The sequence below is a fragment of the Zootoca vivipara genome, chromosome 13 (genome assembly GCF_963506605.1).
Source record: "Zootoca vivipara chromosome 13, rZooViv1.1, whole genome shotgun sequence".
In the NCBI taxonomy this organism is placed as follows: domain Eukaryota; kingdom Metazoa; phylum Chordata; class Lepidosauria; order Squamata; family Lacertidae; genus Zootoca; species Zootoca vivipara.
In genome coordinates this window covers 22,461,001-22,587,012 of record NC_083288.1, presented here as the reverse complement: position 1 = coordinate 22,587,012, position 126,012 = coordinate 22,461,001, and the positions used below count along the sequence as shown (strand labels likewise).

General features: G+C 48.4%; 4 protein-coding genes across 7 annotated transcripts in view; all 4 read left to right on the top strand.

Annotated features, from left to right (window-relative positions):
• The first annotated feature begins 10,079 nt into the window (after nt 1-10,079).
• Nucleotides 10,080-48,207, top strand: LOC118095211 (inactive phospholipase C-like protein 2). 2 transcript variants are annotated; one of them, XM_060281454.1, is made up of 6 exons: nt 10,080-10,100; nt 33,582-36,065; nt 40,549-40,758; nt 42,571-42,646; nt 43,113-43,222; nt 45,916-48,207. In XM_060281454.1, the coding sequence occupies exons 2-6, from the start codon at nt 33,639-33,641 to the stop codon at nt 46,099-46,101; spliced, it is 3,009 nt and encodes a 1,002-aa protein (XP_060137437.1). In that variant the 5' UTR covers nt 10,080-10,100; nt 33,582-33,638; the 3' UTR covers nt 46,102-48,207. The 2 variants fall into 2 exon arrangements, with proteins under 2 accessions (XP_060137437.1, XP_060137438.1); XM_060281455.1 differs by lacking the exon at nt 10,080-10,100 and adding an exon at nt 12,386-12,616.
• A 2,039-nt stretch (nt 48,208-50,246) lies between these two features.
• On the top strand, nt 50,247-57,206 carry HCRT (hypocretin neuropeptide precursor). Its single transcript, XM_035134258.2, has 2 exons — nt 50,247-50,267; nt 56,642-57,206. Exons 1-2 carry the CDS (start codon nt 50,247-50,249, stop codon nt 57,071-57,073), a joined length of 453 nt encoding a protein of 150 aa, XP_034990149.1. The 3' UTR covers nt 57,074-57,206.
• A 6,538-nt stretch (nt 57,207-63,744) lies between these two features.
• KCNH4 (potassium voltage-gated channel subfamily H member 4) lies at nt 63,745-113,245 on the top strand. Its single transcript, XM_035135492.2, has 16 exons — nt 63,745-63,820; nt 76,085-76,318; nt 82,974-83,105; nt 84,863-84,990; nt 90,070-90,313; nt 93,138-93,295; nt 97,469-97,670; nt 98,335-98,529; nt 99,366-99,565; nt 99,957-100,206; nt 102,080-102,294; nt 108,125-108,163; nt 108,597-108,961; nt 109,903-110,009; nt 111,415-111,491; nt 112,712-113,245. Exons 1-16 carry the CDS (start codon nt 63,745-63,747, stop codon nt 113,243-113,245), a joined length of 3,156 nt encoding a protein of 1,051 aa, XP_034991383.2.
• Nucleotides 113,246-124,167: 10,922 nt separating this feature from the next.
• Nucleotides 124,168-126,012, top strand: part of RAB5C (RAB5C, member RAS oncogene family) — a 12,690-nt gene continuing 10,845 nt past the window's right edge. For 2 of the 3 annotated variants that reach the window (XM_035136227.2, XM_035136229.2), the window contains exon 1: nt 124,171-124,294. The gene's annotated coding sequence lies outside the window, so the exon portion shown is untranslated. Of the gene's footprint in view, nt 124,295-126,012 lie in introns of all 3 variants that reach the window. The other variant, XM_035136228.2, reaches the window with a different exon arrangement.

The window sequence follows — 126,012 nt, the reverse complement described above, 5'->3', positions numbered from 1 at the left end:
TCATCCCAGTGCATTTTGCCACAACCTTTAACCTTTTGAACTGGAAGCACAAAGTTAATCTTAACTGATCTGCAGAGTGCTTCCTGACTCTTCATTTTAAGGCATGCCTCATTACCACTGACTGATGATGATGTAGTACCCCTGGTGGGGGGGCATGCATGCTCCTTCTGTCCACTTTTGGTCCCCACCCTTCACTCAGCTCTCACCTGTGGCTCCTAGAAGCTGTCGGCATGCGGCAGCTTCTTGTATTCAATAAAACACAAAGGTGTGGGAGGATACAGTGAACAAACAAATCCAATCCGGCTAGCAATCTGTGTGAAAGGGGACACATGTATCTAAAAGCAGTTGAGGCCTTCCAGGGTGGATGATGGCATTTACCCAGGAGACCTCCGAAGTAACCAAATCACCTTGCTCCTACAGGTACTCCCTGACACCCTGCTTTCCCTTGCCCCATGCAAAGTGAATGGGATGCAAAGTGAATGGGATGCTGTAAAACACACTTAAGGACATAGGAAGCTGCCTTATGCTTGTTTAGACCTGTGGTCCATCTAGCTCAGTATTGACACCGACGACGGCAAACAGCTCTCCAGTGTTTCAGGCAGAGGACATTCCCAGCCCTACCTGGAGATGCCAGAGATTGAACCAGGAAACATGCTTGCAAAGCAGGTGCTCTCCCACACAGCCATGCCCATTCCTGGCCCTAATGATCTGCAGTGAGGCAGTTATGCCTGTCCTCTCCTTGAGGGCGAGTAGCTGAGTCCCTCTTGATTTTTTCCATCCCAGGCAGCTGCCTATCCTCCCAGCTGAGCTGGTCCTTGCATATGTAGGTGAGAGTGTTGGATCACTCCAAGGAAAGGAGTAACCTATGGGAAGGATCTTGCAAGCTTTGCAACTCCAGTTAATAAGGCAACGTGGCAGGTGATGTTAAAACTCAGTCACACTCTCGCTGACCCCCGCTGCCTGGGTTACTTGGACAAATAGTTTGCCCTACAGCCGTATAAGGCAGCTTATCTCCCACAGAAGACAATCGGCATCCCAATGCTCCAAAAAGTAGCGGTGCTGTCAGGGCAGGCCTTTGGAAGCAGACGTCCGTGGACTCACTTAGCAGAAAGGGCCTAAGTGTAGCAGAGCTGTCTTACTGCATTTTGGAATAAGTGGGATTATGCATGCCATCAAAAGCACCCTCATCTCCAAGACCATTTAAGTCCAAGTTATACGACTGCAAATTAAACAAGAGTCCATACATATTTTGGCTTAATGTAGATTGTGAACCCCTTGTGTCTCCTTTAATTCCCCCCTTCACCGATGGGGCATTCTCCTCCAACTACTGCCGTCCTACACTTCCTCCTCCCTGAATACAGAGATTCCCTGTGCTTCGAAAATATGAATGAGAGAGCATTAGTTGAATCTCCGAATTTCCAGTTAGGAACGAAGCAGTAAGTCCCCCTCAAAATATCGACAGATTCAAAAGTGGGATTGTGTATGACTGCCCTGTTAGCATCATGAGCACAAATAATCATGAATGTGCAGGGTATATGGAGGGCCCTATTCCCACTCCATCCTGGATGCTTTGCTGTTACCTGTTCTTCTGGATTAAGCACAATGCGGCCACCAGAGGGTGCTTGGAAATCAGGTTTTTCAGCTTGGAAAAGGTGAATGTGGCCAAATTGGACCTAAGCTCTTCCCTTGGCTCTTACATTCAGAAAGGAGACTGCCATCCAGTTCCGCTGTTCTGTGCACAGGAGCCAACTCCTAGGGGCCAAGGGAGCTTCGGCCCCCATTAACATATTTGAGTGGGCTGCCCCCTCCCCCCAAAGTTGATAGGCACTGCCATTCGTGTGTGTGTGTGTGTGTGTGTGCTCAATGTACTCAGTTATGTGGTGCAGGGCTTACCTGGTTCCCCCCAACACTTGTATTCAAGTTGGGTGATTCTGCGTGAGTAAAAAGCCCAAATTAAGCCCTATCTATCTGAAATCATTCCACTGGAGAGTGTAAAGTGTGCCTGCATACTCCAAAAAGAGGTTAGGATGGATTTGCAGGTAGGCCTCCAAATCACGAATCTGTCCCCTTACAAGGAGATGGAGCAGAAGCCAACTCTGGCTCTTTGGCAGGATTCCACCCACCCATTACCCCTTTGTTCAACAGCTGTGGAACAGACAGCAATTCAACAGATGGAAGTTTCCACATCACAGCAGGGGAAAGGCTCGTCTGTTCAACTGTCGCCTTTCCTGCAAATGTTTAAGGTAGGGGTGGGAAACCTGTAGCCCTCCATGTGTTGCTGGACTACAACTCCCATCATTCCTGGCCAAGCTGGCTGGGGCTGATGGGATTTAGAGTCCCACACAGTCTGGAGGGCCACAGGAACTTGGTGGCCATCTCCCAATAAACATAACCTCTTTTCCCAACCTAATCCCCACTCTTCCTTCTCTTGCACAGCATTCATTTTGCTCTCTTATCATTTGAATGCGTCTGTCAGCGTTGCAGAGAAGCAGGGCCACCCGCAGCATTGTTTTGAGAGATGTGATCCTTTGCATATAGAAGCAAGAATCAGCCTATGGCTTTATATGGCTCAATTCCCAAACTTGACTCACATTCACACCAGACATTTAAAGCAGTATCTTACCACTTTATAACAGTCATGGATTCCCCAAATAGTAGTTTCTTAAGGGTGCGGGACGCGGGTGGTGCTGTGGTCTAAACCACTGAGCCTAGGGCTTGCCGATCAGAAGGTCGGCAGTTCGAATCCCCATGACAGGGAGAGCTCCCATTGCTCTGTCCCAGCTCCTGCCAACCTAGCAGTTCGAAAGCATGTCAAAGTGCAAGTAGATAAATAGGTACCGCTCCAGCAGGAAGGTAAATGGCGTTTCCGTGCGCTGCTCTGGTTCGTCAGAAGCGGCTTAGTCATGCTGGCCACATGACCCGGAAGCTGTTTGCAGACAAACGCTGGCTCCCTCGGCCAGTAAAGCGAGATGAGCGCCACAACCCCAGAGTCATTCACGACTGGACTTAACGACTGGACTTTACCTTTTAAGGGTGCGGGCCTACAATTTCCAGTACCCTTACCAACTACAGTTCCCAAGATTCTTCTTGACTGTATAAGAGTGCTTTAAACATATGGTGTGGGTGTGACTTTACTTTTCAACTTTAAGGCTGATCCAGAGAATGTATCTAAAGCAATGAGATAGAGCCCTGGGAAAGTACAGTGCCTTTTCTCTGCACAATGGAACCATAACCTGACCTCATAAGTGGGGAGGGGGGCTTTTCAGCTCAAAGTCTGTGGCTTTCGGGCTGATCTGAGACTTGGGACTTCTCCTTTTAGAACTGCCCATTCCAAAATGCCTCTTAAGCTGTGTTCTGCTTTGGTTTAGGAGAAATAGAAACGATTGTGTATCTGCGTGTGTGTTTAAAAGATGAAGCACAAGGAAGCGGGATTATCTCTTTTGCTTTGTGGCTACGAATGAATCTCCTTTAATCCCCATTAAGAGATTTGTGTGTGTGATTGGAGGCCGACTTTCCGTTTTGATTTTCCTTTTTTTAAAAAAAATCTTTTGCAGTATAACTTTGGTTCCTGGCAAAGCCGCTTTGAATATCGAGTCACTTCCACAGCTGGCTGGGACCAGCTGGTTTCCGTGGACACATGCAGGCTTCAAGCGAAGAGGCTAGGCCTTCCTGTGGAGGGAACCTACTGTGGGGACAGCTGCTACCCAGAGATGGGGAGGACAGGGGCTGCTAGCATTTGGAGCTGAATGCTGGAAGAAGCTGAACCTAGGCAGAATCCCCGTTGAAGGAGCACAGTTTCCCTTGTTACAGTCACACGGAAGATCTGCATTTAAGAAAACCAGAAAGCTAATACTCACTGCAGGAAATACAGTACACACATTGTTTGATAGGAAAGATCCCTGAGGTGGAGATGATCTTGCATCTCAAGAGAAGAGAGAGCCAAAGTATGCCTGCTCTCAAGAGAGGAATGAAGGAATAGGAGGGAAGCGGGAAGTGAGGAAGCAACCCTGAGAGTATCAATCTAACACTGAATTAAGGTTACAGGTAGGTAGCCGTGTTTTTCTGACGTAGTTGAAACAAAATTAAAAAATTCCTTCCAGCAGCACCTTAAAGACCAACTAAGTGAATTAAGGGCCATGCAGGTAAGCACAAGAAGGGCAGTCTAGGAAGCTTGGAGGTACCTTTTCTCGTGCCGACGCGTCAGCCTACCATGCAATCTGAGTTGCACAAGGACAGCATCCAGTGCTTTAGCTGTTTTCTTCCATTTGTCTGCTTCTTCCCTGGCCAAGGTTTCAACTTCTCCCCGTGGTGTTGGTTTGGGAATGTCATCTTCCCTTGCAAGGTAATGCTGGCATGCTTCTGGGTGGGCTGAGCATCCTAGTGCCCCTTCCGGCTGTGCATCTTCCTCTGGAACTGCGGCCTTTGTTGCCCTCCATGCTGCAAACCAGCACATCTGGTTCACCACCTTTGATAGCCTTTCACTGAAAAGGTGTTCCTTCCGGTTGATGTGAGCTCTCACTGATTTTCTTGGAATGGAGAACTCAGTATCCCATTGTGTTTTTTTTGTGTGTGTGTGGAGTATCCTGTTAGTGTTCCTTCTAATGCAGAAACATCATCCTATAGTGGAAGATGAGTTGCATCCTGACACTTCCAACAGGGGCAACCACAGTGCAGTCAGGAATCCTAGATCTGAAAATGCCTCTCAGTCTAGGTGGGCAGACCTTCAGGCTTCTCAGATCTACTCTGGGTTGTTGCTGTTTTATAAGAACTTCAAAAATCTACCAAAGTGCAAAAGACATATAGGCGGCATACACTCCATACATTTAAAGCACATTATTAACCACAGGGAATCTTAGGTACCGTAGGTTGCTAAGAATTAGTTCTCCATAAATCCCTCTGCAGGGGTCTCTCTACCTGTATAAAAAATCTCTCAAATGGTAGATATTGAATTGTTTAAAAGCTGCACTATCAAATTGCCTATCTGCACTGAAAGAAAATAAAATATCCACATGGACACAAATCTGACATCAGGAACCACAAGACAGAGAAACCAGTAGGAGAACACTTCAATCTCCCAGGACATTCTATACAAGATCTCAAAGCAGCTGTTTTATTACAGAAAAAAATCAGAAACAGACTGGAAAGAGAAGTTGCTGAATTGCAACTAATTAGCAAGATTAAAACCATGGAGCCACCTGGAATGAACAAAGACATAGGATTCTTATCTCATTATACATGATCAAGCTTTCCTTAGCACCTCAGCCCTTGCTCCCCCCCCCCGCAAGACCAATTGCAGTCTTTAACAGTCGTTAACAGTCATCAACAGGTTTACCATTCCTATCAACCCATCACCCATTCCCATCACCCCCACCCTCCAAATATACATAAGGGTCTGGTGGCTTCTGTTTCAGTGTATCTGATGAAGTGTGCATGCACACGAAAGCTCATACCAAAATAAAAACTTAGTCGGTCTTTAAGGTGCTACTGAAGGAATTTTTTTTATTTTGCACTGAAAGAGTCTGGGTGGGGCTGCAGGGGTATGAGTGGGGTGAGACCTGGCATCACACTTCCTTTATGCCTCTTCCATACCTGGAGGGCTGCCAGCAGTGAAGTATGAGCCCATTTTAAATTATCCTTGATATAGGAAAATTGGGGGTGGTTGGCTTTTGCTGCCCAACTCCCCTTCGGTCAGAGATGAATGGATGGAGGCATGGTGCAGTGAAAGCATGGCAGATCTTTATTATTCCGCTGCAATAGAGTTCCCTCCCCTCCTAGCAAGGAGGCAAGAGAGACCCAGAACCAAGAAGAAGCATTTCTTTGAAGGGTTTGCATTTTGGTGTGGAGAAGAAGGACATCCCCTCTACAAACATCACACATAAGGTGGGGTTACTGTAGCTCAGGCAGGCCGGGGTGTGATATTCCTGAGGATTTAGCAAGTTTTACGGTACATAGTTCCAAACACAGTTTACACAAAACATTAGCATTTGATAAAGAATCAGGATGCCCTGTCAGACATTCCTCAATGCAGAGCATCTGGGCAAACAATGACAATGAATACAAAGGAGGTTAATAGCTATAGGAGAGGAATCTTGCCAGGTACTTCCCCTGATTGCTATCTGCCTGCCTGTTCTCAGCCAAGGGGGATTAAGGAGGCAGAGGATATATTTAGAGCAGTGGTCAGCAAACTTTTTCAGCAGGGGGCCAGTCCACTGTCTCTCAGACCTTGTGGGGGGCCGGACTGTTTTTTGTTTTTTTTAAATGAACGAATTCCTATGCCCCACAAATAACCCAGAGATGCATTTTAAATAAAAGGACACATTCTACTCATGTAAAAACAAGCTGATTCCTGGACCTTCCGCGGGCCGCATTGAGAAGGCGATTGGGCCGCATCCGGCCCCCGGGCCTTAGTTTGGGGACCCCTGATTTAGAGTCTTTAGGGTTGGCTTTTGGATTGCTCTCCTGTACTATTTTAGACATGTGGTTTATATGCTTATGTATGTGTGTTTACCTTGTGCAATTATCAACATATAGGTGGCGCTGTGAGCTCCCGTTGCTTGGTCCCAGCTCCTGCCAACCTAGCAGTTCGAAAGCACATCAAAATGCAAGTAGATAAATGGGAACCGCTACAGCGGGAAGGTAAACGGCGTTTCCATGTGCTGCTCTGGTTTGCCAGAAGCGGCTTTGTCATGCTGGCCACATGACCTGGAAGCTATACGCCGGCTCCCTCGGCCAATAATGTGAGATGAGCGCGCAACTCCAGAGTCGGTCACGACTGGACCTAATGGTCAGAGGTCCCTTTACCTTATTCTATATTTGAGACCTTATCATTCCTATAACAGCCTCAACATATTTTTGACATACGGTAACACATTTTGTGCCATTTTGTGACTGGTGCTCTGGCACTCTCAAAATTCAAAAGGTCCCAAAAGGCTGACAGCCCCTGTTTTTGTTTGGAGGACAGATAAATTTGCTACTCATTTGGGTACACGGGGTTAGTCTCTAAATCCACAATGAACGCCTGAGAAGTATGGGAACAACAACAACAATTATTTCTTTAAGATTAGGTACCAAGGGGTGAGAGCAGTTTAGTAAAACAAACTGCAGCACACAATCACTACCCCAAATAAGAAGTAAATGCAAACACAGCTTTCAAAACAACAAAAATGACACATACACGCCCTTTTAAAAAAGTATTTTAAAAGCCTCTGGAAAAACAGATGCCGTTTCCAGAGCACGTGAAACATAGCCCCCATGACGTTTACAAAGAAAAAAGGATTCCCCCCCCCCCACCTACAAAAGAAAGCAAACAATAACAAACAACCTTTCCAAACGCTGCTTTCTCTGACCAGTGAAAGGAGAGGAAAGGAGGAACGAAGGAGTTACTTAGTTGGAAATAAAGTCATTTGCTAGTTGCCTAAAGAGCCCTTGGCAGCCACCTTAGTGACAGGCTGTCTGGCGGGAGTTTCAAAGGTGCCTTCTGGCACAGTCTCTCTCCCAGGCGCAATTAGGCTCGATTGTTAGCCTGGGGAGGGGGCTATGGCTCAGGTGATTGACAGGTGACTTCAGGTGATGCCCAAAGTGGGCATGGTTTAGAGAAAGGCCAAACTAGAACCCAAGATTCACCCACGGGCTGGAGGCCCTCCCCACTACCTCGGATGGAAATTATGGTCATGTACAAAGTATGTTTCTCCAACATGCCTGCCCCATCCAGCTCTATGCGCATCTGGAATTAGGGGGCAGGCTGAGTTTTAGGGTCAGAGGAAGCTTCCTTTCCATGCAGGGCTACACCACTTATCCAAAGTCCAGGGCTTAGGTTTCAAACAGCTGGGTCATTTTAGATTCTGGCCTTAATGGTCTCAAATGGCCATATATATTCATTTACTTAAAATGGTCTTTAGATGATGTCATGTATTGTTTTGCTTCAAATTGTGGAAAGCCAGCAGCCCCGCTTGCATTCAGGGGCCCTCCAGCTCATTCTGTTGGATGCAGCCTGGATTTCTGCCCCAAAGCCCTGCCTCGCTGCCGGTGCCAGTAGATTTAAGGCGGAATTGGAGGCGGGCGTCTCTAAGCACTTTCCTTTGGGCCTTCCAGCACCTCGTCAGAAATTCATCACTCCCATCTGTTCCTAGTCATCATTTCACATCTCTAGTGTGCTAGGTTCTGTACAAAATGTGCCATTGTTTAGGACCATCTTGTTGCCAGCAGAGAATCATGCAGGGTATGCACAGCTTCAGTGCTGTTTTCGAAAGAGTGCTGTGGACGTGCTGTTGTGTGCAGCAGAGCAGAGAAATAGCTTTCGTCCTAGCTAGCCTGTTGTTGGGGACAACGGGCATTTAAGGGGCAATTAGGGTGTCCTTTTGGCCCAAGCTGCATCAAAACATTCCTGGAGTTCACACTCACCTGCAGGATGAAAGGAGGATGACAAAACGAAGACCCGTTTTCTTGGCAAGGAGTGCTGCAAGGAGAGCTAAAGGGCAACAGCTGAAGAGTTGGTTCGACCATCCTGCTGAACTGATGATGTCACTTTAAGACTAGTACTGTCTACCTCGGTCTGAACCTGCTCTAGGCCTGCTCTAGGCTGCCTATTTGTGAATAAACAAATGATGACAAAACAAAAGCCTTGCTGCAAACGAAAAATCATCTTGCAAATGCTACCATGAACTTAATCATTAATGTAATGGATACTGAAAACAACAATGTACTGTGGTGCATTTAAAAGCTACTTAATCATAACTATAATGATATTATTATTACTGATAATGATAACCATGTCATTGTGGCACATAAGGAGATTTATCTTGTATAGGAAACCATGAAATTCAACAATTGCTGTTGTTTAATATTTTATCGCATAAACCTTTAAAAAGACAAAGTCTTTCTGCAAAAGAAACTTTTTCTTGAAAAGACTACCAGGAACTTAATTTCCATACCAACATCCCTTCCCTCAGCTCAATAAATGGGGACCAGAAAACAATATGGAAAATGGGCAATAATCTATTCCCTGCCACCTCTTCTCTACCAACAATATCATCCCATCCTCTGCCCTTTTCTGCATGGACATGCAACTAGACGCTGGCCTTCCAGCTTTGATGCCAGCAGCTGGTGCTCAGCAGGGCCAGGTAGGGGGTTCCTTCTGCTCCACACTAATTGCTACCCCACTACTAAGGCCAGCATCTTTCACCAGTGCTGGTCTGGGTAGCTGGAGCCTTGCAAAGCTGCACTGCCAATTATAGAGCGCCCAACCTCCAGGATCTCATTAACGCTGCTCTAGCTCTCTGAATGATCAATGGAGAGTCAGGGATAGCAGCCCTTCTAAGGCAGGTGCAGAGAGGATGAGGTGGGGGTGGGGTGGGGGCGTGTTAGCTGCAATAGGCAATTTTTCCAGCCTGAAATTGCTGGGAACCAGCTGCTCTGGAAAACAATTGGATCATTCTGGATTAGATGAGGCAGTTATTGGGGGATGATCACAGCAGCTTCTGACATCCAGTCTAGGAGTCAGTGCTGAGTTCCGACATGTTGACAACGAAACAATGTCCCCTTGCTCTGAACTAGAGTGTTTTTTTAATAATAAAATTTACACCATTTTGATGTAATTGCAGGCAAGGACGTGGCACCAGATTTGGCCTCTTTTGTCCCAATCAGCTATTTTGAGTTGGTTCATGGTGAGCTTGCCTCTGCCATGTACTTTTGACCTTTAAGCTACTTGCCTGAGAGATTAATTTGGCACCCCAACTTTCCTCCGAGGAGCGCTAGGCAGCATATGAAGGGTTAATTTAATTTATCACAACAGCCTGGTGAGGTAGGTTAGGCTGAGAGAGATTAACTTTTTTAACCATCACAGGGGAGCAAGGATTTGAACTGAGGTCTTCTCACTCCCAATCAAACACTCAATATTATCCTACTCTAGATTCTTGTAGAGAGTTGTCTCTGTTACACTGGGTTGCCTGGTTACCTGTGGTAATAAAGAACCATCTCAAGGCGACCAATATACAGTAAGAAGTTTAGGCCGTGTTTTTGCAAGCTACAAAATAATTTGTTGATGGTCTTTTTTTCTTGTAGGTCACTGGTGCATTCTAAGTAGCTGACATTAGGATGTCTCAGTAAGTAGACTGCTAACATTTTATGGTCTAGTAACTAACTAGATTTATTTGCAAGTTTGTTCCCTCTGGTAAAGATTAAGTGATTTATCAACTTAGAAGGGTTATTATAAAAGAGTGTCTTTCCCACAAATGGTATGTAGTTTATAACAACAACAATACACACACAAATAAACTTCCAGAATCAACAAGTGCATAAAATCCTAAAAGCAAATTTCCATGTCACACAGAATTCTTTCTTGAGCTTGACCCAATGGATGGATTGGAGATGGAATGGAAACACAGGCACGCTGGTATAAAAAGGGTATGAGAGAATCAATAGTTATGTTTAGTTTCAGTGGTTCAGTTCGGTAAAATTGGATGCTGGACTTACCATGGTCTCACTGGTGGTGGTGAGGAAGCCCTTAAGAGAGCGAGATGTATTGAATATAGCAAAACCAGTTGGGGAGCGCTTCCTGTTCATTCTGCTGGACATCTGCCCCAAATCCTGCTCTTAAGGTGCCACTGTTTGAATGGTGCTTCTCGGCACAGAGAACAAAATCCAGTAGCAGCCACAGTCAGTTTACTTATTATCAACAGTTAAAAACAACCAGCTATGACGAAGCAGTGAGTATATATGTTTTTAAAAGGCCTGGAGAACAGAAAATTATTAGCCTGGCCACTGAAAAGGGTAATGGAGGCACCTGACAAGCTTTTCTAGAGAGAGCATTGCACTATCAGGGGGCCACCACTGAAGAGGCTTTCTCCCTTGCAGGCACCTTCCAAACCTGAGGTTGAATGGTCAAGTGCAAAAGGGCCTCCACTGACAACCCCAAAGGGATATTTTAATCCTCCAACTGTTGTCATATTTTCAATATAATCCCCCCACCAAATAAATTGCTATTTGCCCCAAAAGGGGGGGGGAGTACCCACCCCCTCTTCTGCTATTTGGCAGTTAGCTGCTCTGGGGTGTAATGGCATAAGAAGGCCATTAAAAAACACCCAAGAAAAAAACACCCACATAAACCTTTCTCCAGTATCACCATTCTAATCTGATTCACAACCAATTGCAGTACAGTAAATAACTTTTTAAATAAAAAATAAATAAGCATGGTGGATACAGTACTGATCAGAGATTTCCCACCTCTCATCTTCTTGACTCTCAGCCTAATTTACATCACAGGGTTGTGGTAAGCATAGGGAAGGAAAAATAAGGCACATTCCCTATCCAGTAAGGGTGGAATAGATGTATAATATATAAATAGGGTTCTAAAGCCTGCTTGGTAACAGTCGTGTGACCAGGAGGACCTGATGGTTAGAAAGCAGTCAAATGCATAATGGATTGGGGTGGCTGGATTCAGCTAGGTAATGTTAGGCTCTGGACTTCATGGCATTGGGATCTTACGGTGCTAATTACTACAGTGCACGCGCACACCATACATTTAACGCCTATTCCCCGCCCTCAATGAATCCTGGGAACTGTAGTTTGCCCCCCCTCACAGAGCTACAATTCCCAACGCTCTCTGCAAACTACAGTTCCCTGGATTCTTTGGGCGGTGGCTTTAACTGTGTATTGTGTTGATGCAGCCGTATTTGAAAACGTGGCGAGGTCCTGCTGAGTGAGAACTGGCTGCCCTTCTCCCGCCAAGCCCCGTTTGGATGGCAACCTGGGGGGGGGGGTGTCCCGCTGCGCGTTCGAGGAGGCTTATCCACGCAGGCACTGAAGCGCCCCGACATGGCCATAACAATCATGGGCACGCGGCTGAACGTGTGAACGGAGAAAAGCCCTGCATTTGCGTCCTTTGCATTAACCCTGCCGCCAAGGCATCCAACAGGCGGGGGCGGGTGTGCCGAGCAGCCCTCCGGGGTGAGCTCCAGGGCCTCCCGAGCGCAGCACGCGCAGGGGCGAATTCTCTCCTTTGATTGCAGTGCCGGCAAGAGGGGGGGAAAGGTTCCGGGGCTCCAAAGAGCGCCTTAGTGGGAGGAGGGGTGCGGGGAGGAGGAGCCAGCGGGGCGCGCGGTTACGCGGGTCCCTCGCTCGTGGGGCCGCGCCGCGGTTTGGGGTAGGGGCTGTGCTGCGCCTGGCCCCGCCCAGGCCGTCCCACCATCCCTCCACCCCCGGCGGCAGCGTTTGCTCGCTCGCTCGCTCGCTCGCTGTGTCCCTCCTTCCTTCCCCGGCAAAGGGGAGCCGGCATTGCAAAGCCGGGGGTCAGGGGCGCGCGCCAAAAGGCGGGCAAGCGCCGCTGGGGCAGGAGCTGAGGACCCCGTCTGGGCCGGGCCGGTGCGGCTGCTGGGAGCCCCGCGGGGGGATGGCGGACGGAGCCCCCGGTGGTCCCCCCTCGGGCTCGCCCCGGCCCGGGCCCCCCCGCGCCCCGCAGAAAGAAGGACCTGCAGCCACCGCTACCGCCGCAGGAGCCCCCGGCGACCTGAGTCCGCTGCGCTCCGGTTCCGGAGGCTCCGCTTGCAGCAGCCGCGACAACTCGGCCGAGAGGGACACCCCCGGCCTGGCCAGGACCGCCCCCGCCGCCGGCATCATGAAGGTGGGTGCTGCTCGCTCGGCTTCCACCCTCTTTGTAAGCCTCCCGTACCGCCCTCCGACTCCTTTGGCACGTGTGTGTAAGGTTCGTTCCCACCACCCCATTTAATCTGGAATCCCCGCAGGGATTTCCCCTCCTTAAGGACATCTTTACTGAGCCCCATAACAGCGGCAGCTAATCACCTCCTTTCCCCGGTCGCCGCCGCCGCCACCGCGTGCCCCCCTTTCTGTCCTCATCTGACCTTCTAAATCTAACCTAGGGATCCAGGAGAGATTCCAAACGCAGCAGCTTTGCCTTGCCCTCTCCGCGCCGAGAGCGCCCCCGCAAGAGCATCCCCGTCCCACCCCGTCTCAGTACCCCCCCCTTCCAACTTCATCCCTTTTCAGAAACAACAGGTGCTGGGGTTCCTGGTTGGGGTTTTTCACTGGCAACAAAGAAAGGCACTCTGCATATGCCCAGAGGTGCTCTGATCTTCATTGTAGTTTGAGACCTTCAAGGCTGGGATGGTGTGATGTTGAAAACTGCTTCTGGGGTTCAGAGTAAGCTGCTCTCCTCTGGAGACGCCCCCCCTCCCAATACTCCAGATCATCAGCCTTCACCTTTGTAAAGGTCAGCCTTCACCTTTGTAAATCCACACTCTGTCCCCTGAAGTTGGAGTTTCTGCCCTTTGTGAACCGCTCCTGCAAAAGGAAACATTTGAGCCCCTATACCAGCAACAACAAAAACAGCGTTCCAACTCCGTAGATGCAAATCTTTTTTTTTTTTGCTTTCTCAAGGAGGCATATTCAAAACGCACTTTATGCAGACCCACTTGGTACATAGCACTGAGACAAACCAAGGATTAGTGTGAATGAATGAACATGCAGGGTATGCATGGGTATTTCTGGAATGTGTGACCTGGTTCCACGGAATAACTTCATGTCTGAAGCAACATGCATGTTGCATCTACAATGTCCGCATAGGCAGTGGTCCATCCGCACAGGCTGGTCATTTCTAAAACGTTCCAGCCATAAAATGTATATGAATGAGAGAGGGTCGAAAGTGGTACAAATGGTAGTTTTTCTCCCAACTTTGGTCTGCTTCATGCATTCCGTTACATCTCTTGGTTACTGCGTGCTTTTAACAACTTGCTCAGGAGCTGTAGTCCAGCCTTCCCCAATCTGGTGCCCTTCAGATGATGTGGACTACAACTCCCTTCGGTCCTTCTCTAAGTGACATTTTGCTTTCCTCATATTTATTTATTTATTTACCTACTTAATTTATAGAGCTTCCACATAGCAGAAGAACTCTGGGAAGCCAGTGTGGTGTAGTGGTTAGGCGAGGACCTGGGAGAACAAGGTTCAAATCCCCACTCAGTCATGAATCTCACTGGGTGACCTTGGGCCAGTTACTGCCTGTTAACACTTCTTCAGATACCTCACAGGGTCATTGTAGGGATTACCGTAACTGAGAAAGCGGGGGGGGGGGGAGGGAGAACTATGTACTCCATGGAGAAAAAGGTAAAATATAAATGCAATAAATAATCCCTTCTGCTTACTCGCTTAAGAAAGCTGGAGGAACCAGCCAGATGGAGACGTCAGTCACCAACCTGGCACCCAGAGATCTCCAGGTGGTCGCAGTTGAACCTGTGCCAGTCGCAAAATGCTCCTGGCGCCTGGCTAATTTCCAACACTGAAAAAGGGGAGCCTAATCAGAATTTCTAAGCAGAGCCTCTTCCCACTGGAATATAGGAACCTGCCTTATTCTGAGTCAGACCACTAACCCACCCAGCTCTACACTGCCTGGCAGTGCCTCTCTAAGGCAGGGGTAGGCAACCTAAGCCCGGGGGCCGAATGCGGCCCAATCGCCTTCTAAATCCGGCCCAATCGCCTTCTAAATCCGGCCCAATCACCTTCTAAATCCAGCCCGCGGATGGTCTGAGAATCAGCTTGTTTTTACATGAGTAGAATGTGTCCTTTTATTTAAAATGCATCTCTGGGTTATTTGTGGGGCATAGGAATTCGTTCCTATTTCCCCCCCAAAATACAGTCCAGCCCACCACATGGTCTGAGGGACGGTGGACCGGCCCATGGCTGGAAAAGGTTGCTGACCCCTGTTCTAAGGTGTCAGGCAGGATTCTCTCCCAACCCTACCTGGAGATGGCAGGCTTTGACCCAGGGACCTTCTGCATGCAAGGCAGATGCCTTACCTCTAAGCTACGGCCTTTCCCTAAAGAGCCTGCAGTAGCAAAACACACACACACACACACACACACACACACACACACACACAGTCAGTTCTGGTTGAAGTTCATACAGAAATCCTAGGAGGGTGTCTCTGACATTTTCCGCAACGGGCCAGTCCAGGCATAGGCAAACTCAGCCCTCCAGATGTTTTGGGACTACAACTCCCATCATCCCTAGCTAACAGGACCAGTGGTCAGGGATGATGGGAGTTGTAGTCCCAAAACATCTGGAGGGCTGAGTTTGCCTATGCCTGGTCCAATCCCTGTTGCAAACCAAGGCTGGCCAGATCACTGTGTCACATTGGCCGCAACATTTGCATGCAAACGAAGCTCCTGCTTGCCAGTTGAGCCCGGATGTTATCTACTGTTGGCTGTGCACATGCCGTATATTCAAAGCACATTTAAAGCCCTCCGCCTGTCCAAAACAAAAGAAGAACGCTGGGAAATGGAAGCTTGTCAAGGGTGCTGGGAATGGCAACTCCTTTTGAAGGGTAATTACAGTTCCTAAGATTCTTTGGAAGCAGGGAGGGAATGTGCTTTAAGTTCATGGTGCATATGCAGCCACAAGTGGCGCCAGCTCTTTCACTCCATTCCCCGGCTGAGTTCCTTCACCAGGCTGAGGGAGGTGCTAGGGAGCAAGCAGAAAGGCACACACACACACAGCAGGTAGTTGCTGATCACTCCTGCAAATGAGCCAAGCCTTATGCCGCCGGGGGGGGGGCGGGGCAAGGGGAGAGCCAGTGAACTTGTTAGTGCATGTATCCTTGGAAGGATGTTGCTGTCATCTCCCCCACCCCTCCATCATCGCCTGCTGTGAAGGGGTTCTCGGGTTCCCTTGGGTTATTTATGTCTTGTTTACCAGAATCCAAACGGCCAAGGCCATTCCTTGGCCTGGAGGACGATCCAAGGAAGCAGAATCACGTGGTCACTTGTTTGGCTGTGACGTGACCTTCCTTGTGCTGCTGTTTTCGTGACGAAAGTATTTGGGGGCCCTCTGGGAATGGCAACTTCCTTGGGCGTCAGAGAGGGAAGATTAAGGGGCGGTAGGGCCACAGATGCTATGTGGATTGTTTTTGTTTTAAATATCCAGTTGGGCCGCTCCATATGAAAAGCTGAATTTGAGTGGCTGCCCACTGGGGTGGCTACGTTCTACCCTCCTGTCGGAGTGTGCCTCTGAATGCCTGTTGCTGGGAATCCTGGGTGGAGACAGCGCTCACCTGCCGATTGCATTCGCAGGGTTTATGGACCGTTGAATCTAGTTATCGTTTTATTTATTATTTATTAAATTTGTATACCGCCCTTCACACGAAGACCACATCGTGGTTCACAGCATGGAAGTACAAAATGAGAACATACAGGTGCATTTATTTCAGTAATGCAACTTAAAAGGTGAAACCAATATATGAGATAGATGCATGACATGCAAAGCAAGATATGTCAAGCTTTTATTTGTTGCAATTGTAATTATTTGTCATTCGACGGGTCAATTGTAAATGGAATGTAATTAGTGAAATGTAATAGCAACGTTTATTTTTGTATTATTGTAACTTTGTTTTATTACTGTGGAATTTCCAAAAGAAGGCATTTGTAAAAATTAAAAGAAACATAAAAAATAATAAGTTGCATTACTGAACTAAATGCACTTTTCGACGATATTCTAATTTTCCGAGTTTCACCTGTAAATAGCAAAACCAATAACCTTCTCCATGAGATGTCCGGAGGGTTGCAACCCTAGAATGGGCCTTTTTCTGCAGTGGCTCCCTGTTTGTGGAATGCTCTCCCCAGGGAGGTTTGGCTGGTGCCTTCATTATTTACCTTTAGACACCAGGCAAAAACATTCTTCTTCCACCATGCCTTTGGCAGATTGACATCCAATGCCCTTTTAAATGAGTTGTAGGAGGGAGCATTATCAATTTGTTTTTGTTCTTATTTTTATTATTATGTACTTTGTGTTGTGAACTGCCCTACAGATACAAATTTAATTAATTAATAACACCAATCCCTCTTCCACAAACACATTTAAAGCCTGGTTATAGAGAAATGTTTTCACCTGGTGCCTAAAGTTTTGTAATGAAGGCACCAGGCAAGCTTCTCTAGGCAGTGCATTGCTCACTGGGCATTGTGGGAAATTTGAAAGGCATCTCGTTGCAGCCGCTAGCACTGCTCAGAGTTCTGGGTTGGGAAACCCCAACCACCACCTCAAGGGATCCCCAATGCAGTTGTCAATTATGGACTCTGCCCTAATGCCAGCCCTGAGATTGGTGTGAGAGCTTTCAAGTCAAGCAGCAGGTGACTTTCAGGGGCAGAAGCGCTCCATGTTATATTGTGGTGCCAATCTTCATGTAGCCAAAACTCATACCTGAGGGGGAAGTGCCAGCAGGCTTGGGGTGGGGGTGGGGGGACACCTCAAGTTATGCAGAAGCGCATACAAAAGATTTAGGGAGAAAAACTCTAAGCTAAGCCTTTTTTTTAATGGGAAAAAGGGGAGAAGGGCATATCTGGCTTGGAGGTCAGGAGAACGTCACCCCATAATGTTTTGTTGCAGGGCTCACCTGACATTATTATTTTTTCACATGTTCACAGGGTTTCGGCTCTGAAAATGGGTTCTGAGAATGAGTTTTTCGGGAGGTGGGATCCTGGCTGCACCCCATCTCCCCTTAGTAGTGTGCATGCCTATGGAAGGGAACCCACAAGGTCTGTGTCTTTAATCCTCAACGATGAGATGCTGTTGGTGTGAGCAAGTCTAATGGTATGGCTATCGACGGAGTCTAATTGAAGATGTATGCATTGCAACATTTACAATTATGCTTTTGAGAAGTCTTGTGGCAGGGAAGGGAAAAAAATAACCGGTGCAAAATATTGAAATTGCTTCAGGGCTAAACCCCTCCCCCCCCGGCCAGAACTCTGTTCCGGCATCTCTCAGGTGGGCACCATTGTCATTATAAGAGAACAAGGGATGTGTTCATGGTGAGTTCCGTCACCTCTTTTTCTAGAAAAATAGCACTGCAGTTACAAGGGTGGCCCAATGCATAAGGGCAGGGATGTCCAAAGTCCGTTTGGGGGGCCTAATCCGGCCTGCCGGTCGATTTAATCCAGCCCCCGTGGCAGTATATGTCCTGGGGTAAAATCCTAAAAACAACTTCAATCCCAAAAAAAGCTCATCAACTTTGGTCGGCCCCCACGGCCCTTCACTTCATCAAATCTGGCCCTCTTTGAAAAAAGTTTGGACACCACTGCATAAGGGGACAGGGTTCCTACTACTTTAACAGTTGCGTACATTGGCTAAATTAAATTTCCTCTTCTGCGCAGATCTTAAAGGTGCAGGGGTCCTGTTCCCCTTTTGCAGCTGGCCACCCTAATACTTACTACCTAAAAATGCATTGACAGTATTTAAGTTTGAATAGAACCAAACAAAGCTTCCGCTGGTCCGTCTAACCAGCAGCCACGTACTCCGACTGGTAGTGACTTTCCCAGGTCTCAAGCAGAGATCCCTGCTTCACGGTATCCTTTAAGCTTGTCAGATTTTATGCACGCGCAGTGTGAGCTGTGTTTCTTGAGTGTCACTCAAATTACTATTTCAAAATGAAATTTGCAACTCTGGCACTCAAAACTCTGCTGCACTTGGGTGGAGTTTGGGCTTCTGCATCTGCTTAGGGCAGCCAGATTTTTAAAAAGAAAGAACTGGGGACATGGGGGCTCCTGTGCCTTTAATTTTTGCATGGAGAATTTCAGCAGGTAGAGCATTTTGACTATTAAAGATGCAAGAACCCAGCCTTCTTTTGCATCTGACCAGTCACCAGAGATCTGCTGCTTACCCCAACTGGCAGCAGCTGTTTGGCAGCATGTGCAGAGCATCATTCCCAGCCTGTGAAATAAACTTTGAAAGTGACCTTATTCCCAGGACTGGCTAGTTGTCTCACGTGTCCCAACGTTCATGGAATCGTAGAGTTGGAAGGGACCACAAGGACCGTCCATTCCAACCCCTTGCAATGCAGAAATCTTTTGCCCAGCGTGGGACTCGAACCCGCAACCCTGAGATGAAGAGTCTCTCAGAAGCAGTACCAACTGAGCTATGTTGGTGTTGTCTGCCCTTGATAGGCAGCAGCTCTCCTAGGGAACTGGGCGAAAAGTCGTTCCCGTCACCCGCTCTCTTGATCCTTTTAACCGAGGGTTGAACCTGGTTCCTCCCAGAATTCTTTGCACTGGACACTTTCCTGCACGGCAGCGGTAGGGCTGAGCTGTAGCAAACACCATGTGCCAAACCCTCAAGGTGTGGCTCTGCTCCAGGTGTCCAATCTTGATATTACTGACTCCCCCCTGCTTCCCCTCCTTTATTTCCCCCATCTATGGGGCATGAATCTCACTGTGGGTGTTTATTGCGGGGTTCTGATGGAGGTGCCCTTGGTAGGTGGGTGTGTGGGTGTTTCTAAAAGCGGCCTTTTAAATGTTTTTGCGTCACGGTTGTTCATCTCCAGAATAGGTTGCTGTCACCCGAGACCCGCCTCCTTGCTCCTCGCAGCCTATTTTAAGCGCTGATTGCTCCGGTGCTATTAATACAGGGCGTGTGGGCTGCATTCCAGCCCCTCTGCCACCCCCCCAGCTTGTTAGGCCTTTCTCATGCACCTTGGAGGAGAAGGAATTAGCTTGCCCTGCAGTCTGGAGCGTGTTTTGAAAAGGCTAAATGGAGCTCGTGCACAGAGTGCGGGTGACGGAACAAGCTCACCATTCCTCCAGTAGCCTTTCTAAAGGAAAAAAAAATCACCTGGGGGTTTGGGTGCATGCAGATTGAGGCGAATTCCCTGGGATGTGCCCATGGCGGTGATAGAACACGTTATTTTTTGCAAGTGCACGGGAAGATCTGGAAAGGCACAGCAAGAAGTGCCAAAGCCCTGTTACCTTGGTAGCTAAACTCATGGAATCCTGAGACCTGGTATGGGGCAAGGGCATGGCTAGGGAAATAAAATCTCTGTTTGGCTATGCAGCCCACTAGTCGACCTTGAGATAGCTTCCTGCCAGCTTTAACCGGGTTGTTGTGATGATGGAGTGGGTTAATTCCCTCTGTATGTGGTCTGAGTGCTGCGGAGGATGGCTTGGGTACAAATTTGACCAATCTGGAAGGGGTGAGAAAAGATATGGAACGCCCACTCAGTGGCCTATGTGGTCCAAGCTACAGTGAAGCATAGAGCAAAGTACTGCAAAGACTCCCCCCACCCCTGTCTTTGAGCTGTACAATGAGCTCTTAGTCTTCCCATTTCGCAGATAGGAAAACTGAGGCTGAAAGATAGCACCCTGCCCTGAGGTCACCCAGTGAGACTTGAACAGAATTGGGCTTTGAACTCTGGTCTCCAGGTTTCATCCCGCGTTTTTAGAGAGTGTAAGAGGACATGTCTCTGCCCCCAAGGAACATACAATCTAAAATTTGACACAGAGGACAACATCAGGGCAGTAGAAGGGAAATGGAGGCAAGGTAAACAGGGAAGAAGTATGCACTTAGAATTAACATTGCAAGCTTAGTTGCACGGTAGGGCACCGGAACAGAAAGGTCTTCTAGATAAGGTAGTTCAGGATCCTTTTGAAAGGTGCACACAAAGGCCATCTTTGTCAAGTACTGGAGGGGGAAAGTGTTGCCCATTTATGGGCAGTCCCCCCTCCCTCCATGAGCACTTGTCTGTGTACCTCCATTATTCAGGTGTGATGCATGGACGGAACTAATTAAACAAATGGCCAAAAATAAAACAAAAATGCTTCCTTTTCATTGTCGTCACCACACTGACTGACTGACGCAGGTTACATCTGCCTCCAAGTGACAGCTGAAGAAGTCCTGGTGCAGAAATCCCACCCACCCCCTTCATCTGTTGCAGAAGAAACACAGACCACGTGTCCACTGCCAAAGGATGCATCTCTCTGGGACAGGGGACTGAGCGGGGGGGGGGGGAGAGAACACACCATCTGACCCCAATCCCATGCCCTCCAGATGTTTTGGACTTCAAGCGGTAGCTATAGCCCAAAACATCTGGAGAGTCCCAGATTGGAAAAAGCTAGAAGGGACAGAGGTTGCACTTCAGAGAGAATTCACAGGTGCCTCAAAAAGTGTTTCGGGTATCTAACATGAATGCAGCTCCTCCAGTCTCTGGCTGAGCCCTCAATCAATTTTCAAATGAGCCTTTGGCATGGGATACCTTCTGCCAAGGGGGAAAAGGTTCCCCCGGTGGATCTGAGAGGCTGCAGTGGGATGTGGGGAGGAGGCGATGCCTGGTGCAATGCTGCAATTCCTTTTCTGCTTTCCACCTGCCTGGCTAGCGATGCAGTTGGCTGCCCATCTGTTGTTCAGCTATTTACTGACAATTTTTTTGCTTGGGTTTTTGCTACCCTGACCAGGCTGCCCCAGAGGAGGAATGCAGATGGGGATGAGAAGGAGCTTTTAGCAAGGAAGGTGCGAATTCCACCCCCTCCCCCAAAAAATTCGTTAGCAAATTAATTCCACTTGGACAGCAAAGCAGCTCACTGGGACTTTTGAGATTAGGGCCTGGCAGGACGCGTTTTAATCACTGGAGGTTAATGGACCAAGAAAGCAAATAATCTTCTGGTGCCAGAGGGCTATTCTCGCGGTGGGAGGGGGGGAGGAGTCTGCCCAGTTTGGCAACCGGATCCACCACAGCAACTGGGGGAGGCTGGAAAGCTTTCTTCAGAATCTTAGTTCATTCTGTGCTGCAGTCTTTGCTGGCATCGTTTTGGTCTTGCTGCCGTGGTACTAATAGGATCCTCCTAGTGGGGCAGCAATAAAACTGCTAGCACATTTGCAAAGCTAAGCAGGGTCCGGTATGGTTTCAAATTGGATGGGAGACCGCGCATTGAGATTCCTGTATTGCCAAGGGGGTTGGACTACATGACCCTCAAGGTCCTTTCCAACTCTACAAGTCTGTGATTCTATGAACATGCAGAGCTGCCTAAGACTGACCTTCTCCAACATGGACCACATCTGTACTATAAAGCGCTATCATACCACTTTAAGCAGATATGGTTTCCCCCAAAGCTTCCTGGGAACTGTAGTTAGTCAAGGGTGCTGTGAGTTGTTGCAAGGCCCGTATTTCCAATCCCCAGAATTCCTTGGGAAGAGGGATGGATTGTTCAACCACTCTGAGAAATTCCGGGCATTCACTTTGTACACGCTCAGAGCCATTCTCTCCCCTCCTTTGGAGGTTCTGGCTTGAGGTCTGGTGCTCTGATGAGCCAAGGAATGCAGACGTGACTTTTGGCCAACAAGGCAGTGCTTGAGAGTCGCCTGTGCAAGGGGAGCATTAATTCACAGCAAAGCTGTGAAGAGCCTAAATTAAGCCCTGCCTAGCTGGCGCTGGGCAGCCCTACAGTCTGCTTTATTAAGGGAGTCATTCCTTCTTTCCTTCCTTCCTGGCTTTGCATTCCTATTTTATTCTCCCTGTCCCCAAGCCAGCCCAAGCCAAAACACCTGTTCAGATCCCAAAGGCAGGAAAAGTTATTCTTCTAGTACAAACTTCCTGAGGAGGTCCAGATCCGGCTCTTCAGCTGTGCCTTATAGGGAGGAAGTGCATCTCATGCTGGGAAGAGGTTTAGTCAGTTTCTGAGTCCCTTCCCCCCGCCCCCCCCCCTTGCCGCAGCCTGGTGTCCATCTGCTTAGCGCATTAAAGAGAGAGAAGCAGAGCCTCTTGCAAACATTTGCACCATTCAAAGCAACCTGAGGCACCATCTGGGGCTGCTTTTGGGTGGGGGCATTCAAAGATATTCATAGCTGTTGATCCCGCAGCGGGATAGCTAGAGGGAGAAGCGCTTTACATGGCTGTTGGTCCACCAGCACTAGGTGTGACACTTTGCACTAGATGTGACACAAGCAAATGCACACACAGAAGCACTTGTGCTAAGGCGAGGGGTAGGCCCATGACCTGAATGTGGCCCTCACAGTCTCTCTGGCCGGCCCTTGGGACTCTTCCTAGGCCATACCCCTCCCTGACCTTGCTCAACCCTTTCCTTCTGTGTCGTCATCAGCTGATGAGCAGGGATTAAAGCACTTCTTAAAAGTGCTGTTTGAAGCAGTTTGTGGGCTTCTGTCAGCAGGTGTGATGCTGTTTAAAACTGCTTTAAATGTATAATGTGTGTTGGGTAGTGGTTTTGGTCCGGGACTAGGGAGAACTCAGCTTAAACCCACAGTTGTCCATAAATCTCCCCGGGGGCCCAAGCCCCTGCCCCCACCCTGCAAAAATAGAGGTTGAATGCTGCTCAGTGGGGTAGACAAGCTACCCGATAATAGTACCTTTTTCTTGTCTAAATTCGGTGTCAAGTTTACCCAGTTCATTACAGTGCCCAGGCATTGATTCAGATTACACAATGCCTCACCTTGATTTCATGAAAAGGAGAGGGAGACCCGCATGTCACATGCATCTCCAGAATGGCACAGTAGTCCATAACTCCAGATAGCATCTGTCCGTAGTTTCATACAGATGTTAAACAGCATAGGGCAGAGGTCGCCAACCTAGGCCATGGGCACATTTTGATTTTTGAGTAAACGCTGTGTGTGGGTGCTGCCACCCTTTCTGGTCGCTTTTCTCCCCCCTCCTCCTATGGATCAGTCCCCCATCCCCAAAGAAAGTGCTTATGCGCTGACCTTACTTTCCCGAGGAGCTGACAGAGCAGAATTAAGCTGAGCCACGAAAAGGACATAGAGTTGAAAGAAGTAGGCAAGAACGTCATTCTTCCAACTTCCTCCTCCTATTCTGTGTACTTCTCAAGGGAGGGAAAAAAGTAACTACCCCTGCTCACGACCAAGGACACGATGGGAGGGAGGCTTCAATGGCTTTGTGAGTGCCAGGGGAAGACTTTAAGGGTGCCAGGGGATCCAGGGCACTGCTTTGATGACCCATGAAATAGGGGATCTATATACAGTGGTGCCTCGCAAGACGAATTTAATTCATTCTGCGAGTCAATTCGTTTTGGGAAAAAATTGTCTAGTGAATCCCATAGGAATGCATTGAATTCCCCCCCCCCGGAACGCATTAATTGAATTTCAGTGCATTCCTATGGGAAACCGTGATTCGCTAGATGAATTTTTCACAAAACGAATTCGTCTTGCAAGGCAACCTCCGATCGCAAAACCCATTCGTCTAGCGAAAAATTCGTCTAGCAGGGCATTCATCTAGTGAGGTACCACTATATAGGAAACCCAATTGCCTAGCTGCAAAGGAGCAGAGCGCTGACCTTGCCAGCACCACATTCTGGAATCAGCCATCCAATAGGAGCAGGATCACTGAGGTTATTCCAACTCCCAGCCCAGACCGCCTAACCAGTAGGATACCACGTGGTACAGAAAGGCTCTAAGAGATACAGGAGAATCAATAGGATCACTGTCCTCCTCCTCTCAGCAAAGGTCATCCCCCAGGGCAACCGAGGCAGTTTCCATTCCAAAAACCAGGCCTGAAGCCCAGTTGAAATGGATCTAGAAAGTCAGCTTCATCCAAGAGTACAGTACCTGGAGCTGGCTGGTGACAATCTTGCTCAAGCACCATGCCCAGAAAGGGGATGTTGGCAACTGGTCTGCAGTTTTTATTTTCTGGGTCCAGGCTAGGTTTAATCATAGCTCCTGGCCCTTCTCTAGGCAATCTGGATCGAAGCGTGCAAAATAAGAGATTATTGAAATAGTTCCGATTTGCATAATTATGCAGGTTGCAGAACCTACCTTTTTTCTTGCTGGCAGAATTGGGATTTCCTAGGCAGAGATTTTTCTTGCTTTTTTTTTTTAGTGTAGAGTACCCAAAGCTCTAAATATAACTTAATGCATGTCTAGCCAAAACCAAACATCACTTCTTACAGCAAATCTATGAGGCACTGTTTGCTTGTTTATTGCAGAACCCAGGCTGTTGTGACAGCTTAGGCTAAGGAAGAAGGGAAGCATTGAGCTGGGCTATTACCAGTAGTTGTAGGGGGAAGGAGGCAGAGGACTGAGAACCATGCATGGGACAGAAAAAAAAGCTATTTTCTCCAGCAATGGGGCTGTTTCCCACTCTGTTTCCTTCTCTGGTTTCTAAAAACTCAGCGTCCTCAGCCTCTGTGTTTTCATAACCTTGCTTAAGATGAAGAACAGTGAGCCACATGGTAACCTTGGACTCTCGGACGCTCTGTTATAAACTCACAGCTACTCCCCACGGCTACTCCTCTCTGAATGTTACAGAACCTTTGGGCAGACACACAATCCTCTAGGAAGTTCTTCCGTGCAAAAACCCCATTGGAACAAACAAGCAGCTCTTGTTCATTTTGGTGGGGCTCAGATAGGACAGCCTGGCCGCAATACAACTCGTCATTTATGTACAAAAGGCGTCTTTTTTTAATTTACAGGGTTTCATTCATTAGATTTTGAATATTTCGTGTACAAAATGAAAAGAGACAAACCACAAGAGACAAACACATACATGTGCAAATGCAGTAAACAACGATTAAGGAAATAATTCTTTTTGCAACGAAACAATTATGGGTAGAGGAGCACGAAGTAGGATTTGACTATTGGTCCAAACTTGTCTGCTGCCTGTTGCTTATGCAAACAAGAATATGCAGAGGCCTCATATCTCCGAAAGTATTCTATTCTTTCCCCACTTGTGGAAGGTAACTTTCTCACAAGGGACTGGGTTGGGTCATGCCTTCCGTCCATTGTTTGCTTGGGGGAAGAGTATCTTCCCTTCCTTGTTAAAGTGATAAGCGTTTAGGCACTGTGAGTGCCAGCAGTAGGCAGTCACCATTCCAAAGGGTTGGTACCCTATTCAACAAGTTGTTGATATCTTTGAAACTTGGGGTGGTGGTGGCCCAAAACCACCTTTATGTGGTCGGTTGCCTCTGAATACTTTCCTGTGCTTGACATCCTTTTCTGGAAGAGGAATTGTTGGGTCCAGTACCCTCTAAAGGCAGTTTTGTTGTTGTACTTCACTCAGACTTACTTTGGAGTAAACATGCATAAGACTGCTCCAAGATTCATTCATTTAGAATGGAGATTTCAAATGCTTGTAAGAGTTGAAGTGAGATATTGCTTATTATGGACCCAGGTGGCGCTGTGGGTTAAACCACTGAGCCTAGAGCTTGCTGATCAGAAGGTTGGCGGTTCGAATTCCTGTGACGGGGTGAGCTCCCGTTGCTTGGTCCCAGCTCCTGCCAACCTAGCAGTTTGAAAGCACGTCAAAATGCAAGTAGATAAATAGGAACCGCTACAGCGGGAAGGTAAAAGGCGTTTCCATGTGCTGCTCTGGTTTGCCAGAAGCAGCTTTGTCATGCTGGCCACATGACCTGGAAACTATACGCCGGCTCCCTTGGCCAATAATGCGAGATGAGCGCGCAACCCCAGAGTCGGTCATGACTGGACCTTATGGTCAGGGGTCCCTTTACCTTTACCTTTATTGCTTATTATAATCATGAACATAAGAACCAACCAAATGATTGTTATGATTATAATATAACATAATATGTATTGAATAAATAATCATTCCTTCTCCTACCCTGTTTCTCATATTTTAAGACATACCCATAAAATAAGCCATAGCAGGATTTTTAAGCATTCAAGGAATATAAGCCATACCCCGAAAATAAGACATAGTGATAGGCGCAGCAGCAATGTCGGCCACGGCAGGAGGAGGAGGGAAAAAATAAGACATCCCTTGAAAATAAGCCATAGTGTGTTTTTTTGAGGAAAAAATAAATATAAGACATGTCTTATAATATGAGAAACACGGTACTAAATGTACCCTAAGTGGATACTGCGTAACCACGACTCTCCTGTTTTAACGGCTGCGTCATTTTAATTGGATTATTCTCTTGTGCATTTTAATTACGGATATTCTTATTTTAATGTCTGTGTAATTGGCTTTTTATATTTTGTAAACCACTTATTGGCACTAAGCAGCATATAAACAAATTAATAAGAGTATTTCCCGGAAGATCTTGCTCCTTCTCTCATTAAGACGGAGCTGCCTGACGTGCATTCCCCCCCCCTTCTTTCTTTTTTCAAAATCCATTGCTTTTGTAACCAGCTGAAGGCCCTCTCTGTTTTGCCTTTAAAAAAAAGGATGCTGCACAAATTGTGAGGTCTTGCAAATACTTCATACATGGGTGAAACATAAGGAAGGCTACTAAGGTCCGGCCGAACCCAAAAAGTACTCACTAGTGGTTCCTCATCCTTTTGGGAAAAAGTGACAAGTGGGGTGCCGCAGGGATCTTTCCTGGGCCCATTATTGTTCAACATCTTTATAAACAACGTGGATGAAGGGATTGAGGGCATGCTCATCAAATTTGCTGATGGCCTCAAACTGGGAGGGGTAGCCAGTGCTACTGAAGTCAGAATAGAACTGGGCCTCCACTAACAAAAACCCCACAGAAATCTACTACAGTCGTACCTTGGATCTCAAATGGCTTAGTTGCCAAACGTTTCGGTACCCGAACAATCGACAACCGGAAGTGGGTGTTCTGGTTTGCGAACTATTTTTGGAAGCCGAACGTCCGGCGGGGCTTCCAATTGGCTGCAGGAGCTTTGGTTTCCAAGCGTTTTGGAAGTCGAGCGGACTTCCACCGTACGACTGTACAGTGTCCCTGACAAGTGGCACTGGCAAGCAATCTACCTTCTACTTTAAAAACCTCTTAGTGAAGGGGAGGTCAGCTCCCTTCCAAGGCAATCTCTTCCACTGTAGGGAAGCTCAAGTCATCAGGGCGTTCTTCCTAATGCTTAGTCTGGATCCCTTTTCTTTTAATTTGAGCCCACAGGTCGTGTCCTACCCTCTAGAGCAGGCATGCCCAAACTTGGCCCCCCCCAGCTGTTTCGGGACTACAATTCCCACCATCCCTGACCACTGGTACTGTTAGCTAGGGATGATGAGAATTGTAGTCCCAAAACAGCTGCGGGGGGGGGCAAGTTTGGCCATGCCTGCTCTAGAGCGACAGGACACAAATGGGCTCATTGCCATCCATCCATCTGTCCTCCGTAAACTTGTCGTTGAAAGGTTGACAGAACATGCCTAATTGCTTTAGATTTAGCACGAGGCAGATTCATATAAGACCATGTCATAAGACGAGGCTGCCTTCATCCTGCTATTCAGACCACATATGCAACATAAAGCACTAGGATTGCATTTTGAACTGCCATGGTTTTCCCAAAAGAAACCTATGGCTGTTTCAGACATCGCCTCAGGCGCCTTTCCCAGACACACCAGGAGACAGCAGGCATTGAACCTGGGGCCTTCTGTATTCAAAGCATGTGCTCTGCCATTGAGTTATACACTCTACCTTATCCTTAGCTTGTAATGAAGGGGTTGCCTGAGATCTTGGGTGCTGTTAATAAAATTAGGTTGAGAGACCGGCAGGTGAGGCTCAGGTGTGTGAGATCTGGCTGTCAAAACTCACTTAGGGATGACGTTCTCTTGGCAAGGAGAGAGTTCTGGACTTTTACGCTCCGGGCGACTTCACATGCTCCAAGAATGAACCGCTGGCACTGAGAACAGGTTCTGGTGTCTAAAATCTATTGGATTCGGTTTTTTGTGTTCAGGCCAGGAATTTTGACCCACATTTACCCCCAAACTCCGCACCTCACCTTTTCTCTCCCACGCCCTCCTGCAGCTGCCAAAACCCAATAATGACTTTGAATAAACATCTCCCGCTCCATCCCAATCTTCTGATCTGTGTCAATTTAGGAACCATCAATTTCCCCTCCTTCCTGTGGTAACCGTAGAGACGGTACATTATGTAACTTTGATGTCTGACTCATCTCCACCCCCTCGCTGTCGATTTTTGTCTCTGCCCAGCTCAGGGTGGTAAGGTAACCATCCTCCCCTACGTTCCTCGGATCTGGGACCCACCTGCATCTCCGCGTGGCCCAGGAAAGTAAAAAAAGAGGATTCAGCCTCCGTAGAGTTCCCATGGCAGGGCATGGAAACGTCTCAGGGGCAGTCAGGTCCCAAGAACCCCATTCCTTCTTGCTCATGTGCTTTCTGTGGCTCTTGCCAAGGGAGCGGCATGCAAGGAAAAGGTCCCTACATGCAGGGTGGGTGATGGGTGGGCTCAAAGCCCTCAAGTTCCAAGGTCAGACCTTATAACCTGGAACTGTTTCTCTGCACCAAAGCACCACCCAGCAATATGTTTCCTATTAGGACTGTCAAGATTGCCTCTGATCCCGTGCAGAGTTACTTTCCCTTGCTGCTGAGCTGACAGCTCTGCCCACAGTGCATTTATGACTGTGCTTCTCCTCCACATTTATTTTGCCTCCAGGTTGGCAACTGTGGTGGTGATACCCCTCTCAGGTTACCTTTCCTGTCCTGGCTCTCAGCCTACACACAGCCTTTCAGGCATGTCTTCACAACCGTAAGGGCCGGTGAAAGGAGAGAGGGGGTGTCCGCTTTGGTTCTGGTTTGGAAGAAACCCAGTTTTATCCGTCCAAGGAAAGGACACAACTACAGTGGTACCTCGGGTTACAAACACCTCGGATTACAAACACTTCGGGTTACAGACTCCGCTAACCCAGAAGTAGTACCTCGGGTTAAGAACTTTACCTCAGGATGAGAACAGAAATCGCGCGGTGGCAGTAGGAGGCCCCATTAGCTAAAGCGGTACCTCAGGTTGAGAATGGTTTCAGGTTAAGAACGGACCTCCAGAACGAATTAAGAGGTACCACTGTACAGATTCTGGTACTTGGATTAGGCTTCATGAGTTTGACCCGTGTGCTTTCAGAAGACATAGGGTGGCATCAATTCATTATATTTAAGCTCTGCCTTTCCTTGTAACAGAGCTCAAGGGGTCGTACACATGGTTCTCACCCGTTTGTCCCCATGACAGCTCTGAAAGGTAGGTTAGGCAGAGAGGGAGAATGGTTCAAAGTCACCCAGTGAGCTGATGGGCATTTGAGCCCAGTCTAAAAGTCTTAATTGTTGCATTGTACTAGTAGGCTGTCATTTTTCCAGCTGCCCATTCTAGGCAGAATGGGAAAGGAGCACTCGCTTAGTGTGCGTGAGGGAGGCTTGGGGTTGGATCCTCAGGTAGCATCCCTAGGCAAGAGGATGAGGTGGCTACATCCAGCAGCAATTTTATGCCAGTGGAGCAGAGCTGGCAAAGATTTAACCCCTGGGGTGCAAGTTACTTGACTTTCCAGCACAGATGCCCTTTCTGTTTCCAGATGCACAGGCAAGCTTCACCAGCCCAGGACCCAGAAAGGGCACATTTCCCTGGCCCATCAGAGAGGTGGCCTCCAAAAGCTAGCTGCAGTCACAGTGGCTTGGCAAAATGAGGGAGGGTGGCAATCTTCAAAACAACAACAACATGGGAATCCCTTCTGGGACCCTTGAAATGTTGGCACTCCCCCACAAGGGGAGTTCTGCTGTTTGTGACCTTCCCTACCCTGCTTCCTGCAGTCTCCTGGCAGTGAGCTTATCCTTTTTCATTGTGCCCAGGAGATGGAGTGCTGGTGTTGGCAAGGCTTCCTGGTCAGCAGCCAGATTTGTCCTTGGTCCTGCTGATAGTGGCCGAAGGCTGTTTGTGTGTGGCACTTTGCATTGGTAGAGTTCTTCACAAGTTTTACTATTGCATCTGGCCTTTGCACCAGTCCTACGAGGCATGCATCACTTAACTGTTCCCATTTTGCAGATGGGGAAAACTGAGGCTTGGAGAGAAAGTTGCTTGAGGCCCGTGAAACAATAAATGTGGCGGAGGAACCCTGGGAGCTATAATTTGTAAAGGGTGCTGGGAATTGTAGCTCTATGAAGGGTATTCTGCAGTTTCAGGGACCCTTCCTGGGAAGCACATTCCTTTGAATGTATGGTGTGTGCATGCAGCCTTCATAAGGCGCTTGGTTTTTCATTCTAACACTGGTATTTGGCTTAGCATTCCCAGCTACAAATCTTTGCCCATAGCAGTAGATTTGCACACACGTGGTAGTACGGTACATGGGTGAAAAATTATGTTCAGCTTGCATTTCAAGACAATCCCACTTAAATTAGAACTCTTTGAAACAAGATGCAAACCAAAACACAACCATCATTTGAAATACACAAGTCTTGGAACTGCGCAGTGCAATTCTCTAGGCAAGTACTGTAGTGTGTACCTCCCTCTCACAACTCCCCCCCCAAAAAACCACACACATTCTGGAGTAAAGTGTGCATAAAAGGGCATATATATGTTGGTGGAAAAAACATACGGAAATGCATTATATTAGGAGAAAGTTTTCTTCAAAAATGTGTATATTAGATTACATTGTTCCCTATCTCCGTTTTATCCTCACAACAACCCTGTGAGGTAGGTTAGGTGAAGACAGTGGCTGGCCCAGGGTCACCCAGTGAGCTTCATAGCTGAGTGGTGATTTGAACCCTGGCTGCCCAGGTCCTAACCCAACACTCTAACCATTACACCAAGATGGGTTTCCTTGTTTGCAGTGCAAGCCCAGGAAGAACCTAAAATGGTTTTTGCCTTGAAACTGTACCAGGACTTAGCTAAGGAAAGGTTTTTGGGGTCCTAACCATGGTATACTTCACCTCATCCCTGGGAATGAATTTATAAAATTGCTAAGCATAAGCTATTCCTATTTCTGTTGTTTCTTTTGGTGTTCATTGCGAGGGGTTGGAAGCTTCACCGGGGCTCAGTTCAAAATCCTGGAACACATAAAGTCAACTGAGTAGCTCTGAGCTTGCACAGAGAGAAATGACTTTTAAAAATTTAAAATACCTTCCTGATTATTATTATTTAGTTCTGTGCAGCTTACAGGATAACAATACTGTCCCAATAAAACCCAACTGTATATTTACCAAGCAATGAAACACTACCAGGTCTGGGGCTAACACTAACACACAGGTGGCACTGTGGTCTAAACCACCGAGCCTCTTGGGTTTGCTGATCAGAAGGTCAGCGATTTTAATCCCCGCGACGGAGTGAGCTCCCATTGCTCTGCCAGCCTAGCAGTTTGAAAGCACATCAGTGCAAGTAGATAAATAGGTAACACTTGGGGGGGGAGGTAAATGGCATTTCTGTGCGCTCTGGTTTCCGTCATGGTGTTCCATTGCACCAAAAGCGGTTTAGTCATGCTGGCCACATGACTCTGAAAGTTGTCTGTGGACAAACACCAGCTCCCTCGGCCTGAAAGCAAGATGAGCGCCACAACGCCATAGTCGCCTTTGACTGAACTTAACCGTCCAGGGGTCCTTTACCTTTTTTATTTTTAACACAAGGGCACAATCCTCCTATGTATTTGTTTGGAAGCAAATCACACTAAGTTTAATGGGAATTGCTCACCAGCAAGTGTGTTTGGGGTTGCAGCTTTTAACCTGTTGAGAAATTAACTTTTGTGGGGGATGCTGCTGACATCCCTATAGTTTTTGCCATTTTGTAGACCCAAGGGAGCCAACTGGGGTGCAGAGGGTGATGTGTTAGCCAAGTAATTAGTCAAGGCCTTCAGAACATGGCTTAAGCAAGCATCTTCATGGGAAATAGATTTAAACATTTTCGCACTGTACCTCCAGTTACCAGTAATTGCATTTGTGAATTCCCAGTATGTTTGCCTGCCTCTTCCCTCTTCCATCCTCTGCTATTCTTCCCTCTTTCTTATCCCACCCCCTATCAGGAAGCATTGTGTGTGTGGGGGTGAGGGAATAGGGGAAGGAAAGAATCAACAGAATGGTCGGATGTAACTATTTTTAGCATTGGGGGTTTGGCTCTGAGTTCCTGGAGCCAGTTTGGTCTTATCTGGCCCCTGCACCGGGGCTGGAGGATGGGGAGTGGAGAGCTACGTTTTCAGAGTTCAGGTCAAGCCTGATCATTTTAGAAGAATGGTCCGTCCCCCACCTTCCAGCTGCGACTGGTTGGTCTTTGGTTTCTTGAAGCTGAACAAAATAATAATAATAATAATAATAATAATAATAATAATAATAATAATAATAATAATAATAAGGTATTAATAATAGCAGCAGCTACCTAGGTGTCAAGGGTCTTGCCGTCCCCTGTTGTGTAGATGCAGCCCAAAGTTTTTTTCATTCAGCATCCCGGCCCTTGTTTCTTTAGCGTTCTCCCATCTTACAAACCCTTCACAGTTTTCCTTCAGGTCCTCCACCCACCCTTTCTCAGGACACAAGCCTGGGCAGTGTGTATGGAAGTCCTGGGCTGCCTAGACGACAAGACACGCCCCTCCCCCCCCCCACTCTCTCGGTCTCACTGGTCCAAAGGAAAGCAGAGCAATACGTTTAGCACCAGCTTGACTACAGGAGGCGAACAAGGCGCCACCCAACCATCTTTAGGGGCTCCGCTTCGGATTTGTGTAGGGTTTACACCTGAGCCTTTTCTTCTCCCCCAAGGCAGTGGAGCTTTAGGATCAGGGTTTTCCTTCTCCTAGATGGGCTGCCTTCCCAGGTTCACAAGCCCCATCTGCCCCTAAATGCAATGAATACAAATAAAACAAAACAAGTGGCCTTGCCGTGGGCAAGCAGGATTCAGGCCTGGGCTGCCACAGCCACTTTAGTTGAGGCTCATGGGAGTGCAGCAACAGCTGGAGGGCACCTGGTTAGGAAAGGTTGTTCCGGGCTGTGGACTTTATGGTCTTCTTCACATACTTCCGTATCTGCTAAGCCAGCCCTGCTGTGTTTGTGGGTGAGTGGGGCGCCCTCCTCTTCATTCTGCGGAGTGGGGGCCCTGTGTGTCTGCCCTAACTCGAAAGCCCTGGCCTGAATCCCACTGCACCCCTGACCGCTCTTGTCTTATTCCTCCTTTCCCTTCTCCTAGGACGGGTCCCGCCAGCGCCCCCTGCAACACAAGAAGAAGACGGTCTCCTTCAGCACCATGCCCAGCAACCGCAAGCTCAGCAGCACCGCCGCCTGCATCTCCTTCATGCTGGAGGGCTGCGAGATGAAGAAAGTGCGCTCCAACTCCCGCATGTACAGCCGGTTCTTTGTGCTGGACCCAGACTTGCGCTTTATGCACTGGGAGCCTTCCAAGAAAGACTCCGAGAAGGCCAAGATTGAAATCAAGTCGGTCAAGGAGGTGCGAGTCGGGAAGAAGACGCCGGTGCTGCGCTCCAACGGCCTCTCGGACCAGTTCCCGGATGAATGCGCCTTCTCGATCATCTACGGGGACAACTACGAGTCCCTGGACCTGGTCGCCGGCTCTGCTGACGTGGTGAACGCCTGGGTGATGGGGCTGCGGTACTTGGCCTCCTATGGGAAGCACACCCTGGAGGGGGCTCCCGAGACCAGCCACCCGAACCCCCGCACTTCCTGGATCGCCTCCGTCTTCGACATCGCGGACCTGGAGAAGGAAGGCCGGATCCCGGTTTCCCGCGCCGTGCAGCTCATCCGGGCCCTCAACCCCGGCATGAAGACTTCCACCATAGAGCTGAAGTTCAAGGAGCTCCAGAAAGCGGCAAGCGAGCGGCTCGGGGAGGAGGTGGGCTGTGAAGTCTTCGTGGAGGCCTACTGTGAGCTGTGCACCAGGCCGGAGGTCTTCTTCCTCTTGGTCCAGTTCTCCAGCAACAAGGAGTACATGGGCCTGAAGGACCTCATGAGCTTCTTGGAGGCCGAGCAGGGCATGGAGGGTGTGACAGAGGAGATGTGCCTGGAGATCGTCCGGAAGTACGAGCCCTCCAAGGAAGGCCGGGAAAGGGGCTACTTGGCCATTGACGGCTTCACTCGCTACCTCCTCTCTGCTGACTGCGACATCTTCGACCCCCAGCACCGCAAGGTGTGCCAGGACATGACCCAGCCGTTGTCCCACTACTTCATTAGCTCTGCGCACGGAGCGTGCCTGGCTGAGGACAGCTGCTTCTGGGGTGGCTCCACTTCAGACATTGGGGGCTATGTGGCGGCGCTCAAGGCCGGCTGCCGCAGCCTGGAACTCGTGGTCTGCGACGGCTCGTCTGGGGAGCCAGTAGTTGGTGCTGGCACCCGCTTGGCCTTCTCTAGAGTAGTGGGCGCAGTTGCCGAGCATGCATTTGAGGCCTCGGACTTCCCGCTCATCCTGTGCCTCTCGGTGCGCTGCTGCATCGCCCAGCAGCACCTGGTGGCCGAGCACCTGAGGAAGACATTTGGGGACAAGCTGTACCTGGTGCCTCCAAACCCCAGCGAGTCCTACCTCCCCTCCCCGGAAAAGCTCAAGAACTGCATCCTCGTCAAGAGCCGGAAGCTGCTCATCAGCTGCCAGGCCAGCGAAGGGGACGTGTCGGATGATGAGGAGACCCTGGAGCTCAGCCTGCCTCTCAGCGAGGAGGACCGGGAGCGGCCACGTTGCCGGCGGGCCTTGTGCCGCGAGCTCTCGGACCTGGTGAGCCTGTGCCAGGCGGTGTCCTTCCAGGGCTTTGAGGCATCTCGGCGGAACCAGTGCTATTGGGAAACCTGCTCCTTCAGCGAGGTGGAGGCTGGGCGCTACGCCAATGAAGAACCGGAGGATTTTGTGGAGTACAACAAGCGCTTCCTCTCCCGGGTCTACCCTAGCCCCATGCGCATCGACGCCAGCAACATGAACCCCCAGGACTTCTGGAAGTGCGGCTGCCAGATGGTGGCCATGAACTACCAGACGCCAGGCCTCATGATGGACTTGAACGCTGGCTGGTTCCGCCAGAACGGGGGCTGCGGCTATGTCCTTCGGCCTGCCATCATGCGTGAGGAAGTGTCCTACTTCAGCGCAAACACCCGGGACACCTTGCCGGGCATCTCAGCCCAGCTCCTGCACCTCAAGGTGATCAGTGGCCAGAATCTGCCCAAACCCAAGGGCTCCGGGGCCAAGGGTGACGTGGTGGAGCCGTACGTTTGCGCCGAGATGCACGGCATTCCTGCCGACTGCGCCGAGAAACGCACCAAGACGGTGCTACAGAGTGGAGACAACCCTATCTTTGAGGAGACCCTGGAGTTCCAGGTGAACCTCCCAGAGCTGGCAATTCTGCGATTCATGGTGCTCGATGACGACTACATCGGGGACGAGTTCATTGCGCAGTACACGATTCCTTTCGAGTGCCTCCAAGTGGGGTACCGCCACGTGCCCCTCCAGTCCCTGGCCGGCGAGCCCCTTGCCAACACCACCTTGTTTGTCCACGTTGCCATCACCAACCGGCGAGGCGGAGGCAAAGCACACCGGAGGGGGCTCTCAGGACGCAAGGGCCGGCGCATGCGGGAATACACCTCCACCAAGGCCACAGGCATTAAGGCTATTGACGAGGTGTTCCGCACTGCCACTCAGCCACTGCGGGAGGCCACAGACCTGCGGGAGAACATGCAGGTACCCAGGTAGTGGGAGATGGGGGATGGGGCCTTCTGGGCTTGGCTTGGAGATGGGGAGGAGGAGGGTGTCCTCTGGGTCTTTGAATTGTCTGAATGCCTGTCTACTTTTAAAATATGGAGTACAGTCGTACCTCGGCTCCGAACGCCTTAGGAGTTGAACATTCCGGCTCCCGAATGATTGGAAACCGGAAGTGAGTGTTCCGGTTTTCGAACATTCTTTTGGAAGCTGACCGTCCAATGGGGCTTCTGCGGCTTCTGATTTGCTGCAGGAGCTTCCTGCAGCAAATCAGAAGCTGTGCTTTGAAAGTCGAAAGTTTCAAAAGTCGAACAGACTTCCAGAACAGTTTCTTTTCAATTTCCGAGATACGAGGGTATTCTTAGAAACAGGGGTTTGGAGCTTGTTTAATGCTCATGGCTTTGTAGGAATGGGTTTAGGCACAAGGAGGGAATATATTATTTAGTTGTTATCCTTGCTCTTGTGAGTGAGATCAGCAGAGTACCTTGTGAAGAAGTACAAGTAGTATTTACTTACTTAATCTAGATCTTGAAGCAGCAGTTACTGTAGCAAAATGAAGACAGGTTTATAACTACTATCTAAGTTACAAAAATACAAAATCTAAGTTCAAAATGGTGTCTGAGCTGCAGAGCTCTAAACACATATGTGGAGATGGCTTGGAAGCATGATGAAGAAAAAGAGAGATGCCCTGGGAGGAGGGAATTATGCTATGTTACAGCTTTCTGCCCAGGCAGGCAAAAGAAGTGATCTCACAGAGTTCTCTGTAGCAAATTTTACAGGAAAGCTCTGTGAGCCTCAGCTTCTTCATGCACTTACCTGGCAAAACATGAATTGTTGGTTTGATTACAATAATGTCCCACAGGCCTCCACTTCCACACTAGCAGGAGATCGTCATTTTGTAGGGAGTGTGCCAGGAATTATTCGAAGAGTCCTATAAACCTTAGTGTCAGGGCTGGTTCAAATGCAGGTCGGCACTCAAGACACAGAGACAATCAGAAAAGCTAGTCAGTAGTATCCTCTTCCTGAAACCCTGGAGAGCTGCTTCCAGTCAGTCAATGCTAAGCTAGAGAACCAGTGGTTTAATTCGGCATAAGGCAACTTCCTGTGTCCCTATGATATAACGAATCTCGCTCCCACCTGCCTTCGCTTTGTAGCCGTCACAGCCATGAACAGCTGGAGAGCCCTCTGGTTTCTCTAATCCCCACATTGCCTTCTCTGCCAAGGGCGGAGCTGCCACCCTCACCCTCCCATTTGCAACAGAAAAAGCTGGCTTGATTCAAGCAAAGCAGCACCTCCCCATCCCGGCTGTGTTTTCCTCTGGGCTGCTCCAGCCAAGCGCAAACAAGCAGCAATAGTTTTCTCCTTCCCGGAGCATTGGAGAAGGCAAGGGAGAAAGGGATGTGAGTGCTTGGAGGTGCAGAGTGGCCATGTGTCTTGCTTTACAGAGGGCAGTCCTCTATTTCAAGGCTGGCTATCTATCTGTCATCTATATCATCTACCTTGAGAGCCACACTCACCTTTAGCCAATCCTCTGGGAGCCACACTCTTACACACAATGCACACATACACTCAGAGGTCACACAGGTTATGTGCAGATCAGCTGGTGGAAGTGAGCTTTATTTTTATTTATTTTTATATATATACACACACACACACATACACACACCGGTGTGTGTGTGTGTGTGTGTGTGTGTGTGTGTGTGTGTGTGTGTGTGTGTGTGTATATATATATATATATAGCATATAATCTCCATACACCACATAACATCTTTTCACATTTTTACATCATTTTGGCTATAAGCCTTGGACTTCCATCAACCACGTCTAATGATTTTCAATCTTCCTTACTGATCTTGCATTTCATTCTTTTCACTATTACTTTTTACAATCCATAACTAATAATCCATTTCTTAATCCCCCCCGCCTGCAATATTTCATATACTGTAGTCCTCCTTACAAAACTTCTTGCAGTCCTACAAGCGTAACTCCTCTCTGCTCTTCCAAGGGTTGCTCTGGGGAGAAGGTTGTTTGCAACTTCATCAGGACCCTGAACTCTACCTCTCCCCCCCCCCAATATTGTTTCCTCTTCCAAAATCAGTGGAGTCTTGGAAATGGATTAGAATTTACTTGGAGACCTGGAGCAGGCCTGCAAATTGAGGTTTTCCTCTCTTGCTCCGTCTGAAGGGCTAGGAGGACACTCCTCCTCTGGTCCTGCTGGATGATAAAATAACCCTAAGAAGGGAGAACCAGTAGAGGTGGGGGCACTCGGCATTGCCCATCAACAGTTGGCAACACCTGGGCAGGAGGGGACACACAGCACATCACCTGGGCAAAGTCTCCCCCAATACTGTGAGATGTATCATATTTCTGTTTTGCATCTACACAATATAAATTAGCATGTGCAAATTTGATGCAAACCTGCAATCCTCTTTTTTTGAGAGTGGGGATGTGTTGGAGAGGCTGCCCAGCTATCTCTGACTCAGCATTCCTCCTAAAGAGGAGAACATGTAAATGCAGTCCTCTGCGGTTAAAATAATGAGCTGTAAGCCAGGAATCTGCCTCTTCCCGCCCCTCACCTAACCACCATTCACACTCAATCTCCACCCAGAGTTCCCTTGTTCAAGACTGGTATGAGGGGCAATTAAGACAACTTAGCCGGATAGAGTAATTGGCTTTCAAATTGAGAGGTCAAAGGTGGAAACAGAATTGTTAGAACCTAAGACGAAAATACTCTCGAGAATGTATAAATTGCTGCTAGAATGGCATACAAAAGATGAACAAACTAAAAATGCTATGATTTTGTGGGCAAAGGATGTGGGACATAATATTATGATAGAGGATTGGGAAAAGTTGTGGAAGGAAAATATTAGATTTACTGCGTGTAGTTTATTAAAGGAGAATATAATGAAAATGATGTACAGATGGTACCTTACACCAGAAAAGCTAGCAAAGATTTACCACAACAATGACAATAAATGTTGGAAATGTAAGAAAGAAATAGGTTCATTTTACCACATGTGGTGGACATGTCCACTGGTGAATGACTTCTGGAATAAGATTTATAATGAACTTAAGAAAGTGCTAAAAGGCACATTGGTGAAGAGACCAGAGGCATTCCTAGTGGGCATTGTAGGGAAGGAGATTCCCAAGAGAAAGGTATCCTTTTTCATGTATGCCACTGCAGCTGCGAGACTGTTGATCGCTAAATACTGGAAGCAGCAAACGTTACCAACGATTGATGAATGGCAGATGAAGATGATGGAATTTATGGAATTGGCAGAGATGACCGGACGAATCCGCAACCAGGGAGAACAAGCAATTGAAGAAGAGTGGAAAGATTTTAAATTGTATTTAAAAAAATACGCTAAAGTAATATTTTAAGAATAGAAATTAAGTGGTAAATAAATCTGTGGATTAGGTAAAAGAGGTTATTTTAGAATAGAAAATAAGAATTTAGTATTAAAAGTGAATATTTAGAGGTAGAATTTGCTAAATTGGAAGTGTGTTTGAGAAACACAGGGACGGGAACCCGAGGAGGTCCCAATATACACTGTGATAAAGATAAGTTATATAGTTTTCTATTTTTTCTTTTTTATTTTTTGGTTTTTTCTGTTTTTCTTGACTTTTGTATTTTTGCTTTTTTGTATATCCCCCATCCCTTCTAAACCTTTGTAAATCCCTTTTCTATTGTGAAAATCAATAAATATCTATTCAAAAAAAAAAAAAGACAACTTAGCCGGAGTGCATTGAGCAGTTCGGAAATCTCCGCAAAGTGAAAGGCTAAGTATCATTCTGATTGCTGCTACCCACGTGTCCACAGCCTTGCCATATCTTCTTAGAATCATAGAACTGAGTTGGAAGGGACCCCAAGGACCATCTAGTCCAGCCCCCGGCAATGCAGGAATCCTGCTCACAGCCATCCCTGGGTGGGCTTGAACCAGCAGCCTTCTGGTTAACAGCCAGACGCACTGCCCCACTGTGCCGCCTGAGATCTTATGCCCATTTTAAAGGCTGCGAGAAATGCGACCGAGGGAAAGCAACAAGCCCACAGCCATAGGATGAAACTCAGTGCTGCTAGGTAGCTACATCTTTAACTCTCAGCTACAGGATTGCCCCCTGCGTCTGCTGGCTAAGAATGGGATTGGCAGGGGGTTGCCACATTCCCATCATGAATAGCTCCCCATGCCGTGCTTACGGTGAGCCTCTGCCCTTCCCCAAAGCTAGGAGCTGGGGAGAAAAGTGAGGAGCAGGCCCCACAGTTGCTCTGAGTGCCTCCGAAGCTTTTTGCTACCACATCCACCCCCAGAAAAAAGTCGAGGACCACCAAAGGTTTTGCTCCCTTTGGGTCGTTTTTTTTTGGGGGGGGAACCTGTAGTCCAAGGGGAGCAGCCAGAAATGTATGGGGGGGCATGGCATCCTGGCATGTTGGCATCCCCCATCCCTCACCCTCTTTTCCTTCCCCTAGAATGCTCTGGTCTCCTTTAAGGAATTGTGTGGCCTGACGCCGGCAGCCAACATCAAGCAGTGCATCTTAAAGCTGGCCACGTGGCTGCAGCCCAGCGAGAAGGAGAGCCCCCCAGCTGTCACCCTCAACCTGAGCGAGGAATACCCCTCCATGGAGGCCCAGGGGCCGGTCCCAGAGCTCCTGCGGAAAGTGCTTGCTGCCTACGACACCGTGAGTGGAAACGTACCCTGGGCCTTTGCCAGGGGTTGTTGTTGTTTAGTCGTTTAGTAGTGTCCGACTCTTCGTGACCCCATGGACCAGAGCACGCCAGGCACTCCTGTCTTGCACTGCCTCCCGCAGTTTGGTCAGACTCATGTTCGTAGCTTCGAGAACACTGTCCAACCATCTCGTCCTCTGTCGTCCCCTTCTCCTAGTGCCCTCAATCTTTCCCAACACCAAGGTCTTTTCCAGTGAGTCTTCTTTTCTCATGAGGTGGCCAAAGTATTGGAGCCTCAGCTTCACGATCTGTCCTTCCAGTGAGCACTCAGGGCTGATTTCCTTCAGAATGGATAGGTTTGATCTTCCTGCAGTCCATGAGATATCAGCTGCTGTTTCCTCTCCATAACAGGGTTGTTGGCCCCTCTTTTCTGATCTCCTGGTTTTGTTTCGAGGCCCAGCAAAAAAAAAAAAATCAATCTGGGGTGGGGTGGGGCACACATTTGTGGTGCAAATCTTAACCAAGGGCTCCTGCCCCCACCACCCCCATTCTCTCAGCGCAACACATGTTCGCCTTGAAACTCAGATGGAGGAGAGATTCAATAATGCACAGCTCTTGAAGCAGCAGCCAAGACTAGGCCCAGTCATGGGGCCTGCACCATAGAGATACAGGGATAGAGCGGCCATCCCTGGCACCTGGGTTGTGCCAGTTAATGGGCCTCTTTTCCATGTATAAAGCTTACGTGGAATTTTAGGTTCTCCTGTGCTGTTTCCCCCTCCAGATGCCTGGAGCAAGAGCCGCTTTAGCATTGTGTGAAAACTCCCTTCCTATTCTATCCTCAAGGGGATTTTAGTACAGTCGTACCTTGGATCTCGAACGCCTTGGTTCCCAAACAAATTGGCCCCCGAACGATGGAAACCCGGAAGTGAGTGTTCCGGTTTTGGAACATTGTTTTGAAAGCTGAACATCCGACAGGGCTTCCGATTGGCTGCAGGAGCTTCCTGCAGCCAATCAGAAGCCACGCTTTGGTTTCCGAATGTTTTGGAAGTCGGACAGACTTCGGGAACAGATTCCGTTTGACTTCCAAGGTACGACTGTACCAGACCTGGCGCCAGCACGTGGCATCATCACCCAGCTGCTGCAGCCCCGGCAGCAGGGCCAGCCCTACTATTAGGCATGCCAAGCCTCTTGTCTTGAGTGGCAGATTGACTGTGCTACTCAAGCCAATGCCATATGCAGCTGCACCGTTCAGGTGCTCTGTGGCTTCACTGCTTGAGCCCCTGCCTCCAGCAGCTTCCTGGATAGCTGATTACTGGTAGATTCATAGAATCGTAGTGTCCAACACCCTGCAATGCAGGAATGTTTTGCCAGATGTGGGACTCGAACCCATGACTCATGCTGTACCAACGGAGCTATCTGCCAGGCTCTTTTGTTTGAAGTGCAGCAACCCATAGATCTTTTCTTGGGCAATGCTCATGATAGCCATAGGACCCCCTGATGTGGATTGGGCCTACAGCAGAGGACAAAGGGCTAAAGACACCCCCCCACTAGACTCCAGATCTGGATCGGCGCAGAGCATTGTGCCAACGTGCTCTTTGGCCCTAGCAGCTAGAACTGCAAAGACTTTGTCGCAGTGAGAAAGAGTAGCGCAGAGAGAAGCCCCGGAATCTGTGCAATTGGCTACAAATATCTCTCCACAGGTGCTGAGACATTGCAAGGGGGCAGTGGGGCCAAGGGCCTCCTGTAAGGTGGGGTGCTTTGTTGGCTTGCTCAGCCCCCACCCCACTATTTACACCTTTTCTCTCTTTTACTTTCCCCACCATCAGATGATCCAAACAGGCCGCACACTAATTGAGTCAGCCGATGCCGTTCACGCCAAGATCATTCAGGTGCAACAAGCAGGTAAGGCAGCGGAGGATCTGCTATGAAACTAACGAAGCTTAAAGCTTCAGGGGCCCTAATCTCAGAGGGGGCCCAGAAGCAAGCTTAGTCCACATTGCTTTTTTTTTTTAATGGGTCCAGTTTACGCAATTTGAGTCACACGACTCAAATCAATTGATTTGTTGTGGTATATATTTCAACAATCCCAAAGTTCTGAGAGTCCATCACACTGTTTTCTGTGCACATAGATGGGCAATGGTTTTGGAGCGCTCCGAAAGGGTTTTTCGAATCACTTCGAAAAACCCGCAAAAGCTGATGACCAGGTTCCATAGTGGGATGAACGCACAGCCGCGTTTGACCCTTAGGGTGTGTGTGTCGGTGTGTGTGTGTGCTCTTCCAGCCTTCAGGAGCGCAGTCCTACCTTGTCCAGAAGTCAGCAGGCCTGTGACAGGTTGTCTCCTTTGCCTCGCTCTCCACATTTCTCCAGGGATGGGGTTTCACAAGGAGCTGCACCGTTTGGAGGCCAAGGAAGGCCTGAAAGGGCGGAAGCTGCAGAAAGCTCTGGAGAGTTTTGCCTGGAACATCACTGTCCTGAAGGTAATTAGGAGCAGCACTTGCTGCGAGGTTGGATTTTCTGGGACAGGGTCTCAGGGCCAGGACTTCAGCCTTGGGATGTGAGAAAAGAGAAGTTTGAACACGCACAAATCCCCAGTCAGCCAAAAAGCTCACTGGGGGATCTTGGGGTAGCCATTACCTCTCAGCCTAACTTATTATTATTATTATTATTATTATTATTATTATTATTATTACCCTTACCCTGCCCATCTCTGGGTTGTCCCAGCCACTCTGGGCACAAAACATCAAGCGTAAAAAACATCCCAATACAGGGCTGCCTTCAGGTCTCTTCAGAAAGTCGTATCATTGTTTATCTCTTTGACGTCTGATAGGAGGGCGTTCCACAGGGCAGGCGGCATTACCTAGAATGCCCTCTACTTGGTTCCCTGTAACTTCTCTCGCAGTGAGGGAACTGCCAAAAGGCCCTCGGAGCTGGAGCTCAGTGTCCAAGCTCAACGATGGGGGTGGAGATGCTCCTTCAGGTATACAGGGCCAAGGCTGTTTCGGGCATTAAAGTCAGCACCAACACTTTGAATTGTGCTTGGAAATGTACTGGGAGCCAGTGGATTAGATGTAGTTTCTGAGTCACTTTCAAAGGTAGAGCGCATTGCAGTGGTCCAAGCGGGAGATAAACCAGAGCATGGACCTACCGCCCAGGGTTGTTCTAAGGATAAAATGGGGAAAGGGAGAACCATGTACAGTATCCCACTCTAAGCTTTTTGAAGGAAAGGTGGGCCATAACAAATAAGTAAACAAAATACTGTGGCCCTGCAGACGTTTTCTTCCTGGGAGATTTTCGCTGGGCTCGCAGCATTCAGGAAATGGAATGATCTCTCCCTCCCCATGCATTTCAAGCTACAGCTCTAGTTTTTTTGGGGGGGGAGGGTATCAAAAGCATTTGTGCATTGAATGCTGGGCCGTTCGTTTGGGCCGCAGTCTTTGTAAAGAATCTAAAGTGGCCGTGGTCACACTGCCACCTGGTGGGCGCTGCATGTTCCATGGCCTTGCATCTTGACTGGCTGTTGCTCTTTTGAAAAACACGAGGGCTGCTTAGAGAAGGGAAGGCTTCTCTCCAGACGGCTTCCTTGCTGCTGATTTCCCTCAGTGTATGACATTGCTGCTTAAAATCCAATGGCTTCTTCTTCTTCTTCTTCTTCTTCTTCTTCTTCTTCTTCTTCTTCTTCTTCTTCTTCTTCTTCTTCTTCTTCTTCTTCTTCTTCTTCTTCTTCTTCTTCTTCTCCTCCTCCTCCTCCTCCTCCTCCTCCTCCTCCTCCTCCTCCTCCTCCTCCTCCTCCTCCAAGTTTTTCCAGAGCTTTAATACATCTTTGATTACCACCATCCTTTCTAATACATTTGAACTTTCCCTCCATGGTTTCCTTATTTCCCCTTATCTTGCTGCATATCATACCTAACACCCTTCTTCAGCTTAGCTTAATATCTAGATGGTTCTTCACTGCCATTCACAGTTCAAATCCTACTTGCAAACTTATCTGGCTGTTACATTTCTTCAAATGCTCTACGAAAGGGTTCCACTCCTCACTTAACACTGACTTCTCCTGGTCTCTTAATTTTTGTTATGAGACTGACAGTCGTAGAATCATAGAATTGTAGAGTCAGGAGGGACCTGAGGATCATCTAGCCCAACCCACTGCAAAGCAGGAATATGCAACTGTCCTATGCAGGGACCGAACCTGCAACCTTGGCATTATCAACAGTATACTCATAACCAACTGAGCTACCCAGGTCCCACAATCAATCCCTGGCATCTTCAGGTGGAACAGGGAATATCCCCCTGTCTGAAACCCTGGAGAGGCACGGCCAGTCAGTGTAGACAGTACTAACCTAGACGGACCAATGTTCTGACTTGGTACAGTGGTACCTCGACTTATGAAGATGATCCATTCCGCAGCACTCTTCGTAAGTCGAAGTCTTCGGTTGCCGAAGATTTTGCGCTTCTGCGCTTCTGCGTGGACCGCTTCTGCGCAGGCGCAGAACACGCACACAGCGACAAAACTTCTGGGTTTGCCGACTTCAGAAGTCAAAACCTTCGGAAGTCGAGTCATTCGGATGTCGAGGTACCACTGTATAAGGAAGCTTCCTATGCCACTAAGTTGCTCTGATTTCTGCTAATGTTATGTGTGTGTGTGTGTTGCAACTATAATGGGCAGCTTTTTGTTTAAGTTTATTTGCACTTTTCTCATTAAAGCGGCGTAAGAAAAGCAAAAGCAGTGAACTAAGTCTCTGTTGTGATGGCTGAAGTCTTTGTTGTGTCAGAATGGGAGGAAAGATTTGCCCCTTTACCAAAATGTGTCAACAAAGGGAAATACTTTTTTTAAAAAAAACAGGTTGAGGTAAACTTCGATACAACTTCAGTTTGCATCACATATAGAACCAGTATGTTTCGTTCTCTTTGTGCATTATTATTTTATAACAACTCCTTCTGCATATGATGGGCACCCTTTGTGTTTATTTCAGTGACGTTGCCCACCGATAATACATTGCGGGCAAGTTGGCTTCCTCCCTCCCCAGAAGGAGAATTATTAAGCAGCTGAATTTGTCAGGTTACCTTCCACACCGTAGTTCGCCATTGGACCTCTGGGTGTGTGTTTTTCTTTTTCTTTCCTTGACTATGTGACCACCTTTCATCCCCTCTTCAACTCTTCCTTCACCCACAGGGCCAGGCCGACCTACTGAAACACTCTAAGGCGGAGGCACTCGACACACTCTGGCAGATCCACAACGCCGCACAGTCCTGTGGCATTGGCCGGAATGGCGCCGCCTCCCCCGACCTCTTCCGCGGCCGAGCTCTCCTCGATCCCATCCCGGAAACCGAAGGAGGCAGCGACACCGGATCTTGCTGACTTGGGGTGGCCCCGAGACCTAGGGAGGGCAGCGGACTTATGGACACACACAGAGACTCGGGATGAATGAAGCGTGGCGGATTTCTATTTTTATTTTTCAAAAAATCGACATGAAGCACAGTTTTGTCTCCAGCGTGGGGAAGTAGCTTGAGGTTCCCACCAGTCAACTTCCAAATCTTTTCGTAAACAGGATGGCCAACCCCAGACAGCAGATTTCGGATGGCAGTGACAAACAGATTTGACCGTAACCTGTGGGAAAACCTCTCCTTCACCAGCCTCTTTGGTCATGTCCGCATTGAAGTCGTGCGGCTTCCCCCAAAGAATCCTGGGAACTCTAGTTTGTTAAGGGTGCTGGCAATTGCAGCTCTGGTAGGGGCGAACTACAGTCCTCAAGACTTTGAAGGAAGCCACATGCTCTAAATGTATGGTGTTGATGTGATCACTGAAACAAACAGGAGCCTCCATGTTCCTTAGGGTGCTCCTATTCAGTTTACTGAGGCTCCAGCATCAGCAGAGGCCTCTTCATTCATTGGACCAATAACCAAGCCTGGCCAAGAAGCTTTTCTATAGGGGCTCGGGTAGGTGTCAGCTGACCTGCTGTGGCCTATCAGTGTAAAGACGTGGTTGTTCGGCTGGCCTTCTGCAGTCAAGTCATTTTGCTTCTGGAGGCAGAGCAGCGAATGTCAGCTGCTTCCAGAACAGAGTTGAGCAGTACCCAAAGCTAGTCAAGTGCTGCTGTTTTCTTTGGCACCTGAGCCAGAAATTCCCACATGAATCTCTCCCCCCTCCCTGTCAGTAAAAATACAACCATCATAAACCAAACAATCTGCTGTCCTTTTCCTGACACCTGAAATCAGCTCAGGTGGCTGCTCAATGGTAGGGCCGGCCCTGCTGGAATTTCATCCTTTTGGACGGAGGCGGGTGGCACCTCAGAGGCTGAATCTCCTGCCTGACATTTCTCGAGGTCTTGGGTCAAGGTCTGCTAGAAGCACAAGGCACTAAGAGCTGTGTGTAGGCTCACCTCTGATCCTATGTAGCACCCCCTGTTGGTGAGTGGGAGGAGGCTGCCATTGGCATGTTATTTGGGCTGGGACTAAAATAAAAACAGCTTCTCTTTCTCTCCACCCTTGGAGCTAAATTCACTAGCAAGAGGAAGGCCAAACTCAGATTTTGGGTACAGAACCCCCTGGGAATTGAGTGGCGCACAGCTGCAGAGCAAGGCTTGTAGTATTTAAGCAGAGAACCAACTGTCAGGGATGCTGTGACACTGAGATTCCAGGATTGTTGAGGTGGTCTGAATGATCTCCAGGTTGCTTCCTTCCAACTTGTAATATTATACAGTTCTGTTGTTTGCTGGACACAGATCTTCCTCAGGGCAAGGTGGCAGTGGAGAGGATAGAGGGCTAAAAGACATCTCAGTATGTCTTGTTCTCCTGCACCATGCTTTGAGGCTCCTAGTTAGAGCTGAAATGACAGGGAGGAGTACATCTTGAATTTTCCTCTCTAGAATCTGGTTGTAAAACTTCAAATGGTTGCATCAAGTTAAGTCACACCCAGAGTGGATCCACTGAAATCAACAGATTTAATTGAAGCGTGCCAGTTGATTTCTGTGGGTCTACTTTGAGTATGATATAGCTGGATGCAACCCAAATTTTATCCTCTCCTGACTGGATCCCTCCACCCCCCCCCCCAATTGTTCCCAAGTTATGGATTATTGTTGGATTCAGGGTTGTGGGGTTTGTTTGTTTGTTGGTCAAAAAGAAATCAAGGCTGTAAGATTGTAAATCTAACAAGAAGATCATACCATCTTGAAAAATAACATCGCAGACCTTAAAGCTTGGGTTTTCAAAGTGTCCCTTGAATTCACATTTGAAAATGTTGAAATTTGAAATATTTTGCCAGTCTCACAGATATTTGTGCAATGGTGTCTTCTGGTTCCTTACATTGATATATCTCTCTCACTTTTCCTTGTTTTTGGGGTGTTGCTGAGTGGGGGGGCATAGACTGATGATTCCCCGGCTGGGCCCTGTTCCCCTCATGCCAGACCTGGAAGGCTTCCTCTAGGACTGTGAGGGATGGATTCTCTTGACAATAAAACCTGAGCTTCTCTTCTGTTCTATCTGTCTCTTTTAATCATGCCCTCACAGCACTTGGAGAAAAACAACGGGGGTAAGGAAAATGGCGAGAGGAAAGGGCTCAGCATACCTTCCGCACCCACCACTTCCCTCTCTTTAAAATTTCTGTCCCATACATAAGCACTTATCTCCGGGTAACCCAGGTGTCTACCAAGGAGGACCTGTGTCCTCTAGTAGTAGCCTACATGGGTCAGGCATGCTGCCATTGTGCCTGGATATACCCCCTGTTTCCATACTATCTCTTATCAGGATCAGTGCCTTTTTTGGATCTCTCTTTGAGGGGCATCTCACCTCTCCTCACATCTCCCCATTGATGAATTTGCAACTTCCAAACATACCTGAATCTTGCTCAGTGTGGGTATGGCTTCTAGTACAATAAGGCTTAGAGGGACCGGATCTGGCCAGTGGGCCAGATTCCTGATTCCACACGGGTCTGCTATGATGGTTGGGTGAGACTGCCCACCTCTGCTCAAAGGAGCTTGCCAGTCTGGTGATCGGCACTGACAGCAAGTCCTGCTAGCTACAATGCAGCTGATCCCTGTTTTTGCTACAAGTCCCATTTGCAAAGGAACAACCGAGAGCTCACTTTAAGCGCCCAATAGTTTCCCTGAGGTCTCCCCTTTTCCAGCTCCACACCTGATACAGTGGTACCTCGGTTTAAGTACACAATTGGTTCCGGAAGTCCGTACTTAACCTGAAGCGTACTTAACCTGAAGCGAACTTTCCCATTGAAAGTAATGGAAAGTGGATTAATCCGTTCCAGACGGGTCCGCGGAGTACTTAAACTGAAAGTACTCAAACCGAAGCGTACTTAAACCGAGGTGTGACTGTATTATGTATGAGTTCTGATGTGGGGCAGTTGGACACGGTTTGGGAGAAACAGTTGTATGGTCAAAACTGGGGCCTGTGCTAGGCTTCATGATGCCTGCAGGCTGGAGGTTCCCCAACCTTTGCCTTAAACAGATGCAGAATGTTAATGGGGCTACCTGAAATGGAGAGGACCGTAAAATGGGATTGCCAGCTTTTTCCCCTGAGAGGATTCCTGTACCATTAAGAGCAGTCTGAGACACAATAATTTAGTCCACAAATCTCACTTTGGCTTCATGTTCCCTGAAAGTCCCGTGTGAGGCCTCTCTTCTTTCGAAGGCTTTCCTCCTTCATTTTGGGATCTGAGAGGTATGCATAAAGCTGGTGAGGGTGGCAGGTGGGAGCCTGCAACCCCCCGGGGCCAAATTTGGCCTCCCCGTTTGCTCTGTGAGGCTGCTTCAGGCAAGCCTCCCCACCTGCCCTACACCTGACGTCCTACAGGTAAGGGTGGAGTTTAGCTGAAAGGGACTTTGGTGCCTGCCCATCACTTCCAAGCCACCCACCAACCAGGAATTGGATTCCTCACCTCTGGGCTAGGAGGACGGGTGACATCGGGGTGCTCACCGCCCCCTGAAACCCAAGTACTGGTGCTGTGTATGTGTGCGGATTGCGGGTGCCACTCTCTCTGAGGCATGTGCCCCCTGTGGAAGGAAGTGTGCCAAAGCCACATGCCAGCGAAAAGGGCACCGCTAGCTTCTGGCTCCCTGTTTTTGAGGTAATTAGCCTAATGGTCCTGTGCTAACAAGTGCGGCTCCTCTCATTATCTCGGCCTAGCCGTCGGCTGCCTTTGTGGCTCGTAAGCGACTGTCCGGTTCCTCAGACGGCCGTGGGTTCATTACCGGAGGGGAAACGACAAAGGCGGGTGGATGTCTTGGCCGGTCTCCAAGAGACGGGGTACAAAAGGATCCTTCCTCTCTTTTCTGATCCTTTCTGAGGGGTTGGTGGGGAGATGGTTATTTTTGGCATTGCCCTTGGAGAGGATATGTGTGTCTGTGTCACGTATCATGGAAGCAAGTGAGGTACCTAGTGTCTACGTAGAACGTGGCCCTATAAATTGACTGCTTCCTCCAGTTTTTCCTTACAGCATCACCCCTGGAAGGTCATGACACAAGCCCACTTGTCGCCTTGAAGACAACCAAGATTATGGAGAGCCGGAAGATTAAGGTAACTGCCCTATCCCTCTCTTTAGATGGGCCAACCTGGGAGGGTGGCATAATGTTGAGCTGGAGATGCAAATCTGGGGTATCATGTTCCTCTCTAGTTGGGCCAAGCCTTGGAAGATGATGTGAATCTGGGGTGAAGCTAGGAAACACTCTTAGAAGGGAGCCAGTGGCAATGGTCAATAAAACATTGTTATACAGATAGATGTACAAAACCATTTAAAAATAGAGGACTCCATTTCAAACTTGAGTGTCACAGAAGAGTGCTGTGGAGCTCAAAAGCTTCCATCAAAATTCGAGAAGGAGTGGAGGAAATTCATGGATTATGTAGAGAAATAGGTTGAAAAATGGGGGTGCTGTAAACGTGTAAAGTGAGTAAATTTAAAGATATAAGATATAGCTATTTAGACAAGAAAAGATATGGAAAAATAGAATAACAAAACGAAAAAAATGACAGAAAAACGTGCAGAAAATGTAGAGTATATAAATACAAGAAAAGACAGATGAAGGAAGAAAGGAAGTCAAAAGGGGAAGTAAGAAGTAAATAGGGAAAAGCACAAAGGGGAAATTGTAAGTGGAGGAATGCACGGGGGATAAAGGAGAATGGGAAACGATGTATGTATATAAAAATTATGTTATAGTGTATGTGTTTGTCCTTTTGGTTTCTGTTTCGCTGTTCTCTTTGTTTGAATATTTGAATATTCTGAAATATTAATACTTTGTAATATTATTAAAAACGCAATAAAAAACACATTGGGAAAAAACAAAAACAAAAGCTTCCATCAAGCTAATGGTGCAATAGAAGACACCATCTTGTCACCAATGTGAGGTTTCCCGTTCACGATTTTCTACTTCTGCTGTTCGAGAGTATTAGGAGCTGCATGCAAAATTAAAGAAAAACAATGCTACTTTTCCCAGAGGACTTCAGACTAGTTTAAAGGGACGGGAAGGAGGGAAGGTCCAGGTTGGGAAAATGGGTAAAAGGGACAAGTTAAAAGTGGTGGTGGAGTAAAAAGTCTGGGGAAGTTTGGATGATTTCAGGAAGGACTTTGTGAGGTAGAGGGTGGTTTTCTCTGGCAGCTTGCACTATGGGACGGTGAAGGTGAAAATGCCCTGGGTGTAGAGAGGGGAAGCTGCAGGGGTAGTGGGACGGAAGAAAAGCATCAAAATGGGAGCACAACCAGTGTGCTTGAGTTGAACATGTATAAGTACAAGGATGTGCTGTAAATAAGAATCGCCGGTCCACCAGTCAAGCACTGCATCTCTCAACAGCGGCTGTTCCGATGCACCTACGGTATGAAGTTCACAAATAGTCGTGAAGACAAAAGCTCTATGTGGACTGTCATTGGCATCTGATTCAGTGAGGTTTACTGGTTCTGAGCATGAGATCCCATTTCTCATGGCTACTAGCTGTTGACAGACCTCTTGTCCACGGGGTGGGGTGGGGTGGGGTGGGGAGAGCTGTAGCTCAGCAGCAGAGCATATACTTTTTCATGCAAAAGGTCCCAGGTTCGGTTTAAAAAGAACCCCTTTTGGTGATAAAATTCCATCGGTGGCTTACACATCGTTCCGTGCGATTTGTTTCATTTCATCTGTCCTGAATGGCTGCCAATCAGATTTACTAGGTGAGCTTGTGTTTTCATATTGCGTGTAAGGGATAATGGACACTTTCTCACACTTTGTGTAATTTTATCCTCTTTGTCTGCCGTTAGTTTATTTAGTATTAACAAGCCCCAAACAGGTTACAGTGAGACCAAACCTGTGTTTGTTCACAGGTAAGCCCTGTCGATTTATGGGATTTAACCCTTTCCTCCCTCTGGTTGTCCTGAGGAAAGTCTCTCTTCCTATGGTGCTATTTTACTTCAGGGATAAATCCTTCATTGCTCTGTGTGTGTGTGTGTGTGCATTTTCAATGCAAATCCAAGCTTCAGAGGAAGCATTTTCCTCTGATCTGCAAAGGGGCAAAGGAGGGCTGCATTCTCTTCATACGCCTGCTGAAATCCCAATAAATATTTTCTTGGGCAGCTGATGCAATTTGCATTTTTCAAAAAACAAACAAACCTGCACGACGTTGATAAATTCAAAGACACATTGGACATCATGTTTAGCTTGGCCTTGAATGACTTGAGAAAAGAAAACCTGACACCCACCTCCACAGGCAGAGGCAATATGTCTCTGAATGCCATTTCCTGGGAATTGTGGGGAGGTGGGAAGAGTGCGGTTGAGCTCAGGCGCTGCTTTTGGACTTTCCCTAAGTATATTGTACTTGGTTGGCCACTGTAAAAACAGGATGCTGGACCTTTGACCTGGCTCAGCAGTGACATTATGTTTCAATGCTCTCTAAACCAACATTTGAAATTGGGCAGCAGGGCTGCCCAATGATCTGATTTTAAAGTATCCATAATTTGTATGTGGGGAACACTGCAGCTGCAAGTGATGACATACTTAGTTACTTAAATAATATATAACCCACTTATAATTGTGCATTTTTGCACTGAGCGGGTGAAGGTCAGTATAGTGTAGTGGTCAGAGGGTTGGACTAGGACCTGGGAAACCAGGGTTCAAATCCCCACTCAGCTATGAAGCCCACTGGGTGACCTTGGGCCCAGTCACTGCCTCTCAGCCTAATCTACCTCACAGGGTTGTTGTGAGGATTAAATGAAGAGAGGAAGATGAACCATATACGCCACCTTGAGCTCCATGGAGGGAAGGTAAAGGGACCCCTGACCATTAGGTCCAGTCGTGACTGACTTTGAGGTTGCGGCGCTCATCTTATGTTTTTGGCCGAGGGAGTCGGCATACAGCTTCCAGGTCGTGGCCAGCATGACAAAGCCGCTTCTGGCGAACCAGAGCAGCACACGGAAACACCGTTTACCTTCCTGCTTGGAGTGGTACCTATTTATCTACTTGCACTTCGACGTGCTTTTGAACTGCTAGGTTGGCAGGAGCTGGGACCGAGCAACGGGAGCTCACCCCGTTGCAGGGATTCAAACCGCCGACCTTCTGATCAGCAAGCCCTAGGCTCTGTGGTTTAACCCACAGTAAGAAAAATTCAATACGACTTACAAGTAAGAAATATGATAGGCTACCAACGTAACTGCAGCAGAGCTCTCCCATCGATTCGAGTGGCTGGTGCCCCGTGGGGCTGGTAGGGTGCAAGATAGGGAGGCTGACAGTAGGGGAAGCCAGAGCCAAGGGCAGGCACAATCACCTCCCTTTAGTTTTATCCCCATCCTCTTCTTCCCAGCTGATTTCTACAAAGGCAACACTGAGACTAAGGAGGAGGAGGGGGGAGATGTCAGGGCAGTGCCACCTCCTGGTAAGGCAGGCAGGTGGGCACTGGATAAGGGCAGACCTGAGGCTGGTGGGGCAGTGCCCCATTTGCCCTATTAAGTCCTGCCTCCACTGCTCGATCTGTTGTCTCTGCTAAACGTATGTTTTCCTAGACAAACTTTGGATAACTGAAGTGACCCATTATGACAACGTTTTCATCTCTGGCTGCCTCCTTGCTGTCTTTCTGCATCTCAAAGATCACCATCAAGAGTTTGCATCCAGGCAGGAGGGAGGATTATAATAACATCCCTACCACTCTACTGCTTATGTTTGCTTGTTATTTCTGCAGAGACTGACTCTCTGAAGAGCTTTGTTTCCTTAAAAGATTTCTGGTTTATTGGACTCTGCGCCCTCTTTTATGAACAGAGCACTACTCCCACCTGCAAGCACGACTTGCCTTGCCTTGCCCTCTCTGTCACACATGATATGGAGGGGTAATTGCAGTCTACTGATTCCGCTTGATAGACCGGGTTTCTGATAATATATCTGCATTCTCTTTTAGTGCCAGGCAAAAAAAAATCCCTCCTCTGAAGCTTGTATTTGCATTGGGAGGAAATCTCCCATTGGCACCAAGATGATACTATTTGCATTTAAAAACAGCAGCAGCCACCATCCCCATTAAATGCAAAGACACGTTTTCACTTAGTTTGGCCCTCATATGTTAATTTGTAGCTGCGTATGAAAGTTATCCCAGAAGATAACTTGGTGCTAATTCACCTAATCTTTGCTTTCAGGCTTTTCGCATTAGAATCCAAACCTTATATATTGCTTCCCTTTTTAAATGCCGCATGTGTGTAATATTTTCTATGACCCTTGTTGGACTTTCTGATTTGCATTCATTCATTTTTATGTTTTGTTACCAGCTTCTATTCAGCCCCCGCTTTGAGGGTATTTGAATATTTAGAGCATCATCTCAGAGGGATGAGTCCTCAAGAAAAGCATAGTGCCTCTTAATTTCCCCTAGTTTTAAAGCCGCTCTGCAATCTTGTTCTGTTTTGAAATGCCAAAAGCCTTGTTCAGCTTTAGTTCAAGTGATGCCTTTCTGTTCAGTACAGGCTCCCCTTGTCCAGTGATTACCAAATCCAAATTTCAGAGGGCTTCTCTAGGCCTTTTTATTGAGAGTTTGCTTTGATTTGCTTGCCCAAAGCTTGCAGAGAGATTAAACTATTCCTGGTCTTCATTTAGCTTTGTTCTGGTGTGTGTGGGGTGGTTTTATGACAATGAGCATTCATCCTGATTTGTTTCTGTGTGGGGATGTTCCTATGTCTTCCCATTAATCATTAATCCACCCTGCACTTTTTTCAGGGCTGTAATCTCATGCAGCACCCTAAAATGCATGGTTTTGGGCACCATGAGAGTGCCCTCCCCAAAAAAGTGTCTTTGGGCTCTGTGATCTCACTGTTGGAGATTCATTCCCCGTGTCTGCAGTCATGGGATTGTTGTCTATCACATGATGGTGTATGTTTACATTCCACAGAGTGGGAAGTGATGGAGAGAGGATGTTTGTGTTACTGTGTTCCTTGAAGTGGGACTATTGTCCTTTGTTCTTTCTCTTTGCTGTCTGATGCTAGAGAGAGAGGGAGCCATGTTGCAGTGCTCCGTGTGTGTTTATATGTAAATAAAATAGATTAGCCAAATGCTGAGTTGCTGAGGTCTGTTGCACAACTGCGAAGGCTCTGCAGATCCCTAAGTGTGCTGATGTCTCCAAGGCATCAGTCGCTGTGATGTTTGGGCTGGAGAAAGCTTTTGAAGCTTCCAAACGATCAACCAGGAGGGAGAAAACATGCCAGTCAGGCATGTGTCTTTACCAAGGTTCTACTCATGTGTAGGACACTCTTGTAACACTCACGTGGGTCATGTGATTTATGCAGGAGCACAGACAAGAATACACATGCCTCAGTTTTGGGACTCAGCATGTTGGAAGGTATGGTTTAGGAAGCTGACTTGTACCAAGTCAGACCACTGGGCCAACTAGTTCAGTATTGTCTTCACTGACTGGCAGCAGCAGCTCTCCAGGATTTCAGATGGGATGGTGCTGGGGATTGAACTTAGGGACTTTAGGGTGCAAAGTTGATGCTCTACCAATGAACTCATAGAAGTGCAGGTGAGACAGGGGGATTTAAAGAAAGTTAAAGAAACTTTAATACGTTTGCAGTAAGGTGGATATTTTTTGGGGGGGAGTATCCTCATTTCTGGCATTATAATATGTACAGTGGTACCTCGGGTTACAAACGCTTCAGGTTACAAATGCTTCAGGTTACAAACTCCGCTAACCCAGAAACAGTACCTCGGGTTAAGAACTTTGCTTCAGGATGAGAACAGAAATCGTGCTCTGGAGGTGCGGCGGCGGCAGCAGGAGGCCCCATTAGCTAAAGTTGTACCTCAGGTTAAGAACAGTTTCAGGTTAAGAACGGACCTCCAGAACAAATTAAGTTCTTAACCCGAGGTACCACTGTATTTAATTTCCTTAAGATGATAGGGTTGCTATTTTAATACACATTTAAAGTCATGTTAATCTCCCAAAAAACATAGCACTGTTATTCTAAAACTCTCTATCGTCACAGATGAGGGGGGGGGAGTTTAATTAGGAGAACCCTAATAAAAATGTGGCAAATTCCAATGCATTTTTTTTAAGCCCAAAGTATAATTTAAACTTATTTGGCTCTTCCTACCCACCTCATAGTTCTGGTTTAGTGATTAAGCTGCCTTCTGGGAAGGGGGCATGACTGGCTCAAGACATTTTGCAAAGCAGTACCTGAGGCCACCCAAATTATTTTGACGCCTGAGGCAGAAAACTCCTACAAGCACTTCTTCCTCCCTGCCCCCGGCAATAAAAATATAACAATGAATTATAATTATGATGCATGAAGTTGCTAACAATTTGCTGCCTTTTCATAGCCATGCCAAAATCTGCTGCTCAAGGCTGCTGCCTCACTCTGCCTAATGTTAGAGCCGGCCTGGCTGCGGCTGCTGTTAAGTTTACTCTGGAGGTTCAAATCTTCCTCTCCTACTGAAAATTGCTGACTCATCTTTATACCCCTCCAGGTCCAGAGAGCCACCTTGCTGCTCCTCTTCTCCTTGCTCTGCTCCTCCGCCGTGACCAAGCAAGCCGTGCCAGACTGCTGCCGTCAAAAGAGCTGCTCGTGCCACCTCTTTGAGCTGCTGTACGGCACGGGCAACCACGCCGCCGGCATCCTCACCCTTGGCAAGCGGAGCAGCACCACGGCCACCAAGGCCTTCCAGAGCCGGCTCTATCAACTCCTGCACAGTTCGGATAACCAGGCCGCCGGGATCCTCACCATGGGCAAACGAGCAAGCGGGTTGGGGCTGGGAAACCCAGAGGATGTGCATGGCAGCAAGCAAGTAACGCCAGCGCCATACTCTGCGGGGCCTGATCCAGCCTTGGGCTGCCTAGCACCCCTTGAGAGGGACTTGCCACCCAGCCCAAAGATGGGTGCTTCAGATACCATTTACTAAGGTTGTGCATATGTCTCAGCAGGGGGTGAAATTCACCTGAACACCTTCTGCTTTCTATCTTCGCCGCTGTCATCTGTCCTTTAATGCCAGGCAGCTGCTAGGTGCTGTCCCGGAGGTGGCAGCGATGCGGTTCTTCCCCTTGTGTAAATAGCTCTTTTCAAACTTCTGTCAACCTCACGCTCTTGTGTTCTTTTCCAAATAAAGCCAGCTATCGTGTTCATAGCCGCTCTGTCAGTTTCTGTGTGAGAGAGATGTTGCCGGCGTGAAGAACGGAAGGATGCCCTCTCTAGTCTCTCTAGTCCAGGAGCAGGAAACATTCAGACAGGGGGGAGGGGGTTTGAGTTGAGTGTGGCCCTCCAGATGTTGCTGAACTCCAACTCCCGTCATCCCTGGCCACTGGCCATGCTTGCTGGGAATGATGGGAGTTGTAGTTCAGCAACATGTGGTTGCCAAAGGTTCCTTACAGCAGAGCTATAAATCTGAAAAGCTGTGACTGAAACCCCGCCGGTCATAAACTCACTAGCTCATCCTAGAGAAGCCTCATTGTCCCCCCCCTCAACCTCCCCAATCTGCAGTGTTTATAATAACCCTGACCCACCTTACAGGGTTGTTGTAATGATTGCTGCAAGATAATTCCTATGAAACACTTTTAACATTTTGAAGAGCTGTATTCATGCTGAATCATATTGTTTGTTATTATCAAAGGACTCCGCGCCCTGCCTGATTTCCACCTGAGATCAGACAGGCAAAGTACTGTATGCTTTGAACTCTCCCTTCCCAAATGTGAACAGCATCAAAGGTACTTGCCAGAGCTCTCCTCCTATTAGGCACCTCAAACGCTCCTTGATGCTCATCAGCATCTCGGTTTGCAAAGCTGCTGTTGGCTGCTCACACTGGCAGAGAAAGTGCTGGTGATTCCTTTGCCTTTATCATGCCTTCCTGTGAGAGAGAAAAATGATGTGTGGCTTATCTCAGTGGTAGAACATCTGCTTTGCTTGCAGAAGGTCTCAGGTTTAGGGCATCTCTGGGCTAGAGAGACAAATAGCCCAAGGCAGGTGTGTGTAGCCTATGGTCCTCCAGGTGTTGCTGAACTACAACTTCCATCCTCTGTGGCCATTGACCATGCTTGCTAGGGCTGATGGGAGTTGGAGTTCCGCAACATCCTGCAGACCAAAGTTTCCTCACTCCTGATTTAAGGCATCTCCTTCCTTCACCTTCCTATAGGTCCTAGGACATTGAGGACTTCCAGAACTAGAGACAAGCTAGCGGGTGGACAGTTGTTTTTGAGTAGGTGTTGATCATGCTCAAGAGATGAATGTTCACTGTGTTTGAAAAGAAAAGCCCCACTGAGATCAGATATTATTATACATACCCTCCAACATTTCTCTGATAAAAAAGGGACACCCTATTCTATTATTATTGTTTCGACTATGGCAGACCAACACGCCTGCCTAACTATTATTATTATTATTATTATTATTATTATTATTATTATTATTATACCCCACCCATCTGACTGGGTTGCCCCAGCCACTCTGGGTGGCTTCCAACATATATAAAAACATCATTAAACATTTTAAAACTTCCCTATTCAGGGCTGCCTTCAGATGTCTTCTAAAGGTTGCAAAGTTACTTATCTCCTTGGTTCAGGGGTCACATAACTCCATACCCTCCAACATTTCTCCAATGAAAATAGAGACTTCCTAAGGAAAAGTAGGACATTTTGGGATCAAATTAGAAACAGGAACGACTTCTGTAAATCTGGGATTGTCTCTGGAAAATAGGGACACTTGGAGGGTCTGAATTATCCTGATGACTTTCATCTGGACAAGTTGCAGAGATTATCATGGCACAACAGAAGGGGAAAGTAGTAGCATGTATATATACCTCATCTGTGTGGTGGAGTCTCCTTCTTTGGAGGTCTTTAAGCAGAGGCTTGACAGCCATATGTCAAGAATGCTTTGATGGTGTTTCCTGCTTGGCAGGGGGTTGGACTGGATGGCCCTTGTGGTCTCTTCCAACTCTATGATTCTAATTTGGGGCAGGCCTGTATTCTCCTGAGCTACAGCATTATTGCCTACCTAGACAATGGTCTGGGGGCTGGAACTGCATTTTACCAAATGACTAAACCCAAGAGTTGCCATACGTCTAGGGGGGCTCTTCAATAAACCCACAAGCCCCAGCCCTGACTCTTCTCAATTTTAGTTAATTTAGCCCCGCTCCCCACCTTCTAAAAAACCTAAGAGGGGTCATCACCAAAAAAGTAAAGTGGGTCATAGAATCATAGAGTTGGAAGAGACCACAAGGGCCATCCAGTCCAACCCCCTGCCAAGCAGGAAACACCACCAGAGCATTCCTGACATATGGCCGTCAAGCCTCCGCTTAAAGACCTCCAAAGGAGACTCCACCACACTCCTTGGCAGCAAATTCCACTGCTGAACAGCTCTTACTGTCAGGAAGTTCTTGGTGGAATCTTCTTTCTTGTAGTTTGAATCCATTGCTCTGTGTCCACTTCTCTGAAGCAGCAGGAAACAACCTTTCTCCCTCCTCTATATGACATCCTTTTATATATTTGAACATGGCTATCATACCACCCCTTTACCTTCTCTTCTCCAGGCTAAACATACCCAGCTCCCTAAGCCGTTCCTCATAAGGCATCGTTTCCAGGCCTTTGACCATTTTGGTTGCCCTCCTCTGGACACGTTCCAGCTTGTCAGTATCCTTCTTGAACTGTGGTGCCCAGCATAGCTGCCAAGTTATCCCTTTTTTACAGGGATTTTCCCTTATGCTGAATAGGCTTCCTCGCAAGAAAAGCGAAAACTTGGCAGCTATGGTACCCAGAACTGGACACAGTACTCCAGGTGAGGTCTGACCAGAGCAGAATACAGTTACTTCCCTTGATCTAGATGCTATACTCCTATTGATGCAGCCCAGAATTGCATTGGCTTTTTTAGCTGCTGCATCACACTCTTGACTCACCAGACTCTCTAATACCCAATAATAATTCAAGCATCAAACATGGGTGGATCTGAATAGACCAAGAATGAGGAAGCTAAGCCCCGTCCCCACATACAACTCACATCATGCCTGAACATTGGCCATGCTGGCTGGGGCTGATGGGAGCTGAACAGCAAATGGAAGGCCACAGGTTCCCCATTGTTGGGATAAGACAGCATGAATAAACAAGGCCATGCACAGCTGGAGACCACTGGGCCGCCCTCAGCTAGGCACAGAGACACAACTGGAGAGGTTTGGGCAAGGGGGACTATGAGGGCCTCTGAATTAGGGGTAGGGGGTCTCAAACCATATCACATAGCCTTCTGGAACGGTAGCTAAGGAGCCGTCACAAAAAGTTGGCTGCAGGTCAGGGACTGGGGTCACATTCTGGACTCGGGCAACAGTGTTTGCTTCACTCGAGAGCCAGGACAGGTCAATCTGGACTTTTAAATCCCTTCTTTTAAAAGCCTTCTGATGCTCCCCACCTCAGCCTTCTTTCGTAGCATGTGAGGGCTGTGAGAAGCTGAGTGTGCTTCGAGGAGTGTGCAAGGCTTCAAACTGAAGGGAAAGTGGTAGGAAAGCTGCGGTTTAAATGAGCTCAGTAGTAAATTACTTGAGGTGACTTTTCCATCCAAATTCGATCTCAAGGCCTGTACTTGCCTACCCCTTTATTAAAGTCTACAGTCAGAGGCAGCTCTCGGGGGGGGGGATTGGGGCAGTTCCTCTTCGAACTGCTTATTCCTTGGCTGCTGGGAACCTGCCTAGGATGATAAGAGTTCTTCCATCACTACCTGGGTTGAACCAGAAGCACTTGCCAAAGGTGTTTTTTTTTTTTAAGCCAATGTCATTTTCTTAGCAAGTACTCCTTTAATCACCTTTGATGCTCCATAATAGGCCGCTCTGCCCTAACGGGCCAGGAGCATAACCTCATCTCGGATAACCTATCTATTAAACAGATGCTTCTATCCATCCATCACTGTCTCGCCCTGTGTCCACGCTGCTTGGGCAAATTCACTGGCTTGGCATTGGTCGACAGCCAGGGGGCAGTATTGGCAAAGAAAGCTGGCAGCTCCGGCTGCAACGAATCTCTTTGTTTGGACGATTCTTTTGTGTGTTGTGTTAGGGCTTCATCTCTCAAAAAAGGAAAGGTTAGGCGCTCTTTGTTTGTACACAGCCTGACCTCTGGAACTTGTAACCCCCTACCTTTCAGGGGCTCTTTGTGTTTAGCAGTTAAGGGGAGGACACTTTGCATGTGCTCAGCGGTACTCTGTTCTTTACAGCTTCACACATTGTATGACCGAGCCCTGACACAAATTAAGTTCTGGGTGAATCTAAATTGCCTCCCGCTTTACATCCAAAACTTTGCACATGCTCAGAGGTAGTCTCTTCCTTATTTCTCCACACATTACCGAGCTGAGCCCTGACACAAATTAAGTTCTGTGTGAATCTCAATCAAGACACCTGAAATTCTTCTCTGTCTTCCTCCAAAACACCTCCACTGTCCTCAATGTTGCTAATTAAGAAGTTTATCGTTTCCTCCAAAACACCTACACTGTCCTCAATGTTGCTAATTAAGAAGTTTATCATTTTAACAAGCAAGGAGCTGGAGTTCAACACTACTTGAAAGCCACTCCTTTGGTCCTGGAACAGCTGCTGCACAAATCTCAGCTTCATTAAAGCAAGTTCCTCTTTATGAGGGCCAGGGATTATTATGATTAATATTGTTTATTAAATGTATATTCTGCCCTTCATCAAAAGATATCAGGGTGGTTCACAGAATAAAATACAAGATAAAACACAAGTAAATCAGACAACAAAACAAAAGGTTGCAGCAAAAGAAAGGAATTTGTTTGTGTCCAGACATACTTTCATATGCATTATCTGAGGCTGAATCCCAAGAAGAAGAAATAGCTAGGGCGGCCATATCTCAAGCTAAACACTGATTCTTCTTGGGCTTATTAATCTGTTTAGGTCCAATTCCACCTCATTGCCAATTTTCACCTCGATTTTGCCTTCTGAACCAATATATCAAAAATTGGGGACTCTCCTTTGACCAAATGCTGTACACAAAGGTTGTGTAATGGGGTCACACATCAGCATGTAAGGTTGGGCATTTGAAACAGGTTCAGAATTAAGCCCTGGCTTAGAGCACCCTCTGAATTCTGCATGTGGCCAAAGGCACTCTCTTCTTAACTGTAGCCCCTCACCCTTGGTTGAGAAAGGCAGCTCTTCAGGGTAGGGAGGTTGTTGGACTCTTGCCCTAGCCAGCTTGGGCAATGGACAGAGATAATAGGAGTTGTTGTAGTCCAGTGGCATCCGGAAGCTGGCAGGTTCCCAATCCCTGCTATGGGAAAGGAGACAAATGGAAAGGAGAGGGCAAGTATCCTTCCAGTTTAGCAGGTATACAAGACTATGACTACAATTGCAAAGTGCTAGCAACCCCTGTTGCAGCAAAATCATAGACTCAACAGCGGAAAGGGGCTTTAAAGGACACATAGTCCGACTCCAGCCCCTTGTGCAGGGAAATCTGCTGCTACAGCATCCCTGAGAAGTGACCCTCCAGCTTCTGCGTGAAAACCCCTATCCAAGAGTCTGATAGCACATTAAAGGTGAACAGATTTTATGGTGATATAAGCCATTTGCTGATCGGCCGAGTCCACTCAGCTAGGAAGGAGCACCTGCTTGCACACCAACCTGCCTAAGGTGCAGCCTCAACACAAGGAGGGAGAAACAACGTCTCTAAGCTACCGGTATGGCTTCCCAGTGGCAACATTCCTTCCGCAGAGAGACCCACCTGTACCCAACACCTGTACTCTTGCAGCCCCAGGCAAAGACATTATTTGAATTCTCCCAGGCATTAAAAATGGATTTTTTAAAAAATGTACATTTTTTCTATTTGCTATAATTTTATGGATGCACCATTTTGCTTTCCTGAATTGTTCTAGGCATAGCAACCAACTCCTAGAAGCTTAGGTGCCTTCACCCTCCACCAAATATTTGAGGGAGTGGGCCCCCCCCATGTTGATAGGCATTGCCATTCAAATAGTTGCCTGCACTTTGTCTTGTGATCAATTATATGAGGTGGGGCTTACCTCATATTTTATTCAAGTTGAAAGAGGGACGGAAGGGAGAGAGAGAGAGAGGAAGGGAAGGAGGGCTCACACTTGTGTGTGTCTGTGTACAGAAGTTTTAGAGTCTCCCATCAGCTTTTTCCCGCGTCCCTCACACTAGGCCTCGGACTGTGCCCGTTCGGACAAGGCCGGGGCTTTTTTAGGCGCCAATTTTTTGTGTGCGTGTGTGTGTGTGTGCGCGCGCGCGCGCGCCTGCAATCTGGGCGGGATCCCTCCGGATCCCTCCTCTCCCCTCTCCCCAGCGCCGCTCGGCGCTAATTGTACGGCTGGGATTAGCAGGAGGGAGCTGACAGCCGGGAGAGAGGGAGGGAGGCAGGGAGACAACGAGGGAGGCTCGGGGCAGCTGCCTCGCCTTGCGCCGCCAGCCCCGGCCGGGATGCCGCGCAGCAGCGCCCTGCCTGAGCCGCGCGGCGGTGGCGGCGGCGGAGCCGGAGGAAAAAGAGGAGGAGGAGACGCCTAGGCGCCCCGCGCCCGCTCCGCCGCCACCTTCACACGCGCACCCTCCCCGCGGGGGCGGCGGGGGGCGCCCATGGTGCCGCCGCCATGCCGGTGATGAAAGGCTTGCTGGCGCCGCAGAACACCTTCCTGGACAACATAGCCAACAGGTTCGATGGGACACGTAAGTGGCCTTGGGGACACCGCGGGGGGAAGAGTCCCGTGGACATGAATCCACGTCTGGTCCGTGGGACTGAACGGGGTATGTTGTGTGTGGGGGGGGGGTCGTGCTAGCCTCTCCTCCACCCTCTCTCCTCACCAACAGCCCCCTCTCTCCTCTCCTCTCCTCTCTCCTCTCCTTCTCCTCCACCTAAAAGTTCTTCTCCCCCGAGGATGGAGGCGTCCTGACGCCCCAGGGATGGGCGCTTGACTCTTGGGGCGTCTGAGAAAGGGGTCGCCTTGGGCGCTCGCTCCCCCTTTCCTTCTGCCTTATTTCTCTTTCTGCCTCGCGGTCCTAAATCCGGGTGGAGGGGGGTGCAGAGTCAGTATTATCTGCCCCAAGTCCTGGACAGTAACGAAACCCACCCCACCCCTTCCCTGCCTGCCTCTCTCTCCCCACCCCCACCCCACCCCCCTGCCCCAAGCCCGCTTTGCAGTGGGTCTCTCGAGCCCACCCCCCACCCCCCACTTTGCATCTCCAGAGTTAACAAAGAGAGACGCTCTTTGTCTCTGCACAGACAGCACCCACTGGAAATCGAGAAGATCGGGCTGGCTGGGTTGATCTCTCTCGTTTTCCGATCGCCCAGGGACTGAGACCTCCCCCCCCCCACTCTCTTTAAGGGGAATCCACTGTTTGGGTTTCTTCTTCTTCTGCCCACCCTCTCATCTTCTGATGTTTAGCTGCGCCACCAACTCCGGTCTTGCTGAGCCCTCGCAGGCTTCCTTAGGAGAGTTAGCAGACTTCCCTGTGTGCACGTGTGAAAAGAGACCGGGTGCGGCGGAACAGCTTCACCAAGGGTGTCTGTAGGCTAGGCAGCCGGGGGGAAGAGTCGCCTGCCCGCAGGTGCTCAGTCTTGGGCATGCCTCACTGGGCTCCTCAACATGCCTAGAAGAGAAGAGTTTCTCTGAGCATGTGCGAAAGGGTTTTCTCTCCCTTCCTCACCCCTTAAGGAGACTCCTCATGCGTCTGGGATTAGAAGTTTTCTTCGCCCCTCCTTCTTCTCCCTCCTTCATTGTCTCCTCTGAGATCTGCGTTTAGATTGGAAGCTCCTCGCGGCAGGCACCTGTCTTGCTTGCTTTTGCGGGTGTGTGGGGGGACGACGACGACACTATTTATATTGGTGGTGAGACCACAATAGCGAGGAGGAAGTCAGGGCTGTATATAAGAGAGCATGAGTTGCATGCATTGCTACTTTTCGGAAACTTTTTCGACACGGTGCCTCTCTATGCGTGTGGCTAGGAAAACCTTTCCCTTTCCGATCTCCTAGAGGTAAAGTGAAGCGAGGGCTGTGGAATTTGGGGTGCTTTTAAGGGCACCCGACGAGGGGGGTAGGCAGTTCTCTTGCGCGAAGCCCACTGAGCAATAGCTGCGCGATCCCTGTGCAACTTTGGTGAGCCCGTCCCTGGGCACCTCCCGATTTCGACTTGAACACATTTATTCGTTTATTACATTTGAGCCCAATCGTTCTTCCAAAGAGCTGAGGGTGATGCAAATGGCCTTTCCATAGTATCTTCACAACAACCCTGTGAGTTAGGTTGAGCTGAACATGTCCGTGTAACTGGCCCGGGGTCACCCCGTGAGCATCATGTCTGCAGTAGTGCAGAAGGACTTCGCAGTGGAAGTCGGGGGGGGGGCATTCAGCGCAATGAGCGGAAGGACCACACTATTTAGACTGGATTACCATTCAAAGTGAGGGGCATCGCGACGCCTTTAAGTCTAGAGTTTTAAATTAACTCCCTAACTGCATCACTGTTTGCTCCAAGACTCACCCAGACCCAGTCAGAAGCTCTTTGGGATGCCAGGAGAATTAATCCCATGGAGCCATAAGAAGGAGCAACCCTGAGCACGTGCAAAGAGCATTTCCCCCTTTACCATTACCAAACAACCTCCTGTGTGCGAGGAAGAAGCCCCAGCATTTCTCGTTTTAGAAATGAAGCTAGGCTAGGTCAGAAGGAAGGCGTGCTTGCTGCAGACTCTCTGCCCACATGGAGAGTTCTTTTTCACCTTCACCCGTGAGAAAAAAAAACCAACCTCACACACAGCTAGTTAAAGGGGAGAAAAGGCTGGGGGCATCTGTCAGGGATTCTTTAGCTGTGATCCCCTGCATTACAGGGGGTTGGACTAAATGACCCTTGGGTTCTCCTCCAGCTCTACGAGTCTATGGCACTTTCCAGGCGAAAAGGGAAGAGCGAGCCGAGCCAGAGGATGGGAAAGTCCTCCTCCTCAATCCCAGAGAAATGTTTGCGGTTTGAAGGAGGCTGCGTGCGCTCGGCGCAATCTGAAATGCATTCTACCCGCGCTCGAAGTGTCGGTTCCTGATTTATTTTATTATAGAATTGTAGAGTTAGAAGGGGACCCCCCCGGAAGGGTCATGTAGTCCAGCTTAGACATTCAGCCTAGTTTCCGGGGCTGGAGACGCAGTGGTGCCGTCAGGGCAGGACTTGTAAGGCAGACGTCCAGAGCCCCACTCAGCAGAATGAGGCCCCCAAACGCAGCACGGCTTGGATTACCGTCTAAAGAGGGGCAGTTGGATAAGACCATTAAGCCCGGAATCTAAAATTACCTAACTGCACTACGGCTGGGGTGTCGGTGCCAATTAAACTCGACTCGATCTCCCTCCCTCCCTCTCTTAGACACACTCGCTTTCACTCTCACTCTCACTACCTGCTTAGCCCTGCGGGAGGGAAAAGGATACATGGGTGGGGACGGAAGGTGTAGTAATCGTTTGTGTGTGTTTTTTTTTTAAAAAACCCCACAAACAACAACTAAAATGCCATATTGTGGCTCGAGGATTTTCTCTTTAAGAGGATTCCGGACGTGGGGGGTGGGGGAGGATTTAAATGCTTCCAGAAAGATCAATGAAAACTAATTTAGCATTTTCCTTTGGGGATGTCCGGGAGAAGCTTTCGTAATGAGAGTTTCCCTCCCCCCCTTCCGCGCGAGCCAAGCAGCGCCCCCCTTATTCCTAGGGGAGCCACAGCGAGCTGGCGCACAATACCTGAAAATAGAAGTTTTTACTGAACACTTGAGGAAGGGGGAAGGAAAAGAGGGGAACGCCCTTTCCCTGTACTCCCATCTCTACCCATGTTCCCGGTGATATAAAACGGGATTAAACCCAATATCGTTCTCCTGAGGCTGGGGACACGCGCTTCTCTGAGATTTAAGCGAGTCTTCAATATCAGCCAATTCCCCCCCCCCTTCCCCAGTTTTGTTTACCATCTAGTCGGATGATGCGTTCTAGATAAGTGGAAAGCTTGCATACCATTTTGTAACATTTTGGCTGGCCTATTTCTTTTTTCTTTTTAAGCCCTGTTGTGGATTTAGGAATCTCGTTTGCGAGCCCCTTAGTTATCCGAGTTGTTGTTGTTGTTTTAAGCGTGCCACGCGTCAAAGAATTCCGCGTTGCTCTCGGTAGGCAGGACGCTAGATCAGCACTTCGGACAGCTCCTAAACTCCTCCTAGGGGGCTTAGACCGCGGCTGCTTCTGACGCCCTTGTGGCGCAAGAAAAAAGAGCCACATCAGTGGCAGTCCAGCTCTCCTTACTAGATAGGTGCTTACTAGAAGCATCTGGTTATATTGGAGGCAGGGAATCCGCTTCAAAACTGTGAAGAGACAAGGCTCGCGTTTCTTTTGAAATTGTCTTGAAGCTCCTTATGCCCAAATCTCAGAATTGTGGACTTTTTGTGGTGATTGCTCAGCTGTGAGAGAAAGCACTCTGCAAGTGCTCAGAGGCACCTACCGTATCTATCTTACATCACATGTCCTCTTGACTAACTTCATGCCAAGCGCAAAAGGCAATTACAGTATCAAGAGGACCCCTGAGCATGTACAGGATGTAATCAAGTCACAGCAGCCAGTCCCCACACATCTAAGTTTGGGCAGGGAGGAGTGTGGTAGGGTTATCCAATTTTGGAAGCAAGAATGTTGTGGGAGCCAGGACTCTTGGGTTCCTTCCTTTTCCAGGAGGGGTCCGGTGTCTGAGAACCTGTGGTGGTGCAATGGTGTTGGGCTAGGACCTGAGAGACCAGGGTTTGATAACTGGGTGGCCTTGGGCCAGTCGTTACGTCTCATCCTAACCTACTTTACAGGGTTGTTGCGGGGATTAAGTGAGGGGAAAACAATGTAAATCGCTTTTGAGCTTTCTGGAGAAAAAGTTGGACTATAAACACAATAAATACATAAAATAAAATAAATATTGGCATAGCACAAGGGGAGCTGGGAAGCAGGACTCCCAATTTCCATCACCAGCTTGTGCACGCTGTGCTGCTCAGTGGTTACAGCAGAAGATGCAGGAAGTCACTCCGGAGTTCCCTCTTCAGCTGTAATCGGGGAACCCTCTCATGGATCACGCTTGGCTGCAGCATGTTCCACGAGGCTTTTAACTGGGAGATTAACATCAAATCTACAGAGCCACAATTCCCCATCGGTTGCAAAGCTGATTCATCCTTTGGCTCAATTGCTTTGGATTTTCAATTCACATCCTTCCTTGCCTCCCACATGAATGGCTGAAGGTGGATTATCCCCATCACAGCAACCTCATGTCCTCACGTCCATCCTTGTGTGTTTTGGAGGCAGTCTTGCTTGCCTGCATCTCTGAGCCCCATTCTGAACAGGGCTCTGTCTTTCTGAGGGAGTTCCACCAATGGCAGCAAGCAGGCATGTGAGTCCTAGTGCAAAGGAGCCAAAGGAAATGCTATACTGGAAGATACCTAGGTTGGTGTGAGTGTAGGCAAGCTTCTGAGTTCCACAGAACTGCTCATCACTCTGAACGGGAAAGGCAACAGAATCCACAGGCGTATGCACCAAAAGCTCTTTGAAGGAAGTGTGGTGTACAAGTGTAAAAAGTAAATTCAGCTGACGTTAAAGAACATTTCATTGTGGGTGGACCCCTAGCATCTAAAATGAAGAGAGAAAATGAGTGGATGTTATGCGTAAGAATGGAAATGTGATGTGCTGGTATGTATGAGTGCTTGTATGTGGGTGGGTGTCTGTCTGTGTATTGGCCTTGCACTGGCGTGCGGCCCCCAGAAGAAAACCCACAAAGGAACGCAGACCTTGGGCTGAAAAAGAGTTATCTTACTCTGTTCTAAGCCCACCCAACCTATTTCTCTAGCCTCCTTCTCCCCGTTTTTCTCAATCCTTAATCTGCAGCCTGCTGTTAACTGGACCCCAAGCACATGCAAACTCATATGCCCACTCCTCCTTCTCAGTAGCCCCTTTTAGCAACCTCAACGGGGTCAAAACCCCACACTTTGGGGAAATCCTGAGCCGTGTCTGCTTATAGGCCTGCTGCCAATAAAATATGCAATACAAGCAAAAAAAAGGGAAGAAAATTAATGACTAATGAGGCACCATTAATGGAACTTTCTAGCCTTAATTTAGCAGTGCCTAGTCTACATCTTTGCTTTCAAATTAACTGACAAAGGAGTAGCGCCAATTACATTATTGATAGTATTTTGCATGCATATCTTAGATTTTTGTGGTGTCTTGCAGACACTCTGATTTATTTACTTTTATTTATTTTCTGTTGTTTCTGTTTAATTTATTGTTTGCTGTTTTGAAAGTCAAATCAAAAGCAAAAAAAGATATGCACATTTAGTCGGACTTTTGCTGCTGTTCTCCCACAACCTTCCAGTGTGGAATAGATTACTTTAGTGCAGTGTTGGGGAAACTGCTGCATTCAGATATGGCCAAACCCAAACACTCACCACCCCTGACCATTGCCTATGCTGGCTGGGCTGATGGGGGTTGGAGCTCAACTCCAAAGCACCATAGGTTTCCTGCCGCTGCTGTAGAGTGTGGAGGGGCTTGATTTTATGAAGTTCACTACCCGACAAGACTGAATTTTGCTCCTCCTGCATTTGCCCTTCCCAGTCCCTTAGTAAAATCAGAGCTTCCTAGTAAAATCTGAGCTGAAAAGGCAGCCTGCATAAGTATTTGAATAGATCTGCGCTGGTAAAACAACTTTTGGACTGCTCCCAAATCATACTTCCAGGCTGGTGGGAGGCTCCTCTCCTGAGCTTCTCTTCTGCTGATGCTCCATCTAAAAGTTCATTTGTGTCCTCTCAGGGTGGGCAGCTTACAGGATGTGGTTCCAGCCAGCCGGCCAGCCTCTCAGGCTAGAGGGAGAGCTGTTCAGAACCGCAGAGAGTGCACATTTTAATACACAGCCCTTCTAAGCAGCCCCCTAATCCTGCATCCCAGAAGCCAAAAACTGGACTTAGCTACAGATGCAAACTATTTTTCACGCACACACACACACACACAAGCCCCTCCCAAGTTAATCCAAGCAGTGACCTGAGGTGACCGAGAGTTAAACAATTGGGTTGGGGTAGGGGGATGAGAATAGGGACGCGGATGGCACTGTGGTCTAAACCACTAAGCCTATTGGGCTTGCCGATCAAAAGGTCGGCGGTTCGAATCCCCACGATGGGGTGAGCTCTCATTGCTCGGTTCCAGCTCCTGCCCACCTAGCAGTTCGAAAGCACATCAAAGTGCAAGTAGATAAATAGGTACCACTCCAGCGGGAAGGTAAACGGTGTTTTCATGTGCTGCTCTGGTTCGCCAGAAGCGGCTTAGTCATGACCCAGAAGCTGTACGCCGGCTCCCTTGGCCAGTAAAGCGAGATGAGCGCCGCAACCCCAGAGTCATCCATGACTGGACCTAACGGTCAGGGGTCCCTTTACCTTTACCTTAGGGAGATGACAAAGCCCTCAAGCCAGCCTGGGGGAAGGGGGGAGGCCACAAACTGAAGTCCTGGTCAACTGGGCCATTATCCCGTTGTCTCCAAAGGCAATTCTGGTTCATAATGAAAAAGAGATCAAGGCTCAATGATGCCTGTAAGTCATACTCACCCACCCCAGCCCTCGGTTGTAAAGCTTGGATTTCAGTAAGGAGGACAAAGCACTCTGCGTATGTGCAAAGGCACATCAATCCTTATTTTGATAGGCCACGGCTAGGCTGATGTTGGGGGCTGAAAGCCCTGAACAACTTGGGTCCAGGTCACCTTGAGGACTGCCTGAGCCCTTATATCCCAGCTTGATCAGGGTTTCTCAAACTTGGGTCCCCAGCTCTTGTTGGACTACAATTCCCATCATCCCTCACTAGCAGGACCAGTGGTTAAGGATGATAGGAATTGTAATCCAAAAACTTCTGGTGACCCAAGTTTAGGGTATTAGACCATCTAGAAGACCACTGCTAGCTGTTTCCCGTCATACAGAGGCCTGACTGGCTTCAGCTAGAAGTTGGGCATTATGTTTTACTGGTCCCATGCTGTGGAATGGTGTTCCAGCAGAGGTGAACCACGTGCCCTCGCTTTTGGCAGACCTATTCCGTTGTTAAAGTTTTTCAAGGCGAGCCAGTCACTTTCACGACTATTTTGTATTGTTATTCGGATATCTTATGTTTTATTATACTTGCACCTAATTTTCTACACTGCTTTTTTCATATGTTATATGAGTTGGCAGTATATAAATATATTTTTAATATATTTTTTAAAAGTCATGCCCCAAATCTGAATACCAGTATAGAAAATGGGACGGAGAGCTGTGTCCTGCTCAAATTAAGCCCTGGTGTGATAGTAGCAGGACTGAATTTCTTCCATTAAAGCCATTACAGCATTAAGCATCTATGTGCCACTGGTTCCAGACATTCTCCAGCTCTGAGCTGCTTCAAGGCATTTTAATGTCTGGTGCAGAAAATTAAAGTCTCCCCCCTCCACACACACACACACACACACCACAAAATCTACAGGCAAGATCTTGTGCAGAAGCTTCATTGAAATAAACTGTGCCCACTATATCCTTGTTTGGCTCCTGTTCATTCCAGTGCTGCTTATGCAAGAATACTTTCTGGTGGATTGATCAACCCACAGGTCATATATGCCTGTTTCCTACTCTGTTGCCCTGAATGCTGTCCCAGATCCACCCTTTGAGGATGCCACCTCATCTCGATTCAGATCACCTGGAGAGATTTGCTTCAAAGGCAATATGCGCAGCATGGCCAGGATTGATCCAGAGGGAAGGGGACACGGGGACCTTATTCATTAGGGTTGGGCTTCATAGCTCTTCTGCGGTTCTTGGCCCTCTCTGAGGACACAGACTTGGGTGCCATTTGAGGGGGTAACACTTTGACCTTGCTGGATGGAAATCCGTAGCCCAAATGTCCCAATTTGGCACCTTCCCCGCAGAGGGCCATCTGTCTGCCTTGGGGCCATGCCAAGGAGCAAGGTGGCAACATCCTGATCAACACTCTGCAAAGCATCTAATCAAGCAGGGCAGGGAGAGCCGGTCGGAAGGCAGAACGTGCTGCCACTTCAGTATCCTCCACCGGCAACCCTTCGTGCAAGGATCAGGAAAGCCATGCAGCGAAGGAAGCAAAAATAGACTGCGCCATGCAGGGGCTGATAAGCCTTCCTTTCTCAAGAGCACCCCAGGAAATACGGGCCTGTGGCAGTCTCAGGAAAATGTTACAGTTCTGGCAGCAGTGCAAAAAAACCCAAGGGTGTGGGTGAGGAGATTTAGGCACATCTCTCCACCCAGTTTTTATCTTTTACTAGGGATGCTTTTTATGGTCTCTCTTGCCAATCCTCAGCTGACTCAGCTGTGACCCCCCTCCCACAATTTGTCTACCTCCACCTTACCCTCTTTATCTCCTGAGTCCCAACTCTCCTGCTGTTCTCTCTTGGACAAGGCTCTGTGTTGTGTGTTCCGTGCATCTGCAATCATACCATACGGTTTGGTTTGGTTTCTTCAAAAAAGCAAGTTTCTAGCCCCTTTTGATGCCCAATAAACTATGCATCGAAACAAGTGAGCAGTGCCTGGTGAGTTCTCAGAAACGGAGAGGGTTGCAGCTGAGCAAAGCTCTCGTTTTCTGTAGGGAAGGTGCCTCGGTTATTTGTATAATCTCCTGTTCCAGATGCAAACTATATGTTATTTAAAATAGATGCACATTTGCCTGACTAAGCGCAGCAGCTTCCCTTTGGCAAATTTTGCCTCACAGCCTTAACATTTAACCCTCATGTTCAGGGAGGAGGGGAAAGGGAAAGGATCTCTGCCAGAACTCCCCACCCCCACCCCACATGTAATAACACGAGTTCATTCATTATCCCGATTTCTCTTCAAGGCTTCTGACAGGGATCAAGTCAGCTCAGGGCAGATCTCTTCCCACCATCAGCACCTCAGGGGACAGGTGTGTCTTTGGTCCTAGCGGTTGCTGAGTCTCTGGGAAGCAAAGTGCATCGTCAGCCTTCAGATCCAGAGTGATTTGTGCTAGGAGGAGGGGTGGGCAGGCAGCACGCGCAGTGTCTGGTTTTGGAGATGGAACAGGGAATCTTCTGGAAGGAGAACTTAAGGATAGCTCTAGCATGAAGTCCCCACCATCATCAACAAATTGCTTATTTCCCCAGGAGGGAATCTGTCAGTGGTGCAAGAGAACTTCCCATGCGATTGGAGTTCCATGGGTCAAATTTGCTACCCCTGAACAGTGTTGGAAGTCTTATTCTCTGCTCCACCCTTGCCTGTTTGTAGCACCACATCTGCTAGAAATCAAAGTGATTTGCAACATCTCTGCTGAAATTTGTAACAGCGATAAAGCCTAACAGCCTGTAATAAAACCTTAGCCCTTCCTCTGTTGCAGCCTCCGTTTCAATTTTTTCGCTTGTAAGCTCTTTGCAGCACGGTGCTATCCTCTTATACTTTGCAGTGCCCACCCTGCATATTGAGGACACTACGTCAAGGAATGGCAGCTTGGTGGCCTTTAGCAAAGACACACACCCCAATGTGCTTTTTGTTACATTGTTGGTGCCCAGGTGTGATTCCCAGACAGTGGGTGGTGGTGGTGGTATATGCATGGCAATTGCAGTATTCCAATCAGAGCGGGGCCAATGCCGTTTTAATTTCCCACAATGCCTCTGGTGCAAAACCCTCCCAAGGCATTGTGGGAAATTACAACAGCAGCCAGTGGGCAGTGCTGAGAGTTTCAGCAGTGGGCCCTGCAGGGTGCTGGGGGTGCTGGCAGCTGCCCAAGGGTCCCGCATGCTGGTGCCAGGCCTGGAGCACAACATCATGAAAAAGCAGATACTGAAGGCCCAAGGTAAACAAAGGAGATTTAGCCGGCGTTCAGAAGGCCCTCCGAGACAGAAGTGTGCGCGCACACACAAGCAAGCCTCCCTAGACAAGGAGTTCCTTCCACTTGGTCGGTGGCATAACAACAACAGCCCAGATTCTCCTTGCAACAGGGAAACACAAAGCAGGAGGGTTTTGTTTATTTTCCTTCTGCCTCTGATCTTCCTATGGAAAGAGGCCCACAGTGAAACTGCAGGGTTGGGCATCACGTCTAGTGATTTGGCACCTTTTCTAGTGTTGCAATGGGCTTTGACGGGTGTTCACACATGTTAGCTTGTACCTGTGTACAACTTGTCTCTACCTTCATGAGGAAGAAGGCTTGTTTGCAAGTTGTGCTGAACGCAGGCACACACTGCCTGCGCACTTGTGCAGGTGTTTGTGGGAAAGTAGGATGCCTGCTTTGTATAGCTCTGCTATTGGGTACGCAGGCAGTACATGCATTGAACATTGAACACTGTATGTGACTAACTGTATGAGCATATAGCTCAGCTATTTGTGTACCCATATTCAGTGGTACCTCAGGTTATGAACTTAATTCGTTCTGGAGGTCCGTTCTTAACCTGAGGCATGCTTTCACTAATGGGGCCTCCTGCTGCTGCTGTGCCACCGGCGCATGATTTCCATTCTCATCCTGGGGCAAAGTTCGCAACCCAAGGTACTACTTCCGGGTTAGCGGAATTTGTAACCTGAAGTGTTTGTAACCCGAAGTGTTTGTAACCCGAGGTACCACTGTACTCAGTTTGTACGCCAAATGTAATGTGTGAATACACCTAAAGTCCGAAGGCAGTGCTTATTTTATTTTTAGAAAGAGAAGTCATGTATGGGAGCCCTGACATGTTCCCTGGAGAGATGTTCAGCTCTTTAATGCTAACGTTATGGGAAGCGGGTTGCAGTGGCTCAAAGGCGCTTTTCTCAATTATGTAGTATTACTTCATATTGACTTGAGGACAGGCAATCATTCTTAAAAAGGTTGACAGTAGTTTGAGAGAGGCTTCACTCTGTATGTGTGTACCAGGAATGGGGAAAATGTGGCCCTCCATATATTGTCCGGCAATAATTCCCATCAGCCCCAACCAACATGGCCAACAGCCTGAGATGATAGGAGTTGTAGTCCAAAACAACACCTGGAGGACCACAAGTTTTACACACACACACACACACACACACACACACACACACACACACACACCCCTTTGATGGAATTGTCTCTCTTCTGGTCAGACAAGTTTTTCAGGCTTTAAAAAAGTACCAAAACCTAACAAACCTAGAGCAGGGTTTCCCAAACTTGGGTCTCCAGCTGTTTTTGGACTACAGTTCCCATTATCCCTGACCACTGGTCCTGCTAGCTGGGGATGATGGGAGTTGTAGTCCAAGAACAGCTGGAAACCCAAGTTTGGGAAGCCCACCTAAAAGCAAAAATGGGAGAAGCATAGATTCCATAAACAGCAATCTCAAAGTTACCTTCCACCACCAGGGAATAAAAAGCCTATTGTCTGCCTCCAGCTTCTGTTACTTCAGAGAAGAGGCCTGGCCAATGATGGGATCCTCAAAGGGGCCTGCTCAGAGGACGAGAGCTGAGCTGCAGAATCAACAACATCTGCATGAAATCTTTGTCCTGGTTATACCACCAAAGGAGGCATTCCCTAAATCAGGCTTGCCCGTTCAGGCCAGCCTTCACCCAGCTGGTGTCTTCCAGTCGGACTAAATCTCCCATCGACTCCAGCCAACATGATTGCCTGGTTGATGGGAGCTGTAGCCCACCAGCTGGAGGCCACCAGCTTGGCAAAGTCTGGAGGAGAGGGCTGTCAAGGCTATGCTCTGCTTCCACAGCCAAAAGGCAGAAATGCTTCTGAAAACCAGTTGCTGGGAACCAACGGGGAGGAGAGTGCTCTTGTGTTCGAATCCTGCTTGCAGGCTTCCCACGGGCATCTGGTTGAGAAAAGGATGCTGGGCTAGATGGGCCATTGGCCTGACCCAGCAGGCTCTTCTTAAGCCCTTAAGGCTGATTTAGGCTGTGAAATCAGCACAGCAATTCCTTCTCCTCTGCCCACCCGCCAATGCCAGCGTAACAACTCAGGGTCTCTCTTCTCCACCCACTCGCAGATAGCAACTTCCTGCTGGCCAACGCTCAGGTGCATCGCGGCTTCCCCATCGTCTACTGCTCTGACGGATTCTGTGACCTTACTGGCTTCGCCCGGACAGAAGTCATGCAAAAGAACTGCAGCTGCCGCTTCCTCTACGGCAGCGAGACCTGCGAAGCCGTCCTGCAGCGAATCGAGAAAGTGCTGGAGGGGAAGCAGGAGTACCAGGCCGAAGTCTGCTTTTACAAGAAGAGTGGTGAGTTTGGGGGAGCCCCCTGGGAGGACTTCAGCTCAGTACATAACAATTCCCTTCCCCTCCGGGCACTGCAGGCTATTTGTGTGCTGCTGGGCCTAATTCAAGGTGCTAACTTTAACATATTAGCAGCTTGGGAGCTAGTCATTTGCTGGAGCACCTCTACCCATGTGAGCCAGCTTGGTTCTGGAGATTAGCCAGCAACTGGGGTGTGGGAAGCTTGCTTGTAGTCCTGTGGGTGAATGGAAATGACTCCACAGGGACATGGAGCCGGGCCCCAGTTAGGGACTTCCCTGCTTTTCACCCTCCTGGAGTGTTTTTGACTGGTTGCAATGCATGCCCTGGGGCTCTGACCATACCTGTTCCTTGCCTGGTTAGAGGATAGAGAGGGTTGTATGAGTGTGAAGAAAATAGAAGCCTGCTGTGAAGAGGGAAAGATTACTTTTACTGCTCCACTTAGTGAGCAGGAAGTTAAGTGAGCAGTGGTTTAGTGAGCAGGAAGAGTCTGTGGCAGTGAGCAGGGCAGAATCAGAGGCTGGAGAGGAGCAGGGTCAAGAGGCAGCGATGAGTCAGGCTGGTGAAGAAACCAGGGGGGCTCCTGCTGCTGCTGCAACCAGCTCCTCTCCCTCCTGGTCTCCCAAGACCAGAAGATTTATGAAGAGGGAGGAGCAGGGACAGGCTTGTTGGCCTAGTCTCAGATTGCTTGGAAAGGACCCAGGGGAGGAGGACTCTTAGGGAACTGTGGGTAAGGGGGGGGACTTCAGTCCCCACAACTGCTTTATTGGGGCAGGGTCTACTTGGAAGAGTTACTGTGCTCACTAGGCCTGGCCTCATGAGCTGCTTGTTTCATTAAATACAGTGGTACCTTGGTTCTCAAATGCCTTGGTACTCAAATGCCTTGGTTCTCAAACGCTGAAAACCTGAAAGTAAGTGTTCCCATGGGCGTGGGCAGGGGGGGCAGGGGGGGCAATTGCCCCCCCTAGAAGCAGGGCCACTGGCCAGCCTGCCCCACTGCCCGCCCGGTGCCGTCTCCCTTCTCCCTGGCTGGCTGTGGGGCGAGCGGCGGGAAAGCACCAGAGCCGCGCAAAGCGTTTGGCTGGCTTTCCCTCCCTCCGCCCCACAGCCAGCAAGGGAGAAGGGAGACGTCCCTTCTAGCCGGCTGGCTGTGGGGCGGGCGGAGGGAAAGCCAGGCAACCGCTTTGCGCGGCTCTGGGGCTTTCCCTCCACCTGCCCCAGCGATTGCAGAGGGGGAGGAGGGGATCGGAGCAGCCCGATTTCGGGCTGATCCTGGCTCCCCCTCGTCCCTTCCGATCGCGGAGGGGGAGGAGGGAGTCGGAGCAGCCCGATTTCGGGCTGATCCTGGCTCCCCCTCGTCCCTTCCTATCGCGGAGGGGGAGGAGGGAGTCGGAGCAGCCCGATTTCGGGCTGATCCTGGCTCCCCCTCGTCCCTTCCGATCGCGGAGGGGGAGGAGGGAGTCGGAGCAGCCCGATTTCGGGGTGATCCTGGCTCCCCCTCGTCCCTTCCTATCGTGGAGGGGGAGTAGGGAGTCAGAGCAGCCCGATTTCGGGCTGATCCTGGCTCCCCCTCGTCCCTTCCGATCGTGGAGGGGGAGGAGGGAGTCGGAGCAGCCCGATTTCGGGCTGCTCCGGTGTGGCCCCGCCCCCGCCCCTTGGCCCCGCCCCTTGCTTCCCGCCCCTTGCCCCCCCCTGATTTTCATCCTGGCTACGCCCCTGAGTGTTCCGGTTTCTGAATGTTTTTTGGAAGCCGAACGTCCGCTGCGGCTGTCGGCTATTGTTTCCAGGGTGCCTGCACCAATCAGAAGCTGTGCCTTGGTTTTCAAACATTTCGGAAGTCAAACGAACTTCCAGAACGGATTAAGTTCGGCGCTTTTGTTCTTGCTATTTATTTTGCGTTTTCGTTTTTGAGGTTTTTTGGGTTAACTTGTTGTTGTGACTGTGTGGAACCCAGTTTAGCTACTGATTGATTGTGTGACTGCGGAAATGGATCAAAGCCCGCCCCGCCCCCCCAATCCAAACAATAACTATCATCAGTGCAAATAAGAAAAAATAATAATTTTTATTTTTATCATCTACAATACTGGCTTATTTATTTTATAGTACATTGATTATTGCTATCATTTTATGTATCAATGGTCTCGTTAGATACTAAAATTCATGTTAAATTGCTATTTTAGGGGTTGCTATTTTAGGAACATATTAATCCGTTTTGCATTACTTTCTATGGGAAAGCGTGCCTTGGTTTTAGAATGCTTTTGTTTTGGGACGGACTTCTGGAACGGATTAAGTTTGAGAACCAAGGTACCACTGTAAAGAGCTAAGTGCACTGACGCTGTGTGAGGCATTGCCAACCTGTTCCTGACACCTGCTCCTGACATCAGCACTCTGGCCCTGCCCATCCCTGGCACGTGGAAGGTTGTCCAAAAGGAAATGTGGCCCCTGGTGTGTAAAATGCCCCCTGCCCTAGAGCCACGGGCTGCTTGGACACTGTCGGGATTTTGCTTTGTGGTTAGGACACTTTCCGCATCCTGAGCCATTGGTGACTCTGCTGAGGTTGCATCCATGCTGGCCCCTTTTTGATAGTGCTTGGTTGACGGCAATTGTTTTTTATTGTAATAATAATAATAATTATTATTATTATTATTTATTTATACCCCGCCCATCTGGCTGGGTTTCCCCAGCCACTCTGGGCGGCTTCCAACCGAATATTAAAACAGTACAGCATTAAACATTAAAAACTTCCCTAAACAGGGCCGCCTTCAGTTGTCTTCTAAAAGTAAAATAGTTACTTATTGCCTTGACATCTGCTGGGAGGGCGTTCCACAGGACGGGTGCCACTACCGAGAAGGCCCTCTATCTGGTTCCCTGTAACCTCACTTCTCGCAATGAGGGAACCGCCAGAAGGCCCTCGGTGCTGGATCTCAGTGTCTGGGCTGAATGATGGGGGTGGAGACGCTCCTTCAGGTATACAGGACCGAGGCTGTTTAGGGCTTTAAAGGTCAGTACCAACACTTTGAATTGTGCTCGGAAACGTACTGGGAGCCAGTGTAGCTCTCTCAGGACCGGTGTTATGTGGTCCCGGCGGCCACTCCCAGTCACTAGTCTAGCTGCCGCATTCTGGATTAATTGCAGTTTCCGGGTCACCTTCAAAGGTAGCCCCATGTAGAGCGCATTGCAGTAGTCCAAGCGGGAGATAACCAGAGCATGCACCACTCTGGCGAGACAGTCCGCGGGCAGGTAGGGTCTCAGCCTGCGTACCAGATGGAGCTGGTAGACAGCCGCCCTGGACACAGAATTAACCTGTGCCTCGATGGACAGCTGTGAGTCCAAAATGACTCCTAGGCTGCGCACCTGGTCCTTCAGGGGCACAGTTACCCCATTCAAGACCAGGGAGTCCTCCACACCTGCCCGCCTCCTGTCCCCCCAAAATAGTACTTTTGTCTTGTCAGGATTCAACCTCAATCTGTTAGCCGCCATCCATCCTCCAACGGCCTCCAGGCACTCACACAGGACCTTCACCGCCTTCACTGGTTCTGATTTGAAAGAGAGGTAGAGCTGGGTGTCATCTGCATACTGATGAACACCCAGCCCAAACCCCCTGATGATCTCTCCCAGGGGCCTCATATAGATATTAAAAAGCATGGGGGAGAGAACGGAACCCTGAGGCACCCCACAAGTGAGTGCCCAGGGGTCTGAGCACTCATCCCCCCCACACCACTTTCTGAACACGGCCCAGGAGGAAGGAGCGGAACCACTGTATGACAGTGCCCCCAGCTCCCAGCCCCTCTAGACTGGAAAGGATCCAAATGGTCCATAATGTTGTTGTGGCCATAATGTCTTGGGCCAGCCCTGGTCAGGCTTAAAAGCATGTGAAATCTTTAAAAAAAAAGCCAGAGTTGGGCTAAGCACAATTTAAGCTCAGGGGCTGAGGGTTGCTGGGCGTCACTGGTGGGGAAGAGTGGTGCTGCATTCAGATCCTGCGCGCTGGCAGCTGATTGGTCCCTGTGAGAACAGGCTGCTGGACTAAGCTGGCTTTTTCTAAGGTTGTTAATTTATTCTTAGAATAGGCTGGTTTGTGTCATTTATACACGTAGAATTTGGGTTTCTTTGGTACAGACTGATGAAGTGCTGTTGGCACATAGCAGACAATGCCGGGGTCATGGGTCCTCTGGAGAGCCCAAGGGAAATAATTTGTCCAGAGTGACACTTGCTTCCTCAGTGAGGGGTGGGGCATCTCATATCTCCAGGGTTCCACTGGCATTTTCCCCCTGGACATGGTTTAAGATGCTGGGCTGTTTTCAGCAACAAACCCCTTAACAGAGGTACTGCCTCTCCTGTTTCAGTGACCGAAGAAATGGGAAGGTTCTTTCCTGCTGCCAAAGCCTCGTTTACCGGGGTAGTATGGCTTCTGGTTTCCAGCGAGATCTTGTGGAACTCTCGTGAGATCTTGCTGGAAGCCACTGCCACTTCTTCAATGGCAGTGCCAGCAGGGGGTTGAGGGGGCTACTTGTGGCAGCTCCAAGGAAGTAGCTTCTGGGTAGATGTGGCAAGAGCCTCACAAGATCTCATGAGAGCTCTGTGAGATCTTGCCGGGACCCAGAACCCACTGCCATAGCTTCTTGCCTCTAGTGGCGCTGGCAGCAGGTGATCTGTTGGGAGTGAGATCTTCCACCATCGTGGATCTTGCCACCGAAGCAGACTGCTTCATATCGCCTGGTTGAAACAGCTTGAGCTTGGCAAACTTCTGAAACTACCTCCACATTTAGCTCTTCCAAATCTTTCAGGTGTGAAGAGTGTGGAGCTTGTTCTATATCCTATATTTGGAATGTGTGGGGATATAGACAGACAGAGAGTTGTTTTTTCAGGGCAGCCCTTTTCTCTCTCTAAACCTGGGCTCTGTGAGTTTGTCAGCTGCCCACCACAAGATAATAAATAACAGCTTTCTCAGTTGCTGAAGGCTAGAGGCTAGGCCATCACATAACCTATCGCTTGCAGTGTCATGGCTAGACATCAAATACCAATGGAAAAATGGTATACCTCCATTCTAGAAAAGATGCGAGCCGCACTCGCAAGGAAATATTAATATTTTTATGTTTTACCTATAATTACTTAAGCAAATAAGGCTTAGCTGCCACTGCATTTTAAAAAACAATGACGATCCTCCTAAAATAGCCCAAACAGAAGAAAAGAGAGGTCATTCTCAAGCAGCTGCCAAAGGATGTATTTATAAAAATTAATCATCCAGCACATTTCAACAAATGTCCTCATCAGAGGGATATCAAAAAGTAAAAACGGTGTAAGAACCATATCACCAAGCTAGAAAAGATCTGAATAGTGCTGATGAAATGGGTATTATTAGTAGTTTCTAGTTTTATCCCTCTTGCACTCTGATGGTTTCTTGTACAAATGCTATTCTAATCTGCTAGAATGGTGTTGCTGTTTTTATGCTGATCGTACAGCTTTTTGCCTGTTGATATTTACTGTCGCTTCTTGGAAGCATTTGTTCAGATGTGTTGTGACATTCACTGATTCTCTTGCAACATCAGCTTGAGACTTGAGCGTTAACTTTTTAAAGCTACTACTGCACCATATAGTCCAGGGGTAGGCAAACTAAGGCCCAGGGGCTGGATCCGGCCCAATCGCCTTCTAAATCCAGCCCGCGGACGGTCTTGGAATCAGCGTGTTTTTACATGAGTAGAATGTGTCCTTTTATTTAAAATGCATCTCTGGGTTATTTGTGGGGCATCAGGCCCGGCTCTAGGGGTAGTCTTGGTGGCGCAGGGCGGGGGCGCCAGAGCGATCTCCGCGCCAGGGCGCCCAACAGGCTTGAAACGGCCCTGTGGGGCATAGAAATTCATTGATTATTTTTTTCAAAATATAGTCCGGTCCCCCACAAGGTCTGAAGGACAGTGGACTGGCCCCCTGTTAAACAAGTTTGCTGACCCCTGATAGTCCCTCTCAAGCCCAGGCACCAGATGTCAGATTGCTACACCTTCCTCCCCAACCTTGTTTGGGTCAGATCATAGCAGCTGTGATCAAGCCAATACGAGGGCATTTCTATAGGGTTGTCCTTTTTTGTTTTAGAAAGCGCCTTTGAGCATGTGCAAAGTACCTTCCTGTGCCCACTGCCAAGAAGGATACAATTTATTTCCCCTCCCCCCCCAAAAAAAACTTGGACAGAGTGCCTTTGAGCACGTGCAGGCTGCTTTTTCCTTGTAAGAAGAAGCATCCAAAACGTAGAGCAGGCATCCCCAAACTTCGGCCCTCCAGATGTTTTGGACTACAATCCCCATCTTCCCTGACCACTGGTCCTGTTAGCTAGGGATCATGGGAGTTGTAGGCCAAAACATCTTGAGGGCCGCAGATTGGGGATGCCTGACGTAGAGCCATTCTAAGCTGATCAAAGGCAGTTTAGGCATGAAGGCACGTTTGAAGGAAACCACCAGGAAGAAATTAATAGAATCATAGAATTGTAGAGTTGGAAGGCTCCCTGCAATGTGGGAATCTGCAGCTGTCCCATTACGGGGATTGAACCTGCAACCTTGGCGTTATCAGCACTACACTCTAACCGACTGAGCTATCCAGGTTCCTCCTCGGTGCAGATAGTGATGCTGCCCTTTCCCTTTTCTCCCTGGTGCAGGAACAGCCTTCTGGTGCCTGCTGGACATCGTACCTATCAAGAACGAGAAAGGCGAGGTGGTCCTTTTTCTCTTCTCCTTCAAGGACATCACCGAGAGCCATGGAAAGAGCCAGTCGAGCGAAAAGAAGGAGGGTAAGGCCTTGGTGGGGGAGGTAGGCTGGGCTCTGGAAACAGGGTCACGAGACCCAGGATAGAGCAGATGGGTACACCTTGGCAGAACAACACACCGAGCGAGGGGTACGCCTTAAGAGAGCAGCTGTTGGCTCCAAGCTGGTTTGGGCATCTCCTTCCCCACTCTGCAAGGCTTCATCTGGGATGTGTGCATGCATATCTCTCTCTCAGAGTCAAAGGCATAGTCTATCCCTGCACCAGGAGATGCTCGCCCCCTTTCAGCAAGAGCCTGCGGCCTTCCCAGTATTGTCAGAACTCCAGCTGCCAGCATTCTAGCTGCATGGTCCTTGGTGACGGGAGCTGCAGTCTCCATCCTCGTTCCAGGTTCTGCCTCCACTTTGAGAGGCAACTGTCACTGGGAATCACAAGTGGGGAAAGAGTTGCTGTTGCAGTCAGGGTCCCCCAGGCACCCGATGGCTGGCCATTGCTCAAACTGCTGCCGGAAAAACGTCCCATGAATGGGAGTAGGAAGACCCTTTTGGAAGGCTGCTGGAGGTTCCTGTGAGGTTTTCCTTCATCACTGTTGGACTGAAAGCAAGCTGTAGAAGCGTTTGTTTGGATTAGCTGAGGAAGACTCCATGGGGTTAGAAGAGCAGCTGTTCTTATATTAAGGTCACCACTATCCTTACATCCAGAGATGTTCCATCACTACAGAACAGGGCGGGTAATTCTTTGACCGAAATAGCTTCGGGAAAGATTTTTTTTTTAAAAAAACATTATTATTCTATTTAGACCATTTCAGTACTGCTTAACATGAAAACGTATTTCCAAGCAATGTGCCACAAATTTAGAAAAAGGACACAATAAAACCATCCATACGGGTATCAGTTCCTTCTTCTTGTAAACGCACCTCCCTGCACAACAACTTTCGACCTCCACTCGTTCATCCTGGCTCTCAGCCAGGGCCCAAACAAACTCACAGATCACATGCACACACCCCCCAAAAAATAAAAAATAAATCTCACAGTGAAGAGGGTGTTCCTGGAACGTTCTCTATCACTCTCGGCTTGCTTTTCTGGGCTTGCTTTTAAGGGTGATGGAGCTTCTTCAGGTTGCCCATAGCTGCATCCTATTCGGGTGCATCCACACACCTGGTTCCAGGCTACAGAAGGTTTGGTTTGGTGAGTTTCCCGGGAGGGGGGGGCAAAGGATGACAAACAGGACACCTCTCCATTTGCAGGCCTTTGTCTGGCCTCTCTACACCTCTCCTCTTCCACCTGCTTTACTGTGTCATAATGACAGGGCTCAGTCCCCCAACAGAACGAGGTGGAGGTGATATCACATGCTGGCTCACTGCTTGTTGCATCTAGCATGTTGCACGGCATTCAGAGTGACGTAATTAGACTTTCTGTCATTAACAACCTATTGGACGGAATCAGCCCACAGGGTTCCATTTAGCTCTTTTCCTATGGTTAGGGACCTGTAGCCAACCTAGCACTTCGCTTTTGAAACTGCCCTGTTTATGAGTACCCTATAGCTGACAGGTTTGTCAACACTCCACAACTAGCTGCCACTTTTGTTTTTTGCCCAACCACACATATGATTCTGAGGTCAGCATTTCAGGTTGGAGGTACGGAGCCTGAAAAGCAGGAACAGGAAGCAAAGCCAAGGGGGATGGATTACAGCATGGCAATGTCAGAATCCATATAAACAAGGTATTCTCTCTAAGATCGGAATTTTTTTGACCCTATCCTGTCCCACTCTTTCTCTTCTTCCAGAAAAGCACCGCTGTAAGAAGGCAGGGAGCTCCCATCTGCGGGCAGCCAGGAGACAAGGCCGCACAGCCTTGCACCACATCGCCAGCCAATTCACCAAGAAGGAACGGACAGAGATGAAGATCAACAGCGTAAAGATGATTTGCTTGTTTTGCCCTTTGAGGAGGGGATGGTGGTGACTGGTTGATCGTTGCGGCCCTAACTATGCAACTGTCTGCATACTAGCAGCCATACACCTCTGTCCCTGCTCCCCACAAACACCTTATTCTGAGAGGCCATTGTTCCGTTCTGAACGAGGGACCTTTTAAGGATGGGTGTGCACGGAAAAGACTGAGGCCACAGCACCATACATTTAAAGCACTATGTTGCCGCGGCTTCCCCCAGGGTATTATGGGAGCTGTAGTTTACTAAAGGAGCTGAGAGTTTCTTAGGAGACCCCCTAATTCTCCTCACGGGGCAACCTTTCCCAGTGTTCCCTGTGAAGACGGACTGACTGCTAAACTACTCTGAAAATTGTAACTCTGGGAAGGGAATAGCTTTCCCCCAGTTTCATGTTCTCCTCAGAACAACCCTGTGAGGTAGGTTAGGCTGAGAGGCAGTGCCTGGCCCAAGGTCATCCAGTGAGCTTCACGACCGAGTGGGAATAATAATAATAATAATAATAATAATAATAATAATAATAATAATAATAAATTTATACCCCGCATATCTGGCTGGGTTTCCCCAGCCACTCTGGGAGGCTTCCAACAGCAGAATAAAATAATTGATTAAAGATTAAAAGCCTCTCTAAACAGGGCTGCCTTCAGATGTCTTCTAAAAATCTGGTAGCTGTTTTTCTCTTTGACATCTGATGGGAGGGCGTTCCACAGGGCGGCGCCACTACCGAGAAGGCCCTCTGCCTGGTTCCCTGCAACTTGGCTTCTCGCAACGAGGGAACCACCAGAAGCCCCTCGGCATTGGACCTCAGTGTCCGGGCAGAACGATGGGGGTGGAGACGCTCCTTCAGGTATACTGGGCCGGGGCCGTTTAGGGCTTTAAAGGTCAGCACCAACACTTTGAATTGTGCTCGGAAACGTACTGGGAGCCAATGTAGATCTTTCAAGACCGGTGTTATGTGGTCTTGGCGGCCGCTCCCAGTCACCATTCTGCCACATTCTGGATTAGTTGTAGTTTCCGGGTCACCTTCAAAGGTAGCTCCACGTAGAGCGCATTGCAGTAGTCCAAGCGGGAGATAACTAGAGCATGCACCACTCTGGCGAGACAGTCTGCAGGCAGGTAGGGAATTTGAACGCTGGTCTCCCAGGCCCTAGTCTGACACTCTAACCTCTACACCATGGTGTACTCTGTAGTGCAAGGCTGCCCCTCCAGGTGGCAATGCTGCAGTTGCATTGAGGAAGCATTGCACAAGAGCCACTGTTATTATTGCATCGATTGCAATAGTGCACTCTCACAAAAAACACCATTCTGGAGGGGCCCTTAGAGGCTTAAATTTTCCCCCCCTGTGGATTAACTGATGGTGTTGTGGGGTCATTCACGTGCTCTCTCTTAGCAGAGCTAAAAAAACGCAGAGATGTGCAGCCCACAGATATGAATTTGGGCAGCCGCCAGTGTTAATAGCATTAAGCCCATCACTTTGTAGGCCTTTGCGGAGGGTCACCCTGTGTGGTATCTCTGCGATTTCTCCCAGCAGTGAGTGCAACCCAACAGGCACGTGTCCTCAAGACCCAGAGCAGCAAAGAGCAGCCCAAGCAGAGCAAAACGAGGCAAGGTCTGCCCACCGCCTGATTTGGGGCCTTGTGGAGTTTTTTTAGAGATTCCAACTAAACATCAGGAAGAACATTCTGGGGGTGGGCTCTCCTTCCTTGGAGGTTTTTAAGCAGAGGTTGGATGGCCACCTGCCACGGATGCTTTAGCTGAGATTCCTGCATTGCAGGGGGTTGGACTAGATGGCCCTCGGGGTCCCCTCCAACTCTATGGTTGTATGGTAATGCAAGAGGCATAGAGTTCAAGGACACTTTCCAGCCAGTTCAAAACACTTGGGGGGAGAAAAATAAGGGCAGTGAGAGGGTGTGGTCTGGAGAGAGTTTCAAGCACCAGATGGAGAGGCTGGAAGGGCCCCTGAGTCTGAGGTTACGCACCCTGGATTTAAAAGTGTGTGTGGTATTGCATCATAATAGAAAGAGATGCAAGGAGTCAGATCTGTCAGGAAGTCTATAAACCCAGGAGCTGGATTGGCTGCAGCAGAGGTGGGGCTGGGCTGCGGACCAAATGAATTCCTCCATGCCTCTCTCTCAGGCCCTTGGGACTCTCCTCAGGCCACACCTCTCTCTCCAGGCCACGCCCCCTCGCCTGCATTGCTTCACGCCCTCCTTGAGTGTTCTTGCCTGGCTGGAATATGTCATTGAATTCTGATAGTGAATAATGTTTTCCTAGATGAAGGGGTGTGTGTGTGTGTGTGTGTGTGTGTGCCTAGAAACTATCCTACTTAGGTGGAATCTACACACACATTAAAAAAAAGTTGTGGAAAATGCTTTTTTTAAAAAATGTTTTGAAAAAATATATATTGAATTTGCCATAGCTCACCATCGCCATCTAGTGCCACATTTGTATAATGCACCTTACAACACACTTAAATTGTTTTATTTGCAGCTGTATAACTGAGTGCTTAATGAAGGTAAAATTAAATTGCTTCATCCATTTTTGTCTATGTCACCGACCACTACTGCTATCCAAGCTATTTCTGTACCATAGCGGTTGGGTAATCTGTGGCCCTCCAAATATTGTTGGACTCCCAACTTCCACCCCCCACCCCCAGTCAGCATGGAGAATGACTGTGGATGATGTGAGCTGTAGTCACCTAGTAACTAGTAACCCCTGGAAGGCCACAGTTTCCCCACCCCTGAGACGAAGAGAAAGAGCTCTAGGCATGCTCAGAGATGCTCTGTAAACCACAAGGTCTAGTACAAGGTCTTGTTAGGGTGAAGGATAACAGGTGGAACCTGATCTTGAGACTCAACATAGATTCTTTGTTTCATAGCAGGGACAGAGTGAGGGTTACTTACTTGGTGGACTGAGGACTAAGGTTGGGGTCTGGTGTCTTTATTGCCGGGTTGCAAAAGGCAAAGAGAGAATTAGCTTGTTTTATTACTGCTGCTCTTGGTGCTGCCTAATCCATTGTTACACTAGGGTGCAGTAAGGCAGTAGTTGCTGTGCATTCTAGCCTACATAAGGTTTTGCACACACCTTACATTTAAAGCACATTCTTACCACCAGTTCATCCCCCAACAGAACTACAGTTCCCAGTATTGGGGGGGGGCATATTTAAATGTATGGCATCTGCTCAGTCTTAGTCTATTTCAAGACACTTTCGTTGCATAAGCAGCACAGGTAATGGTCTTCTGCTTTGGGGAGAGAGGCCTGTTTGATTTGTGGCTTGTTCTGATTTTGAAACCAGTCGTCGGGGTTTTAACCCCTTCCTAGATTGTTTATGCGAGAGCTGTTTGCTTGATTTTGCTGTAGGACTTGGTGAAGTTTGTTACCTGTGCATATTGGGGGTGATATAGGGGGGTTGGGGGGGTTGGCAGTAGCTGCAAAAGCCAACCCTATTGCGAGCCCAAACCTTACCAGCCAGTTCTTTTCCTCTGGTGCTCTTCATCCCTTGACAGCTGTTCCCCGTGCCCCCTCCCGGCAATGACCCAACGCCAGTGCAGATTAAAGGGCTTTGGTCTGTTTGAGGGAAGGAGGGTGGTAGTGGTTGGGGGCTGGCGGTCTGCAGGGGAGACACTGTTGAACAGCAGCCACAGCAGCTGCTCTTGCAAACCACACAATCCAGATACAGGCTGGGTCAAAACAAACCCCTTCCCTGCCACGAGCAAATCCAGAGACTTTACTTAACACAAAGCTGATAATGGTTGCCAAGCCTTGCAGGAGCCTGGCTTCCTATTCCTCATCCACACTTGGGATGGAGTGTGTGTGTGTCCTAAGGAGCTTGGGGGGGGGGCGGAATATGCCTACAAACAAAGTGATCCCAAAGGGATCGCAGAGGATTATCCCAATGGGTAAAGACAGTGCAAAGTATAGGGGGAAGGCAAAAAGCCTTCTGCCTTCTGATTTCCAGAACTGGCTACTACAGTGGAACCTCAGTTTATGAACACCTCGGTTTACGAATTTTCGGTTTACAAATGCCGCGGACCCATCTGGAACGGATTAATTCACTTTCCATTACTTTCAATGGGAAAGTCCGCTTCAGTTTATGAACGCTTCAGTTTATGAACAGACTTCCGGAACCAATTGTGTTCATAAACCGAAGTACCACTGTATTTGGAAAACAAAGCAGTAAGAGAAGACAGAATTTTGTACAATACAGTTGTACCTTGGAAATCGAACGTAATCTATTCTGGAAGTGCGTTTGACTTCCAAAACCTTCGGAAACCAAGGCACGGCTTCCAATTGGATGCAGAAAGCTCCTGCAGCCAATCAGAAGCCGCAGAAGCACCGCTGGACATTCGGCTTCCAAAGAACATTCGCAAACCGGAACACTCACTTCCGGGTTTGTGGCATTCGGGAGCCAAAACATCCAAGAACAAAGGCATTTGGGATCCAAGTTACGTCTGTAGCTTGTGATCTGCACTGCTGGCATTCTTTTGGCATTCCTCAAGGCTTCTCTGTGTCTCTCTGACACAGGCATAGATCACTGGTGGGTCCTGACCCACAAGCCCCAACTGAGGGTGGGGACCCATCATCATTTTCTTCTTTTGTCTCAAGGTTGTAGGGTTGTTGTTGTTGTTGTTTTAAGAGGAGGAGGAGTTGGGAGGAGAAAGGAGGAGGAGAAAGACGTATATAATATGGGTCCCATATTCCAAGTTGGGGTTAAAGGTAGGCCCTGCATTTCCAAACCATATTAATAGATTCCACCACACCTCCCACAGCTATTTAGCTGTTACTGGAAATTCCAATTTCCAGGATAGCTAAATGAAGCCTACACATGTAGAGGCAGTGTGTCAGCCATTGTCCAACCCGCAGGGCTCACGGCCTCGATGAGTTGCACTGATTCTGGAGCCCGTGCCCACTACTAGCATGCAGCCCCCAAAGCGATGCCTGCAATGGGAATGTGACCCTTGGGTGATGAAGGTCTTGTCACCACCCCCGTGGCTCCAAGGTCTAAGGTGCAGGGTTCTCAAAAGGGGTTTCTTGTTTCCTGCGCCCTCCAGAACGTCTTTGAGAACAAGCCCTCCGTGCCAGAGTACAAAGTAGCCTCGGTGCAGAAATCACGCTTCATCCTCCTCCACTACAGCATCTTCAAGGCCCTGTGGGACTGGCTCATCCTCCTGGCCACTTTCTACGTGGCCGTGACTGTTCCGTACAACGTCTGCTTCACTGACACGGAGGATAGCTTGGCGGCCGCCCGCAGCACCATCGTCAGCGACATTGTTGTCGAGATGCTCTTCATTGTTGGTGAGGATTGCAAAGTTGTGCTTTACCTGGGTGCCATTGGGTTGGGGCTGCTGCTGGTGGGCAATAGGGGAGATCTAGCTCTGGTGAAACCTGCACAGGGATGTGAAGTGGGTGTCAAACAATGCTGCAGTGGAGATCCCCTTCATTGCAGTCTCTGTTAGCCACACTGCCTTTTGCATACACACCATATATTTTTTTTAAAAAACCCTTGAATCCTGGGAACTGTAGTTTGCTACAGGTGCTGGGCATTGTAGCTCTGTGAGAGGTGAACTACAGTTCCCAGGATTCTCTGGGGGTTTTTTTAATGTAAGATGTGTGCACAGTCTAAGGCTATACAACAAACACAAACTTTTCACCATTGACGGTATTGAGGCTTCAGCGCCAAGCCAGGTTTTTTTTTACTCCTTCTGTACCTGCTTTAACATCCAGCCTGATTAAGAGTTCTGTTGATTGCAAAAGCTTGCTTGCTGTTTTCTGACATGTTGGTTGGTCTAGTAAAGGGACTTGGAATTTTCTAGATGACAGTTTTTGGTTTATTATGGTTACAATTATTATCCATAGGTTATATATATCTCTGTCTGAGCCATACGTGGTTCTTTCCCTCTCCATTTTACCCACACGACAACTGTGTGAGGTAGGTTAGGCCTAGAGACAGTGTCTAGCCCAAGGCCACTTAGTGAACCTCATGGCTGAGTGAGGATTTGAACTCTGGTCTCCCAGGTTTTATCCCAGTACCCTAACCACTGCACCACACTTCCACTTGTTCTGTGCCTAGAAAACATGGGTCTGAGCAGTTTCCCACTTGACCTGCACTTTCTAGGCGTGTGTCCGAGTGGTTTTCCCCTTGCCTCACTTTTTCCCCAGGGAAAACCCACTCTTTAAGTGCTAAATTCCGAAATGCTCTGATTGAGCGTCAAAAAGTGGTTTTCCCTTGGGGAAAGCATCAGAACAAGTGTGGATAAGCCCCGGGCCTCAACTCTTTGCCATCCATACTAGCATAACGTACCTCTTCCTCCATTTAGCTGATTTGGAGGGTTTCATTCTGAGAAAAGCTTATTAATTTGGCATGCAGAGAATGCCCAGATTATGACGTCATTGATGCTGCTGTGAAATAAAGTCCTGGTGCTTTGTCCCTGCTCTACTAAACTACCACCGGTGTCAAAGTTCATGTAACAAATATGATGCAAAATAAAGAAAATGCTTAATTCTCAAAGACCCTCAATTGTTATTAAATTATGCCGTGTTTCCTCTCCCATTTACAACAATTACAGGGCAGTTACAGTCATGTCTGTTCAGAAGTGATTCCTCACTGAATTAAATGGGGCTCACTCCATTTATAGCCAGGATTGGGAATATGTGGCCTTCCAGATATTGCTGGACTACAATTCCTATTATTACTCCTATAACTCCACCTCCTCCTCCTCCTCCTCTTTCTATACCACCCTTCATCCGAAGATCACATGGCAGTTTATAATTTAAACACAAAAATACATGCCATAACAACAACAACCAGCTGAATCAGCTGAGCAAATCCTCTTGCCTACCAATATCCTTTTTGCAACTTCCAAGTTGTCAAAGGGCAGCCCTGACCATTGGTCATGCTGGGTGGGGATTCTGAGAACATCCGAAAGGAGTTCCCTTCCCTGGGATGGGGGGTTGCATTAGACTTGCCTTTGAGGTGTTAGATGAGATGCCACATATCTACATGGGTTTAGTGAGTGGGTAGGTCAGGAACAGCAGCCTCCTTACAGCTTTTCATTGGCTCCATATCGGCAGCATAACACAGTAGAGTATATCCAGCTATACTGGATACTGGTGGGCAGGCAAGGAGAAAATTGGGACCGTGCGACTCTTAGATTTCTACTAATCACACCTGGTACATGCCTGGCTTCCCCCAGTGAATTCTGGGAATCATAGTTCGCGGTGCTACTGCAAATACTGTGTTAGAGAATCTCAGGCTCCCGAATCTGCAAGTTTCCAAAGTGACCTGATGGGGAGAGATAGAGGGTGACTCAAAATGGATTTCGATGTGCAGCAGAATTGAACTTCCGATGTGTCTTCAGGTATTATTAATTGTGATTAATAGATGGTGGGGAACTGCTGGCCCTCCAGAGATTGCTGAACTACAACTCCCATCATCTCTTGGCCATTGACCATGGTGGCTGAGGCTGATGGGAGTTGTAGTTCAGCAGGATCTAGAGGGTTCCCCACACCTGTACTGTATGCTAGGGAGAAGAAACTGTGCGGGACTATCTCCAGCTTGCTGCCCTGCTTGTGAGCTTCCTTTGGAGGCAGAGCCTGGGGCTGCGTGGCCCTTTCGCTTGATGCAGGACAGGTGTGGGGAACCTTTTGCCTGCCAGATGTTCCAGAACCACAACTCCCACCAGCCGTTGGCCAGGGATGGTGGGAGTTGTAGTTCAGGAACATCTGGCAGGCAAAAGGTTCCCTACACCTGAACTAGGAAGTGATCTATGTATGCCAAGCATCCCCAAACTGCGGCCCTCCAGATGTTTTCGCCTACAACTCCCATGATCCCTAGCTAACAGGACCAGTGGTCAGGGATGATGGGAATTGTAGTCCAAAACATCTGAAGGGCTGAAGTTTGGGGATGCCTGATGTATGCCTTTGCATTGTTGTTGTTGTTGTTGTTGTTGTTGTTGTTGTTGTTAAGGTGTCACGTTGTGCTCGCACATTTGATTTGACATAAGGCTTCCACATGTCCCTCTTCATGTGGAAGACGTGGTCTTGGCACTGCCTGGGTTGGGGGACATGACCAGGAGCACACATATGGTTTGTGAACTTACTGCCTCTTTTTTTCCGATAGACATTATTCTGAACTTTCGCACCACGTACGTCAGCCAGTCGGGCCAGGTGGTCTATGACACCCGTTCGATCTGCCTCCACTATGTGGCGACTTGGTTCTTTGTGGACTTGATTGCAGCCTTGCCCTTTGACCTCCTCTATGCCTTCAACGTCCCTGTGGTGAGTCTGCCTTTAAATCTGCCCCTCTGAATCAGCAAGAGGGGAACGCTGAGAAGCGGCCCTCGGGCCTTTTCGGCTGGAATTGCTGAGCTGCCTCTTTCTAAAAAGAGATGCCTGCCTGGAGGTGCCACCCTCTGAACTGCCTGATCTGAAGCAGGTCCCTTCTGCTCTTGCAAGGAGGAGTGTGCTCATTACAAGAAGTGATTCACACATGATGAAGCGCCACAGAAATGATACGCAACTTCGAGAAATGCCCCACACATCATCACCCCTAATGGGTGCAAGGTGACTTGGCCACCGAGCAGTATCAGAAGATAACTTTGCACGTCCTCAGGGGCACAGTTAATATAATAACAATGGTAAAAACATAATTTTTATAGCACTTTATTATCTCAACAGGTCTCACAGTGATATTAAAGGGTAGGTCAGTATTATTTTCATAAGTATTACAGTGGTACCTCGACTTACGAATGCCTCGACTTCTGAAGGTTTCGACTTCTGAAGTCCACAAACCCGGAAGTATTTTCGCCGCGCATGCGTTCTGCTCATGCGCAGAAGCGGCGTGCGCGGTCTGTGCATGCGCAAAGCGCAAAATCGTGCTTTGCGCATGCGCAAAATGGACGCTTCAACTTACGAAGGATTCGACTCCCAAAGAGCACCACGGAACGGATCACCTTCGTAAGTCAAGGTACCACTGTACCGGGGGGGGGGGAGTGGCACTATAGAGTGCTCATTTTCAGGGCTCCAATCAGCCAGTCATGCCTTCTGAAAGATATGCCGTTCCTTTCCCCCTCCCCATTGGCTTTCTCTACACACACACACACACACACACACACACACACACACACGCCAGTAGCTGATTTCAGAGTGGCTCCAAATTTTGTTTTTAAATCAACTAAATCAGGGGTGTAGAAGAGCCCATAGCACTCCACATGTTGTTGCACTGCAATTCCCATCATTCCTGACCATTGGCCCTGCAGGCTGGGGCTGATGGGAGTTGTAGTCCAGTACCACCTTGAGCGCTACAGGCTCTCCATCGCTGAACTAAATGAAGCCTGTTCTCTCTCTGCCCTGCTGCTGCAAGGCTCCTTCCCCTGTAGCTAATCCCATACCCTGTCTCTGCTGCTTCTTGCTATTGGATGCACCTTTATTTCTTAGCCTCGCTTTCCCGGGGGGCTCATTAAGCAGCTTGGCGAAGTGTCTCATGCTAACATGAGGCCTTCAACTAATGAGGAAACTTATGCAGTTGCTAGCCAGCCATTGCTTTCTCCTGGCAGCGTGCTGAGCAAATGGAGGTCACTAGGTTTGAACTCCTTGCTTCCAAATTTAATCTTGTCAGATTCCACCTGCTTTTCAAAGTAACAGTGACTTCACCTCAGTCCTGCAACAGTGGGAGTTTGAACCAAGACCTCCAGAGACCTGGCAAACGGCAACTCTTCCATTCTCAGAACTGCAATAATCGGCTTCTGAAATAAGAACAAACTGCAGAACCCAAGGCTGTGTGCACACTATACTTTTAAAGCACATTTGAATCACATTCTTTCCCTCAAAGAATTCTGGGCACCTTAGTCTACCCTCACAGAGCTACAATTCCCAGAAACAAACTACAGTGCCCAGAATTCTTTGAGGGACTGAATATGCTTCAAATGTGCTTTAAAGTCACAATATGTGTATGCAGCCTTAGCCTGCTTTGAAGTCACAAAATCTAATTTCTGGAAGTGCAATGGGGGCTGGCTGTGGCTACTCAGTTGTGATGGGGGTCCACTCTGCATGTGCAGAGGGGAACTTTGTCTTGATACAACCATTCTTCATGTGGTTTAAGCTCTGGAAAAGTTGCACAATTTGGTGGGGTGAGGTGAGGTGAGGTGAATGGCATCTGTCTCAGGCCCCTCCTGTAAGCCCCAGTTACCTTAATCATTGTTCTCAAGCTCCAATCACAGCCATAGCTCAGTGGCAGAATAAGATTTCAGATTTAATGCCCACCACCAGCACCTCTTAATTTAAAGGACTAAGAAGAATAAGACTAGGGAAAGACGCTTGTCGTGAGTGTTGGGAAAGAGTCCAAGTGCAGACTATGATTTATTTATTTATTCCATTTATAGCCCCCCGAGGGAAAAACCTTTCTTCCCCACCCATTTATCCTCATATCAGCCCTATGATGTAAGCCAGGCTGATCACGCATTCAGCTTCAGGTCTAAATGCATGGTATGTTAATGCTGTGGTGAGCAATCACATTGCAGGCTTTCTAAATTAAAATATCAGGTACGGGGAGTGGGATAGTCAATGTCACTACAGTACAAGAGCAAGTTGAATCCTTTCTTTCCCCACCCAGCCATAATCATCAGAGGGGGGGGGAAGTACTGCAGAAATCAGTATTGGCACCGATGAGAGTCCTGCCACCCTAATACTAATTTCCATTGGAGTGGTATGATGCTTGCCAAGATTATAGCTGGGGAGGAAAGGCTTAAACAGGGCATCCCCAAACTTCGGCCCTCCAGATGTTTTGGACTACAATTTCCATCATCCCTGACCACTGGTCCTGTTAGCTAGGGATCATGGGAGTTGTAGGCCAAAACATCTGGAGGGCCGCAGTTTGGGGATGCCTGGCTTAAACCTCCCTCCCGTGTGCTGTGCTGTTGGTGACTACCCCCACCTCCAGCCACTTGCCTTGCCTATCTATTTTTAAAAAGAAAACTCTAACCATGTTGTTACTATGAAGTACAATTAAGCCCTGAGATGGGATTTGAACCTAGGTCTTTGCAGTTCTAGCCTAACACTGTTACCCACACTTGCCCACACAAGAATTGCCCAATGCAGGAGTAATCTGATAAATAGTGGAAAATTGGGTTCCACTCAGCATCACAGAGGATTTGTTTTGGTGTTTTTAGGTGGGTGGATCAATTGTCACTTTCTGCTACTCCCCTTTCCACACTCACTGCTTCCTCAATGCTCTCAGGTTCTCTCCCCCCCCCCCCCAGCCATGCTTGTAATTATTTGTGGTGCACTCCTAAATGGAGTGTGGCTATATATATATATATATATATATATATATATATATATATATTCCTTTCGATCCCTAAGATTTGCAACAAACACACACACACACACTCCCAGAAAACTGCATGCTAAAAATTGCATGCTGAAATTTTGCAGTTGCCTGAGTGTGTGCATTTGCACACTTCTTGGATGGGATTTAAAAAGGAAAAGGCAAGGTTCCTGTGAAGCTGAGTGCATGCCCTATCAGTACTTAGTTGGCCTAATAGAATAAACAAATTAGACGGCAAAGACAAACACAAAAGGGAGCACCTGGTATAATCAGCAGGAAAGATCAAACTTGCTCCTTGTATACAAATCCAGGTTCCTTCCAGTTGTGGACTACTTCATTGGATAAGTCCTATACCACTCTTGCTTAATAGTCTAACAGGCAAAAAGCAAGGTTTTATTTAGTTAGTAGCTAAGTTTATATCCCACCCTTGCTCCCAAAGGAGCCCTGTGTGGCAAACATAGCAGTGGCCAAACAATACAATTAAAAACAAAATAGATTTTAAACAATTAAATACATCTAAAAAGCTGTGGTCTATACCACTGAGCCTAGGACTTGCCGATCAGAAGGTCGGTGGTTCAAATCCCTGCAACGGGGTGAGCTCCCGTTGCTTGGTCCCAGCTCCTGCCCACCTAGCAGTTCAAAAGCACATCAAAGTGCAAGTAGATAAATAGGTACAGGTACAGCAGGAAGGTAAACGGCGTTTCCATGCGCTGCTCTGGTTCGCCAGAAGCGGCTTAGTCATGCTGGCCTCGACCCAGAAGCTGTATGCTGGCTCCCTCAGCCAGTAAAGTGAGATGAGCGCCGCAACCCCAGAGTCATCCGCGACTGGACCTAACGTTCAGGGGTTCCTTTACCTTTTTAAAAGCACGTAAAACCATCTCAAACTAATACTTTCAAGTATGTCATGGACAGTATCTTTCAGTCATCAAATGCCTGGGTAAACAGGAATGTTTTTAAATTCCTCCTGAAAGTTAATAGTGAGGGAAGGAGACACACCTCACCAGGGAGAGCATTCTGTAAACAGGGAGCCACCACTGAGAAGGCCCCGTCACAAGTCAATGCCAACTGGGGAGCATGTAATATCCATGACCCACTCTGATTAATTTTTCTCCCTTCTCCTTCCCCAGACCTATCTGGTGCACCTGCTGAAGACAGTGCGCCTTCTGCGCCTGCTCCGTCTCCTCCAAAAGTTGGACCGCTACTCTCAGTACAGTGCTATGGTCCTGACTTTGCTCATGTCCATGTTCGCCCTCCTGGCCCATTGGATGGCTTGCATCTGGTATGTCATCGGCCGGCAGGAGAGCAACGATCCAGTGACCTGGGACATTGGTGAGCTTAAGGAATGAGTGGGCAGCCCTCCTCATGGAAACCCTGAGTGTGTGGCTCTGAGTGGAGCAACATGCGTCTCCTTGTGGGAACCCATAGCAAGGCTGCTGTGCATCCTGGGAAAGGAGTGGGCGCTGAGCAAGAGGGCTTAAACAAGCATGCTCTCTTTTCTACTCCTTGGGCAACCTTTGAAGAAGAAGAAAATCGAATAGATCTGCATGTTTACAGCATGGTTCAGTTTGACCCAGTAGAGAGCTGATGTTGGAAGGGACAGAAGGGCTAGTATCTGTAACACCACCAACACCTCCTCTTCCCCAATCTCTGGAGCAGTTTACTAACTTTTAAGCAAATGTTTACATTTTCAAACATGAATGCGTAAGCCGGGGGAATGGAGCCTATGGCCCTCCATGTTTTGTTAGACTCCAACTCCCTTCATCCCCAACTACTGGCTATGCTGACTGGGTCTGATGGGAGTTGGAGTCCAGCAAAACGTGGAGGGCCACATATTCCTCATCCGTGCTTTGGCAGGCTGTTGAGGGCAATGCTGGCTTCTGGGATTCCCCTTCTGTGGGAGCTTTTTCTGAGAAACTCTCTGGAGTGAGGGGGAGGGCCCTGGTATCTGCACCGTCTGCTCCTAACAGGATTAACCCTTTACTGTGCCCTGCAGGCTGGCTCCACGAACTGGGCAAGCGGATCGAGGCCCCCTACATCAACAGCTCTGTGGGAGGACCCTCCATCCGCAGCGCCTACATCGCTTCCCTCTACTTCACCCTCAGCAGCCTGACCAGCGTGGGCTTTGGCAACGTGTGTGCCAACACAGACGCCGAGAAAATCTTCTCCATCTGCACCATGCTCATTGGCGGTAAGTCCGTCACAGGCAGGGCTACATATCTCTCGTAACAACAAGCGCCCCGTGAAAAAAAAATAAGCATAGGGTCTTGGCGCTGGTGTCCAGCATCCAGAGAAACTTGGTTTCCATTTTGCCAGAAAGCAAGTTTCTAGTCCTTATCGTTCGCAAATGTGGGCAGGGCCTAGCGAAGTCTTGAAAGACAAGGTTGAGATGGGGGACTACTAGGCAGGATTTTTTTCACATGCTAAAAGTAGGGCATGCGTTTGGTGCAGAGTGCTTTGCCCCTCCTAAAGATAAGCAGAAGTAGAATAAATTATGCACACAAAAAAACCCTGTACCCACCCCATGCAATGCAACATTGGGGCTACCTCGGCTCATAACTTAATCGGGTGGGGTTTTGAGTGGTGCTGTTAGTTGCCCAGAGTCCAGGGATGAATGTGAGGGTGTGATCTTCACCTTTTTGAAGTGATTTGAGAGGTGAGCTTTGATAGTTAGCTGTCCGCCTGCTGTCCCCCCCCAGCTGTAGGGCAGCTGAGGCCCCACTGTGCACCCCATCCCTATGGGCGCCACGTGCCCCATCTCATCCCTAGGGACGCAGTCTTGTCCCTATGGGTGCTGCGCACCATCTGGTACACAGCGCCCATAGGGACGGGACGGGGCATGCAGCGGCACCCATAGGGACGAGGGGCACGGCGGTGCCCATAGGGATGGCACGGGACGCCGAGCGTATTCCACTAACCACTACTCCACAGTGACTTGTGTTCCATCTGTTGGGAATAGGATACCAATCTAGATAAGCCCTAGAGGGCTCTTCTTCTCTCACGCCCCTTTCCTCCTCTCTGCCCCAGCTTTGATGCATGCCGTGGTCTTTGGCAACGTGACAGCTATCATCCAGCGCATGTACTCACGCCGCTCCCTCTATCATACCCGCATGAAGGATCTCAAGGACTTCATCCGCGTCCACCGCCTGCCCCAGCAGCTCAAGCAGCGCATGCTGGAGTACTTTCAGACCACATGGTCTGTCAACAACGGCATTGATGCCAATGAGGTAAGGGCGTCTTGCTCTCTGTCAGTTTTAGGCTGGATTCCTGTGCCCCCTTATTATAGAATAAGCACAACTGAACTGAATGAAACTGACTTCTGACCAGATGTTCATAGGACTGAATTTTACTATTAACCCCCTTCTAATGGTCACGATGATTTGGGAGATCCCCCCAAAATCTGACTTTCTGCAGTAAGGAAAGTGATGGGGAAATATACTAGGAAAGTGTGAGATAAGGAATATTTGAGATGAGGTTGTCTAACCTTCCCACAAACAAAACAGAATGGATAATTAGCCAATATTGTCCAAATTTTCTGCAAACTTTGTGAATACAAATCAGGAAGGATGCTCAATGGAACAGGTCATCTGACGCTCTCGGCTCCTCCTTTCCCTTCAGCTCCTGCGGGACTTCCCAGATGAACTACGAGCAGACATTGCCATGCACTTGAACAAGGACATTTTGCAGCTGCCGCTCTTTGAGAGCGCCAGCCGCGGCTGCCTCCGCGCCCTTTCCCTGCACATCAAGACATCCTTCTGCGCCCCCGGGGAATATCTCCTCCGCCAGGGAGACGCCCTGCAAGCAAATTACTTTGTCTGCTCAGGCTCCCTTGAAGTCCTCAAGGACAACATTGTACTGGCCATTTTAGGTAAGACTCTGGGAGAGCCGCACAGTGCAATCTGTGTCTCTTTGGGGATGTGGGGCTGGTCTCTGTATTAGGGCCAGGCTGGGACCACAAGTAGGCTCTGCGTCGGAGCTAGGGCAAAATTCAGTTTTGTTTGCATTTTAATGAGAAACTATCTGATCTGCACTTCTAAAACTAAGACATGAAATCTGCACTTCTCCAAATTTTGTGATGCAGTTCTCTGGTCAAGCAGTTTGTAAAGCAATGTGTATGTTAGGGGGAAATGTGCACAGAAATGCATATATTGGTTAAACTAACTGCAAAAAATCATTATGTTAGAGGAGGGGTCAGCAAACCTTTTCAGCAGGGGGGCGGCCCATTGTCCCTCAGACCTGGTGGGGGACTGGACTATATTTTGGGGGGAAATATGAACGAATTCCTATGCCCCACAAATAACCCAGAGATGCATTTTAAATAAAAGGACACATTCTACTCATGTAAAAACATGCTGATTCCTGGACCGTCTGTGGGCCGGATTTAGAAGGCGATTGGGCCGCATCCGGCCCCCGGGCCTTAGTTTGGGAACCCCTGTATTAGAGGAACTTGCTTACAAGAATGTGTGCATTAGACAAAACTGCATACAAAAGTACATTTATTATAAGAAATTTGCACTAAAATGCTGGTGGATTTTCTTGAGGATTTCTGTTGAATCTGCAAATTGCTGAGGAAATGTGCAAAACTGAATTTAAGATATGAAAACTGAGAAACTGAGGGCAGATCCACCCCAGGAAGTACAGTAGTACCTCGGTTTAAGAACAGTCCTGTTTACGAACGATTCGGTTTACGAACTCCATAAAACCAGAAGTAGTGCCCCGGTTTGCAAACTTTACCTCAGTCTAAGAACAGAATCCAAATGGTGGATGGGCACCGGCAGTGGGAGGCCTCATTAGGGAAAGCGTGCCTTGGTTTAAGAACGGTTTCGGTTTAAGAACGGACTTCCGGAACAGATTAAGTTCGTAAATCGAGGTACTACTGTACATTAACAGATATTGTGGGAAGTGTAGTTTCACCCTCAAAGAGATGCAATTCCCAGCAAACTACAGCTCCCATGATTCTTTAGGGGAGGCCACATGCATTAAATGTGCTTTAAGTGTATAGCATGGATCTGTCCTGAGACAAACCAAAATTGACAAATTAATCTATTCCTGACCATTAGCAGTGCTGGCCAGGGCTGATGGAGAGTTGGAGACAAACAATACAATGGTACCTCTGGTTGCGAAAGGGATCCGTTCCAGAGGCCCGTTCACAACATGAAAAGGCAGCATCCTAAAACATTGCATCTGTGCAGGCGCATGACATAATTCGGCACTTCTGCGCATGCATAAAGTGCGATTTAGTGTTCCTGCGCATGCGCGCGTGCCAAACCTGGAACTGACCTGTTCTGGGACTTCCAGGTTCAGCGCTTCCGTATCCCAAAAAGACGCATCCTGAAGCAGATGCAACATGAGGTATGACTGTACCTGGAGGTCCACAAGTTCCCTGCGCTATATTAATCCTGCTCTGGAATACGCCATTGGCATAAAGGGCTGGGCAGCTGAGGGCTGAAGCCCAGCAGGCAACAGCTCTTGGTTTGATGACAGGGAAATCCAGGTTCCTGCTGTCCAGTCCAGAGACATGTTGCTGACACAAGGGACACCCCTTGTGAGCCTGGAAAAGGCTCCGAGACCTGAAAGCACGCACAGCTCAATAGGCTAGTCCCAGCCTCAACCCCAGCCCATGGGACTCCCAGTTTGAGCCTCTCCATCTGAAGACAGGGGGAGATGAGGGGCCACATGAGTGGCCTCCCTGCTTCTAACCCCATTCAGGCGCTCCCCAAATCCTGACTCGTCTTCCTTAGGTAAAGGGGACCTCATTGGGGCTGACCTGCCCAATAAAGACCAAGTAATCAAGACCAATGCAGACGTCAAGGCACTGACCTACTGCGACCTCCAGTACATCAGCCTGCGCGGGCTCTTTGAAGTGCTGGAGCTGTACCCCGAATATTCCGCCAAGTTCATGGCCGACATCCACCAGGACCTCACCTTCAACTTGCGGGAGGGCAGCGAGATTGAGGTAGGGCTGTTTGTATGCTGCAGGTGACCCTGATCCCTGCCTATCCTGCCCCCTTTCTACCTGTACTTCTAGCCATTTGACCGCACAGGGCCAGTTCCCACCAAGACCAGACCCTTCCGCTTCCCCAGGAATCATTCACATCCCCTGCTAAAGACACCACATCCACCACCATCGCTCCCAGGCCACGAGAATCCATGTTTCCAGAGCTTCCGACTTCATCAGCACCCTTCCATCATTTGCATCTTGCCGCTTTCCCTGAGCAGGCAGAGAGAGAGAGAGAGAGAGAGAGACTAGGGCCACATTTATCATGTGGCTTGTGCTGAGTGAAAAGATCTTTTTCAAAAAATTAATTGCCAGCATGGGAAGGAGGAAGCAAAGAGTTAAATCTGCCCTAGCCCCTGCCATCATGCAATAAGAGTGTGTGTGCTGTCAACCTGTGAAAGAAACAGCAGTCAAGGGCAAACAATGTGAAAAGCGTCCCATCCAGTCTGACCTACTTCCCCCACCTGTTCCCCAGATCCAGATAGCTTTCATAGGAACATAGGAAACTGCCTTATACTAAGCCAGACCGACAATCCATTGAGCTCAGTGTTGTCTACACTGACTGGCAGCAACTCTGCTAGGTTTCAGACAGGGTTCTCCACCAGCCCTACCTGGAGGAGCCACGGATCAAACCTGGGAACAGAGCAAACCATTGAGCTGTGGCTTTTCAGATAGAGACAGGCAACTGTTTCTGTGGCGTTTTAAGCATCTGTTCCCAGAATCTCTGCACACTCATGCCTTTTGCACTGCTGTGGCCTCTCGTCAAATGTATCTTGCATGTTTCTGAAGTGCTGTACACAGCACAGACGATGGCATCCTCATTTCCGCAAAATGAAAAAAGCCTCTTCTGGGTGTGTGTTTTTTCAGAGGGGAGAGTGCCGGAGGCATTTGTGGGGCTGTCTGCCTGGGAAACTCTTATTTACGGATGTTCAGGTGGAGAAGGGGTTATGGCAGGGCCTAACACAGCTTGACTGCCCCTCTCTCCCACCCCCATTTGAATGCAGCTTTGCATCATACCTTGCTAGGTCCTCAACATGGCTGCAGGCCCAGGCAGGCAAAGAGTTCAGGAGGTTAACTATGACCCTAGGGGGCCACCATACATGGCTGGTGACAGGCCAGTGCTAGCATGCAAGGAAGGAAGGGGAAGTGGTCTTCATTCAGTCAGTACCCTGTGAGACTCTTAATTTCAGGGGCATGGGTTCAAGCCTGCATTTGGCATCGCGCATTGTTCCACCTGCATTGCAGGGGGTTGAACTAGATGACCCTTGTGATACCTTCGAACTCTATCATTCTATGATTCTATAAGGCACTGTGGTGGTGGGAGATAAAAGCAGGAATTGGGGTTTGAATGGTGCAGCAATAATTTTTTAAAGCAGGGATGGTCAACCAGTGTCTCCTCAGATATTCTTGAACTCCAGTCAGTGGTGATGGGGTTTTTAATTGAACAACATCTGGAGGGCCACAGATTGCCCAGACCTGTTTTAAAGTGTTAGCTGCAGCAGTTTGTGTGTTTGTGAGTTCTTTTGGGCAGCAAAATGCCACAGGTTGGCATTGGCTGACTTCATAAGTCTAGGTTACGCAATTAGCAACCTATACAATGATAGCAATCCCAAACAAGGCTTTCCCCAGGTGGCGCTGTGGTTAAACCACTGAGCCTAGGGCTTGCTGATCAGAAGGTCGGCGGTTCGAATCCCTGTGACGGGGTGAGCTCCCGTTGCTTGGTCCCAGCTCCTGCCAACCTAGCAGTTCGAAAGCATGTCAAAATGCAAGTAGATAAATAGGTACCACTACAGCGGGAAGGTAAACGGCGTTTCCATGTGCTGCTCTGGTTTGCCAGAAGCGGCTTTGTCATGCTGGCCACATGACCTGGAAGCTATACGTCGGCTACCTTGGCCAATAATGCGAGATGACCTAATGGTCAGGGGTCCCTTTACTTTACAATGATAGCAATCCCAAACAAGGCTTTCCCCAAGTGGGGCTGATGTATTCAGTGATTCCATTTAAGCACATGAATTGGTATATAGACACATAATTCAACATTCTATGAACAACAGCCTGCTTCTTTTCAAATGGCAAATTTCAGCCTGTTGTTGCTGCAGAGAGAAGCTTGAAGGTGTGAGAACAATGGTAAAATCTCAGAAATGCGGGGGGGGGGGACTTCAGTGCCCTGAATAGCTATGCGCTTGACTATAATAGAAGAATAAATGCTGCAAACTCATCAAATACAATATATGCACAACTGAAGCAGGTGGTAGAATTTTACCTGCAAGGTTCATTGCACACAGCCCAAAGCCAAATCTAACTGTCCCTCTCACTGGAGCACCTCATGCCGCTAGAACAGAGCTCAAAACTCAGTTATTTGCAGGATGCACTTGAAGTATGGCATGCTGAGGTCTGAAAAGACTCCTTGCAGAAGGAGAATAGTCCAGTCATTCAATAGGACTCATGCTCATTGAACACTGCAGAACAAGAAGAGCCCCGATGGATCAAAGCAAATGCCTAGCCGGTCCTGCATCCCATTTCCCACAGTGGCCAATCAGATGCCTCCGGGACAAGCAGGGCAAGAGTGCCATAGCTGTCTCCTGCCCTTGTTCCCTAGCAACTGGCATTAGGAGGCATGGCACCTCTGATCCCGGAGGTAGCATAAAGCCAGCATGAGGGGTGCAATATAAATTCATTTGGTTTGTATTAATTCACCCTTCCTGAATTAATATGCACACTCCTCTGAAATTTGCACTTGCCTAAAGTTTGCGCTGCCAAAGAACGCATAGCAAAATGGGCCTGTTGGTGAAAAGTGCACACACAAATGCACATTGGTGCAAAAAGGTACCAAAGTGTGTTTTAGCATGGGGAAAGTGCTTGCAAAAATGCAGTGCACACCCACCCCACCCTTGGGTGTTAAGAAAACTTTTGCCTCTTCTTAAGTGCAGGGAGGTTTGACAAGTTGGATCGTTCCTTCTTCTGACTCCTTGTTATCAAGCTTGCAGAAAATAGCAGCAGTTATTTTTGCCAAGCTTTCTCCCCACAGATTTAAAAAAAAACACCACAAAAAACTGCCTTCGTTTTTAATGGAGGAAACAATATATTTTCTGCTCTCGATACCTCTTATATCAATATCTCCATATAAGATTCCCCATCCCTGGCCTCTCCCAAATGTGCTTCTCCTGAGGTGTCACCAAAGCTCAAGAGTCCTATATGGAACAGTGATATCTTGGATGTGTTTGTATTGGCGGTGAGGTCAAGAAAGGAGAGTGAGGACAGTGGAGCCATGAGGCAGAATATGACCGCTACCTCAGGCAGTACGGTAGATACTGGAGGCAGTGGGAGCTTCAGTGAGGGGCTGAAGGCCAAAACTGTACACATGGCTGGTCCTGCATCCCTGCCTGCCAACCTTCTGCCCTCAGTGTAGAAGTATGCAGCTTCCAGCTCAGTTGACCTCTATATGTGAAGGTGGGGTCCCTTGTCTCAGGCAGCATAATGTCTTAGACCCTGGGAGATTCCCCACCACCACCAAATATTGGTTGCTAACTGACGCCCACGGCCAACAATCTAAAACTTGAAAGACCGATGAGTCCTGGTGCGCATGAATTGAAGTTGCCATTTAAGTCCTGGCCACAGCTTCCCTCTCTTCTGCCTGAGGGCCAAAGCAGACATCTTTTCTTTGCCTGGAAAATAGCTCTCTCAGTGTATGCATATATAAACTGATTTGGACCAGGGCTGGGCAGCTGGGCGGGGGGATTTGTGGGAATTAGACTCTAGTTCCCATTTGCAGAGTGTGTGCAAGACAGCCCTGGGTGGTTTGACCCTTTAATTAGTTCTCTTTCTTTCCCTCCTATAAAAACTACGCAAGAGAGATTAAAGTTTAAAAGAACATGCTGTATAACTTAGTGTGCTTTGCAGTTGCAGATCAAATGTACAATGCAGGTGGGTGTTTCTTAAGTAGTTAAAACATCTTACATAGATTAAACTGTTACAGACTAGCTAACATTTACAGACTCAGAAGCAGACAGCAGCACAACAAATATGCTGCTCTGTTAAGACTGCTCAACTAACTGCCTTAACTGAACCAACTGCCATAACTGCCACAGAGCATATGACGTCATAGAGTTCTACAACTCTTGCAATTAACCCTTTACATATGCATAGAATTATTATGCATAGAAGATATGCAGCCCATAGAATTAAACCCCTCTTTTCCACTGTTCCCCAATGGAAACTACTAATCACTCCAAAGTTGCTGTTAGCTACAAGCAGTGGGGGGAAAGGCAGGTGCAATACAAGTTTCTGTCTCTCGCTCCCCCTCCTGCCTACGGTTAATAATATCTTCAGTGAGGGGGTGGAGAGGATTTAAATAAGTAAACAGTGCCGAAGAATAGGTTGACCACCCTCCCCTCCTTACCATGGCTCTGATCCCACTTGCCCACCTGTTTACTAAGCCACAAGTCCAACAGAGGTTTATTTTTAAGACCTGGTAAACATGAACAACTGCTGACTGCATCGCTCAGTAACTCATTTTAGGCTGAGGCCACATTGCCTCCCCTTACTTTCCGTTTCCTCTGCTGTTAGACTTCACACCTCCCAGGAAGCAGTGCTTCAACTATTGAATAAGGACATTGCTAAGAACAGAATGTAGCATCCCCCATAAGGTGTTTTCAAGCAAGAGAAAATACGCCTAGAGGCAACAGCGTCTGGTGCCCATTGTACCCATTGCAAGCAGAACCAACAACAGGCAGAGCCAACTCATTCCAGTTTTGCCCCCATCCTCTCCTCCGGTACAGTCCACCCTTGGTTCAATGCACCAGCTCACTTCTCCTCCTGTTTGTGTCCTCCTCCGTCTACACTTTCCCCTCGGCTGAACTTACCCACCTACCCACCCTGCTGATTGTGATGGTGGTTTTTGTCCACTAGGACCAAGACCGTGACCAGCCAGTAAACGCCCGTAGGCTCTCCAACAGCCGTCGGATGGTAACATGCTTTGGGCACTACCGGCCTAGGCTACATTCGAACCAGTGACCTAGAGGTGAAAGGTCGTGTGCCCACCCCGCCTCCCGATACAATCCTGCCCTCCCTCACCCACTGCCATACCTCATTGCTCCCATCTGTCATCACAATGCCCCCCCTCATTCCCCTGAACTTTCTCCCCCTATCCCTGCCTGCCCTCCTGACACTTTGCTGTAGCACATGGAAGTTTGTCCATCCCTAGAATGGTGTGGGTGGTGGAGTGCAAATAGACAGAAAGGGCGCACCATGAGCAGAGAAGGAAAATATAGGTAGAATGAAGACTGGTAGAATGAATGTGCATGGGAATAAGAGGAGAGGTGGACTCTAGTCTGCCCTGCGTGTGTTCAGTAGAGCACGGGGGTTCTCTGCATATGTTGTAATGGACACACATAAGGAGGGAGGCAGAGCCTTCCATTGCAAGCTTCATTCTGCCCAAGTCTGTCAAATAGCTACTTGGCGTGATGGCTGGAGATTGTGCCCTATCTCTAGGGACCAGGGACCAGGGACACAACAAATACCAGTTGCTGGCACCCTCAGGAGAGGAGTGTGCTCTAGCTCCTGCTAAAAACAATGAATGGTTGTCAGTTTGTGCCAAGATGGTGCAAGAGAGGCTTCCTAGAGGGGCCAGAACCAAGGTGAAATGGCATCTGTTTCTTCAGCTTTTGGTTGGGTGGTCGTCAGTCTGGCAACCAAGAATGGTCAGCTTTGAGGCAACAACCCTGATAGACTCTGAAAGAGCTATCCAGTCTTTCTTGTTTGATTGTGTTGTTGCTGTTTTCCTTTCTAGGGACTTCTCCGATTCTCCAGGTCCCCACGTTTATCCCAGGTAACTTTTTTGCTGCAGGAACAGAAGGGCACAGGGGTGGGAGAAACTGCATTGATTACAGCCAACATGAATTTGGCTGGGTGGGTGGGATCTCAGGAAATAATAATAATAATAATAATAATAATAATAATAATAATAATAATAATATCTTAACTTTGCTCTTAAGTTGCTTGCAAAAAACTTGAGTTTGTACTCTCCTAAATTATTTCCCCTACACCTGAAAGCCTGAAGGCTAAGAGCATTTTCACCCTGGCTTGCGGTGCAAATATGAACTAGTTTGAAATGCTTATTTGCATGACAAATTGATACCCTCCACCTAAACAATGATCAGATGGTCACACATCTGAGCTTATTAAATTTGATTTAAGCCTCACCTAAAAGAAAGCTGCCTTTCCATCTTCTGAATCTTCTTCCTTCCTTCCCTCTTGTTTAGCCTCACCTTGAAAGTGGTGCTGCCCCCGAGAAGCCCCTGCCCTCCATCCAGGAGTATGGCGAGGACTCTGAGGACTTCTTCCAGCCCTCGCCAGCCACCATCACCCGCCGCAAACTCCTCTTGCCCAACCTCAACAGCCCCGTGAGGCGCGGCTCCTTCAGCAGCCTGCTAGGAGATGACCTGCGCCAGTTCTCCGCCCTGCGGCGAAATTGTCGCTCCCCAGCCCACTGCAACCGAGGCCGTAGCCCCTCTCCCCAGTGTCGCCGGGAGGTGCATCTCTTTGATGAGGGCAGCAATGGCCGGAAACCTGGCAAGCTCCTCATTCCCTCCCTCATGAACTATGGAACGCCAAACCTCAGCCCCAGGTAAGGGTCCTCATTGCGTTCCTAAATGGCCATAGTAGACAAACAGATTTGGCTCGTGGGGTATGATCCGCTGGGAAGTTCTCCTGCGAAAGCCTCAATTAAATGAATAGGATACGTTCAAGAATGAAGCCGTGGCTTTCTGTAGCTTCTTTCCATTTAGCTTAGATTTAGGTTGAAGAACTTCCTAGCACTGGGGTGTAAGGTGGGTGTCAGTCAGGTAGGTGTCAGCAAGCCAGGTCATCCACAGGGCAGGCGCGCACACAGAAGGCATGGAATGCGATTAGCTTTTTATTAGCAGAAAAACAACAACACAGCAATGTCCTTGGTTCGTCTCAACTCAACGAAGGCTTTGCTGAAACTTAGCTCTAGCCATGCCTCTTCCTGACTCTAGTCTCTCTCTCTGGATCGCTCCGAAGCAGATGGAAGGTGCATCAAGGGGGTGAGCTCCTCCTGCAGGCCTGTCTGGCACTCCTCAAGCAGGGGGTCAGAGTGGGAGGGGAGTCAGGAGGACTGGGACTGTCTGCATGCACGCTGCGACTCTCAGCTTCTAATCCTGTCCCGGAAGGCCCTCCTTCTCCTGACCCCCCCCCCCTTGATCTCTCAAGTCTCCTGCTTCTATCAGCTCCCAGCTTATCCTTTCTGCTGGCTGCTCCTCAGTGTCCCACCACCAGGCTCCAGGCTCTAAGGTGTCATGGTGTCATCTTCAGAGCCCTCCCTGGAGAGTTCTTGGGAGTCAGACACCCATCACTCCTCCTCATCCATCCGGCCCCTGACAGTGGGGGGGTCTGTTTTCCATCCAGTGCTCCACTTCCTCGGAGGGATAGACTGCCTCTGAATATGGAGGTTCTAAATTCGATATTCAATCGCCGCTGTTTGACCCTGCCTTACCACTTTTGGACTCCACCCCGCCGCATAAACTAATCTGTCTCCCACCTCCCTAGAGTCGTGGATGGAATTGAAGATGATGGTGGCGCATCAGAGACACAAACCTTTAGTTTCAATGTGGATCAGCCCACGCAGAGCTCGGCGCAGGAGCCTCCAGTGTCAGGTAGCGATGGCAACGGAGGAGATGGGTCCGTCCACCTGCCTTAGAGAGCAAGAAGCCACTTAGCCATCAACCATTCAGTGCTCATTAAAGAAATGCCTCGCACACCATTGAGCAAGCAGATTCAGCGCTCATTAGTGAGCCGTCAAGTTAAGACTGGCCATCTCTTCAGTTGACCCGCCATGATTGTATTTCTCTTAAAATAGTTAACATGCGACAGCTCACTCAGAGAATGAGTTGGGAACCATGGGATGTTGCAGAATGGCTGGGTCTAATGCCCCCTCCAGCATTGTGGCTGGATTTCCTAACAGGCCAAAGTGGGGAGGGTAAAAAGAGCCAGGGGGAGGGGAAGCCCACATGGCACTCTCCGGTTCTTATTGGACTCCAACTCCCATCATCCCCAATTGTGGACCATGGTGCCTGAGGATGATGGGAGCTGCAGTTCAATGACATCTGGAAGGCCCCATGTTAGCTGCCCCTGAGCTAACTGCTTCTGTGGGGGCTTCATTTCTATATGGCTAGATCTTGACCCCCATCTTGTGACTAGAAGAAGTAAAATGATTTATAATAAAGAAACTTGTGCAATTGACATAGGTTGCAGCAGTCAGCTTTTCTTGGGGCAGAATTAGGCCGGGTTCCCCCCTCCCCGAAGTGATAAAGCTAGATTTGGACTATACCACTTTTGACTGCAGACTTTTGACTGCAGACCCTGCTCCCACAGGTCCCTCTGCAGGTAGAAAACTGTGTGGCAGGGGAAAGAGATAGGCCAGAAGCCTTCTCCGCAAGATCCACTTATTTATGAATGGCTTCTGCCCACATTGTAATATGTAATATCCTATGCACCCCCGAAATCTATATCTGACATGGTATAGTCCAAATGCAGGCTTACCACTTTGGTGAGAAGTAGTCCTTTGTTCTAGCTAGCAGTACTGAAGCTTCATTATTTTAAAAATAACTATTTTAGAAAGAAATATGCACAGTTCAGGTTTTAGGGCGACAGTGGGGAACCTCAGGTCCAGGGGTCTGATGTGGCCCCCAGTACCTCTCTGTGTGGCCCTCACTCCTCAGTGGCCTTGCTTTACACCCTCCTTGAATATTTTTGCCCAGCTGGAATGTGTCCTTGGATAATGCCTCTTGCCTGCCTGGATAGAGAAGAGGTTGTGGAGAAACTAGCCTGTTGCAAAAAGCTACTATTTATATTCATTGCCCTGTCCACTTTTGCTTCTGGCCCCACCCACCACCCTTGGGCTACAAAAAGCCACCCTCCTTTTTTTAGGGGTTTGCTCCATTGTGACGACCCCTTGCTCATACAAGCACAGTGTCAGAGGATCGGGCAGAAGGCAAATTGCCGCAAGTATTTTCTCTAACCCTCTCATCTCCCCCTCCCACTCCTTGAATTTCCTTGCAGGGACGGAGCAAACCAACCCTGTCTCAACTGCAGAAGCTGACGAGGTAAAGCAGAACATCCGAAGGCTGAATCAAGAGGTAGGAAGCAGCAGGGCTTTCATTTGTGAGTCACTAGGGCGCAGTCCTGGCATCAGTTTTCCCTGCTGGGGCTGTGCCCTAGAAAATACAAAGTCAAGTTTAAAATGCCTCTGAGCATGGGCAAAGTGCATTTGCCTTGCCACCAAGTAAGCACAGCACACACAAGACATCAAGGACTAGGGGAAACTCTAGATCAGGAGGTGCTGTTTGCAGGTGTCTCTTTAACCCTGAAAACTAAGCATGTTGGGGAGATGCATAGCTGCCAAAACATCACCACTAGCTGCAAATGCCAGGTTAGTTTAGTTTAGTTTGTTTGTTTGGCTCGACTGCATTTATTCCTGCCCCCACCCCCCACTCACCCATGGGGGAAGGAAAGGGATGAGGGGGTTGATTTTTCTGTGCATCCGTGGTGTTGGCGTTTCTGACTCAGGGTGTCAGGGTTTAAAATTAGCACCGGGTTGGTGACAATTTCATAGCAACAAAGCCAGCCTTCTCTTTCTTCTTCTCCTCTCCCCCCCCCCCCCAGAAAACAAGTTGCCTGTGTGTTCTGCTCCTCATTCTTCATAGGAGCCCATCTCAGGAAGAGCTTTTTTACACACACACACACACACACACACACACACAGTCCCCGCCCCAATGTCCTGGCTCCTCCCCTTTTCCCAACTGCTACAGAAAAGCCTCAAAGACGTTGAAATGGATCAGATCAGAAATAAGAGGTCCACAGCCAGTAGCTGTGTCTTTCTGTGTGGACACATGGAGGCGTCAGGCCCTTGCAGAGGGCATTCTCGGCACCAAATGGATTATAGTCATTGCAGCAGAATGAACTTCAGATTGACAAATAGTGTGGGACAGGGGCAGCATGGGGATGATGTCGCTGTGTGTGTGGACCACCTCAGAAAGCCGCCTGCATTGATGCACATTATCACACAGTGCGTACATGCTCGTCGCGAGGATGTAGTGGTTAGTGTGCAGGACTAGGACCTGGCGAGACCAGGGTTCAAATACCCACTCAGCCATAAAGCTCACTGGGTGACCTTGGGCCAGTCACTTTCTCACAGCTTAAGTTGCCTCACAGCGTTTATGTAGGGATAAAATCAGGACGATGTATGCCGCCTTGGAGGAAAGGTGGGATATAAATCAAATAAATAAGCAGGCATGACACTCTCAACGTACTCTATATAAATGCTAGGTACTGATTTTTTTTTTCTGGTTTCCCCCAGATCAACAACCTGAACCGGGAAGTCTCCCAACTCAGTCGAGAGCTGCAGCATCTGATGAGCCTCCTTCAGAGTCAGCTTGCCATCCAGCCTTCCTACGCCCCTGCCGCGAGCTGCCCCCACAACTGTGGCCAGACCTCGCCTTCCCCGCCTCCCACCAGCAGGCTGCCTTCGTCCCAGAGCATGCCGCCCCTCGGCCCCCCGGCCTCCTCGAGCGCAGACTTTTCAGCCTTCACCAACTCCCTGCCGCCTTCTGCCTCGTGCATAGAGCACTTGGGACCCGGGGAGCAGAGGGGTTCCACTTCCTGTGGCCCCACAAGCCCCACATACCAATACCACTCCCTATGGGCGGACACGGGACACGGAAGCCACCACTGTGGCCAGGCAGCCAAGGGGACTTCTTCCCGGTCGAGCTCGCCCACGCCGTGCCCCCTTAGTTCTCTCTCCCCAAGGAACTCTTTCTCCACTTGTTCGGGGCAGGGCTGCCCGCCACCAGCACGCTTCCACTTCCGGTCAAGCTCAGAGACCTTTCACTGATGCCAAGTAGCCTCCTGCCACCACACCTTCTTCCTGATGGTTGCTCAGGGCTCAGGACTCTGCAGAGAAGGCGAGCAAGCTGTTGGTTTTTTTCTTTTTTTTCTTTTGTAACCAGTAGATATATTTTTTAAAATTTCTCCATGCGGGAGGCAACTATTCCCATGAGAGCCAAAATGAAGATAAATTTTGGGTTCCAGATTTAAGTGAACATTTGGGTTTTCAATGTTGTTTTTAAAAGGCATTTTTAAAAGAAAAAACACAGGCAGCTGATTCGTGAATCTTGCCGGTGCATTTTGAAGGCAGCGACTGTGTTTGCATACAGTGCTTTTCATTGTCCCAAGAAGCTGAACACATTATGATTCAGCACTTAATCCATAGCTTCCTGCTACATGCAAACTTGGAAATTCTGGCCAATGGCTTTGAAGCAAGCCAGTATATTAAACCAGCTTCAAATCATGGCTTCAAGCCCAGCTTGCTTTGAAGCTATGAACCAGGGATGAGGAAGATGTGGCTGGACTATAACTCCCATCATCCCCAAGCACTGGCTATGCTATCTGGGGCTGAATAGGAGTTGGAGTCCAACAACACTCACAGATTTGGACCCTGTCAGCATGGGATGATGGGAGTTGTAGTCCAAACCATCTGGAAGGCAGCAGGCTGGGGAAGTCTGCCTAACAGCATCAAATGGCATGTTGCAATACTGTATATTGTTGCACACCACCTTAATCTCCAAACAGTGCGAGATTCCAGAGATTCTAGGTGTTCACCCAGAGTTCGTGTTTCCTTTTGGGAATGAGGCACAGCAGAGACTGTGGTGTCTGTCATAACTCTTAATGACCCATCACCCAGGCGATGATTACCTGATCACAGGAAACTAGCCTGGCTTATATTTTAACACTTGCTGGTCCAAGGATTAGAATGGCTCTGGCACCCAGTTTAGCTTTCCAAGCTTTGATTAAATTCTAACACTTACTGGATCCAGGAATGCAGAAGAGTCTGGCATCTGCAAACTCATAGCACTAAATATGCAGATGCACAAGGCTGGTTCAAATCATTTTGGTGCTACAGAGGGAAAGTAGGCAGGGTACCTTTCCTCCTGTGAGTTAATATGAGCACAATCTATCAGGAAGTTTATATGTGCAAGCCTCATTGAAATGAATGGGAGCTGTGCAAGAGCAATAGTTCTGAATAACACCCTAGCTTGGTGGCAGAGCACATGCTTGCATGCAAAAAGTCCCTGCTTCAATTTCTGGCATCTCCGGGTAGGTCTGGGAAAGGCTCCTAGAGACCTGCTGCCGGCCAGTGTAGACAATACTGGACTAATGGTCCGATTTGGGATAAGGCAGCTTGCTATCTTCCTGTTTCAGTTAAGCTTGCACAGAAGAATTTCCAGTAGATGTTATCCTATAGGTTGGCTCTGCCCATCTCCCCTCTGCCACATTTAATGAGGCTCAGATTCCATTATTTGTAGCAGACACCCCATGACAGAGTTCTTTCTGGAGGAGAATATATGTGCATATTTCTTCAAACAGGAACATGTTAAGAGCAAACGACTAGGGAAATTTTCTTCAAATTCATTTCATCTTTACTTTTTTCTTTCCTCCCCCTAAAACCTTCAGAATCAGTGTACACACTGTACTTTTAATGCACACTGGAAGCACATTTTCCCCCTCCAAGAATTCCCCCTCCAAGCTTGCCCCTCTCAGAGTTACAATTCCTAGCAACCCTTAAGAAACTACAGTGTGTACACAGCCTTTTCTCTGACCCACCGATTGCTTTTCAATCCTGCCACAGAGCCAACCCCCCTATACTAAATTATTGTTTTATTTCTTTTAATATTTATGGTGAAAAGGGGTGCAGGAGGGGGATATGTTATCCTTCCGTGAAATGTCTGACAAATTAAAGAATTTGTTTTTCTATTCTGTTCTAGCACTTCCTGACAGCTGGGGTGGGGTGGGGGGGTAACCTAAAAAAAACAACAACCCAGAGGAGAGAGACCTCTGGGTAAAAGCTGCAGCATTTGTCCTCTTTTTTCCAATCTAAAGAACGTAGATTGACTGACTTTCTCTAATTAGCCAATCTCTTTCTTGTCCTCCCTGGAGGCTAATATATCCTGACAGCTTGAACCATTTCCATTTGCAAAACCTGGTTCTTGATTTCTAAGCCCAAAGGTGTCAGAGCTCAAGCAGTGCCTGCAAAAAAGGATACTCCGCTACAGAACTTTAAAGCATGCAGGGACTGTGGCTGGAAAGAGCTATAAGTGTGGATCAGTCCTGCTGTGTTTTTCCTCAAATGGCCTTCGATCCGAAAGGGCAACTTAAGCCAGATTCATTTGACTGTTAAGCTGAGGTGTGTACACTTGAGACAGCCATTGCACATGTGCGGATGACAGCGCATGAACAGGAGTTAGAAGGGGGGTTTGGTGGTGTTGGTGAGCCAAACAGGTAATGTGCATCGGGTGAAACGCAGCCAGGGTGAGGGATGACCTATAGCCTGTCTGCATGCATGTGCTATGATAGCACACATATTGGATCAGACTGATATCCCATTCCATTCAACTGCTTGCAACAGGGATCTGTTGAGACTAATTTTTGTTCAATTGTATCCCAATGATCGCCGAAGAATTGATGCTTTTGAATTATGGTGCTGGAGGAGACTCTTGAGAGTCCCATGGACTGCAAGAAGATCAAACCTATCAATTCTTAAGGAAATCAGCCCTGAGTGCTCCCTGGAAGGACAGATCGTGAAGCTGAGGCTCCAATACTTTGGCCACCTCATGAGAAGAGAAGAATCCTTGGAAAAGACCCTGATGTTGGGAAAGATTGAGGGCACTAGGAGAAGGGGACGACAGAGGACAAGATGGTTGGACAGTGTTCTCGAAGCTACGAACATGAGTTTGACCAAACTGCGGGAGGCAGTGCAAGACAGGAGTGCCTGGCGTGCTATGGTCCATGGGGTCACGAAGAGTCGGACACGACTAAACGACTAAACAATCCCAATGGTTGCTTATAATTCATCACTGCTTACTTTTCAGAAGCGCTTGACACAAATTACCATGAATTAATTCAATGCAACCGATCATTTTTTAAAAAACCAATAATAATAAAAACACAATAAAAAATTTAAACTACCTTTTAAAAAATTTGATAGGCTGACTTAAACTATCAGAATTGATGCAATCTAGTCTCCAAGAGAGCTATGAGTCAGGAAGGTTGTGGTTTAATCCTTACCTTCTGCCTAGCCTGAACTCTTTAGATCAGGCATCCCCAAACTTCGGCCCTCCAGATGTTTTGGACTACAATTCCCATCTTCCCCGACCACTGGTCCTGTTAGCTAGGGATCATGGGAGTTGTAGGCCAAAACATCTGGAGGGCCGCAGTTTGGGGATGCCTGCTCTAGATAGTCTTCAGCAGGGCCGTTTTTAGCATATGTGCTGCCGAGGTGCAAAGATCCGCCCAGCACCCCACCCCCACCTTATTTTTTGGGGGGGCGGGTCAAAGTTGTTGAGCCTTTTTTAGGGGGGAAAGCGGCAGCAAAAGTTGAAAAACGCTGACATGAAGGGGGGAGCAGCAGCGATAACTCCGCGTTCCTTTTTGTGATCATGCGAAAATGAAAGACACTAGGGGGTGGCGCTGGATACATCCTGGTCGACCGGTTGGACATCCCTGAGGTAGATAGTTAAGAGCTTAGGCGGCTTCAGCAGCGGGCGCCTGGCGCCCCCCAGAGTTCCGTGTCCGGGTGCCCCGCACCCATTGCACCCCCAGGTAAAGACGGCCATGGTCTTTGGCAAGCTGCTCCAGCTCATACTCAGCACCCTTTCCCTAATCTGCAACATGGGAGTTATAAAACTGATCTACCTTAAGCATAGGTTCCCAATATTTGGGGGCCCTTGGGTACATTTGCAAACTGGAGAAACTGGTGGACACCACATATACACCATGATCAAGCACAAAGCACAACCGATTCTATCAGCCACAAGAATGCTGCTTTCAAACCTAATTTCAGCTTGTGGACAGTTGGAAGAATGGAGCCTTATGGCTTTTGGGAAGGCCTCTGTGGGCGCCCATGAGCAGCATATTGGTGACCTCTTAAGGCTATTGTGAGGATTGCAACAATAGAATGCACGTTCTGAACACGCAGGAAACACCGTATATGTTAAGTATTACTACTAAGTGCTTCAAGGTGCAGCCAAATAGCAAAAGCAACAACGTGGACAGGTTATTTTTTAATGAAATCCTTAAAGGCCTTCAGTACAAGGTAAAAACCCTGATCCTCCAGGATTCTCAATTGCACACAGAGCTTGCTTGAGTAGGACTGGCTCCTGCTGCAAAATTCATTCCCTTGTTAATGATAATTTTGTGTAGGGGATGGGGGAGAAGTGAATAGTGCTTCAGCAGTATTGGCTCACCCAGTCAGCTGCCAGTCTGATATAGAGAGGGAGTGATGTACAAGGTCTGGCATGAAAAAGCTCCCCACCTACAATTGGCATTGGCCAACTGGATTCTTCATTCACACACACAAATACACACTCCTGAACTGCTTGGGATTGTGCCACAGGGAAGCAGCAGATGGAAGCTGAGGAAGTCTTTCTTTACATTAGCAAAACAGGGAATCAATTTTAGAAAACACCTTTGGCACACAAATCAATAGAAGCCCAACAGAGTGGTGTCAACAATCTGAAAGTCCCACTCTCTCTAGCATCACAAAGCTGAAAGTCTGGATTTATTTATTTAAAAATCATAACCGTAGGTCTTTTCACACCATAGGTCTCAAAGTGGCTTACAAACAATAAAATATACAGTGCCATCTTCTCCCTCCTCTTGTGGAATCCCACTCTTGGAGAGTCTTCTCAGAAGTAAGCCCCATTAGGCCCAGTGGGACTTACTCCCAGGTAAGTGTGCATGTGGCATAGCCTCCAACATTTCTCCGATGAAAATAGGGGCATCCTATTCAATATTAACAATAACAACAACAACAACAACAACCCAACCCACCCATCTGACTGGGTTGCCCCAGGTACTCTGGGCAGCTTCCAAAATATATAAAAACATAATACAACATTTTTAAAAAACTACCCTATACAGGGCTGCCTTCAGAGGTCATCTAAAGGTTGTGCAGTTACTTATCTCTTTGGCTCGGGGGTTGCATAACTCCATACCCTCCAACATTTCCCCGATGAAAATAGGGACATCCTAAGGAATGTCCCTAAGGTGGTGCTGTGGGTTAAACCACAGAGCCTAGGGCTTGCTGATCAGAAGGTCGGCGGTTCGAATCCCCACGACGGGGTGAGCTCCTGTTGCTCGGTTCGCCAGAAGCGGCTTTGTCATGCTGGCCACATGACCTGGAAGCTGTACGCTGGCTCCCTCGGCTAATAGAGTGAGATGAGCGCCGCAACCTCAGAGTCAGTCATGACTGGACCTAATGGTCAGGGGTCTCTTTACCTTTAAGGAAAAGCAGGACATTCTGGGATCAAATAAGGAACCAGGGAGGCTTCTGTAAATCTGGGACCATCCCTGGAAAACAGGGACACTTGGAGGGTCTGATGTGGTATTCTTCAGAACAAAACTTCAAGGACATAGCTACACAAAACCTCCACATTGTTCCACCCAATCTCTTCTCAGTTCCTCAAAACAATCTGTTCTGCTGCAGCATCTCAGTTAAACTTGCATTTATCTGGAAGTTAAGCCCCTGGATACCAATGGGACTCATTTGCAAGTGGATTTGCTTAAGGGCTTAATGTACCATTTGAGTTCCGCCTTGTTTAAACCAATTGCCATCCTGAGAAAAGTCTACACACCACTGTTGTTCTATGGAGCAAATGTCAACTGCTATGTTACATAGAATGTAAGGCCTGGCCTGCTCTGGAGCAATAAATTAGTCTGGCCTCCGTTTCTGTGAACCAATCCAAAATGCCTTCACATGAAGCCTTATGTGCAGTGCCAAGACCTCCAGCTAGCTGGCAGTATGAAACTGGGTGCTGATTTTCAGAAAGAGGAACTGAAATGTGCTTTGGAATACACAACTGGCCATTGTGAATGTTCTAACATGGGAGGTGATGGTGATGGTACACATGTGATGTCCTGCCTGCCAAATCCTAGATGTCAGGGAGTAAGTTTTTTTGTGATCATTTCCTAGCAAAGGAAATAACCCTCTGTCTGCTTTTCAGTAAGTGCGTGTGCTCTCACTGAAGACTGTGTGTTCTGCATATGCACAGAGTCACTTCTTTTCCAGGACACTGAAAACAGATTCCACCTCTCTGAGGTGATCTGCAGACTGGTGATCTGAAGGGTGGCAGGCTGTTCTTTTGCAAACTCTTGTGCAGGCATCCCCAAACTGCGGCCCTCCAGATGTTTTGGCCTACAACTCCCATGATCCCTAGCTAACAGGACCAGTGGTCGGGGAAGATGGGAATTGTAGTCCAAAACATCTGGAGGGCCGAAGTTTGGGGCTGTCTGCTCTTGTGCATGGCAGACTCCAGCTGATTTTGGCATCTTAAGGCAGCCCTGTTTAGGGAAGCTTTTAATGTCTGATGGATTTCTGTGTTTTTATATTTTGTTGGAAGCCGCCCAGAGTGGCTGGGGGAACCCAGATGGGCGGTGTATAAATAAATTATTATTATTATTATTATTATTATTATTATTATTATTGGACCCAGGTGGCGCTGTGGGTTAAACCAAAGAGTCTAGGGCTTGCTGATCAGAAGGTTGGCGGTTCGAATCCCTGCAAGGGGGTGAGCTCCCGTTGCTCGGTCCCAGCTCCTGCCCAGCTAGCAGTTCGAAAGCTCATCAAAGTGCAAGTAGTTAAATAGGGACCGCTCTGGTGGGAAAGTAAACGGCATTTCCGTGCGCTGCTCTGGTTCGCCAGAAGCAGCTTTGTCATGCTGGCCACATGACCTGGAAGCTGTCTGTGGACAAACGCCGGCTCCCTCGGCCTATAGAGCGAGATGAGCGCCGCAACCCCAGAGTCGGACACGACTGGACCTGATGGTCAGGGGCCCCTTCACCTTTATTATTATTATTATTGTTGTTGTTATTATTATTATTATTATGTCTCAATTCTGATGGTTTAGATATGACATGACACAGGGATATCACAAGCTATAAATCCTGGGTTCGACTATGTTGAAGGAGGAACTAGCAGCATCTCCTTAACAGAAACTCCCAACATCTCCACACTCATCCCTCTTTCTTCCTTGTTTGAGTAGGTACCATTGAAACCCTGCCTAGCTGAGCATCTTGGATTGCAGGTTTGTTGCTACGGCAACTGTTGCCACTGCTTTGGTGGTCACTACTGTGTTGCATAGAGACTGAGTCGGAAGTGAGGGTTGGGTGGCAGGGCAAATGTCCCACTGCAGCCTTCCTTCCTCATGCCAGGCCCCTTGATTACCTCTTCCCTGGGATTTGGTCCTGTTGTCATGATGGGGCCCGTGTCTCCTAGCAACCAGCAGCACAGCTGCCTCCACCTTGACAACGCTGCCCTGCTTTCTTTCCAAACAAGACCTGAAGGGGCATTTCATCACCTACCCCGGAGAATGGACTCTGCGCAGTTAGGTGACGACAACAGCCTGCTATGACCCAACCCGCCAGCAGTTTTCCAAAGGGATGATAAGTTGGATGTAAACACATATTTGTTTGTTTGTTTGTTTGGGGGGAAAACCCAGCTCCTTCTTTCCTTAGAAAAGAGAGAACAGTCCAAAGTTATATTTACATCTTTTTTTTTTAAAAAAAAGCAACAACTGGGAAAGAACAAAAACTATATGAAATAGGTTGTACCATACACATAAGTTAATTTCCTTGCATTTTGTTAATTTCCTTGCATTAATTTAGAATATTAATTCTCCTAGTGTGTCTGTATGCTTTTGGTTTTTTTAAATCAAGAGGAAATCATGCCTCTGATTTTGTGCAAAGGACCTTTCACCTCTCAGCGGGTAGTCACTACATCCTTGGAAAGGGACGGGGGGGGGGGGGGTCAGGGGCGGGGAGGGAGAGCTTCTAGGTCATAAGGTATGGCAAGCTGGCTAAAGCCTCAGCACCTCCTAGTTTGGATATACAGTACAGTACTGCATAGCTGCCAAGTTATCCCTTTTTTTAAGGGATTTTCCCTTATGCTGAATAGGCTTCCTCGCGAGAAAAGGGAAAACTTGGCAGCTATGGTACTGTAATACCGTAGAGGGAAATGTGTTTGCCTGTCTGCTTTTCCTTGGCCTGAGGCGTCCTCTACTGGTCAGTTACAACCTAGCACCCATGAGGGCTCTGCAAATGCTTACTAATAATCCTTTTTCGTAGGTGATGTAAACCCATGTGAGCAGTGCCTTCCCCATTATTATTATTATTATTATTATTATTATTAAAATATTTATTTATATCCCACCCTCCCTGGCCAAAGCTAGGCTCAGAACGGCTAACATCATACAAGTAAGACAATGCATAAGCAAATTAAAATTAAAACAGGACAAGTGGCAATCTTCAGGTTAAAATTGAAGGTGGTTACTAACTGTTTCCACTGATATTATGAGCACCTGTGAGCAATCTGGGAACCTCCTTCGTGCTTGTTCTTATACAAGGAGAAAATGAGTCAGACTGAACCCTGACCAAAGGCCTGGCGGAACAGCTCCGTCTTGCAGGCCCTGCGGGAAGATATCAAATCCTGCAGGGCCCTAGTCTCTTGTGAGAGAGCGTTCCACCAGGCCGGGGCCATGGCTGAAAAGGCCCTGGCTCCGGTTGAGGCCAGTCTGATCTCTCTGGGGCCCGGAATCTTTAGGATGTTGTTATTTGCAGACCGTAAGGTCCTCTGTGGGGCATACCAGGACAGGCGGCCCCGTAGGTACGAGGGTCCTAGGCCGTATAGGGAGGGCTTTAAAGGTTAAAACCAGCACCTTAAACCTGATCCTGTACTCCAGTGGGAGCCAGTGCAGCTGGTATAGCACTGGGTGAATGTGATCCTGCGGCGCGGACCCCATAAGGAGTCTCACTGCAGCATTCTGCACCCGCTGGAGTTTCTGGGTCCGTTTCAAGGGCAGCCCCACATAGAGTGAGTTATACCGTAATAATCAAGCCTGGCGGTGACCATCGCATGGATCACAGTGGCGAGGTCGGGGCGAGAGAGGTAAGGGACCAACAGCTTAGCTTGGCGGAGATGAAAAAATGCTGCCTTTGTTATAGCTGTAGCTCCTGAGGAAGGTGCCGCCACTAATTGCACCCCCGTAAGGGATGGGAGTTATCTATTTTTGATAACCTGCTTCATTGGCAGTATATTAAGAACAGGGCGAGTAAAAGTCATTTCAGTGCTGACGCAAAAGGATGATGCTGTGTTGAGTTGCACAAAAGTTGACCAGTGTGATAGCTGACTCTTAACTCGGTCACTTCCACACCATATATTTAAAAGCATATGCGTTCACCACCGCAGAACCCTGGGAAATGTAGGTTACCTCTCACAGAGCCCTGAACAAACTGGAGCTCCCATGATTCTTTGAGGGAAGCCATGTGGTTTCTGTTTATGGTGCGGGTATGGCCAGCAGACAGCATCTTCCACCACACCTGAGAACAGCAGCCTAGTTTAAAGGGCGAGGGTTGCCCTGAAAATGATGGTTCAGTTGTGTATGTTAAGAAAGGAATGCACTGAAAGTACTCACCAGCCTGGGAGTACTTTCTGCTTCCATTTGAATAGGAGAGAACCCACCATAGGCTTTCCAGGCACTTGCAACATACAAATGGAAGGAAGAGGAAAAGATTAGTTGTACTCTGTGCTGTGGAAACTCAGCACATAGATAAGAACAAAAGAGTATCCCTGCTGGATGCGGCCCATGGCCCATCTAGTCCAGCATCCTGTTCTCAAAGTGGTCAGCCGGATGCTTGTGGGCGAACAGAGCATCACAAGAGCCACCTCCTCTCCCATGGTTTCCAGCAACTGGTATTCAGAAGCATAATATCCTCCAGCTGAATTATGGCAGAAGAATAGCCATCATGGCTTGTAGGCTACCGATAGCCCTCTCCTCCTCAAATTTGTCCAATCCTTTTTTTAAAGCCACCCAAGTCGGTGACCATCACCACCTCCTGCTCCCTCAGCCTAAAAGCCAGATGAGCGCCACAACCCAATAGTCGCCTTTGACTGGACTTAACTGTCTAGGGGTCCTTTATATTTTTTTACGTGTGGGAGCAAGTTTGCACTAAGGGGACCAGAATTGTTAAAGAAGAAAAAAAACCATTTTGATTAATTATAGAAACAATTTACTTAAGTAAAATAACAAAAAAACAACAACCCAACACCAGTGTGTGTGTGTGTGTGAGAGAGAGAGAGAGAGAGAGAGAGAGAGAAATTAGAAGTGACGTCTTCAAGGAATCTGAAAATGTGAATGTCTTCAAATAATAATTGCGTTTGCTGCCCGATCCTGTGCAAGTTTACTCCTTCGATGTATGACCCTCAAAGGCATTAGCTATTGTTACTACTGCTGAATTTCTGGTTCTATCACTAACCCCTTCAAAAGTTGAGGTGATTTTTAAAAATCGGTTTCCGTGAGTTAACTTTTGTATGTTTAAAAAACAGGGTTGTGTTTTCAAATTGACTTCACTTTCGTAAACCGCTTTGAGGTAGCTTTTTTCTTGTTCTTTAAACAATCGAGCGGCGTATAACTTTTATGACATATATATAAAGCAACAAATAAACCCTGGGGTAATTAACGGAGAGAACGCAGAAAAAGAACAGCAGCCCCTTTGGAGGATATCACCCCACCAATTTACCTTCCCTCCCTGTGCCCTAAAACGCAGCTACGGCAGGATAAGAAGGCGGGGCTGCTGCTGCTGGTGGTTTTTTTTTTCCCCCTCTCGATTGGTGGAAGGAGCAGCCTGTCACAAGGTGAGCGGAAGTAGAAAAGCAAAAAGAAAATCCGCCCCCGCTGCCAGGAGGAGCCTTTAGCGGAAGCGGAAGAAGCTGGAAAGGAGCCGAGGGCGGAAGTGGCGCCGTTTGAGATTTTTGGAGTGGTGGGTAAAGGGGGATACCGAGCAGCGGGAGGACTGGTGGCGGCGGCGGCGGCGGTCCCGCAGGCGGGAGCGGGTGAGTGATGGGGATCGGGTCCGGAGGAGGCTGGCCTGGGCTGGGCTTGGGGAAGCGCAGGCTGTCCTGCCTTCGGAGAAGGAGCCCCGCGGCTTCGCCTTCCTCGCAGATGGGCGTTGCTGGCCATAGCGGGGCTGGCTCGGCCGTGGCGAGCAAGGATAGAGCCTCCATGGCTAGGGGCAGTGCACCTCTCTCGAGCACCTGTTGTCTTCGAGCCCCGCCTGCGGGCTTCCTGGAGGCATGCCGTGTGCCGCTCTTGGAAACAGGATGCTGGACTAGGAGGACCGCTGTGGCCGACCCAGCAGGGTTGTTGTTTGCTCCGCCCTGCACGGCGCTTTGTGGAAGCGCCTTAAGGAGAAACGGTTCTCATTGCCCTTTGAGGCTTGCAGTCTAAGAGCGGTAGTAGTCACATTTCGTATGCAAGGCTCCCAGAGGATTGGGTGTTCACGAAAAACATTGAATATGTGCGTTTGGACAGAGGAGCTCTTTACAGTACTGGTGCGCTGCTAACTGGAGATGCCAGTTAATTTCCTCTTAAGGGGATGAGTGAACGTTTATCAGCTTTGTCGGGCAGAAGTTCAACAGGTGTGACATTTCCTGTATAAGATATCCTATCCCTAAAGCTATGATATTCTAACCTAGGGTGTGGATTCTAGCAGAGGGGGTTATCAGACTCTCTTTCTGTCCTACTGTATCTTGGACTATGAGTATACATATTCTATCTGTGATCATAGTTGCTGCAAATAAAGGCTGCATTTAAAACAATCAGCCTGTAGGATTGTAATAAAAATGACTTGGTTATGGGCCTTTTTTTCAGGGAGCTATCTTGAGAGTCAATAATTTGTGAACTTTGTATGTCGTCTGAACTTAACAGGTTCAGTACTTTCCTCATCAGACAAAACCAACATGATAATAACCAGCAGTTTTATGACAAATCCCTTTTCTTACTACTACCATTATATTGCATGGAATTCTTTGAAAGACATCTCCGAAGTTAGTGTAGTGATTAAGAAAGTGGACTGTGACTCAAATTTTCACTCCCACATGAGTCCATTCGGTGTTTGGCAATACAGTACATATAAGGATCTGGTTTGCCTCTTGAAGCCTGTAAAAATGCTGATGGATTACTGTATATGTGAATGAAAGTTCATATTATTGTTACCAAAGGGGACAGGCCCCTCCTTTGTGTAACAATTTCCCTATTCTCTTTCTTGCCCCACCTTTTGCCATTTGGCTTCTCCCCACTCCCACCATTTTATCTCAATCCCTGGTCATCACTGCAGCCCTGCCCCACCCCCACCCCTTGCCTCTCTATTGCAGATTCTCTTAAGCCTGTATGCAGGAACAATGTTGCCTGAACATTCTGCATTGCTTGAATGTAAAAGACTTACAGTACAGTACTTGTCAAAGTTATGTTTGCTGTCCCCAAACTTAAGGCACCTTTCCTCTTTCCTGTGCCTGCCCTTCTACCGGGTGTTGAGAACATTTGGCCTTCCAGATGTTACAAAACTACAACTCCCATCAGCCCCAGGAAGTATGGCCAATGGCCACAGAGGATGGAAGTTGTAGTTCAGCAATATCTTTCTCTCCTCCCCCCCCCCCATGCTCTAAATCCTTGTTAAATGTTAGTTGTGCCACAGTTCAGGAAGCTGATGTATAATGTAATTCCTTTGACCATTTTCCTGAATATATGGATATGTGTCTTTAACGGTCTACCC

Excerpts from the sequence above, each read along its gene's own strand:
- LOC118095211 (XM_060281455.1), top strand. The coding sequence starts at position 12,386 with ATGGCGGACGGAGCCCCCGGTGGTCCCCCCTCGGGCTCGCCCCGGCCC. Across the intron at positions 12,617-33,581 it reads CCGCCGCCGGCATCATGAAG|GACGGGTCCCGCCAGCGCCC; the intron begins GTGGGTGCTGCT and ends CCCTTCTCCTAG. Across the intron at positions 40,759-42,570 it reads TGCTTGCTGCCTACGACACC|ATGATCCAAACAGGCCGCAC; the intron begins GTGAGTGGAAAC and ends CCCCACCATCAG.
- HCRT (XM_035134258.2), top strand. The coding sequence starts at position 50,247 with ATGGAGAGCCGGAAGATTAAG. Across the intron at positions 50,268-56,641 it reads TGGAGAGCCGGAAGATTAAG|GTCCAGAGAGCCACCTTGCT; the intron begins GTAACTGCCCTA and ends ATACCCCTCCAG.
- KCNH4 (XM_035135492.2), top strand. The coding sequence starts at position 63,745 with ATGCCGGTGATGAAAGGCTTGCTGGCGCCGCAGAACACCTTCCTGGAC. Across the intron at positions 76,319-82,973 it reads CTGCTTTTACAAGAAGAGTG|GAACAGCCTTCTGGTGCCTG; the intron begins GTGAGTTTGGGG and ends TCCCTGGTGCAG. Across the intron at positions 90,314-93,137 it reads CGAGATGCTCTTCATTGTTG|ACATTATTCTGAACTTTCGC; the intron begins GTGAGGATTGCA and ends TTTTTCCGATAG.